The sequence below is a fragment of the Pipra filicauda genome, unplaced genomic scaffold (assembly GCF_003945595.2).
Source record: "Pipra filicauda isolate LSUMZ 115617 unplaced genomic scaffold, ASM394559v2 scaffold423_size595307_pilon, whole genome shotgun sequence".
In the NCBI taxonomy this organism is placed as follows: domain Eukaryota; kingdom Metazoa; phylum Chordata; class Aves; order Passeriformes; family Pipridae; genus Pipra; species Pipra filicauda.
Genome location: NW_024104558.1, coordinates 248,208 through 371,397, shown reverse-complemented (window position 1 = coordinate 371,397; position 123,190 = coordinate 248,208). Strand labels below are relative to the sequence as shown.

The window sequence follows — 123,190 nt, the reverse complement described above, 5'->3', positions numbered from 1 at the left end:
TTCCTGCTGCTGAACCCTGTGGAGCTAAAGATCCATCCCCCCATCTCTTCTTTCCTGTGAGGCAGCAGGAGGAAAGGCTGAGAGGTGGGATCAGGGGAGCAAATCCGGCCTGGCCCTGCCCAGGCTCCCGGTGGACGCTCCTGTAACGCCCGCGAGTGAGGAAGGTGATGGTGTGGGAGGGCAGTTCCCAGCTGGACAGGGTTCAGAACCGGGGGTCCAGGCTGAGACCACACCCGGGGCTGGGCTGTGGGGAGCCCTCGGCCTCGCGGCTGAGGAGGAGGAGGGACAGGGCGTTGTGCTGAGCCAGGCACGACCCAGCCACGGCCACAGCACCGTGCGACAGCACCGACTGCCCTCGGGCAGAGCGGCCGGGCCGGGCTGTCCCCGCTCCCGCACTCCCGTGCCCGGGCGAGGAGCTCCAGCACAGCCAGGAAAGGGTGGGAAGCTGCTCCCAGCCCGGGGGGTCACGTTCAACACGGCCCCGCTGCTCCCTCGGGCGAAGGGCAGAGCCCCGGAGACACAGGAAGGGGCTGTGCCGATCCCAGCCCTCATCCCTGCTCCAGCAGGATTCCCTGCTGGGAATCCCATGGCAGGGAACAGCCCTTCACCTACAGACCTGGGCCTGCCCCTACAAAGGCTGAGGCAGCTTTTAGTGCATTTAATTGTCAAGACCCTTCAATTAAGGTTAAAGAAATTCAGTCATAAAAGAGACCAGAGAGTGCCCACCCGGCACCATCCTGCTCCCTCCCCCAGACAAACACAGGATCCACCAGAGCCTCATCCTCGGAAGGTCTGGGCTCCCCCATCTTTGGGATGCCCAAGGATCTGGCTCATCCCACACCCCATGGAGGGGGAAGCTGAGGACCCCCACCCTGGGCTGGGGGAGAAGGGCCAGGGGAGCCAGCTCAGCACAGACTCCCCCCTCCACCTTCCTTCCCTCTGATATTCCAGCAGATCCTCAGATCACACAGAAACCTCATAAAGACAACCTGGGTGTCTTTATTGTTTCCTATTTACAAATCACAAAGCTGGCCAGAAGCAGAGTGTGAACACGGAACGAGAGCATCGGATACATTCATCAATAGCACGGAGGGGAGGCCCCGCTCCGCTCGGAAGGTGACGTGGTACAACAGGATGGCTCATACTTTGGGAACAGGCATGTCCAACAAGGAATTACATTCATCTATCTACAAAAGCCAGAATTGCATCAAACTGCGGGAAAAGCCGTTAAGAACAGAAATCGCTCGGGTGTAGTTCAGAGTTTGACTCCTCTCCTTCCACTGCCAGACCTGCCCCGTGGGGGGAGGGCAGGAAGGTGGGATTTGGGATGAGAACTCCCGTAACAAAATAAGAGAACAGATGCTTCCAGGGAAGAGCAGCAGGGAGGGCACCACCACGGCCGGGCAGGGCCAGCCCCACCCTGCTCTTCCCAGAGCCGAGTGCGCAGCTTTGCTTCTCTCCAATTCCATCATTCCACTATTTCCACCTGCACCAGATGCCTCGAGGTGCAGAACCCAGATCAGCCCCCCCGGGGAAGGGGAGGCTTGGGTGCCACCAACAGGGGCCCTGGGTGCCAGCAGTGATGTTCCCACCACCTCTGGGAGAGGGGCAGCAGCAGGAGCAGGAGCAGCTTATGTACATCCCGAGGGTGCCCGGGCTGTGAATCCACCTCACAACACTGTTTGCATTGCACAGTCAGGTTCAGTCACCAAGTCATGGACCCACTTGGGTTTTCTTCTTTTTTTTTTTCCTTTTTTTAAATTTTTTTCTATTATTTTTCAGTACTGGCCATATCAGAACCATCCCACTGGAGTCAGGCTGACAAGACACAGCTTACACTGTGTTCCTGGAGATCGGGACACGCTCTGGGCATCTCTGGCAGCTGCAGGGGAGGAGGTGCAGGGTGTTCCCAGCACCCAGCACAGCCCCAGGACTGAGCCAGAGGAGGGGATCCCCTTCCCCAGCAAACGAGCACCAGCCAAGGACAACCAGGTTTCAAGTTCCAGCAGTGAAATCCTGTGGCAGGAGGGTGACAGGGCTCATGTGATGGAGCAGAGCAGGGGGGCCATGAGGGGAACCTCAGCTCTGAGGCAGCACCACCCTGGCCAGTCCCACGCAGACTCTGCTGGTTCCAGTCCTGCAGCCAAGCTGAGCTCAATTCCAGCTTCCTTTGCAGAGCAGGGCAGGAAGAGTCCTGTGGTCTTCCCCAGCAGGCAGTGACTGTGGGGCTGCTCAGGCAGCCCCAGGAGCAGCACCCCCCTTCCCCACTCTGGGGAGCAGCCAGCCCTGAACGGGTACAGAGGGGCATCTTCGAGGTCACTGAGCTCAACAGGGGATGTTGTGAGCGCTGCATCTCCCTCCTGGGCCTGCCCCACAGGCACTGGGCAAACACACACTGGCACGGAGAACATTCCAGGTTTTCCTGAACCGTTTGGTCCGTCCTTGTCCATCTGCTGCGTTACCAGGTACCAGGCAGGGGCACATCCAGCCTCTCCTCCTGCTCCCACCAGGGCAGGGCAGCAATGCACAGAACAGAGAAAAGGCATGGAACCAGCAGGAGTGCCCAGGAACAGGGGACAGGTGAGGCAGGTGCCCTTCTGCTTCCACTGACAAACCCTGGTGGCTCTGAAAAGGACCAGCACAGCAACGACCAGTAATGACCAGTAATGACCAGTAATGACCAGTAATGACCAGTAATGACCAGTACAGGTGCCGTGTGCTGGGGCTGCTCGGGGGTGAGCTGAGCATCCCCCAGTGCCTGAAGCAGGAGTTTGGAAGCAGCACCACAGGGACTCAGGATGCAGGAGGGCCTGTCCCTTCCCACTCCACAGGGAGGTCACCTTGCTGTCACCAACTGATTGTCACGGATCAGGGAGAAGAGCAGGAAAACGCCGCGGTCCCTCCGGCTGTGGTCGGGTTTGGGGTCTCCCTCAGGACTATGTAGTGCTGGAACAGCAAAGCCTCAGGGAAGAGGCCACTCTCCTCCAGTTTTGAAGGTGGCTGTGTGTGCTGAGGCTGCAGGGAGGGAGGGAGGGAGGTGCTGGGCACGGGCTGGCCAAGCCCCACGGTCTGGCCTCGCCTGCTGAGCTGGAGCAGAGGACGGGCCCCCAGCCCTGCCCGTGCCTGTCTGCAGGGTGACCTCCTGCCAAGTGAAACCACAACCAGAGCCACTCATTTCCTTGCTTCTGACTGGTGGAAAAGCATCTACATTCATTACAGTCCAAAAAAAACGCACGTTGTTAGATAAGGGTTAATCAGGAGGTGAGAAACAACAAGCCACAGACAACCTACGAATGGGACTGGGACACCAGCTCGCCTGGCACTGGGACACCAGCCTGGCTGGCACCGGGACACCAGCTCAACTGGCACCTGAGAGCAGCAGCAGCACTAGCACAAGGCAGAACATGAGCTTTGAAATGATTTCACCGAGACCTTTGGCTAGTGTGGCTCCAGTTGGTGTGGTCAAACTCAGCCAGAGATTTAGTTCGGGAGGTGCCGGGGGACAGTCGAGTCCAGGGCGGGCTGGGAGCAGCACTATGTGTAGAAGATGATCTCTGGGATTTGTCCATCCTCCACAGAGGTGCCGTTGTTGTTCCCAGCCGCGTAACAGAACGTGAAGCAGGTTTTGGCTCCCGTTGTTGGGGATTCGTGGATCACTTTGCGCAGTCCTTTGGTTCCATAGTGGGAATCTGGACCCTGTGGGGGTCACGGGAGACAAGAACAGGTCAGGGCCCTGCTGCTGCCCAGGCTCTCTGGGGGGTTTGGCTTTGGAGACCTCAGTTCCTCCCTCTTGCTCCTGGATTTGCACCTCAGGTGCTCTGAGCTCAGTTCTCCTCTCTGTCAGAACTTATCACTAATTTAACCAGATCTCAACAGCTAAACAGGAACCTTTTGAGGCCACTGCAGCAGGCTCTGGATTACACACCCCCAGAACTGACACCATAAAACACTTCCATCCCCTCCTCAGTGCTGTGAGACCAGTCACACACCGGCTCTGAATGCTGGTGGGGAAGCAGCACCAGGTGAGGGATCACACCGACCCCCAAGGCTGGACCACAGGCTCTAAAGAAGGCAGAGCAAGGTCTGTGCTGCACTGAAGGCCCTGAGCAGCTGCCCCCCCACCCCCCAGCCCACAGGGTACCTTTAGGGTAGCACAGGCCGTGTAGTTGACGTTGGGCAGGATCTCCACGGGCTCCTTGAACATGACACGGAAGGTGTTGGAGGATCCGTCGCAGCTGAAGCCGGTGTCGTTCTGCCCCAGGACCGTGTTACTGTCCGTGTGGATGATCTGCAACACACGGGGCAGCCCCTCAGCACATGGCCAGAGCCTGCCCTGCTCCTGCACAGGGGTGTCCCTGTGCTGGCTGAGCCCCAGGGACTCCCCCCTGGACCAGCCCCATCCGACTGCATCCATCTCTTACATCCCCCATCAGTGCTGTGACATGGAATGGTTTGGGTTGGGAGGGACCTTAAAGCTCATCTCACTCCACCCCCTGCCATGGGCAGGGACACCTTCCACTAGCCCAGGTTGCTCCAACCCTGACCAACCTGGCCTTGGACACTTGCAGGGCTGGGGCAGCCACAGCTGCTCTGACACCTCTGATCTCACTGGACTCGGGTCCCAGACACCCCCTCCTCCCCTGCCTGGCCCAGCACTGCAGGGCAGCTCACTGTGCTTGGATCCTCCTCTCCCAGGAGCTCAGGCCACCAAGCTGAGCCCCTAGCAATGCAGGAAGAAATGCTGACAGACTGTGTTGTGCTGGGGTGACTCTCCTGGGGACAGTCCCTCTCCAGGGACCCAGGCAGGGGTGACACATGAACCCAGAGACCCCCCTGAGCCACCCCAGTCTCTGCACAGGATCACGATGGACTTCAGACAACTGAGTGTCCCTCAGCCCTGCTCATCATCCCAAACAGGGCCCTGGTGACGTGAGGCTGCACAGGGGCACTGCACAGGTCCAGCACAGCAATTCCTTTGTGCTCCTCCCTTGTGGAATCGTGGCTGCTCCACTGCATTTGTGCAGCCTGGAACCAAGTATTCCTGCAGCAGCCACCTACAGCAGGATCAGCCTGGCCTGCTCTGGGTGGGAGAACATGCACAGCCCCTTCCCAAAGTGCCCCCCAACTCCCTGAGATGTATTCCCAAAGCTGGGAGCAGACCTGGGGAGATGCTGCAGTGACATGTGAAACGGGAGCTGCGTAAAATCGAGCACAATAATCCCTCTGATCCCAGTGCCCCATCTGGCCCTCGCTGCATCTGCCAGTCCCCCTGCCCAGGAACACACACAGTCCCCTCTGAACTTGGGATGTTGTTGCATATTCACCAAAATGCATTTGCCAGTCCCTACAGCAGCTGGGATATTTAAGGCAGTAAAGAGAATTACCTGTATGTTCACTTGGTAATCCGTTGGCCCGTGTATGGATCCGTATAATCCAAACCCAACTACAAATATCCTTTTGTTTACTGAGAACCTGCAGGAACAGAGCAGGGAAGTCAGCCCAAACTTGCCACCCCTGTATTGCTTCAGTGCAAGGCTGATACACAAATACCTTCACTTGTGTTGATTTTACACCTCTGATTTAATCAAACCCACCCCAGATTTAAGTGCAACTCTTCCTGAGGGCTGAAACCCTCCACAGAAACCACCAGCTGTCAGCTCACACCTCATTTTGCTGGCTCATGTGAAACACAGACCTCCACAATCCCATCACCAAACTCCAGGGTCCAGGCTCAGAAAGTGCTTCCAGACTGTGGTGAAACATCAGCACCCCAAAATGCCAGCAGGGCACGGGCAGGGCAGCCTGGGAGTGTGGAGTGGTGCCCACCCCCACGGTGGTCTGTCCAGCCAGCACCACTGAAGTGCCACTGGGGATGTCACTGCTGAGCACTGGACAATTGTTCACATGCTGCTGAGTGTTTGCTGCATTCCAGAGTTACCAGAGCAGAGATTAGGATTCAATCACTCCAGAGCACAGGAATTCCTGCTGCCCAAGGCAGCACAGACAAGGATATTCACCCACTACAGCTCCACCTTCTCAAGCACTACAAGTCCCAGTACCTGCCAAGCTGCCAACAGCATTTCTGCACCCATCCACCAACTCCTTCAGCCCTGAGTGTTTCCAGAACAAACACCTGGGGCAGGCTGGAGCCCCTGCTGTGCAGCCAGCATGGAATATTGTACTGGAGCTGACCCTCATGCTGCAGAGGCTGAACTCAAAGTCAAACACAAGCTCCAAAAGGTCTCTGAGCGTTAGATCTGAGAGCAGGAAGCGTTGGGAGCTGGCAGCAGTTCCCAATCCCATCTCCTGTCAGGGTGATCGGATCAGAGGATCCAACCAACAGCTCCAGTGATGGGCAACAGAACCACCGATGAAAAGGCTTAAAAATTGTAAAGAATAACATTGCTGAGAGGCCCCTTCCACCCAAGACAAAGATGGATCAGGAAAGAACCAAGGCTTTCTGATCCCCTCCTGTCTTGCTCTCGTTCCTTGGCCACACAAAAAGCACCCTGTGCCAGCCACAGCTGCCATTCCTGTTCCCAGGACTGGGCTCTGCTGGTTCCCCACAAGCTCAGGTCTGAACAAACTAGGCATCAGCAGAAAGCACAGCAGTGTTTTATCCCAACCCCTCCCTCAAACAGGGGAGGTTACGGGGCTTCAAGAAGCCACCCTGACACTTCTGACAGAGCAGGGATGGAGCACTGGCTCCCCGTCCCCCCCAGGCACAGGGGGAAGCCTGGTGACCCCATACATGCCCCTACAGCTACAGGAAGCCACTGAGGCCTTATTTCTGTCCTTTTCCAGAGCCTGCAGGGCCCTGTTTGTGGGAAACCTTTGCCAACAGAGATACAAAGTGGCACCAACAGGCAGGGGATGCTTCTACCCAGCAAAACACTTTACACGGTGGCAGTCGGGCCTAGCACAGACCGGGGGTTGGGGCTGGAGCAGGGTGAGGGCTCAGGAACACGACTCTGAGGGTGCTGACCTGATCCTGTCACTAGTCCCACTGTACCCCCAGCGGCTCTCGACCTGCTGGAAGCGGCTGATGCTGCACTCCTTGCCCCGCAGGCAGCACCGCGGCCGGTCGATGAACTCCACCCGCGGCTTCGGGTTCACGGTGAAGTGCAGGAACAGGCTCACGACCTCCCGGTCCGTCAGGATCCCCGACTGGGCAGGCCCTGCACAGGGGAGGGAGCGGAGATGCCGTCAGCCCTGTGGAACCACAGAATCCTGGGATATCCTGAGTGGGAGGGACCCACAAGGACCATCCAGTCCAACCCCTGCCCTGCCCAGACACCCCAACAATCCCACCCTGTCCCTCAGAGCGTTGTCCAAATGCTCCTGGAGCTCTGGCAGCCTTGGGGCCGTGCCCACTGCCCTGGGGAGCCTGGGCAGTGCCCCAGCACCCTGTGGGGGAAGAACCTTTCCCTGAGATCCATCCCAACCCCCCTGGCACAGCTCCAGCCCTTCCCTGGGTCCTGTCCCTGGTCCCAGAGCAGAGCTCAGTCCCTGCCCCTCCGCCTCCCCTCGGCAGGAGCTGCAGCCCCCGAGGAGTCTCCCCTCAGTCTCCTCTGCTCCAGCTGAACCAGCCGAGTGCCCTCAGCTGCTCCTCAGACCCTTCCCCTCCAGACCCTTCCCCAACTCCGTGTCCCTCTTTTGGACATTCTCCAACAGCTTTACATCCTTCTTATACTGTGGTGCCCAAATCTGCACAACCAGAAGGGATCCCCTTGGGATTTACATGGGATTTACAAGCCTGACTTGCAGCTGGGAGCGAGCCAAAGCCCCATCACAGACGGAATTCCACCGGTGCATCAGGACATTAAACCCCAGACAAACGTGCTGCCTGCCCTTTATCCACCCAGCAGTCACGGATCACGGAGCCTCCGCGTGGAGCACGGACATGGAACAGCAACTGAGCACCCAGCTCTGGGGAGCCCAACTGCATCGGGCTGCTAGGACTGGATTAAGAACCTAAAGCACGCAGCTAATCCTTGCTCCACTCTCTCTGGAGATGATAACACTGGCAAGAGACAGGAATTTCCAACATCCACTCCGATGGCTGAGACGATGGAAGCCCACGAGGGGCAGTGAGAGGGAATGTCACCCACTCACCATCAACTCAAAAGGTTTAGGAGTGCTTTTACTCAAGACAAATATTCAGCTCATGCCCTGCTTTGAGTCCCCCCTTCCCTCAGGCATTTAATCCACATCTTGCATGTTTGTTGCAGGACTCAGGGAAAAGGGCTGGTGGGTTTTAGCAGGACTTGAAACACATTCTCAACTTTTCTCCAGTAACAAGATGTTTTTCCAAAGTCATCACGGAATCACAGAATGGTTTGGGTTGGAAGGGACCTTAAAGCCCATCCAGTGCCACCCCCTGCCATGGGCAGGGACACCTCCCACTAGCCCAGGTTGCTCCAACCCTGTCCAACCTGGCCTTGGACACTTCCAGGGCAGCCACAGCTGCTCTGGGCAACCAACTCAGTGACTCTAAACTCAAGCTTTGCAAACTACTTCAAACAGCTTCAAAAGTAAAACCAGCTAAAAATGAGTATTTTTGCCTAAGGTTTAAAAGCCTCTCTGCACCTCTATTTGAACAGAAACAAGACCACTGTGTACTGAAGCAAAAACAGCATTCAAGGTGGGGAGTAAATTCCCAGCTACTTGTTTGTCCAAAACTACTTGCAGTGGGTTAAATCCAGCTTGATGTTACCCAGACAAAACATGGTCCAAGGCTGCAATGGGCAGAGAAGGAAGAATTTAAGGAAGTCAACTGTTCACAGGTAAATGAGCTTTTGGATACTTTGCTCAGCAAAAATGAGCCTCATTGATCGTGTCTGAACTTATCCCAGGTTGCTGCAACTCACTTCTTCAACGTTCCAAATTCCCTGCTCTGGGGGAAGGGAGGGACACATTTGCCAGTTAAAACATCTTCATGCAAAACCCCATGTTGGATACCAGATTATAAAATAAACTGGTGAAACCAGTGCTGTAAAATTCCTCTTTTTTTTTTTGGCTTTTGAGGGGGGGAGGGGAGAGGTTTCCCCCTCCTGTCAGTGCTGTGATCACCACAGAAATCAGAGTCACTCAAACTCAGAAAAAGGACGAAGCTGAAAGAATTCCAAGGGAGTCCCTTGTTTAAGGAACAGCTGATCAGTGCAGCCTCTCAGGTTTGGGGGTTTTGTTCATCTTTGAGGTTAAAGTGGATGAAGAAAACTGAAAGAGTTTCTCTCAAAGCCCAGAGATGTGGCAGAGGCAGTTTGGGACAGACAGCACGGGGAAGGGCATTGGCATCCCCAGCTCAAAGGCTGCAACCCCAAAGTGCCAAAATTAACACATCCTCCCAGAGAGAGAATGGTACAAAATCAGAAGGGTTGCAAGAAATGAGGTCTGCAGAAAAATGCAAAGATCTGCCTCCCTGACCAGGCTGTTTCTGAAGAGATCTACATCCCTAAGGCCCCATCACAGCTGTGGGGACCAAGCTTTAACACAGTTACTTCTTACTACCATCCCTCCTCAGGTGGGAACAGGGACATGAAGGACTGAGCAGCTGCTGCCATCAGCCCTGAGCAGTGCCCTGCTCAGGGACCCTGTCTGCTCCTTCCTTCACAGCACTGCAGCCTAAAACAAGCTGCAGTTTTGGAAATGGCTCCACTGTGTCTTTCAGCATGAAAACTATTCCAGCTGATTGCCAGCTTCCAATCCCTGGGGAATCACCAGAGGATGAAGTCAAAGACAGCAGGCAATGAAAACAAAACAAAGCAGTCTTTAGTGAAAACTGTTAAATGATTTAGATGTCTTTGTGGAGCAGGATCTGAATGTAAACTTGAAAAATGCTTTGGGACACAGACTAAACAACACCAAGCCTTCAGCTCACAGGACATTTGGCAAGTTTTTCTGATGGGGAGCTCTGCTCTGAATGGCAAGGCCTTCACCACTGTATTACAGGCAGAGGATGGGGAGAAACATCCCCATTCCTCTTTGGGGGCAGGCTACAGTCAACACCAACTGTCTGCAACTCCATGAGCTTTGTGTAGCTGAAATGCTGGCAGTGCTTGGAAAGGGAAGCAGGTGAACCCCATTTTGCTGTCAGGTGAGTGGGGCAGTGACCATCCAACCATGCCATGAGGACAAACAACCAGCTGGGATCCCTCTGCTCCTCCCAAGGGAGCACCACAGGCTCTAAAACAAGGGAATGGTCATGGATGAAAACAGCATTTACGCAGAAAATCTTGTAAATCAGTAGGAATGAATCATGGAATCCCAGAATGGACTGGGCAGGAAGGGACCTTAAAGTCCATCTCATCCAACCCCAGGGACACCTTCCACTATCCCAAGTTGCTCCTGTCCAGCCTGGCCTTGGACACTCCCAGGGATGGGGCAGCCACAGCTTTCCTGGGCAACCTGTGCCAGGGCCCCCCCACCCTCACAGGGAACAATTCCTTCCCAAAATCCCATCTAACCCTGCTCTCCTACAGCTTAAGGCCATTCCCCCTCGTTCTGTCACTTAAGGCCCTTGCCCAAAGTCCCTCTCCAGCCTTCTTGGAAGGCCCCTGTAGAGAGTGTGATGGGGGAGATTGTGGTGGAATGGGGGATAATTTCCTATTTGATTTCCTACAGGATACCCAGAGAAAAAGCCCCTTTCACGTCACTTGACTCTCTGCAGCCGAGAGAAAGCAAAGCCCAGGGTTGCCAAACACGCCTCTGTTCAGTTACCTGCTGCAAACTCCTCAATAGTCATCAGTGGGAAGCGGATAAGGGAGAGAGCTTTGCCCAGAACCTTCCGCTTGTTCTCTGGAATCACCTGGAGCTGCTGCCGCTGACACTCGGCCTCGGACCAGCGAACCACGGCGTTGAAGAGCCGCACCTCCCGGATCCCCAGCGTGTCCCTCTCCAGCACTGCCACCAGGGTGTCTGCAAGGCACACACACAGGGACCCCGGTCACCCCGGGAGCAGCCGAGGGAACGCAGGAGCCACCGAGCAAACAGCCCCTCCCAAAGTGCTGCCTGCAGCCTCCCAGGGGGATTCATCTGCGTATTCCATCAGCAGGGAACTCGCTGGAGCAGCAAACAGAGCCCATTTAATTGGCACGTTAATTCAAGTGCAGGAGGATGAATTGCAACTTACTTGGATGAAACGAGCAGCCTGAGAGCCAGAAGGTGACCCGTGCCTTACCTCCACAGCCCGTCTCATTAGAGCAAGGTTAAAGTCTGAATTTTAATGTTCATTAACTGTGCCCAGCAAGTTTGGAAACTGCAGAGGATAATTAAAACAGCCAGTTCTCAGTTCCAAAAACACAACACCTTTTTAACTCCAAAACCTGACAAAGACTTGGGGAACGAAGCCAACTGCACAAAAAAAGGCAAGTTACGCCCACCCAAAACCTGCCAACATCAACACAGGAAATGGGCTTTGTGTCATGCCCAGAAAACTCGAGTTGCACCAAAGTAAGCAGATTCCAGGGTATTTCTGCAGGCAAGCCAGCAAGCTCTTTGGCACATGCCCTGTCTCCAGCCACTTCATGCCAGCGACTGTTCAACAGATTGCTCCAGAACAGCAGAGCCCCAGAGCGCCAAGAACCAACCTGTGACAGCTCTGGAGACAAGGCGGTTATGAAGGCAGGGCGGGGACGGGGGAGCAGAGCTTACCCAGGTCGATGTCTGTGAACCCCTCTGCATTGATGGCGTCTGAGGTGTTCTTGTCAATGTTCTCCAGGCACAGGCTGGCCAGCTGGGGCTCATCAAACAGCCGGGCCTGCTCAGGGGACCAACACAAACAGCATTTCAAAGTTTGCATCAGCACCCCCCTCCCCTGCCAGAGCCCATCTCCATCAGCAATCCCATGCCTGACTGCACCAGGAATCCACTGGGCCTTTCACAAGCAGTTAAGCATGACAAGGCAAACCCTAGAAAATTCTGCTGTTTGGCAGCAGCTCTGGCTCAGCTGTGCATGTCTTCAGGCACGTCTTTGTTCCAGCGCTGCATCGGTGCAGGCACCAACTGTACTTTCCAGCACCATACCGACCATGTCAGCTGAGCAGGGGCAACTTTTACATCATTTTTATAGTTAGAAGAAAGCTCTGCCCGGTGACTCCAGGCCTGCTCACTCTAGGAATATGGAGAGACAGCTTATTCTGTAAGAACTGCCACACTGATCTCCTGTGTTAGCAAAAACACAGTGTCTGGGTCCCAGAGAGACCTGCAGCCCCGGGGGGGACACAGTCTGCTTACTGCATTTCCATGTTTTGCACAGAAACAGCCACTCTAATCCAGTTACCTTAAAGGATTCTCCCCAAAATAGGCTACTATTCCAAGCAAAGCCTGCACACAGCTCGGAGAGTTGCTCAGAATTTCTCTGCCCAGCTTCAGTGCTGCCACTCCAGATCACCCTGCACTGCCATGTGTTACCGACCCCACGCCCAGCATAAGCAGCAGATGAGCTGGAACACCCAAAAATCACTGACTGACCTCTTACTTCCAGTGCTTTGGTTTTACTATTCAGGAAGGAACTGCCCTGACATCACACCTAACAAGAATACACTGGGACTTGAACTCACTGCCACAGACAAGGGTTAAAACTCGTGTTTTGGGCTGGGAATTCCACCACTCAGAAGGCACCTTTGAGCAGCTTCTGCTGGACCCTTGCTCGTGGGCTGCAGAGCTCAGCAAGGCCAAGCTCTGATGCCAAGACCTCAAGTGCAGAGAGCTGAAAAAACTGTATTTTCTCAGGGCCCAGGGAGGGTTCAGCAGTCATCACCTGCTCCTGGGGCTGGAGCTCTGCCAGTGCCTTCCACTCCTGGCACCAAGAGCTGTGACTGACTCAGACTTTACTACTGTAGTGGCTCTTCTGACACGTGAGCACTCCCACTACGCCCACAGAGCTCTCCCCCACAGCAGCTCCAGGCAAGCTGTTATTTCCTTGCTGATCAAAGTGACACTGGGATGGGGGGCTGGCATGGAAGAGGGTCATGGTCCCCCACGGGGCACAATCAATTAGAAAGGCTGTTTGCCACTGATATTTCTGCCAGAGATCAGCAGTTGCTGGAGATGCTGTTGGTGACACAGCTGCTGGACCAGCACACGGGGCAGTGACACCAGAGGGGGATTGGGGCTCTCTGATCTCAGGTCCATGACCTTAAGGCTGTTGGGCAATGCCTTGTACAAGATCTATCTCAGGTCTGTAATTTACTGTGCAAGCTGTTGATTTGATGCAGTAAGAGCAGAAAACAGGCAGATTGTCACACTGAAGGTCCAGACCCAAGAGCACTGCGAGAACAGATCCCTTCAGTGAGGTGCCTCCTACAGCCAGTCATGGAGACACCAACACATTTCCCAAAGCCTCAAACCGCTTAGAGACTTGACACAGAGCAACACTGAACATAAACTAGATGAGAGTCACCACTGATCATCAATCACAATGGATGAGTCACAAACAAAAGGAAAACCTTTCCCCATCTGGCATCTCAGCTGCCTCGGTGCCAGGTAGTATCTTGGTTTTGGCACCTGAAAAACAAGGGCACCTTCCTCTTTCACCAAAGAAGGACCTTTGTGACCTGTAAGGAAGTCCCCATAAACCTAAATATTACCTTCCCAAAGCTGCAAACTTGGGTGCAGAGACTGAGCAAGCCACAAAAAAAATCCCTGCAGAAAGAACAGCCCCAAAAGCTGACACCTCCAACCCTCACGAGGCAAAGGCTAGTGTGAGGGATCTCCCCAAAACTGCAGCCCCCAGGGAAGATCTCCTCCCAGCTCTTGGCCAACAGCTCCTGATCTTTGAGACTGCAGCTGCTGAACCCAAAGAACGGGAGAGCTGCAGCCAAGGAGTTACGATTGTCCTACCACACATCAGATGGGAGGGCAGACCTGGCTGCCACTGCCCACACAAGAGCCTTTAAGTCCTGAATGTTCCTCTGGGAAGTGCAGTGTGGATTTCCCCCACGTCCTGGAGCTGCCTCACCTGTTTATGGCAGGTGGAAAAGGGCCAAGTTAAAGAGGATGTGTGAGGAGGGACGTGGTGTGTTGCAGCAGGAGCTGAATCCAAGCAGTGACGAGTGTCTACAACAGCAACGTGACGTGGAACTACTTTAAGAACTTGATCCAAATATTTAAACTCAAAATAAAATCCCAGCCTAATCCCCAGCAAAGAGCTCAGCCATGATTGCTTTGGGCTGACACTGCCTCAATATCTGCAAAACTGCTGGTGTAGCACTGCCACCAACACGGTGCCTACAGCCAGAGAGACACTGGGACTCCTGACACGGGGGGAATCCAGCAGACAGGAATGCTGGGCAAGTCAGGGCAACCCCTCAGAGCCAGACCACCTCAGTGTGCTGGTTCCCAACTCAGGGCAGCTGGGAAAACAACTCTGCGAGGTTGGTTTCACATCAGACTCCGTGGCAGCTTTCCTGAGCTGGCTGATCAGGAATATCCCTCCAGGGCGAGTCCAGTCAGCCCATTCCAGAAAGGAAAGAAACCCACACATAATGCCTGTGTTCCCTGTTCCTACAGCACCCAGGGCAGGGTGCAGTGCCACAGACACTGCCACACAGGGGACAGCACTGTGGGTGCCACCAGTATGCCACCAGCTGTCAGCACAGAGGGAAAAGTGGGGCTGGGAAACGGGAAGGATTCTCATTTAATCAACCTGCACGCAAAGCCTGATCTTCTCCAAAAGGAGCAAAGTTGCAAACACTGGCTTCTAGTTTGCTGCTTCAAGAGTCCAATGGAGGATGGAGGAGCCCAACCCTCACAGAACAGATCAGACACAGGGGCAAGAGGATGTGCAGCTGGTCCCACAGAGAGCCAAGGACACTGCAGGTCTGTGCCTGCAGTGCAGGAGGGTGAGCAGGGACAGGCTGAGGAAGAGAGCACCTCACTCCTCTCTGAGGAAAATCAACCAAAGCACTCATGAAAAAGTTGCGCTTTTTTCCACTTCAGGGGAAGTGCTGCACAGAAGTCCTCTCCAAGGAATGGCTGAGCAGCCACACACAGCACTGAGAGCACACCAGTCCTGAACCTGTAACACAGGGAAATCCTCTCATCCCACTTTTCTTCCTGGCAGATGAACTCTCTCCACCTTGTTAACTCCATGCCCAGTTCCCACTCTGGAAAGAATCACCTGCCACAGCAAAACAAAGGTCTGAAAGAGCAGCAAGATTTGCTGTATTTTATTGCTCCTTGCAAGAACCTCCTCATCAGCTCTGGACTCCTGTGAGGAAGAATTCCAACTGACCCAGAACTGCTCCATTTGGGATGACCAACTTCGTAACACTCGGAAAATTCCCGTTTTCCTGCTGTGCTGGACCTCCCTCCAGGCAAACGACCCCAGACTCACCTGTGTTAACAGCATGAAGGCGTTGTCTGCTCGGAGGTTTTTTTTCAGGAACTCCACACAATGAGCTTCCAGGGCTGGAACTGCGTATTTTTTAGCTGTGTAAAGTGTTGTCATAACAGTCTCTGGTCCAATCTGAACTTCGTCTGAGTAAAGAAATCTGAAACAGGCAAACAAACATCACTGTGGTGGACTGAGGTAACAGAGTAAAACCCCTGCAACTCACAAAAAACATGTTTGTGCCTCTGCCTGTCATCCTGGCCCCATTCCCTACACCAGGGAGAGGAAAGGGTTTCACATCCTTTCTGCTGACTCTGGTTTACCAAGGAGAAGCTTCTTCACCTTTTTTTTTTTTGTAACAGACACTTTACAGTATAACTTTCAATAGCTGGGACACCCACTGGAGCACCTTGAACTGCCTTCCATCCAGTGAGCTCTGACCCTCCACTTACACCAGGCTAGAACAGTCTCTGGCCAAGTGCACCCCTTAAAATTCACAATTTTGGCTGTTCAATTAGGACAAAAATCCAACCCTCCCTTCAGAAGAGGAGCTCCATTTTACAGTACTAATTCAGAAGCACTCAAACATATCCACCCACTGCACCTCACTTTCTCCTCATCACTTTATGGATCAAACATTCCATTTCATTGCAGAGGTGTTAAGTACAGCTCACAGTGTGACCTCAGCATAAAGCAAGAGTTAACTACAATGAAAAACAAGAGTCAACTGCAAGAAAAACAAGAGTTAATTGCAATGAAAAACAAGAGTTAATTGCAATGAGAAACAAAGGCTGCCACGCTGAAGCAAAGCACAGCCTTCCCTGCCAGGCCAAAACAAGGAAGTACATTCATACTCCATGGAAAAACAAAGGCAACCTGACTGTGCTCCCTCACACCTGAGCACACTGACCAGAGAGAGCAGGAACCAACAGGCTGAGCTCAGTGAAACCAGTGACACACTGGTGTTAGTCCTAATCAGAGAATCCCAGACTGGTTTGGGTTGGAAGGGACCTTAAAGCCCATCCAGTGCCACCCCCTGCCATGGGCAGGGACACCTTCCACTAGCCCAGGTGGCTCCAAGCCCCCTCCAACCTGACCTTGGACACTCCCAGGGCTGGGGCAGCCACAGCTTCTCTGGGCAACCTGTGCCAGGGCCTCCTCACCCTCACAGCCAACAATTCCTTCCCAATATCCCATCTCACCCTACCCTGTGTCAGTGTCAAGCCAGTCCCCCTTGTCCTGTCCCTCCAGACTCTTGTCCAAAGTCCCTCTCCAGCTCTCCTGGAGCCCCTTTAGGCACTGGAAGGGCCTCAAAGGTCTCCCCAAAACCTTCCCTTCTCCAGACTGAGCAGCCCATGGACGGTTTTTGTTCACTGTTTCCCCTTTAACCAGCGGAGCATTTGCCAGTCAGGATCTCAAAGGCACAAAGCAGAGATGTAACATTAAGTGTGTTCACTGTGCTTGGCATTCCTGGGATATTTGGGAAACTCCAGCCAGTTCTCCTCCTGCATTTCTCTGAAGGGGACACAGCAGCACATTGTGTGGCCGCTGCTCCTGGAGGGCTTTTCCAGCGGGATGCCAGGCAGGATTCCCATCTGCAGCAGTGGAACTCCTGCTCCTCCAGCCACAGAGGGCCAGGATGCCATTCAGGGAAGCATAAACAGAGGGATTCACAGGAAGGGAAGCACTCTCTCTGCTGAAAGCAGCTTTTGTGCTGCTCCAGAGCATCTGTCAATAGCAGCATCAGGTTCATCAATGTATTTTGCACACATCCCCTCCCAACCCCATTTGCACTGAGCAATCCTTTTTATTCCAGGATTAAAGGAACACAGTGGACCTAAACCCAACTATTTATTTACTGCAACGACTGTGTGTTTCTTTTTGCATCATGTTAGTATTTCTGCTTACAATAGTCCAAACAGTGTGTGCTAAGAGGGACAAGACAGGCCTAAACTGTGAGAAAGTGTACTATCAATTTAAAAGAACATTTAGATTATAATTCCAGACAACCAAAAGTGTTCTTATCTTTGGGTTACCTTGAAAACAATAATAATAAAAAGGGATCTCTTACACAGTTACTGCAGACCTGTTAAGGCCACTAACCCACAGACACCATCAGGATCTAGCCCCCAGACGGGACCTTCTGCAGAACACCCAGGATGGGCACTGTGTCCCTGGATAAGCTCCTGATCCTACAGCATTAGATCATGGCTTGGACCAAGTCCAGAGACACGTGTAAGGATCAGCTGCCACTCCATATCAGTGTCTGGAGGGGCTGGTTTCACTCTGGGAAGGTTCACACCAATACTCAGTCACCCTCCTCCTGGAGTGCAGCACCCAAACCTCCCCTGGCACTTTCAGCTCCAAGCACTTTAAAACTGACACTTCCAATTCCAGATTTAAGCAATCCAAGTGTCACTGGACCATGGGCACTGCTCCTGCACTGCAGGACTGCAGGCTCAGAGGTGACCCACACACCACTTCTGCTGAAACCCACCTAAACTCATCACTTGGGGGCTCTTCTGAAATCAGTTTAACCAAGTGCTGAAATCTCAGGGAAACAATGTGCCTTTTGCCTCTAATTCACTTGCTATTTGAGCCTCCCTAAGATTTAAAGATAGTTACTAACCCTGCCCTCCAGAGAGATCCACCTGCCTGACAGTCACACACCAATTAGAGGGATTCCCCACGTGCTGCTGCCTGATTCCAAGGGAGCCAGAGGGGAGGGGGCTCAGGGCTCCCAATTATTTCTGGCCTTTCATTCCAGCCAAGATCAATTTTAAAATATTCTCAGATAGCACAGGCACAACCAAAGCACTGTCTGAAGGTAAAGCAAAAAGTGTGCCAGAGCTATATATAGTCACTGTTCCCAATGGGAAGCAAGCAGGGAACGTGTCAAGAGCACAGGACTGGAAACCCCTGGAAGTAGGTTACAGAAATCCTATAGAACCAGGATAATGCCTTTCCAGCATCCATTCAGGATTGCTGGTGGATGTTGTACAGCACCAGCCAAGCTTAAAGGAATTGGTGAATAGGATGTTCCAGCCCCTTCCTCCTCCTCCTTCCCCAGAAACACACACTGGAAATGTAAATTCCAATCCAGCTCTCCAAAAGAGGAATAAATCCCACACAAAGGGTGAAACCACATGGAATGGCTGACATGAATTTTATACTCCTGCTTACCTGTTAGAACTTGCTCATAACCTAAACAGGCTCCAAGTATTTGTAACTTACAGAGCTTTCAGAGGATCACTTTTCCTTTTCCCCTCTTCTCCCAAAGAATTTGATCCAAATTTGATTTGGATCAAATCAAACCAATTAATGAACAATAATTTATGAGACAATGGCTGATATTTTTATATGTATATATATATATATTTGTGCAGTAGCACAAAAATAGTAAAAGTCTAGTGACTTTTACCCAGAAAAGAGAGATTTAACACCAGCATCAACCCTTGAACAGACCAAAGGGGCATTTTATTCAGAAAGTCAACCATCTCCACTCTACAAAATAGCTCCTTGCTTTCACTAGAAATTGTTTTTTCCACAGTAAGTCCACTGCTTTCCCAGTTTTCCTGTACTTTAGGAGCAGCTTACTTGAGCAGGGCTAGGAAGGCAGCAGGCTCCACGTCAGGCAGCTCGATCTCTGTGGAGGTTGTGGCCATGCCACCATTAAACATGGCATCGAAGACAGCACTGCCCACAGCCAGCACAAACCTGGAGAGGAAAGACAAAGGAACAAAAACCTGATGTTAAATCAGAGTTATTTAAAAACAAAAAAAAAATCCCAGGCTTGCTGCTAATGCCCAAAGCCACCCTCAGGGAAAGCAAATCGTTCCTAGAGCTGAAGCAAAAGTGTTTTGCAAGAGCAGGGAGTGCCAGGCTGGCTGTTCCTCCACTGCAAAGCACCAAAGCTGCAAGGAACTCCCTTCTGAGCCCTGTCCCGGGACACAGCACAGCAAAAGGTCCCCAAAGGCCAGATTTTGGGCATCATGGAACAGAATACACATGGCTGCTTTGCAGCAGGCTACAGACTGCCCCGAGGCTGAGAAGCTAAAAAAGAGCAAAGTTCACAAATTCAAGTTCCTCCAGAGCCCAAGTCGTGGTGCAATTCCCCACAGTCACCCACTGGAAACCTGTCACCAGACAACCTCCATCCTCCTTCCTCCTCCCCAGGGACACAGCCCTGGGGACAGCAGGGCAAGCTCCCAACACATGACATTGCCCTGGCAACAGAACTGGGAGCTGTGGGCCCAAGAGGAGCCTTCCCTGGCCATGTTGCTGCCTCCAGCCCTGCAAAACCTGCTCCAGACTTGGCCCAGAGGGCAGAGCAAACCCCCACCCTGGGGTGCACACCGACCCTCCCACACTGCTGGGAGTTCATGTGGTAGTTACTGGGGAGAGACAAGTTACTGGCCCTGAAGAAACTGGAAGCAGGAATTTCCACAAACCAGGTTTGAGACCAAAAGCTGTAATACAGCACTCCCATGAGAACAAGATGATTCCCTCCCTGTTAAACACCAGCTCCCGCTTTAGGAGGAAGCCCAGACCTGGGCTTCTGGGGGGCCTGTGTAAGTTTAAGCTGCTGTTCCTGCTCTAGGACTGAAAAAAGCCGTTCTGAGAACCTTCACTGCTTGAAAATACAGGGGTGAGTTTTTGCCAGAAAATTAATCTTACTCCCGGTGTCTCCAATCCCACAGCTCCCTGAAGTCAAACCCAGCCCTGGCTACAAAGGTGTGGGGAAGCAGAAGGTGACTGCAACAACTTCTCCACCAGCTAGGAAAAGGAAGGAGCTGGAACATTCCAGGCTCTTGCTGCAGCAGTTTGATGCCCACTTCCACAGAGAAGGATCAAGAACTGTGGGCAGAAATCCATACAGGACAGCAGGCACAAGGCAAAAACCTCCAGCACCTGTAGCCCAAGGAAAGTCCAACACTAAAGGGGAATTCCAGTCAGATTTAGTACGAAATGACCTTCGAAAAGCAGGAAATTTCCATTTAAACAACATTTTTCATTTTCTCGCTTTTCACTCCCCTGCCATCCAGAGGAGGCTTCCCACGGACACAATGGAGTGAAGCCCCATGGATGTGCCAGGCTTGTGTGCTGTGACAGAGTCTGGCTGCTGAGCTGGTTGTGTTGTTCCTGACGGGCTCAGGGAGCTGGGCACAAACCACAGCGGTTACAAAAAAGTACACACGCGCATATTTCCATCAAACAAGCCTCAAGAAAAACGTCAAGAACAAATAAAAACCTTCCTCACAATACCAGAACCTCCAGATGAAACAAAAATCCTTGTCCCTCCAAGAGCAGTGATGGTGGCGGGACAATCACGAGCTTTGTTCGCTACCCAAAATTAACACATATTAATGGAACTCTCCAATTTTCATCTTCACAGCCAGCACAGGACAGGTCCTCAATGAGCAAGAGCTGTCAAAGCTATTTGAAAAGGGCATTCATTTAAAAAAACCTCTCAAATGTTTGCTTTCCTTTCACTCTGGGACAAATCAGTCAGATTTTGTAAACGGCCGAGCCCTAACGGGATCCCAGGAGGGGCCAGAGAAACACAGGGCTCCACATTTGAAGTTCTCTTAAAACATTAAGAGAGCACAACTAATATTAAAAAAAATCCCTCTGTCTTCAGAGTGTTTTCTTAGTTGTCCTGAAAGGAACATTTGGAGCTGCTCTAAAGACACTCCAGGAAAAGCAGGGATGCACGATCCAACAGCCTTCCCCAACCATGCAGGTCTGCAGGAGGAAGAGATGGGGTTTGCTTCAGATGGGAGAATTCAACAGAGGGTTATTTTAAAACATTCTGGTGGCCAAAACAAGGTGGGCTCCTGAAAGGATGCAGAGAAATCAGCAGAACACAGCAAAAGAAGCAAGAAAGCAACACCTGATCTCTCGTCATTCCCTCTGCACGTGGAAGAGTCAAAGCACACTGACTTTCAGCAGCAAGTCACAGGAACTCCCATGAGGTTAATAGTTTGAGTTGGCTCCACAAGGATCCAAAGATGATCCAAAGAAGGATGGTTCCTACCCAAAATCTTCACTGCTTCATGTTCACCTTGGCACCTCCACCTGTCACCTGGTTTGATGTGCACACCCCCCACTCCTGCTCCCTCTCCAGGCACTATGGTAACACCAACAATACAAGAAACCACTCAGGAACCACAACAACCCCACCACTGCTGTGCCACCTCCCTCCTCCATCCGCTCCTCTGGGCAGAAACCTTAAAACATCTGTTCCAGAGGAGCTGGCACAAGAACAGAGCTCAGTGAGACCATGGGTGAGGAGAGGTTAATGAATGATGATCATCTGCTGGCTGCAGAGGATGGAGAGCCTGGGGAAAAGAGCAGCAGGCAGGTTCAGAAGCCCCCAGGAACAGCCCTGCACAGGAGCTGAGCTGTGGGACACCTCAGCACACGATGCTGCAGGCACTGAGAGTTAATAAGGGTCCAAGAAAAGACAGGATGAGCTCAGAAGAGACTCCTGGAAACTGCAGCCAGAATCCTACTCAGGCTGTTCCCAAGCTGTAGAGCTCCCAGGCTGGAGCACACACAGGGCTGCATCACCACACACTTGCCCTGCTCCCTTTCAGGCCCTGTTTTCTGGCCAATTAACAAGCTTCATTATGACACCCATGCAGCTCCTGGGTGACGAGGTTTAGACATTTCTAATCTCATTGATGTCGTGCTTGATGAAGCAGATCTGGAAGAAAAAAAACCCCTTCTCCCCTCCCTGCTGGGCCTAATCAGTGTGCTGACCTTGGCCACGTCGGCACTGTGAGGCTTCCAGGCCTGGCCTTGACATGGAAAAAAATTAAGGTCATTCCACCTTCTTCATGGTTGATTCAGCAGCAAGAGGGAACGAGCTCAAGGCTCAGAGATAGAGCCTGTCCCAGGGCAGGCAAGGAACTTCCACAGGGTCTGGAGCCTCCTGAAGATGGACAACATCTGATCTTCTCAGGGCTGCAGATGCTTGGACAGGAGAACATTCAGTTCAACCCAGCAGAGGCACTTACACCATTTATCTACAAACTGAGCTTTCACACACAAAATGAAGGTTTGCTCATAGTTGCTCTGCGAGGTTTCTACTGTCTGTCTCTGCAGCTTGATATGAACTGCTGAGCCACAGGATCCCAGACTGGTTTGGGTTGGAAGGGACTTTAAAGTCCATCCAGTCCCCTCTCCTGCCATGGGCAGGGACACCTTCCACCAGCCCAGGTTGCTCCTTTGATCCATCCTGCCCTTGGACACTTCCAGGGATGGGGCAGCCACAGCTGCTCTGGGAAACCTGTGCCAGGGCCTTCCCATCCTCATAGAGAAAAATTCCTTCCTGATTTCTAATCTAAATCTCCCCTCAGATTAAAACCATTAACTGAACGTGCCAGGCTCACTCAGAAACACACCTGAAGCTCCAGCTGTGTCAGAAACCTCCTCCCTGCACCACCACGTGTGGACAACATTGCCCATGCCTGCTCAGCACACAGCACAGAAACACCTCAACCTGCACACACTGCACCCCTGCTCTGCTCCATCCCAGAGCAGCCTGACCAGCAACCCCCTGCACCTCCACCCCCAGCAACCCCCTGCACCAGCAACCCCCTGCACCAGCAACCCCCTGCACCAGCAACCCCCTGCACCAGCAACCCCCTGCACCAGCAACCCCCTGCACCAGCAACCCCCAGCAATCCCCTGCACCTCCACCTCCAGCTCCCACAGGACTGTGCCCCTCGGATTCCTCGTGCTATCCAGTCTGCTGCCAAAGCCCTCCTGACACCCCGTGCAGCTGGATGGAAGATGACAGGGAGGATGTTGCAGTCCCGCTCCTCAAGGCACCATGAGGGGCTGTCCAAGAACCCTGTTGAGGATCTGTTCCTCCTGCAGCCACACCTGGGACACAGCCTGGTCTGAAAACTGGCACAGGAAAACCAGGCTGCAGAAACACTTCCCTGAGAGCTGTGTACTATTGTGCCAGGGGAGGTTTAGATTAGATATTAGGGGAAATTTCTTCAGAGAAAGGGTTGTGAAGCAATGGCACAGGCTGCCCAGGGAAGTGGTGGAGTCACCACTCCTGGGAGTGTCCAAAAAAACCGTGGGGATGTGGGTTAGTGAACATGGTGCTGGGTTGACAGTTGGACTGGACGATCTTAAACATCTTTTCCAACCTTAACAACTCTGTGATTCCATGATTTTGTGATTTCAGACACTCAACACCAGCCCTGGTCACTGAAGCCAAACCACTGGTGCCTCTCAAATCAAATCCAGCAACTCAATTCCAGCACAAAGCATCTTCTGCTGTGGGGCTGCTGGGGCTGCTGCTTCTGGGCTTCTGAGCACAGAAGGGGTCTGGGTGGTTTTATTTTAAGCTCTCTTGTTTCTGAAATAACCACGGTACTTCACGAATCACCAGGATATCCCAACCGTAACATCACACAGGTGAGTTTTACTCAGATCCATAGAATCCTTAGGTGGGATGGCACGGCATGACACACTCCATTCTACCCTTACCACCCAGAGCAATTAAGCAGCATCTCACTTTGGGGCCAATTTTATTATTATTATTATTATTATTATTATTATTATTATTATTATTATTATTATTTTAAAGCTTCATTTATTTTCCATTTATCTCTGGGCTGAACATTGCCCCTCTCCACCCAGCAAGCCTAGTTGTCAGGACAGGAGCAAGCTTACTCAAATACTAATTAAGCTTCAAATTATAAGAGAGCAGAGCTGACACCCTGAACGCTCAAACCAGCCTGGAACAAGCGTCGTTTGTTCTGAAAGCGAGAGAAAAGGGGAAATCTGAAGGGGGAACTTCCAGGAACGGGAGCGCTCAGGAGAAATGTGATAGTTCGAAGATGTTTGGAGCAATGCTCACTTTGCCAAACAGCACTTCCAGGTACACCAAGGACCCTCCCTCACCCCAATTAAAGCAGGTCCTGTCTCTGAGTGAACAGCTCTTGCTCAGGAGGCCCTTCCCGGGGTGCTGGGGAGTGGGTGGCACACATGGATCCTCCAGAGCTCCCTCCCTCAAGGAACCAGCCCAGTGTCAATCAGCCACATCAGTTCTGCATCATCCAGGTGGAGGCAAGTCCCAGCTCCTCTGAGCTGCAAACTCCTAAATGGCAGCTCGGCTTTAAGCGTTAAACTCGAGGGGTTACTCAGGCTCGGGTGTCATTCTCAACACGGCTCTTTATAGCAGTGCATTAACCCCCAAAATACAAGGCTTCGGGAAAGATTCAATAAAGGTTATTTTAAAAACAAAATGTTGTGGCAGAAATTTGGGCTCTCAAATCATTGCCCTTTCCACCCCCCCGATGCTCTCCCCGATCCCTCCCCCTGTCAGCAGGGATCAGGCAGTCTGGGAGACTGTTCCTCCTCACCTCCACCACCCACAAAACCAAGGATTATTTCCAAGCGAGATCCAGGGATTTGGGTTTTTCTGCACTGTGCCTGCCCCACTCACACCATCCCTCCAGGGAAAACACTCTCACCCCAAAACACCAGACCCATCCTCGGGCTGGGACCGTCAGGAGAGACTCGACACTAGGACAGATTTGAGGTGACACTGACTAACCACGACGAGGGCCAGAGTCACCTCTCAGGGTGCTGGAGAGCAAACTGGGGGGTCCCACACTCCGGACCCGGGTGCGTATCCCCAAGCAAGGGGATAAAATGTGGGATGCAGTTTTCCAATCCCACTTTCTCCCCTCACGAAGGAGGCACAGCAGCCCAAACCCTGCACCAAACCCAAACCCTGTACCCCTGTACCCCCCTCCCTGCTGGGGCATCACCCCCCGAGGGTGCAGGGGAGCCCCCACACCCGAGCCGTGGCCTTCCTGGGGCATCTCCGAGGGGCAGTTTGGGGGATGAAGGACGATCCCTGAAGAAGATGAGAGACCGTGCCTAGGGGGCAGTTCTGAGGATAAGGCATTTTCCTGAGGAGCAACGTGGGGGGGCGACGGGAGCAATCCCTGAGGGGCAGTCGGGGGGATGAGCGGGTGATCCCCGAGGAGGGTGAGGGGCGATCCCTGAGGGGCAGTTTTGGGAGATAAGAGGAGGCAATTCCCTGAGGAGCAACGGGGGGGAGGGAGGGGTGAGAGGACCCCCCCATCCCGCAAGGTCATCGGGCCGCCCCCCCGCGACCCTCCCGAGGCCCAGGGCCACCGGGACCCCCCGCCCTGACCCGCAGCCCCCGCGCTCCCCGCTCCCCGCGCACGGGACCCCCCGCCCCACCTGTGCGCCGGGATGCGCTGCGAGCCGCGGCCCTTCCCCACCAGGAAGTGCACGTCGCTGAGCACCTCGTTGTTGAAGAGGAACGCGAACCGCTCCTGCACCGTCGGCTTCGTCGCCTGCCAGTTGTACACCGGCTCCCGCTGCAGCGCCCCGCCGGCACCGCCCGCCCCGCCGGCCGCCCCCGCCGCCCCCGCCGCCGCCGCTGCCGGGCCCCCCGCGCCTCCGCCGGCCGGCGGCGGGTTGGCGGCGGCGCCGCTCTGGTTGTAGGTGAGGCCGGGCGGCGAGGCGGGCGCGCCGTTGGTGCAGGCGGCGGCCGCGGCCCCGTTGCCCGGCGGGGGCGGTGGCGGCTGCGGGCAGGAGGAGGAGAGGCCGCCGGGGCCGCCGCCGCTCCCTCCGGCCGCCATCTTGTGCGGCGGGGCCGCGGGGGCGGGCGGCGCGGGGCGGCGCTGCAGCAGCACCAGCACCAGCAGCGGCGGGCGGGACACGGCGGCGGGCGGGACGGGGACGGGGGCGATGGTGGCGGTGGCGCCGATGGCGGTGGTGCCGATGGCGGTGCCGGCGATGGCGGTGCCGGCGATGCAGAGCGCCGGGCAGCAGCGGCGCATGGGGCGGGCGCCGCCGCCGGCCGGGCACGGAAGGGGGAGCGGCGGAGGCGGCGGCGGGGCGGGGAGAGGGCGTGGGGCGGCGGGCGGGGCCGGGCGGGCGGGGAGCGGGGAGAGCGCGCGGGGGAAGGATGGAGGGAGGTGCGAGGGGGGAGCGAGGGCGTGACACCTAAAGGGGCGAGCTTTGGGGAGAGTGAGGTGCCCGAGGGGCAGTTTGGGGGATGAGGGGGCGATCCCTGAGGGGAATGAGGGGCCATCCCTGAGGGACATTTGGGGGGATGAGGGGCCATCTCCGAGGGGCAGTTTGGGGGATCTGGGGGAGATCCATGAGGGGGATGAGAGCACATCCCTGAGGGGAAGGGGTCGTCTCTGAGGAGCATGAGGAGCCATCCCCGAGGGGCAATTTTGGGGATGAGGGTGCATTTCCCTGAGGAGCAACATAGGGGAGTGAGGGGATCAATCCCTGAGGGGCAGTTTTGGTGGGCGATCCCTGAGGTGCAGTTTGGAGGATGAGGGGTGATCCCTGAGGGGGATGAGAGGCCATCCCTGAGGGGCAGTTTTGAGGGTAAGGCAGTATTTCCCTGAGGAGCAATATAGTGAAGCAATCAATCCCTGAGGGGCAGTTCTGGGGGGAAAGGGGGCGATTCCCTAAGGAACAATGTGGAGGAGTGAGAGGAGCAATCCCTGAGGGGCAGATTTGGGGATGAGGGGGTGATCCCTGAGGGTGATGAGGGGCTATCCCTGAGGGGCAGTTTGGAGGATGAGAGTTGATCCTGGAGGAAGAGTAAGGAGGTGATGATCCCTGAAGGGGATGAGGGGCCATCCCTGGGGGGCAGTTTTGAGGACAAGGAGACATTTCCCTGAGGAGCAACATGGTGGGGGTGGGCAAGAGGAACAATCTCTGAGGGGCAGTGTGGGGTGATAAGGGAGCAATTCCCTGAGGAGCAATGTGGGGGAGTGATGGGAACAATCCCTGAGTTGTGAGGGGGTGATCCCTGAGGAGCAGTTTTGGGAGATAAGGGGGCATTTCCCTTAGGAGCAATGGGGGGGGGGGGGGGGGGCACAGGAAGCAATCCCTAGCAGGAAGTTTGGGGGACAAGGGGGTGATCCCTGAGAAGGACAGAGGCTCATTCCCGAGGCCCAGTTTTGTAAGAAGAGGGGGCAGTCCCTGAAGGGGAGTGAGGGAGTGATCCCTGAGGGACAGTTTTGAGGGATAAGGAGGTGATTCCCTGAGGAACAATGTGGAGGAGTGAGGGGAGGAATCCCCGAGGGGCAGTTTGGGAGACAAGGCACAGGCTCCTCATTTCCCTGAGGAGCAATGTGGGCAGTGAAGAGGAGCAATCCCCAGGAGGCAATTTTGGGGAATAAAGGGACCATCCTGTGAAGGGAGTCATTCTGGCAAGGATAAGGGGTGAGAGGGCCCAAAGAGCAGTTTGTGAAGGGATGAGAAATGGGGGTGGAATTCATGGAGGGGAGCTTGGGACTTGTGGGGCTGAAGGGGGTCGGCGCTGGGGGTGAGGAGCCAGGGAGGTTTGGGCTGTGGAGAGGGGCAGTGGGTGGGATTGGGGTGAAGGGGAGGCTCTCCCTTCATGCTCTCACAATCCAGCAGACCCAGGGCTTTGCCATCCCCAGACCTGCTTTGTGCCCAGCAATTCCTCACAATAATTAGCTCAGAGTTCCTGACTGCTGCTGCTGACACAGGCCTGGAGCACCACAGGGGTACCACATCACCAGGATCACCACAGGTATGACCCTGCACAGAGCAGGGAGCACAGCTCTCCCCGGGACAGGCTGATCCCTCACCTGGGCATGCCCTGCTGCTCCCGAGATCCTCCTGGATCTGCTCAGCTGCTGTGTCCCCACCATGGAGTGTCCTCCCCAGGGTGAGGTGGAGATGGAGCAGGGGCAGGAACAGGCTGCAAAGCAGAAGATTAATTAAGAGGCTGTGCCACTGCCTCGCTGTGATCTCAGTAACTGAACCGTTAAAGTGATTTATTCTTCGCAGGGTAATTACATTCCCCCTCTCCCTGTTATCCGTCCCCTGATCTGTGTTGCACTCACACATCCATTCCTGTGGGCTGGGACTCAGCATGTCAGCGAGGAGATGGCCAGGCTGCCCCTTCTGCTTCCTGTGCCTCGGTGTTACACCTCCTGTAACACACACTGATGTGCTGTTTGTGTGGGTTGGGTGCTGTTTGTACGGATTGGGTGCTGTTTGTATGGATTCTGTGCTGTTTGTATGGATTCAATGCTTCCATACCCTCCTACAGCTCCAGGTTCTCACCACGAACCACCACAGCCGTGGTGGTGTCACACCACTAATTTTGATCAAGAGCTTCCAACTTTGTTTTGTATTTATGTTATCAAATGCCCATTTCTGCTTCTTCTGCTGCAGTTTTTAAAGCTGTGTTGCACTTCACGTGGACGGGGTTGGGAAACTTCTGTGGCCACAAGCCATGCAGAGCTCAGAGCTCTTGTCCTAATAGTCCCTGTGCAGGCAGGAATGAGTAGAACCATAAAATCACAGAATCATTAGGGATGGAAAAGACCTTTAAGATCATTAAGTCCAACCATCAATCCACCACCACCATGTTTGTTCCCAAGTGCCACATCCACACGTTTTTTGAACATTCCCAGGGATGGAAACACTTGGAGTATTTTAGAGTATTTATTTAGACTGTTAAAAAATAGTAGTTTTTGGAGGAACGGCCCTTTTTGCTGCGAAGTCTTTCATTTGTTGTTACTAACCGAGCATTGAATCAGCCGCATTCCCTTCCAGAGCGCTGCAGCCTTTCCCCTCTCACGCCGTTTGCTCGGCACATCACACGCACACACTCCCCCTGGGCCGGCCCAGCTGCTTCCACACGTTTGCAGCGTCACATTCTCCCCTCGGGCCGCGCTCGCCTGGCCGCCCGCCCGCTCCCTGCGCGGGCCTGTCCCGTTCGGGATCCTCCTGTCGGGCCAGAAACATTAGAGGGAGCTGAAGCCTCGCAGTGCCCGGCTGGGTGCTTGGACGGGGTGGGGGCTGGAGCCTCATCCCTGTGTCTATGTGTGTGTGTGTTAAAAGCAGGTTGAAGCAAGAGAGAACACACTTTTCCTAAAGGAGGAAGAAGATTATCCACCCTCTATTACACAGAGTTTTCCTTTTGGTGTTTTTCTTTTCGCTGAGCGTGGCAGAGCAGAGATTTGCTGTGAGATCTGGCAGAAGGAGCGAGCTTTGATGACGGATGCACTGAACAGTTTTGTCTGCTCAGTATCTTCAAGAGCTGCTCTGAGACTAAGGTTAGAGACCACCAAACAGTGCAGGCTCCTTTGGTTTTGAAAAGACGTACTGGCAGGTGTATTTCATATTTTCCAGTGACATGTTTTCTCTGTGTTGCATTTTGCACTGGCAGTTTCTTCCTGCAAAGCAACCAGTGCTTGGGGGGCGTGTTCCTTTACGTGCAAGAGCAGTCAGGACAGAAACCCCAAACCACCAAAAGTGGGTTTTTACACAGTTATACTGTGCTGCACCCCTGGCAGTAGGAAGTGGGTGGTGGGCACTGGCTTCGTGGTCCCACATTCCTCCAGCTTCAGGAGTGTTGCAGGAATGTCGCCTGCCCAGGAGGTGCAGGAACATCCAGCCCAACCCACGCTGACGGGGAGGGAGGTGATGGAGGCTGAAGCCTCTCCACCATAGCCTTCCCTGCTCCCAAATCCCAGCAAATCCATGGCCATCCTCAAGCAACTGTGGTGTCTCTGAGGGGATGGTGTGCCTCGCCAGGGAGGACGTGGTTCTCCATCACACAGGGAGGGGATTTGGCATCCATTGGATCCCTCCCCGTTCGATGCTGATCCCACCAGCACCACCACCCTGCTCCGTGCCAGTGCTCCAGACAGATCCCAGTAATTTGGCATGTGGTGAACCAAACAAGGGTGATTGATCTTGTGGCAGGAGCCAGACCCTCAACTCAGGTCCAGTGTAAGGAAACACAGCTGTGGAAATAAGGGATAATCCAGATGGCACAGAAATCCCTGTGGGACACTCACCTTGGCACTGTGGGATAGGGTGAGGTGTTTGTTGCACAACCCCGGACCAACACCAGGGAAATACAAACACTAGTGCCATGCAGGAGTCCTTAAAATCCCAAAAATAGACCTGGGAGCACAGGGTCATTATTCCTGGATCCAACAGCCAACAGATTCCTCCAGAGATCAGGCACTGGGCAGAGGCAGTGCTGTTCTAGCTGGGGCAATCACAGGGGGAGCAAAAGCCTCACTCCAGCAGTGGTTCAGCTGGGGGGGATGGAGCACTGACCACATCCAGGGCTGGGAATGAAGGGTCTGGGATACACAGGGCTACGAGGAGCTGGAATGAAACTGGTGGGATCGGGGTGCTCAGAGTTGGATGGCGGGGAATTCCCGGCCCTTCTTCATCTCTGAAGGCAAAAAAATACATTTGGGATATGTGTTCCAAGGAAAAGATGGGAAGGCAGAGGTAGCTCTCCCCTGGCTGACTCAAGGAGTCATGTTAAGGCATAAGGAAGCTCCAGGAAGCTCCAAGGAGGATGTGTGGCAAAGATGGAGACATCCTGGGGGTGAGCCAGAGGAGGGCAAAGTGGGACCTGCCAAACCCTGTGTGACAGCACCAGGCCTTGATTTAAACCTTCAGCCAGGAGAGAAGGGGACTCAGGAGTCCACAGCCAGCTCCAGCCACGGGCATGGCGGAGCCTCCGAGGGGCACAGCTGGAAATGCTCTCCTGGGTTTTGAGAAAACCTGGTGCTGCTCCACTCCTGTGATCAACCGCAGCTCCCAAGGCCTGTGTGATCCCACAGGGAGCTGAAATCCTGTGGGAAAGCCAAACCTGCTCCACATGGCTCTCCAAAAGCCACCCTTCACCATCCAAAACCACAAACAAGGCTGACCAAAGGCTTTTCCAGGCAGCAGAGGAAACATGTGCCAGGTCATGCCGATGCCACCAAGGCTCATCCTGGTGCAGGGGGACCAGCTGGCCACAGGCAGAGCCAGAGCTGCACACAGGGCTCTCCCAGGGTGCACGTCACTCCCTGAGATGGCTCCAGAGGGAGAACCTACACACACCAGCCACAAAGTGACACCTTCTACCAAAAAAAGCCCAGACTGGTTTGTTTTGGTTGCCTCGACAGGAGAGGTGACTCACTGCAAAACACACAGGGTTTCTTCTTTCCTCTGCCCCATCCCAGAAAACGTTTTAAAAGCACAAAAAGGAAAACTAAACCTTTTTTTGATCCAAAACAGCCCTTCACACCTTCCTCTCCACATGCCCAGCGTGGGTTCGGGGCTCATGGATGGTTCAGGAGGGCAGTCTGGGCTGAGGGAATGCACATTCCTCACTTCAGTGAGGAAAGGAAGAAAAGAAAACTTTGGGTTTTGGGCAGATAGTGAATCAAAACTTTGATTAATCACCTGGATCATCATCTTTCACCAGCAGAGCCAGACTTAGACCCAAAACACTGAGGACACTTCACGTGCCTCGGTGCCCTGGGCTGAACCCAAGTGTGACCCCAGCAGCCACTCAGATCCCATTGGGACCCGCTGGCTCCATCAAATCCCGAGAACTGGCACAAGCCACCACGTCACCCACAGCCTGACTGATTCCCCCACATCACCCAGGTCACCCTGGTGGCTCTGCAGTGGCCCCTTTGCTCCAGGCCACCGTGGGTGGCATCGCCTCTGCTCCTCTGCAGGGCTTTTCTCCACTGCAAATCCATGCCAGGGTATTTATAGTGCCCTTATCCCGGTGGAGCCTATTTTGGGCCGATGCTCAGGCCCCAGAGCAGCGCGGGTTATTTTAACCCAGCGCTGGGTTATTTTCAGGGCTGCCCTTCTCCGCACGTGCTCCGGGATGGGTTCCAACTGCCGGGCAGTTTTGGGGGTGGTGGAGGGAGGGAAGGGGGAAAGAGGGACCCACAAAGGAATTGCTGAGATTAAAACCTAAACCAGCGTCTGCAGCAAAGCTGCCTTTGGCACACCACCTGCCTGGGATCCACCTGGAATCTTGGAAGGTGGATTTTCTGCAGGATAACCCATGAGCAAAGAGCAGGGGGGGAGGGGTTTCTGGATGGGGAGACAACAAACAAGAGGGGAAGGAGAGCAAGATACACAACAGGGAAGGAGAGCCAAGAACTGGATGCTCCTGAAATGTCCAAGGTCACCAGTTGGTGGCCCCAGGTCCAGGAGGGAGCAATGACTTTGTTCAACAAAGGCAGGAACAGCACCATGGGATGGGACCGGGAGACACTCCTCATTCTCTGCATCCAGGGAACCCCAGCCCTGCTCCCACCCTGGGCTGTCCTGGAGCAACCAGGGAGAGGAGGCCCCCGGAGGAGTCCTGTCTGGATCCAGGTGCTGCAGGAAGCACCATTTCCCAGGCCGTGAGCCCAGATTTCTGGCCATTGAGTGGGGCTCTCTCAGCTCAGAGCCAGGAGCAGCAGCTGGTCCACAGCAGATCCCACAGCCCATCCCCAAAAAGCGGGAGTGCCACAGATGGGGGTCTGCCAGGACAGCAGTGCCAGCCAGGGCATCCCCACCTGCCATAACAAGGGCATCCAGAGGGATCCAGCTCCATCCCCCCTAGCATGGCAGCAAAAGTAATTTGCCAGGCCAGAAAATACCTTAAAAATTAGAATACATTAAAAAAAACTCCACAAGGGCAGCCCTGCCCTGGGAAAAAGCCCTTTCCCATACCCTGATCCCCAACCTCCAGTCCACACCACTTCCTCCATCCCCAAACCTCCCAGATCCCTCCTCACAACCTTCCTCTGGCCTCCTCTTCCCCCTCACCCCCTGGCAGGTGGATGTGTGGGGAGGATGGACCAGGGGGTGGATCAGGGGGTGGCAGAGCAGCCCCCAAAAGCTGTTTGCAGCTGGCAGGGAGCACAGCCCTGCCCGTGACCTCCAGGTCCCGCTGGGGATTCAAGGATCACACCATCCTGCTGGAAAAGTGAGTCAGGGCCGGAGCTGCTGCCAGCCCCTATTCCTGGATCCCACTGCACTCACACTCCCAGCCCCCCTGGACCAGGAGCCACTGGAAGCTGGGAAGGCCAACAGTGGGAAGACCCAGGGGTCTCTCTCCCCCTCCCACCTCGCCCAATCCACCCACCTGCCACAAGCACCTGCCCACCACGTAGGTCTCAATGCATTTTTATTAAATTCTTACAAAACAGAATACAAAATTCTGGCATCAACAATTGTTATAAAGGAAAACTTCAATTCAGCTGTATCAGGTCACCTGGTACATACAAGTAAAGTGCTTATTTTTGTGTGGGTTTTTTCTTTTTTTTTTTCCTTTTTTGTTTTTGTTTTTTTGTTGATTTTTTTGTTGTTTTTTTTTTTAATATTTTCAGTTTTTATTTCCCAGCCAGCCCCCGAGCAGAGGCCGCTGCTGCACAAACCAACAGTGCGATAACGTGACTCCTGTGGAACCAGCTTTGGCAGTCTTCATCAATTGTAAAGAAGAGAAAGCTTCTCCTGGTTTGATAAAAAGAGTTAGAGCTTCACAGTAAACGTTTCTAACCAGTTCTAAAGTCGAGTTAGTTGGCTGAAGGAAGGGGGGGGAAGGAGAGGAAGCCAAAACGCTTAAAGTTTCCAGCTTAAAAAAAAAAATAATAAAAAAAAAAAAAGAAGAAAATCTTTTTGAAGTTGGTTTCCAAGATAGATGCTCTATGGGTAGGGGGGGAAGAAGCCTGGGAAGAGGAAGAAGAAGGGTGTTGGTGAAAAGGGGTCGCTGGTGCTGGACCACGGGAGCATCTGTCTGGAAACCGCCTCGGGAGAGGCGCTGGCATGAGGGTCTCCCCAGCCATCCCTGTCCCACTGAGGCACCCAGGGGTGCCCAGCACTGCCACGAGTCAGACTGGAGCCATTCCAGAGTCAATCCCCAGCTCTAGAGGCAATTAAAGATTCTCTCCCAACACCTGAACCCTGCCATGGGTCACCCCAAGCGCTGGGTTCACCAACCGAACCCCCGCCCCAAACACGAAGCCAAGCCTGGGCCGAGCTCGGGCACCCTCTGGCACATCCATCCCCTCGCCACAAACCCCCACAGCACCTTCCAGCTGCACATTCCCGGCCAGGGACACCCCAGGTGCCCACGGGACACGCTCCCAGCACAGCACGGGTCACCCAGGCCACGCGCCCGCCTCCACCAGAGAGGGTGTGTTCGTATATTTATATAAAACATCGCGCTTACACGTGGGGAAAAGGGGGAACTCAGCTTGCCAACATCCGCAGCACAGGGGGGACAGATAAATCCCAGACATCCCCCTGCCATCCCCTTCCCACGGATTTTGTGTGATTTTTGTTTTGTTAAAAAAAGGCTGCGCCGTGCAGCATCAACAATAGCTTCACAATACCAGCTCAAGGCATCGCTGTACTGTACATCATTCAAGTATTTCTTAATATAAGACAACGAGGAATTATCTACAACTGATAAAATAAGCTATAGAAAGTAACAATGTACAATCAAGATGGACTTTCTTCCTTTCTGTTAAAGGAGGCCTCTCCGGGGTGTCCCAGTGCCTGCGTGGGGGGGTCTCCCCTCATCACCACCTCGCTCCTCCCCACCCAGCATGGTGGGACTGGGAGAGGGCTGACTGCAAGGGCGAGGCAGTTTTTGGGGGGGTGGGATGGGGATGGAGCCGCCCTCCCCCATGGCCCCCGGGTCAGCAGAAAGGCCAGGAAGGGTGAGAGAAGATGGCCCCTGCCCTAAGCTCCAACACCCCTGCCCATCCTCCCCCAAGATAACTCACACACACCTCCCTGAAACAAAAAACAACATATATTGCATAGTATTGCTGTCAGCAGTCTTAAAATGAAAAGGAGAACTTTCGGTTTTTTTCCAGAGACAGCGACTGACTTCAGCTGAAGACCCAGGGAAGCCTCTTCTCCCCCGGCTCAGAGCTCCCAAACCCTCACCTGTGCACACGAGGCTGCTTTTGCAAAATATAAAGCTCCAAGCACTGAGTGGGCAGGGGCTGTGAAAGGGGCACTCCCTTCCCGGCGGAATGGGGGGGTGGCAGCGGGCACAGCTTGGTGGCCCAACCCATGGCCGTGCCTGTGGTGGGGCGCAGGGGTGTCGGGGGGATCTGGAGGCACTGGGGGGAGCTGGAGGCCAGCCCAGCCCCAAGTGCCTCCTGGCCAGACCCAGAAACCAGCCAAGGGCCTCATCCCAGCTCAGCATTCCAAGCCCTTCCCTGCCATGCATTCCTTCCCTTCCCCAAAGCAAGCCCTGAGGAAAGGGCAGCGCCTGAACACACGTGAACACGGATGCACATCCATGAACACACACACCAGCACTGTCCTCTGCCCCGACCCCAGGCCCTCCAGCCCCACATTCTGAGCCGTCCCCAGGCTGCTCCCCCAACACTGCGGCCCTCGGGTGCTGCCACCAGCCTGGCTGCTCCCCACTGGTATCCCTAGGGCACTGGGCACCCTCTGTGCCCCCAGACCCTCCTGCCACAGCAGCCTCGGGGCCAGCCCGAAGCCACAGCAGGTCTCACTGTCCTGCAGCAGGTCCCGGCACTCCTTAAGTGGCTCCTTGCTTTCCACGGAGCACAACTATTCCCAGAGGGAGTTTCTGGCTGCTCTGGCCACCCTGAACACCTCATCCCCCTCACACCTCCACCAGGGCACAGCCACCAGCGCCTCCAAACCCAGGGGGTACAACCCCTGCCCTGGCACAAGAGCACAGCCCTGGGTGCCTGCGAATCCCCCGGCTCTGGCCTTACCCCCAGGAGCCGCTGCCGGAGCGCAGGAGGGAGGAAAGGAAGACATTTCTCTGTGCCCTGTAGAGAAGCACAGCTAGCAGTTTAAAACCAACAATCATCAAAAAAAAAAAAAAAAAAAAAAAAAGGAAAAAGAAAGAAAAGAAGGGGGTGAATAGCTTATTCTGGGATGCCGAGGAGAGAGGGTGGCTCGGTGGGACAGGGCACTGCTCCCTCGCTGGCACCATCTCCCCCCGGCCCGAGCGGTTCCCTGCACAACACCCACCGTGTCCCCCCGGAGCAGAGCCAGGGACAGCCCCCAGCCCGGGACGGAGGTGCCTCCCAGACCCCCGGGAAAGGGGGGTTTTGTGGGATCTACCCCAACATCGGAGAAAAACCTGCAGCTCCGAGGGGAGGGACGAGGTTAAAATGCGACTCCCGTTGTTGGAAACGCGACCGAGGGTCTTTTGTTCACAGTATGAAATGAGCTGAAATCGTCAAAGCAGCCGCGGGTACAAAGAGTCCTTTGGTGTCGGGGAGGGGGGGAAATGTCAGAGGAGAAACCAAGAGTCGGGGAACAAAAGTCCATGTGTCTGTCAGATGTCCTTGAGTGTGCCCTGGGTGAAGCAACCTCACGCTTGATTTAATACCTTAAAAAAAAAAAAAAGATCTTAAACAAACCCTCCCACCCCCAGACCTACAAGATCAGCAAAACCTTGGAAACCAGCCACAGGGACGAGTCCTGATCTTGTCACTAGCCAGAAACGGTGAGGTTGGGTGGGGGGGAAAGGGGGGAAGAAAGAAAGGAGAAGGGGGGATATGGGGTCCAGCAGGTGCAGGGGGCACCGCTCAGGCTTGGTCGGCCACCAGGACCAGCGGGGCCACCAGGTGCTGCCCGGCGGCCACTGCCTTGGCCAGGTTGCTCTTCTGCCGCCGCTTGGCCAGCTTGGACTCGGAGGGGGGGGAGAGCTGCATGGCCCGTGAGGTAGCTTTGATGATGATGGGTCGTGCTTCCTCCTCCGCCTCTTCCTCCTCGTCCTCGTCGTGCCGCGTCAGCTGGCGGTTGACAGCGATGGCCTCGGCGGCGAAGCAGGTGAGCTCTTTGGCACTGCTGTTCCTGAGAGGGAGGCAGGGGCTCAGGGGGGCGTGGGGGGCTGCAGGGAGGGCAGGGTCACATATCAGGCTGTCCCTCCTCGTGTGCAGGTCATGGTCAGGCACCGAAAACTTGGCTCGGACCCAACTCGCAGCAGCCGCCGCTGCCCAGACAGAGCTGTGGTGGCAGAGCCCCCAAAAAGCAGCAGGAGTAGACAGCAGTGCTGAGGAGAGGAGCCAGGATTTTTGGGGCTGGGATTTTGGTTTTGGGTCAGGATTTCTGGGGCTGGGTGGCTGGACCCCCCATCCCACACTCACCTCTGCAGGATGATGGGGGTTGGCAGGGTGTTGTCCGGGGCACACTGCAATGAAACACAGTCGGTCAGAGCCAGGAACCCCACAGGGGGGTGTCCCCCCACCCCAATTTTAGGAGCAGAGAGCAGGGAGGGGGCATCACCACTCACCCCCTGCACCCAGGGGTGCTCCAGGACCTGGGCTGCGCTGAGCCTCTTCTTGGCATCTCTCACCAGCAGCTTGGAAATGAGGTCTTTGGCTCCGAAGGAGATGTGCGCCCAGTCCTTGTCGGGAAACTCGTACTTCCCCTCCTGGATGCTCTCAAAGAGCATGTTCTGGGGAGGGGGGAGAAAAAATCACAGGGGCTCAGCCAGGGGCGCTGCTGCGAAACTGGGGGTGGGTTTGGCAGTGCAGGGTCCCCCACGTACCTGGCAGGTGTGACAGGCCTCGCCCCGGTCCCAGCCGCAGTCGGAGCCGCAGTGGCCCACAAAGGGGGGGTACCCACTCAACATGATGTACAGGATGACCCCCAGGCTCCACAGGTCACAGCGCTTGTCGTAGATCGTGGCCTCCTCGTTGAAGGCCTCCACCACCTCTGGGGCCATGTACTCGGCTGAGCCACACTGTGGGGACAGGCAGGTGAGTCCAAAGGGTGGGCACCAAGGGCAGAGGGGGCTGGGAGGGTTCTGCCAGAGCTACAGGGCTGCACCCCTGAAGGGAGGGTGCAGACAGGGCTGCTCCCTGGGATTTGCTCCTGCCAGGGCAGATCATCCTGCAGGGTTTCCCAGCACGGGGGATGCCACAGACCTGCCTCTCTGGGGTCACCCAACAGTGAGCTGCCACCCCACAGGGGAAAAAAAAAAAAAAGTCTAAAGGGTGCAACCCCCGCGGGACAGCACCAGGACAGCCAGACCCACACCCCACAGCACCCACACCCCACAGCACCCACACCCCACAGCACCACCGCCACCCAACCGGCTCAGCAGGGCAGCAGCCGCTCCATCGCCTGGGAGAGGCTGCAGGACACAGAAGGACAATCCTGCTCTGCCTGTTCCTCTGCCTGACTCTGCCTGTTCCCCCTGCCTGTTCCCCTGCCCGTTCCAGGCAGCGCAGCCGGGGCAGGCGCAGGCTCCGGGGCGGGAGGAGTTAACCCCGCGGGAAGGGGAGGCAGCGCCAGCCCTTCCCCGATCGCTCCAGGGACTCTGGGGCTTTCCAGCACATGACCCGCAGCCCACACGGGCCTCGTGACCAGGGGGAGAAAAGAGCTGCAGCCAGCAGATAATCACCCCGGAACGAGAGGGGCCTCCGAGCAGGGGCCTCCCCAGCCCCGGCAGCTGATGGCACCGCAGCAAAACAACCCCCACACACGGCCCCGAGCCCGGCACCGCGGCAGGGCTGATCCCGCCGGGAATGGGGCAGCCGACTCCACGGCAGGGCTGATCCCGCCGGGAATGGGGCAGGCACCCCCCTCGGGCTGAGAACGGGGAACTCGGGACACCTCCCAGACTCAGATCCCGCCCCAGCAGGAGGGTACACACGGCGGAACGAGGGGGGCCGGGGTGCTTTGGCCCCCATCTCTGTTGTTGTGCCCCCACACCAGCCGGGCTCCGCCTCCCCCAGCACGTGCACACCCCAAAAATCCCGGGGTGCGGGGGAACACCCCGCCCAGGGCGGGGACCTGCCGCCGCAGATAAGAGCGAGGGGGGGGCTCTGTGCAACACGGGGATCGCCCCGGGAGCTTCGGGGGGGTCCAACCTCCGGGGGGGCCCAGCCCAGGAGTCGCGGGGGCTCCCGCAGCCCCCCCAGCCCCGTTCCTGACCCACTTGTGCGGGCGCAGCCGCCGCGCCGGCCCCGCCGTGCTCGGGCTGTTGCTAAGGCTCACCGAGCTCAGCAGCCCGGGCGCCGCGCCAGCCCCCCGGCCCCCCCGCGTTATGTAACCGCATCTCTCCTGCCACAGCACGGGGGGGACAGCGGGGGGGACACGCAGCATCAGCGGGGGGGTGTCCACGCACAGCCCCAGCCCCGAAGCCTGCAGGACCCCTCCTCAAGAGACTGACACCCCCCCCAAGGGACTGACACCCCCCAGCACTGACCGGGGTGAGCAGCTCCGGGGTGGAGATGGGGGAGCAGTCGCCGTTCAGTTTGATGCCACTTCCCAGGTCGAAGTCACAGATCTTCACCGGGGAGACCTGAGGGTGGGGAGAAGGAGCGGTTGGTGACCCCCCCTGCCCCAGCAGCCCCCCCAAGGAGCACAGCCCGTGCTTCCAGGCTGCAGATGGTCAATGCCTGGGCTTGTCGTGCTTCACGCCGCCCTGTGCTGCAGCATCCGGGGAGGTGTCCCTGGGGCTACACCCCCTGTGACCACTACCCCGCTCAGCAGCACCCCCACTGTGTCCACACCCCCGGGCAGCACCCCCTGCACCCAACCCCAGCTGCTCCCTCTCACCTGGTCCAGGCTCTCACACAGGATATTTTCTGGTTTCAGATCCCTGTGTGCGATCCCTGGGGGGCAGAAGAGCCAATGAGGGCAAAAATCCCCCCCTACAAGAGCCCCACAGCGAAAGGTCTGGGGGTGGCACAGGGAGCCCTCCCTCCCCACCCCAAATCCCCGCCTGCACACCCTGGCAGAGGGCAGAAATCACTGCTGGCCCCGAGTCCCAACGAACCAGAGGAACAGGATCTGCACCACGAGGAGCTGGGTGATGCAGCTGGGCCAGACTGGGATGGGCACCGTCCCCTGGGCAGGGGGCTGGGGGGGCACTGACACCCCCGGGAGGGCCCAGGGCACCCCAGGGTGTCCCAGGGGCTCACCTTTGTTGTGCAGGAAGTGCAGGGCGCTGGCGATATCCCGCACCACCACGCTGGCCTCCAGCTCGTTGAAGTGGCGTCTCCGGTGGATGTGGGTCAGGATGGAGCCTGTGGCCAGGGGAGAGCAGAGTGGGGGCTCGTGGGGGTCCTGCCACCCCACCCCAGCTCCCCCTGACCCTGGCACTGCACTCACCTCCCCTCATCTTCTCAAACACCAGGTAAAACCTCTCCTCCTCCTCAAAAAACTCGATCAGCTCCAGGACGTTCCTGCGGGAGCAGCAGGATCAGCCCCGGCATCCCCCCAAAACACCTCCTGGGTCCCCCCCTCCCCACGACCCCACCAGCCCACGTCCTGGGAGGGGAAAACTGCGTTCCCAGTGATTGAAACCACACGGCCAGGGCCCCCCTGGCTGCATTCCAGGGGGGAGAGGGACTCACCGGCCCGCCCCACTCCTCCCTAATTGCTCGCAGACCCTCCTGCCCCCCCGCCCCACACACGGGCAGGGGCTCGGCCCGGCCCCAATGTGGCCACTACAGCCCCCATGGCCTCGGCACCCACTGAATGTCCCCCTCTGGACGCTCCCACACCGGCCAGAGGGGCCAAGGGGAGGGGTTGTGGGGCCGAGGGTGTCCCGGCTGCACCCCACGGGTGTCATGAGCGTCACCCTGGTCTCAGCCCACCCCCGTGCCCACAGTGGGGGCACACAGTGCCTGCCCCACCGTACCTGTGTCCCTGGCACTGGTACAGCATCTCCACCTCCCGGAACACCCTGCTCCGGATGTGTCCCAGGCGCTTCTCTATGATCTGGAAGGGAAAGCGGGGGGAGGCTCAGGGGGGAGGCAGCGCTGCCAGGGAGGGGCCGGGGTACCCCCACACCCTCCCCCCGGCGCGGGGACCCCCGGGGCCGGGCGGGGAGCCCGGCGGGCTGGCGGCAGCAGAACAGGCTGTTCCCGGCGCGGGTGCCAAGCGGCAGTGCCGGTGCCAAGCCGCTCCCTCCTGGGGCCGGGGCCAAGAGAGCTCCATGTGACGCCCCAGTGCCGGCCCAGCCGAGGGCCCTTCGCCCCACTGGGCACTGCCACAGCCCCAGGGGCTTGGTGGCTGTGCCACGGAGGGGCAGGGGGTCCCCCCCACCCACAGCCTCGTGAGTGCTCCCCCTGGGCTCAGCCCTTCGGGGCACATAGGGCCCCCCCCCAGCCCTCCCTGCTGCCTCAGTTTCCCCACTCAGAGATCCCCCCGGAGCAATGGGGGGAGGCCAAGCTGCCCTGGCATTTGGTTGCATTTGGACACAGCCCCCTGTGCCGTGGCCAGCAGCCTGCAAGATGCAGGGCCACAGGATCCCCATCCCTGACTCCAAAAGCAGCTGGTTCACCCCAACCCCCCCAGCACGACCCTCATGCTTGCCGGGGCTCGGAGACCTCCCTGGGGACAGCGGGAGGTGGCCACCCTGCCAGCACCACGTGCCCCCTGTGCCCCACGTCCCCAGACATGTTGCAAGTGTTAATTTAAGCTCCAGTCTGCCCTAATTGACAGGGAGGGGAGCAGAGCTAAAGGACCTGGGGCCGGAGCTGGGTGGTGGCAGAGGATGGTGTGGCACCTGCACAGCCCAGCCCTGCCCCTCTCCTGCCCCTCCAGCCCAGGAAAAAGTCGTCCTGTGCCAGCACCGGATGGTTCTGGGAGCTGGGAGAGCTCCAGCCTGGGGGGGACAGAAAGGGAAGCTGGGGTGGGGGTGGGAGGGAGGCAGAGCTTTACCTTCACCGCGTACTCCTTGTTGGTGATGAGGTTCACGCAGGACTGGACTCTGGCGTGGGCCCCTTCTCCCAGCACCTCCTCCTGCAGCTGGTAAACATCTGGCAGGGGAGAGGCCACTTGAGCTGCCAGCTCCACCTCACGGGGCACCACTGTCCAGAGCCTGGGGACAGCAGGGGGGCCCAGCCCTGCCCCAGTCACCCCACTCACCCTCAAACCTGCCCGAGAAGCTGTCGGTGGCCCTGCAGCGCTTCTTCTTCTTGTTCCTCTTCTTGGCGTCAGGGATGTCGATGGGTTGACTTGAAGGCATGTCTGTGCCAGAGCAAAGCCATCAGTCACCACCTCTGCTCCCCCAAAGGGACCACCCCCGGGGCAGCTCCCAAAGCTTTTGGGGGAGCACAGAAGGCTGACATCCCAGAGACAGGGATGGGAGGAGCCCCCTGGGATGGAGCCCCACGGGGAGCACCCGCAGCACCCAACACTCACCGGGACGGGGCGGGCACTCGAAGTTGAAAACGGGCTCCAGGTGGTTGGACTGGTCAAACTCCAGGTCGAAGGGGTTTTGTCCCTGTGGGAGCCAAGAACAGGAATGAGGGGGCAGCCACTGGATCAGCCACCACCGGCTGCCCACCCCGGACACGGAGCCCAGCACACTCCTGCTCTTGGCTCACCCCCCCGGGGTGCAGGACACCAGCTCATGGAGGGACAGGCAGAGCTCCCTGCAGAGCCAGAGGAGGAGGAGGAAGGGTCTGCCCCCATGTCCCGGTGGGGGCGGTGCCGTGGGGTTGTGTGGGGTTGTTCCCCCAGGCCAGCACGGGGGATGATGAGAGGGACCGGAGCCTCCCGCACAACCCAACCCCAAACCTCCAGCCAGACCTGACCTGCACTGAGGGGGAGGCAGACAGGCCACAGGGCAGGACGGGCTCCAGAGCCACCATGGCCACGTCCTCCCAGCTCTCTGCAAGGTCACGGTGGGGGGAGCCCGCTCTGTCCTGCTCCAGGGGACCTTGTGTCCCCTGGGCTGTGGGACACCCCAACCCGGCAGGATCAGGGCTCACCCCAAACCCTCCTGCACCCCGGGATGGAGGGAGGGCATGGGACCCACTGCCGCCCCCTCCCCAAACCCCAGTGGCACCCCAAAGACACAGAGCCCCTCTGCCCCCCCTCCCGAGCCGCCCCGTGGGCCGGGGCAGTGCTGGGGGCAAAAGGCCCGGTCCTGCCCGGGATTATGAAATCTGTTTGGGTGGAGGTGGCCGCTCCAGCGGCGTTCCCAAACCCGCCCGGTGCCCGGGCCAGCTGCCAAGCCCGGCACGGCCAACCCCGGCCACCGCCAGAAACACCCAGAACGTGCCTGTTTACTGCAGCCCGGGGGGGCCGGGGGGTCCCCAGCCGCTGCAGGGTGCGGGGGTCACGCCAGGAGCAACCCCCCACCAAGCACCACTCTGGATCTCCGGGGCCAAAACTCTCCTGCCCTGCGTTTTGCCGGCTCCCCCCTCCCCAAAAAGCCGGATCTGGGGGGCGCAGCATCGCCCCGCAGCCGCCGCCCCCGGGATGAGCCCCGGCGGGATGGGGGGGGCGAGGCCTCCGGGGGGAGGTACGGGGGGGGCACGGGGAGTACAGGGGGGTGCTGGGGGGCCCGGGGGGGCGGGGGGCCTCTCCAGCTGCCGCAGCACCGCCACACAAAGGTCTGGGGGAGGGGAGGCTGCGCACCGGCTCCATCGGCACAGCCGAGGTGTCCCCCCCTCCATCCCCGGACAGCCCGGGGGGGGCACAAACCCCGGCCAGAGGCCGTGCGAGCAGGAGGGGGGGGCACTGCAATGAGGGGGCGGGGCGGGGGGACCCCCAGCACCCCCCGGGCCGGAGCGAAACCGAACAAAGGTCCCCCCGATCCGCAGCCGGGAAGGAGGGGGGCGGGGGGGCGGCACCGAAAGGAGCGGGACCGCAGCGACCCCCGCACACCCCCCGAGGTGACAGTGCCGGGGCACGGCGGGGGGGTGACAGCCCAGGGCTGGGGGTACCCGGAGCACCCAGGGTGGGCGGCGCTGCAGGATCGACCCCGGGCCGGGCCTGGGAATCCCTGAGCCCTCCCCCCGCCGCGGGAGCCCCCCCGCACCCCGCGGCCGGGGCGGGGGGACAGCGCAGCCCCCCCAACACCGGGGACCCCGTGGGAGCTGCAGCAGCCCAGCGCTCACCCGGGGGTGGGGGGATACAGACCCGACCCCCGGCACGGGGGGACAGGGGGGTCCTGCTGCCCGCTTTAGGTGGCAGTGCCTCCCCTGCTTCTCAATTTTGGGGGTTGCCGGGGGGGGGAGGGGGCAGGAAGCGGCTGGTTCCCCCCCACACCCCGTTCCCGTGCAGGGGATGCAGCGATGCCGGACGATCCCGGCCCCGGAGCCCCCCCAAGAGTCCCTCCCCACCCCGAGCATCCCCGGGAAGCGGGGCGGTGGCGGGGGGGGGCAGCCCCTTACCTTGAAGGAACGGTGGAATCCCGGGATATCTGATTTCTTCTGCACCATCTTGCTGCGGGGGGGGGCGGGGGGCGGCGTTTCTGGGAGAAATTGGGGGGGGGGGGGCAGTGTGGAAAAATAAAAAATCGGAGGGGTGGGGGGGAGGGAGGCGGAGGGACGGGCAGAGCCGGAGGGGAGTCCGGGGGGTGGCCGAGACCTGCGGGGAGAGGAGGGGGCGAGGGGGGGGTGTCAGCCGGTGCTGCGGCCGCCCCCCCGGGATCCCCCCCCGTCCCGTCCCGGGCTCACCGGCGCGGCCCCGCAGAGCCGCCGCTGCTGGTGGTAGCGCAGCCCCGCAGCCCCGCACCGCCGCCCGCTCCGCTCCGCGCCGCTCCGCCGCCAACGGGGGGGGACGCGCCGCCCCCGCCCCCGCCGCCTTTATAGCCCCGGGCACGGCCCCGCCCCCCGCCCCGCCCCCCCCCGCGCCACCACCCCCCCGCCCCGCCCCGCCCCGGGGACACCCCGCTGGGGACACAAACACACCCCCCGGGGGGCACGAAACCCACCCCGGGAACCCACCGGGGGTCATAAATTCCCCCCGGGGGTCAACCCCCCCCCGGACACCTCCCGAGGACACGGACACCCCCCCCCGGGAACCTACCGAGGTCACAGACACCCCTCCCGAGGGTCACAAAACCCCCCGGGAACTCATCGTGGGTCCAAACACCCCCCGGGCTCCCACTGAGGGACACAAACGCTCCCCCCGGGAACATAAACTTGCCCTCCCGGGCACCCACCGAAGACACAGACCCCCCCCCCGGGCACGCAAACAGCCCCCCCCCAGACACCCCGACTCCCCGGGCACCCACCGGGGACACAGACAACCCCCCGGTTGGCACAAAAGGCCCCAACCCCTCCTGGGAACTCACCGAGGACAAAACACCCCCCCTCCCACAGCCCCTGGGGGTCCCTCACCCCTCCTCGGGCACCTCCCTCGCTGCACCGGCCCCCCCTCCGGTGCTGCTCTGGGGTCCCGGACCCCCCTGGGCACCCCCTGTGCTGCAGTCAGGGACAGGGGCACCCCCAGAATCCCCCCCTTGCACTGCACCCACAAACAAGGGCACCCCCTCGTCACCCCCTGCACTGCACCCGGTGACAGGGACACCCCTCAGACCCCCCCCTGCACTGAACTGGGGACAGGGACACCCCCAGACACCCCAACCCCCCCACCCGTGGGCACGGGGATGGGGGCACAGGGATGGTACCCCATCCTGCACCCCGGGACAAGGACACCCCTTGGGGACCCCCCTGCACCGGGGACAAGCACACGCCGGCTCCGTGTTTCTGAAAGTCAGGGCAGGAGGGTGGGGGCCCCTCTGAGTCTCCCCAGCCCACACATGTCACGAGTGGGGCCGTGCTCGGCCCGGCCTGCACCGGAGGGGGAGCAGAGCAGGGGGGTCACGTCCCTCTGTCCCCGCGGGCTGTGACGAGCACTGAGGGGGAGGGAGGGGGAGCAGGACCCCACTCAGGCTCGATGACCCCGTGGGAACCCCCCCACTCGTGTGTGTGTGTGACCGTCCCCCCCCGTGACGCCAGCGGGGGCTGAGAACTGACGCGCTCGTTGCGCGGAGCGGCGGCGCGGGGCCAATGGCTGCGGGCCCCGAGCGTGACTTCACCGCCCGGGCCGCGCATTGGCTGCGCCCGCCGCCCCCCCGGCACCGCGGACCCCCCCGACATCGGCACCGCGGACCCCCCCCACCGACATCGGCACCGCGGACCCCCCCGACATCGGCACCGCGGACCCCCCCACACCGACATCGGCACCACAGACCCCCCCTCACTGACACCGGCACCACAGACCCCCCCACACCGGCACCGGCACCCTCGGACCCCCCTCACCGACTGCTACCGGCAGGTCGGACCTTCCCCTCCCGCTGCCATCGGCACCCCGGACTCCCCCCCCTCAGCCCGTGCACACTCTCTGCACACCCCCCACCCCCGGCCCCCCCTCACTGCCATTGGCACCCCCAGACCCCCACCGAGACCCCCCTTGCTGCCATCAGCACCCCCAGCCCCTCCCCCTGCTTCCCCTCCCCCCCCGGCCCGCTCTGCCCCCTCCCCCCCCCCCCCCCGGTGCTCCCCCTCCCCCCTGGGGGGGGTATTTGGGGGGTGTTTGGGGGGGGATTGGCAGCGCCCCAAAGCCTGGTGGGGTCACCGTGGTGGGGCCCCGGCCACCCTCACACCCCCCCAGCCCCCCCTCCCCAAATCTGCCCGAATTCCTGCTTTTCCAGGCCCCGATGTCTCTCCCTCATCCCAACCCCGGGTGTCCCAGGCCTCTCTTTGTTAGTGCTGCTAATGAGGATTCCCCAATTAGCCCGGGCTGGGGGGGTGGTGCTGCCCCATCGCCGGGGGGGGGGTCTGTGGGGGCACAGGGGCTGTGCTGGGGCCCTCATAGGGTGTTCACACCATGGGATCACACGGAGGGGGTTACCAGTTGTGGATCCTGGTGAGAACTGGGACACGGGGGGGTTGCTGCAGTGTTTGCACCCCCCGTGGCCATCAGGAGGAGGGAGGGGGCTGGGGGGGCTCAAATACATCCAAATGCACGTTTCCCTGAATTAAAAAGTTGGGATGCCCTGTGCTGTGAGCTCAGGGGGGAACTGCCAGGGCCCCTCGGGCCTGGCGTGGCCCTGTGCACCCTCCGTGGGCTCGTGTGTCCCCACAGCAGGGGACAGCGGCACAGGGACCCGCTGTGGCCCCAAACCCGGGCGGTGCAGCCCCTAAAACCTCCCCGCAGTGAGGCTGGAGGAGAGTGGACGAGTTGGACCCCAGGGTTTTGGCTGGACCCTGTGGGGCTGCAGGGAGAGGGACAGAGCCCGTCCTAAGGGGGAACAGGAGGGATCCACCAGGAGGAACCTGTGCGGGCAAGCCCAGCACATGCTTGAGTGTGTGAGTGTGTGTGAGTGTGTGTGTGTGAGTGTGTGTGTGTGTGTGAGTGTGTGTGTGTGAGTGAGAGTGTGTGAGTGAGAGTGTGTGAGTGTGTGTCTGTGTGTGTGTGTGTGTGTGAGTGTGTGAGTGTGTGTGTGTGTGTGTGTGTGTGTGTGTGAGTGTGTGTGTGTGGTGTGTGTGTGTGTGTGAGTGTGAGTGTGTGTGTGTGTGTGAGTGTGTGTGTGTGTGAGTGTGTGTGAGTGTCTCTGTGTGTGTGTCTGTGTGTGTGTGTGTGTCTGTGTGTGTGTGTGTGTCTGTGTGTCTGTGTGTCTGTGTCTGTGTGTGTGTGTGTGTGTGTGAGTGTGAGTGTGTCTGTGTGTGTGCACGGACACGGGGGGGGGGGTTATGTGTCTGTGTGTGTGTGACCCTCCCCTCTCTGTGACACTGGCAGAGGCTGAGAACTGACACGCTCGTTGCGTGGAGTGGCAATGAGTGTATAGTGTGTGTAGTGAGTGTACAGTGTGTGTAGTGAGTGTACAGTGTGTGTAGTGGGTGTGCAGGGAGTGTGTAGTGAGTGTACAGTGTGTGTAGTGAGTGTACAGTGTGTGTAGTGGGTGTGCAGAATGTGTGCAGCAGGCACAGCACGAGCACGTGCCAGGCACACAGGGAACACGCCACGGTCACGCCAGGGCCCCATGGGGAGCTCAGGGCACACGTCAGGCACACACGGGGCACGCAGAGGGGGCAGTGACACGTGGAGGGCACGCAGAGCACCCGTGGGGGGCAGGACATGCGGCACAGCAGCAGGACCCACGACATTTGGGGTCTCCAGGAGCTGTCGGAGCCCGGCTGGGGGAAAACAGGAAAGTGAGCGGGGCCGTGCCGGAAGGAGCTATTGTTGGCCAGGGAGCAGAGGGAGCACAAGGGGCTGGAGGCCACCGTGGCCACCCTGTCACCCCTCTGTGCCCCGAGCCACGTGTGGCTGCCACTCCCCGTGGACGTGGGGCAGCCCCAGAGTGGACAGGCAGCAGCTCGGAGGGGTCCAGGCCTTCCCTCCCCCACCCCACTGCTCTGCTTCGGGAGGGAGAATAAATAAAGCTCCTCTTTCTGTGTCTTATTTCCCCGGCCCGAGGAGGGCCCAGCTTCCCGCCCCTGGAAGAGGGAGGATTTGGAGCCCTGGCTCTGTGTCAAATGAAAAAATCTTGCAAAAAACCCTGGAATTTCCTGCCGGGCAGAAACCTGGAGGTTTGACACTCCTGGAGCTGGGGTGGGATGGGAGGGAGGGAGGGCCAGGGGACACAGGGGACATGGGACACCCCCCTCCCCATGTCCAAGGCACACACAGGCACATGGCTGTGCCAGTGGGTCCCCAAACTCCCTCCTTGCCCTGCCACTGCCAGGGGGATTTGGGCAGTGCCACATCTGACCCTCCAGCCAGGCCTCCAGCACACCCCAAGTCCCAGTGTCCCCATCCTGCCACCGTGGGATTCTCCCCAGGGACGTGGCCCTGGTCCTTCCCTCCCCATCTGCTGCAGGGGAGGGCTCGGGGCAAACCCCCCTTGGCTTTGCCAGCTCCTGCTTTGCACCCACATCTGGGGGCTGTGCCCCCTCCCCAGGACCCCCCAGCAGAGCTGCCCAGCCCAGGGTCTCCAGGACAGTGGTGGGACATCCTGAGCGAGGAGGGGGGGCCACGTGGGGGGGGTAAGGGGGTGTTGGGCCTCAGTTTCCCAGAGGAGGTGTCGTGGGGTGAAGGAGCAGCCAGAACCCACAGCCGGAGCTGCAGGGAGGGGACAAACACACCCTGGGGTGGTTTCACCCCAAAAAACCTTTCAGGGGAGACACCAGTTCAGTGGGGAGCACCCCCCATCCCCCAGAGGGGACACGGCCAGTCCCGGCCCCACCACCCCACAGCAGCCAAAACCCTGGGGACAAGGACATGGAGACAGTGGGGCCGGGCACAGGGATGAGTTGGGAAGCTGGACAGAGTCACCCCAGGGAGGAAAACCCCTGCAGCCCCCAAAGCAAGGGGCGGGAGCTCCAGGAGCTCCAGGTTTGAGGTGTCTGGGGAGGAGGGCAGGGATGGGGCTCACGCTGTGCCACAGAGGGTGCCTTGGGTGACAGCAACAGATGGGAGAAGCTGCTACTTTTAAACACCCCGGTCTCTTTTCACCCCTCTCCATCCTCCCAGTTCCCTGGGAAGGGGTGAGATCCACAGGAGCAGCCCTGACCCACTGCAGCTGTGTCACCATGGGGTGACTGGGGACGTGCAGGCTGGCACATTCCTTAGAATCACGGATCCTAGAATATCCTCAGTGGGAAGGGACCCACAAGGTCCATCCAGTCCAACTCCTGATCCTGCACAGACACCACAACAATCCCACCCTGTCCCTCAGAGCGTTGTCCTTGAGCTCTGGCAGCCTTGGGGCCGTGCCCACTGCCCTGGGGAGCCTGGGCAGTGCCCCAGCACCCTCTGGGGGAAGAACCTTTCCCTGAGATCTGACCTAACCCTCCCCTGACTCAGCTGCAGGCTGTTTCCTCAGAGGAGCAGAAAAACCCAAACCACCAAAAAATTCCCATGGAAAGGGCACTGAAACCGCAGTGGGACCTGCACACCCCTGCTGGAGGATGTGGGTGCCGGTGGCTTTGTCCCAGCAGCCTCTGGGGATTTGTTCACCAGGACAAAAAGTGATCCTGGGGCACCTCTTGGTCAAGCTCTGGGCGAGGAGGGCCCCCTGTCCCTGCAGGGCTGGCACGGGATGGAGCAGCAGGTGCCCCTGGTATCAGTGTCACCTCCGAGCCGCGGGGACGGGACGTGCTCCCCGCTCCAGAGCTTTCCCAGAAGCATTCCAGGTCCTGCTCATGTTCCTGGCACAGGGCTGGGGAGCTGCTGGCCCCTGGCCTGGCTGTGCCATACAAGGGAGAGGGAGCACGTGCCGTGCTGGTGACTGTTCCTGTCCCAGGACTGGCTGTCACCTCTCCACGGAGTCCAAAAGCGGAGCAGGGAAAACCCAGGGCCCTGCCCTCTGCCCGGGAGGAGGCAGGTGGCACATCAGGGCTGGGGGGCTGCCAGAGACCCTGGGGAATGTAGGCCCAGGGGCATCAGCTGTCCAGGGAAAACGGGACAAACAAAAGGCACATTTCTGAGCGCTTGGAAAGCTGCCACTGCCTGTGCAGGGATGAGGGATGGAGGCACAGGCGGCCACGGGGCTGCCAAGGCCTGGGGGCTGTGGTGGCAGAGCTGTGCAGGGACACTCCTGTGCCACCCAGTGCCCCTGCTGCCCAGCTCCAAAAGTGTAGGGGATGAGGCAGGTACAGCAGTGGTTGTGTCACAGCACAGGCCCAGGAGTGCTCTGAGCAGGATCTGCTGCCCAGGGAGGTGGCAGTGGCTGGGGACATTCCCCTCCTTACCCAGCGGGATGTGGCTCCTGCACTGACCCCGTGGACACACAGACATGGGGCTGCAGATGCTGCAGGAGACCCCCAGCCCCTGCTCCCTCTTGGCTGGTTTCTGGGGGTCCATGGAATTGCTGCCCCCATTTGAAGCAAACCCTAATGGGACTCATGGATGTGCTCGACACCTGAACCAAACCAGGGGGGTTTGCTCTGGGTTCCGGAGGGAAAAGGGCAGAGCCAGGCCCAGCAGTCCCAGGGAACCCATGAAGGAGCAGAGTGACCCAGGGAGCATCGATCCATGTGAGCCTGGAACACTGATACTGGGATTAACACATGGATAGTGGGTGGCTTTTCCAAGGCTCATTTATCAAGGAACAAAGCAAGCCGTGGGTACGAGGAGCCTCCTACACCTTTCCCTTCATGTGCCATTGGACTGTGAGCCAATGGCATCATCCCATCACCAGCCAGTCCCAATGAGTGCCTTGGAGCTCTCCCTGCCTGGAAGCCCATGGTGACCTCCCGTGGAGCTGGGAACCCCCTCAAGGTCTGAGATTCCTTACCTGAGGCACAAATCCTCCCTATCACAAGGTGGAGAGACTCTTGTTCACAGCAGCTCCTCAGTGAGTTCCTGACATCACACTGAATGAACACCAAATCCATGCACTGAATTCCTTCAGATGTAAATTGTTGTCCCAGTTTGAGACTGAAACTGGACCTGGATGTCCCTAAGCTCCATCAGGAGTTAAGGAAGTGTGTGTGGGGGGGTCCTCTCTGAACCTCATCCTCAACAGAAGGGTCTCTCTTACCCTTTTATATCTTCGGTCCCTTTGTTAATCATTCCAGCTTGATTCCAACTCCATTTTCCTTAGTCTGGGAGGAAGTACCGGAGGAACCTCACCATCAAACTCTGATAAATCACACTTTCATAAATTCACATTAAAATAACTTTTGCTGAGAACGTTGATGGTGATTCTTTGAGTGACCCTAAATCACTCATCTGTGACAAACTGATGTCGTTGGCAGGATCCTAAATCGGGATTTGTGGCAGAACTGAGGCCCTAAAGCTCCTGAGCTCCTCGGCTTTTGGGGGCTGGAGGGGAGAGGCACAGGGTGAGCCATCGCTTCCTTGGAGCAGTGGGTGACCCTGTGCTGAGCCAAAGGGAAGGAGCATTTCCCTGGGAACATACGGCAGTGCAGCCCCCTCTGTGCCACGAGCCCGTGCCCGCTCCAGCTCCGGGGCAGGTGCCATCTGTGCTTTTTGGAAGGGCTCAGCCCCGCAGAGGGGAGGCTGCCTGAGCCCTGGGCATGGGACCCGCTCGAGCCAGGCCCTGCAGGGCAGGAGATCTGCAAATCTGTTCTCGGGGCTCTCAGCAAAACCTTCACGGTGCCTCTGCAACCCCGGAGCCTGGGGAGACTGATCCAAGTACCGAGGGGTCCTGCTCAGTCACAGCTCAACCTGCTCACCAGGCTGGGCTCAGCCCTGGGGGCTCATCTTGGGGGGCTCATTTTGGGGGGCTCAGCCCTGGGGGCTCAGCCCGGAGGGCTCACAGTCACCCACTCCCTGCAGTGACTCTCAGCTGTGGCTCAGGGGTGAGTAAACCCGAGATGAAAGCCCAGGGAGATGAAAGCAGGGCTGGGGCTGCTGAGGCAGAGGCAGAGCACGGCTGAGCTCCGACTGTGGCTCTGCAGACCTGTCTGGGCAACATCCTGCACCGCCGGGCGCTGTGGGGGCCGGGCTCAGCCGCAGCGGCACCGCCGGCCCGGCTGATCTCCCGGGAAGGTGCTTTCCCTCCTCCTCCTCCCTCGGCTGAGCTGGTCTCAAGTGGAGCTGGGCAGGTCTTTCCCCCCAAAGAGGGGGGCAGAGGAAGGCAGGGCCCCGCAGCCCCATGGAAGGGGCTCCGGACACGGCCCTCACAGCATTCCAGGCGGGGGGGAATGGGAAAGCTGAGGAACAGCCCAGGAGCTGCCCCAGCCCCGCTCACTGCCCACCCAGCCCCGCTCGGGTCCCTGCAGCTCTCCTGGTTTCACTGGGATAGAGCCAGCTTTCTCCCCAGGAGCCAGCACAGGGCCGTGTTCGGGATTTGGGGTTGGATAATGCTGATAACACCCCAGTGTTTTGGTGTAGCCGAGCAGTGCTCACCCTAAGCCAAGGACCTGGAGCGTCTCGTGCTCTGCCAGCAAGGAGGGGCACAAAAGCCGGGGGTGGCATGGCCAGAGGGATATTGCACACCAAGGAACAGCCAAGGAAGTGTGCTTCTCCAGCTGAGCTGCACCCACAGAACACTGGGAGAGGGGCTCGAGGGTGCTCAGGGGGGCCCAGCACCTCCACTGTGCAGGGGAACAGGCAGGAGCTGTTGCTGCAGGCAGGGAACAGGCAGGAGCTGTTGCTGCAGGCAGGGAACAGGCAGGAGCTGTTGCTGCAGGCAGGGAACAGGCAGGAGCTGTTGCTGCAGGCTGGACACAGGCAGGAGCCCAGGCTGGGGAGCCCCTCGCTCCCCTCCTGGCCAGGAGAATAACGTGCAGCCGCCAAAGGCAGAGTTTTCCTCGGTTCAGTCCCTCAGCCTCGATGGCTGTGCCCGTGGCAGCACAGAGCTCCTGGGCAGGCTGGAACTGCCCTCCCCTGCCCACTCGCACCCGAGCTCCAGAGCTGGAGAACAGCTCAACCCTGGGGTACAGGGACACTGCAGAGACAAGGCAGGACACCCCCGGGGTGTTGGTGGAGCTCCATGGCCCTGGGAACCAGCCCTGACCTGGCACCCCGAGAGCAGCAGGAACCCCCCAGGCCCAGAGCACCCAGGAGCTCCCCGGCACAGCTCCCAGGAGCCCAGCAGCCCGTGTTTGCTCTGCTGACAGGAGGGCTCTGACAAAGGGGCCATCACGTGTGCTGTGTAAATACAACATAATTTATTGGTTCCATTCCAGAGCACGAGGGGTGTTTGTACGACTGTCCCAGGAACAAGAGTCACGTATGTACAGACATTCCAGGGCACAGGAACACTTTGTGAGGAAGAAGTGGTGAGTGGTAGTTTGGTCACTGTTCGTAGAAACCTTTTCTCTCACTGGTCCCAACCGTAGGTAGACCCACCTACCTACTGGGGGCACTGGGAGCTCTCACTGTGCAAGCAGCAGGCAAGGCCAGGGGGGCTCTGGCTGCACACCAGAGATTTTGGTCCCACATGGGCACAGGGCTGGGGAAGAGGGAGAGGGCTCTGTACCCTAAAGGGAAGCAGGATGTGATCCCCGTGGCCAGCGAGGCCGGAGGACAAGTGGTCCTTCCTGGCAGGGTCAGCGTACCACGAGGTGAGGGGCAGGAATTCCCTGTCCCTCTGCTCAACTTCCATGAGGCACAGCTTGGCTGCCAGTGGATCCCTGTGGAGACGGTGCTGAGCTGCACCAGGGGAGTGTAGGAGCAGCTAAACAAGACAACAGTAGCCACCTGGATGATAAAAGAAGCAGAAAACAAAAATATTGTGGTTTTGAGCAAGCCAGAGCTGAGATTAGTGTGTGTGTGAAAGGAATCCCAAGGTCAGGCTGGAAAGCTGCTTGCAGCAGGGCTGTTCTCTGGCTGGGAGCAGTCACACGGGGGGTGTGGGGAGATAAGGAAACATCTGCCTGGCTGGAGAGCTTAGACCACAATATTTTTGCTTTAATATTTTCTTCTCCTTCTATCATCCAGGTGGCTGCTGTTGTCTTGTTCAGCTGCTCCTGCAGGGGAGCAGGGCAGATTCCAGCAGCGCTGACTCCATCAGCAGCAACCACAGGAGAAACCCCGCTCCCAGCTGGCCTGAAGGGAACACAGGCAGGGCCAAGCCTTGGGCACGGGGGCACAAAGCAGCTCTGCCCAAAACTGGACTCCTGGCCAGTGGAAGAGGTGCTGGGACCAAGGAGCACCCTGGGGACCGGGGTACACCAGCACTCCCTCCCCAGTCCCCAGGCAGCCTGCCTGCCTGCCTGCAGGGGCGGGACGGGTGTCCCGAGGGAAGTACCGCTTCCATGGCAGCACCAGCTCCACACACAGCTCTGCCTGCAGCAGCTGGCTCAGCTCACTCGGGGCACAGGGCAGGGGCAGCTCAGGGCAGCTCTTCCCCTCTCCAAGAGTGGACATTCCCATCAAATGGCCCTCAAAATATTTTCTCTTTTTTTTTTATAGAAATTACTATAAAAAACTAGTTAATCTAGAGCATCTTTAAAAAAATATTCCTGCAATATCACAGTTTTACATTGAAACTCATTAAAAATATATAATTTCTTTAAGAAAACGTCTCTGTTGTCCCCTTGAACCACGTCTCCAGGCCGGGAGCGGGGCTGAGCCCTCGGAGGAGGCGCCGAGGTGGGAGCAGGAAGGTCAGAGCTCAGTGGCACATCCGGGAGGTCATTTCCTTCTGCCAAAGGGACAGAGAAGGCAAGGGGGTGAAGGAGGATCCAGGTGAGGGGGTGGGTGGAAAAACCTGCCCTGTGTTTAGTTGGCAGTACCCTTCTCAGGTGTGGGGTGACACTGGTGCCCAGAGCTCCAGGATGGGCAGGGCTGTGCTCCCCCCACCATTCCCAGGACACCCCAGGGGGTTTATCCATCTGTGTCCAGATGGCTGACAGCGCTGGGATCACACAGGGCCCACAAATGAGGCAAACAGCTGCTGGGAGTGGGAGGAGGTGCTGGAGAACAACCGCCCCCAGCCCTGCCTGTCCTGACTCCCAGTTTGCTGGCAGCCAAAGTGCAGGGCCAACTGGTCCTGAATTTGGGCAACCAGGTTAGTAGAGACCATTAAGGTTGGAAAAGACCCCCAAGATCATCGAGTCCAACCATTCCCCCAGCACTGCTATGTCACCACTAACCCCTGTCCCCAAGGGCCACATCCACACATTTGTTGAACACTTCCAGGGATGGGGACTCCCCCACTGCCCTGGGCAGCCTGTTCAGTGCCTGACCACCCCTTCCTTGAAGGAATTTTCCCCAATATCCAATCTAAACCTCCCCTGGTACAGCTTGGGGTCATTCCCTCTCCTGTCCCTTGTTCCCTGGAAGCAGAGCCCGACCCCCCCCAGCTCCCCCCTCCTGTCAGGGGGTTGCAGAGCCAGAAGGTCCCCCCTGAGCCTCCTTTTCTCCAGGCTGAGCCCCCCCAGCTCCCTCAGCTGCTCCTGCCCCTTCCCCAGCTCCGTTCCCTTTCCTGGACATGCTCCAGCCCCTCAATGTCTTTCCTGGAGTGAGGAGCCCAGAACTGCCCCCAGGATTTGAGGTGGGGTCTCCTGAGAAGGTACCAGAGAGCTCTGTGCCTCCCCCAGCCCTGCCCTGCAGACCCCGAGAGCCCCCCCTGCACCCTGAGCCCACCCAGACACTCACCAGGGGCTCCAGCTCCTTGGTGTCTATGAGATTGAACTCTTTCACAAAGTAGTAAAAGTGCTTGTAGCAGGTGTTCACGTGGGCCTCCGAGCCCATCTGGGTGATCCTGTCAAAGTGGTGGATGTAGACGTGGACAAAGACCCGGAAGAGCCTGGAGAGGATCTTCTTCACCACTGGGAGGAAGTTCTTGGGGAAGGGAGTACCTGGGAGGGAGGAATGGCCATGAGAAACCTTCAGTCATGTTAAAACTGGTTCCTCAGAGCCAAAATAAATTGGTAAAACAGGCAGACTGAGACAAAAGGGCTTCTGTCCCTGGCAATGTCCATTGCTCTCTCCTTTTTGCTTCCCTTTAGATCAGATTTTTCACAAGCATGGATTTTTTAAGTGACAGAGAGCTGCACTGCTGAGATTGAAAGCAGAGCCCAGATTCCCAGCAACTGTTCCAGTCTGAGTTTTCCTCTACTCCTGTTTGACATATTTATACAAACAGTGCAAAACACTAGATATGACCAAGCAAATTCCTGAAGGAAAGGGTTGGTGTTGTTACCTCCACACAGTTATCCCTTATTTTGGTATGTCTCTGGTTAAAAATGAAAGCTTTTAAGGTGCTCTTTAAAGGTACCAGGTCTGTGTTTGGCCAGGCCCTGACAGCAGGGGGGTTTGGCCATCCAGCACCTCCGTGGGATATCAGGGTGTAAAGTCCACACGGGCTGTTCCTGGAGGAACGAGGATGAGTTAAACCCTTTCAGTGCTCTGACAGAGCTGCAACATTTCAGTCGGTGTCAAGGGGGAGGGATCTGGTTAAAAGCTGAGCTGAAAACAGTAACAACTGAAAAAAAAAAACCCAACCACAACCCTCGTGCTGCGGGAAGCTCATCCTGCCTCCAGAACAGAACCAACACCCCCGCTGTGCTCCCCAGGGTCCTGCACAGACAGAGCTGCTGGGCAGGGGGTTGGTGTCTCAAAACTGGCTGTTCACCGCCCCCCTCCCCCCTCTGCCCACCCCACACCAGCTGAAGCAGCATTTTGGCACAGAGGAGGAGCTCGAGTGGCAGACGTGCCCCAAGCAGTGGCCAACTGCATCCTGTCCCAGCTCCAGTGGGATAAACACCGGGACAGGAGGGAGGGAGCTCTGCTGCACCCTGTCTCCTGCATCCCCAGAGATGGAAGCTCTGCATGGGCTCAGTCATATTTACCTGACGCTTCAGGGAATGAATTCTCCCATCTGCAACACAAAATAAACAAAACCCAGCAATCTCTGTCCCGAATCCAGAGAAGCTGTGCCTGGATATGCAGACTGAGGCGTCTTAGGCCAAATTCTCCTTTCCATGGCCCTGGCAGGAGATGAAACATGGCCCCTCCCTCCAGGTCTGTGCCAGCATCCCACCCCTCTGGAGGGGCAGAGGCAGCCAAAGCAGCCTCTACCAACAAAGAGGCTGACTATGGCACGTGGCAGCATCACCAGGTGAGGCAGAGCCTGGATCCAGGCTGGCAGTGAGCTCCAGGAGAGCTGATCCACAGGAGCACGAGCCACCCCAGAGCTGCCTCCAAGCCTGTGCTCTAAGGGCAGCCTCCTGTCTGCACTGCCCGCCTTGGCTTTCCTCGGGGTATCCACGACTCCAAGTGGGATCTGGTGCAGCTCTGGGTACTTGAGCACTGCAGAGGAGCTGGGAAGAGCTGCTCTGAGCAGCACAGAAGGAAACAGCTCTGCAGCACCTCCTGAACAGAAACGGGACCCGAGGGCTCCAGGAGAAGGCTCTGCACCCACCTCCCTCCCCGCCAGCCACGCCTGGACCCCAACTCACCAACGTTAGTGGGGAAGATGTCCTCGTTGTTGATCTGCACCTCGATCCAGTCCATGAGCAGGTTCATGTACTGGGGGGCCGACAGGGCAGTGGGTTTGCGGTACTTGTGCTCGTCCTGCCACCGGTACTCGTACTTGGGCCCCCCCGACATGACGGGGCAGGACTGCTCGGTGCAATAGTCACTGATGGTGCCGTAGATCAGGTTGATGCGGTTGAAGAAGTCCACGACGTGCACGGCCACCCAGTCGTTCTGCTCCTCGCCCGGGGGCAGCTGCACGGCCACCTTCAGGTCCAGCCCGGCGTTGAGCGAGGCCTGGGCCTTCTTGTGCAGCTCGAACCGCTGCGTGCCCGGCTCGAACTTGCGCTTGGGCCGGAAGGTTTTGTCTTTGTTGAACACTTGCTTTAGAGCGTGGGACATCTTCCCTCCTCCTCTCGCTGTTCCAGGCCCGCAGCGGGGACAGCCGGAGGCCGCGCCGCTTCCCGGGGCACGGCTGGGGCGACTCTGATCTTCAGAGAAACCTCCCTCTGCTCATCTGGTCCTGATCTGCAACACAGCACAGAAGGGCAGCGATTAGGAGCAGCTCTCTCAACAGGAAACCTTGTCTAAATCCCATAGGAAGAGATCTGGGATGCCATCTGGGCCCTCGCCCCACATCTGAGGAGGAGGAGAGCTCACGCCAGCTTTCCTTCCTCCCCCTTCCCTTCCCTTTCCAGCCCAGCCCAGCTGGAGCAGAGCGGCTGTCGGGGTGACCTGGGCTGAACAGAGCCACTCCTGAGAGAACTCCTGACACATTCCCTGTGGGAATGAGAGAACAGGCCCCACAGCCACTCATCCCGACATCACTGCACCAAGAGCCCCAACCCCACAAAGAGAAACTTTGCTCAGCTCCTGCTCAGCTCCGATGCACCAAAACCCACGTGGGTTTCACCTGGATCCAACTTTTCACCTGTGCTTCCCCCCTCGGGAACAAACCTGCCCAAAAGGTCAGGTCATGCCAACCCACAGCACAGCTCAGAGCTGCTGCCAGACACCCTCCACCAGAGCAGCCACCAGGGCAGGCGGGGAAAGTGCGAGAGACAGGAACCACAGGGTGGAGGGCAACGAGAAGAAGAAGTCACAGCTCAGGCACCCGGAAAGCGAATCTCCTGAAATAACACCAGCCCTGAGAGCAGCCACAGCCTCTGCCGCAGGTGCACACAACCAGAAACACATTTTCACTTCAGTTTAGCTCACTTCAAGTTGAAAGCTGGAAGATGAGGGAAAGCTCATCTTCCTCTTCCAGTCTGTGGAGAAGAATCAGCTCCAAGGGTGAGACCCAAGTTAAGATCTGAAGGGATGCTGACGAGAAACACAGCTCTGTTTATCTGTAGCTAATTATACCTCCTTTGTTCCCGCATCCAGCCCCTTGCAGAATTTGTGTCAGGCTGTTCTTTGATGGAGGCTTAAGGCAGAAAGCTTTGTGTACCAAAAATATCGTTTTATATGTGCTGGACAGAAATGAATAAAGTAACAGAAATTAAGCTGATGCCTTAAATAGCACAAATAAGTTGTCATAATTTTATAGGCAAGCAAGCAAACAAACCCCTTTCCCCAAGCAGAATTTAGATTAGATTTATATGAAGCCACGGTGTTGTTCCAATAGGTAAACAGTGTCCTCAAATGTTGGGAAAAAGATCCCAAACTCAAGGTCACGACTGCCATCGCTGCAATCGAGCCTGTCCCTACCAGATGCCGCAGTGCTAATCAGCAGTTCTTCTCTGGAGAAAGATTAAAAAGCTTTAAGCCAAGGCCTCTTGTTTTCTTATTTAATTACAGCGAGGAAGAAACCCCAAACCACTCTGGTTCATCCCACTAAGAACAGGCTCGACATTTCCTGCGGGAATGGGCTCAGTGACCTCTTCCGTGCGGGAACAGGGAGATCCAAACTCCTGTCGCAACACGGGCCACAACGTGTGCTGGGAGAAACCAAAGTGTGGCTCAGTGAGATCCTCCCCGGGCTGGGAGGTGAATCCACGGCACACATCTCATCGTGGAATGGTTTGGGTTGGAAGGGACCTTAAAGACCATGCCACGGGCAGGGACACCTGCCATGGGCCGGGACGCCTCCCACCAGCCCAGGCTGCTCCAAGCCCCATCCAGCCCAGCCTTCCTGCTGCCAGAACAGCCCCCGCTGTGGGGGAGGCAAACCCAGCCCCCGGGCAGGCAGCGTGTCCCCGGGGCGTGTGAGCCAGCACGGCGCGGGGAGGAAGCTGAGCAGCAGTGCTGGGGCAGAGCTGTGTCACAGCCTGGCCACATCCTGCGGCGGGGCCGCGGCGGAAGCTCCGGGGGCTGCGCCCACCCCGTGCCACGGAACCGGCCCCACGGATCCAGCAATGTGGGCACCAGGTGCTGGGGGTGCAGCTGTTTTCTCCAGCAGCAAATCAGTCCCAGAGAAGCCCTTGCACGCGATGAGCTCCTTGGAGTGGGGATGGAGGAAAACACGTCCTCTGACACAACCAAGCTCGCAGGGCCGGGAGCACCGCCCTCCCCAGAGCACCAGCAGCGCCCCTGGAGCAGCACAACTCCATTCCTACTGCTTTTCACTCCATTCCTACTGCTTTTCACTCCATTCCTACTGCTTTTCACTCCATTCCTACTGCTTTTCACTCCATTCCTACTGCTTTTCACTCCATTCCTACTGCTTTTCACTCCATTCCTACTGCTTTTCACTCCATTCCTACTGCTTTTCACTCCATTCCTACTGCTTTTCACTCCATTCCTACTGCTTTTCACTCCATTCCTACTGCTTTTCACTCCATTCCTACTGCTTTTCACTCCATTCCTACTGCTTTTCACTCCATTCCTACTGCTTTTCACTAACTGCTTTTCTGTAGGATCTGCATTTGAGAGCAGGATGGAGAGACTTTTCATAGAATCCCACAATACCCTGAGCTGGAAGGGACCCACAAGGACCATCCAGTCCAACCCCTGGCCCTGCCCAGGACACCCCAACAATCCCCCCCTGTCCCTCAGAGCGTTGTCCAAACGCTCCTGGAGCTCTGGCAGCCTTGGGGCCGTGCCCACTGCCCTGGGGAGCCTGGGCAGTGCCCCAGCACCCTCTGGGGGAAGAACCTTTCCCTGAGATCCATCCCAACCCCCTGGCACAGCTCCAGCCCTTCCCTGGGTCCTGTCCCTGGTCCCAGAGCAGAGCTCAGTCCCTGCCCCTCCGCCTCCCCTCGGCAGGAGCTGCAGCCCCCGAGGAGTCTCCCCTCAGTCTCCTCTGCTCCAGCTGAACCAGCCGAGTGCCCTCAGCTGCTCCTCAGACCCTTCCCCTCCAGACCCTTCCCCAGCTCCGTGTCCCTCCTTTGGACACTCTCCCACAGCTTCAGATCCCTCTGACACTGTGGCCCCCAAACAGCCCCCAGGACTCGAGGTGAGGCCGCCCCAGGTCAGAGCAGGGTTGGACAATCCCCTCCCTGGCCCGGCCGGCGATGCTGGGCCTGATGCCCCCCAGGACAGGGTGGCCCTTTGGGCTGCCAGGACACTCTGCTGACTCTGATCCAACTGGCCACTGACCAGGACCCCCAGGGCCCTTCCCTCCAGCCTCTCATTCCCCAGTCTGTCCCTGCATCCAGGGACAGGGATCCAGGACCTGCCCTCGTTAAACACCCCAGGGCTGGGGATTGCCCAGCCCTCACACTTGTCAGGGTCTCTCTGCAGGGCAGAGTTTATTTGGTATGGAGGCAGTATTTGTCCTATAAACAAATTCCTGATCCTATGGACACATCATCCCTGAGAACTGGGGAGCTCGACACAGCAGCAATTGTCTCTCAGACGATTCAGCATCTGTGTGAAGCATTAGCAAAATGAGTGGCTGAGACTTCAAGCAGATGCAGCCTATTTAATTATGGTCTGTGACTGCAACTGAGCTAAAAGAAAGACTCAGCTCTAGGAAAAAAAAAACAAAACTAAAGAGGCACAGACACCAAAGCATCCCTGAGATTGCTTGGAGATGATATCATCTGTACAACACCTACTTCCACAGGCAGGAGTCACAGCCCGGGCAGCAGTGACACTGCCTCTGAACAAGAGGGAAAGGAAAGTTAGGGACAACTGGGAAATGGGACATGCAAAGCACCTGGATGGTATCAGCAAGCTTCAAAGGTGAGGGGAAAAACCACTCCCTGCTCCCAAACAAACCTCAGGTGATTTAGTTGACTCCTCCTTCCAGCCAGCCAAGATCACAGCCCCCGTCACCGGTGCTCCAGAGGACCTTGGCCATGGCTCCAGATCACAGAGCCCTGCAGGAAGCCCCTGCCAGGGGCTGTCTGGGCACAAACACACCCCCAGTTCCTCCCAGGGACACAGCAGGGGCAGCTCCTCCTATGCTGGATGTGCCTGCCCAGGGTGTTGAGATCTGGCCCTCCCTTCCCTTCCCAAAAATCCCTTTTCTCCCTGCTCCTGCAGCTCCAGGTTTGCTGACGGTGAGCCAGGGCTGTTGGCATTGCCCTGCCATTCCTCTTCCCCCACCAGGAATGGAGGATCACATGGAGCTGCCCTGCTCCAGCACCAGCTCTGGGCAGAGAAAGCCCAGGAAGCTGCTTCCCACCCCTTGGTCACTTTTACAGGCAGCTCAGAGCCTGGAAAAGGGAAGAGAGTTAACTCCTTCAAAACACCTAGAAATAGCCTCCACTTGTGTCCTGCTGGAGCCATCCCGAGGCTTTCCAGGAGCCAGCAGCATTCCTGCTGGATCCTGCCCTCCCCACAGAGGCAGACTGGCCCGAAAAGGACTTCAGGAGTCCCATGACTGCTCCGTCAGCGCCTGCCAAGCAACGCCCCTCGGCACCACGCAGGGGTTCAACAACAGCCAGGGAAAAGCAGCAAGCCAGGGAAAAAACAGCAAGCCGGGGGGAAAAAAGCAGCAAGGCAGCAGTCAGCAAGCTCCTACCTGCGTTCCTGGCCTCGGCAGGTCACCCCTGCAATCACTCAGCCCGTCTCTGGCCCTCTGTGAGCACTGGCAGGCACCGAGGCCGAGCTTCCTTTTTCAAAAGAGGGGGGAAAAAGATCCCCCTTTGATGGGCGGCCCCAATCCGGAGGCTCCGGCAGCTGGGGAGGGGTCAGACACGAGGCCACTTCCCTCCCCGTGACCCCAGCGCCGGGGCGGCCACATCCTGCTGCCTCCTGGTGCCGCGGCCCTGCAGCTCGGCCCAACGCGGCTCCCAAAATCAGGGACCTCTCCGGCTTCCTTTCCCGGGAGATGACACCAAGTCCAGCTGCTTTTAACTGCACCCGTGGGTGAGGAGCCTGTGACAGCCCCTGTGTCCCCACGGAGGAGAGGGGACGATCCCACTTCCGAGTCATTCCCAGTGTCCTTAACCCCGTTGCTCAGGCCAGAGTTCCCAACACAGGACACAAAAGCCCCCGGGTTTCACAAAGCAGCCCCAATATCTCGGGTGCACTGAGCATTTCAGTGAAAACTTCAGTTCACAGAGTGAGGCCAAGAAGAAAAGCAGCTCCAAACAGGCAGCTCGCACAGAACACCGGGGACGCACAGGCACGTTTTTTCCATAATTCCACACCTCTCCTTTCACAAATCCCCTCCCGTGGCTGTTCTGCACTAGCTCAGTGTCTCGAGACAGGATGATCCTGGTTTGCTACGATCAAAGAGAGATTTTACTGCGGAGAGCAGGGAGCAGAAGGACTCCAGGGGCTGGGCTGGGTGGCACTGATGGCAGTCCCTGGAGCCAGCCTGGCAACCAAACAGCGCCTGTCCTTCTGGGGCGAGGCTTCCAGCTGCTCCCTCGGATGGACCTGTGATATGAGGAGCAAAGGTCTACCCTGTGCTCACCTCGGGCAGGGCAAGGCAGGGAGAGGAGGGCTGCGTGTGGCTGCAGACACGCCTGGCCATTCATAATCCCGGCCAGCCGGCACTTCCACGTCAGCCGCTTCCTGTCTGGCACCACCTCCAGCCTCCCGGCCCAGGGAGCTGCCAATGTTTTCCCAAAAGCTAATCCTTCCCCTCTGCAAGCTGGCTTTGCTCCTGCAGGATGGCTCCATGCTGCTGCAGGACAGCCAGGCATGGTGTTACCCTCGGTATCACCTTCCTTTTCCATTCTCCATGCTCTGTCCCAGAAGCTGCTGGAAGTTACTGGAGAAGGAGCAGCTCGGATTCAGCTGCACCTCCAGCCCCAGGCTGGGATGACACCAGCCCCTTAATTCTGTTGCTCTGCAGGACAACATCCACATTTTTCTTTTGGAATCTGCTTCAGCAGCAGCCTTCACAACAAAACCAGAGCCATTCCGAACTGGCACATTGGAAATGCTGAATTCCCAAGGTCTGGGTGAACAAAGAGCCTTTTGTGTTTCACCAGAGTCAGCTTTAAGAAAAGTCCTGCCAGTCCCAGCCACCCCCAGGCCCAGAGATTCCAATCTGCTGCACAATTTGGAAATTCCCAAGTAAGAAACTGCAGAGACATCAATTCTCCAGCCACTTCCCACATCTCCTGGCCCTTCCAGGAAAGAGGCTGGCTTAGGAGAAGGAAAGAGGCTGGTTTAGAAGGAAAGAAGCTGGTTTGGAAGGAAAGAGGCTGGTTTTCCAGGAGCAGGACAGGTTCTTTTCATGCCCCTAAGCCATACAGAGGCAGAGCCCATCTGCATGAGAAAAAGAGTATAATAAAAGACAAAAAAGTTATGCTGGGCTTTAACTGGCATCTTCCTTGCCCCTGCAAGGCTGAGCATTCCAGCCAATTCCAAAGTCAAGGTAGTTAATGGAACAAAGGGAAAAGCCCTGTTAAATGAAGCCATAGCTGGGATTGCAGAAGATCCAGTGGAGCTGAGGGCAGCAGCTCTGGCAGAGCCCAGGTCACCCAGGAATGAGACAACTCGATCCATCCCGGGCAGATGGAGGAACAGGGAGTTCACTGCTTGGCTCTGAGCTCAGGATTTGGATCCAGACCATGGGTAATGGCAGGAGGGACGTTATGGATGACACAGCTCACACTGCAAGGGGATGCTGAGGGAGCAAGTGCCAGAGAGGCTGGATAACCCTGCCTGGCAGCAGAGAGGGAAGGCAGGAACACTGAATTTCCAGCGTGGTTTGTCCCCCTGGCTTTCCTCCCTGCAGCCACAGAGGGGACAAAAGTAAGTTCTGCAAAAGGTCCCCTCCTGGTTCCCCTCCCACAAGGGGAAGGTCATGCAGCAGATGCTGCAATCTCAAACTGTTCCCGTGGAGCAGCAGTGACTGCAGGGAGCCCGGGTGTCACTGAGCCAGGGCCAGCTCTGCTGCCTCTTACGTGCCATCTGCATCCCTTGCAATGTCAGAGCCCCTGGAAGGGCTCCACGGGTCCCGGCGGGACGGGGCTGCGTGTGGAGGCAGAGCTGGTCCCTGCAGGGCTGTGCGAGCTGACAGGCTGGGTCCTGACTCCAGCACACGGGTTAACTGCACACACAAATGTTTCTGGGATAAAGCATGCCAGGGGCAGCTCCCTCTTTCCCAGGTCCCAGGCCTGCTCCTTTGGGAAGACCCCTTGCTGTCCCACCACAGGGCTGTCAGGGCACTCTGGTGTTTGAGTCCCGGCTGAGCTGCTCAGCTCTCCCTGCTTCTGCAGGCTCCACAGAACCATCCTCACTGCACAGGGATATTCTGGAGCCAGCAGCAGTTCCATCTCCTCTAACCCTGGGATCTGCCCCCACCCAAGTGAAAGGTAACACCAGTTTGGAGCACAGATTTTGCATTAGGAGGATAAAAATGACTACGGCAAATGGCACTATTTTAACAGCCACTCTGGGATCCCGGGGAGTGTGGGATCTCCCCCTGGGGTCCCGGGGAGTGTGGGATCTCCCCCTGGGGTCCCGGGGAGTGTGGGATCTCCCCCTGGGGTCCCGGGGAGTGTGGGATCTCCCCCTGGGGTCCCGGGGAGTGTGGGATCTCCCCCTGGGGTCCCGGGGAGTGTGGGATCTCCCCCTGGGGTCCCGGGGAGTGTGGGATCTCCCCCTGGGGTCCCGGGGAGTGTGGGATCTCCCCCTGGGGTCCCGGGGAGTGTGGGATCTCCCCCTGGGGTCCCGGGGAGTGTGGGATCTCCCCCTGGGGTCCCGGGGAGTGTGGGATCTCCCACTGGGGTCCTGGGGAGTGTGGGATATCCCCAGGGCTGAGCTGGAGCACGAGCTGGCTAAACAGCCAGTCTTTCCCAGATCATGCATAATCCCATGGACAAACGCTCCCTGTCCCCACGCCAGTGTCACGCGTTTGGATGAACAGCAGGATTGTTTCTCCCTGAGATGAGGCCCACGAGGCCTCTCTTCCCCTTGGGATACAGCAGTAACCCAACACATCAGCAAAGCTCCAGGCATGGAATGAGCCCACGGATGTGGAGTCGGGGATCACCTCAACACCAACCACATCATAGGACCTCCTGCCACAGCGAGAGGAAGGAGAAGGAGGCAAAGGCAGCTCCAAGAGAGGCCTGCAAAAAAGAGTCACAGTGCCTTCCACTGCAGCCATGGGACCAGCTTCCACCTACAGCACGTTTGGGATGGCTCTGGCTCACCCTCTGTCCCAGGGGCTGCCCTGCAAGCAGCACAGGGCTCACACAGGAGCACCCGGAGCGTCCCCACGGCTGCCTCGTCTCACACTGACTCAACAACAACAGCCCCTGGAGCTCAGCCAGGCCTTCTGCAGGAAGTCAGAGCTGTCACAGGGGGAGGGATTTTTTGCTCTGGCAAAGTGTTGCTTTGCTGGGTTTTTCTGGCCTTCCCTGCCTCTGTCCTCCCTCCTGCTTCAGGTACCCAGAGCAACAATCCCCCCAAATCCACCAGGAGCGGAGCAGCACTTCCAGCACAGCTCCAGCTCCAGAGGGGAGCAGGCAGCAGAGCACACCAGGCCTCAGGGATAACTCTGCCTCCCAGGGCACCTGGAAAAAGCAGGATAAAGGCACAGCCTAAGGTGCACTCTTCACTGACAGCATTAGCTGGATATTACGTATTCCTAAAGATAAGCTGCTAAACCTCCAGCAAAGCTGGTTCTGGAGCCACTTACAGCAGCATTGGAGCTCAGGAATCACAGAATACCTCCCTGCCTCACAAGAAATTAAAACTCAGAAGTTGAAGGCAATTCAGACCTGAACACTGTGGGAAGGACTGGGAAGGTTTTGCAGCCTCTCTGCTCTGACCCCAGACACTTCCACTGCTCACAAGGGACATTTTCCTTCTGTGCACTGTGGCCATGGAGATCCCCAGTCCTTCCAGAGGAGAAGGAGTGACCAAGAATGGCACAGATCAGGCCAGTCTGACCTCCAAAATGGGACTAAATCACCCCATTCTAGTGCAGATGGTACTTCCCATCCCATCAGTGGAAGGGTCACGTTACATGTGGACAAGGAAGCAGCTGGCAAAGAGCTCCAGAGGCTGCTGGAGTCAGGAAGAACTTTGCTCAGGATGCTGAGTACCCTCCAAGCTCCCCAAGCCTCGGCCAAGCCCATTCCCATGTCTGATAATGGCACAGTTCACTGCACAACCCCACGTGTCCCACAGAGCATCCCAGGAGCTCCAGGTGAGCTCCAGGTGAGCTCCAGGTGAGCTCCAGGCACAGGGAACCAGCTCCCTGCTCAGCACCTGGACTCAGCTCCTCCATGTCAACCAACAGCTCCAGCTTTTGCCACCACACCAACAACTCCCAGCGCCCCTCTCCTCCCTTTCTGGGGATTTAAGAGTCGTGAGCTCACCCTCCTCCCCAGGTTCACCTCACACACAGGTGACTAAGATAGAAAGTGAAGATGAAACATGGAATATGCAGTCCAGGGATCAGCAACAGGCAAACAGGGAGCTGGGTGCGAGCCCAAAGCTGGGAGAGGAAGCAGAGTGCAAGGACAAAGCCCTGGGGACTGCCATAAACAGGTGGCTGGGGAAGTTTCACATCTCCCAGAAAAGATCCCTCCCTGCCCTGTGGCTTGGCAGAAGATTCCCAGACAAGAAAATGGGTTTTAAACCAAAAAAAAAGGATGGAAATCGAGAAGGTGTGGCCACTCTGTAGCTCCAAGCATCTGGAGAAGGGAATTCCGCCTTTCACTGGCAGTAGGGCCCCTGACAGAGACGGTTCTCCTAAACATCTATACTGGACAACTTCAGATCCCCTTTCCTCTCCCTCTGGAGAACTTCCTGCCCTTTCCTCTTGCCTGTCCCTCTCACACAGGTTTCTTTGGAGGAGCAGAGCTCTCTGTACTGCAGATCAGAGCAGAGGCAGCTCTGTAAGATCACCATTCCTGAGCCCACAGCAAGAGACAGAAGCAGAGCAAGAGTTTGCTTTCAAGTTCTCCTCATGAGCTCTCCCTCCTGACAGCTGAGCTGTGGCTCACCATGATCTGAAAAAAAGTGGAAAATTCTTCGTTCCCTGAGCAGTTCAGAGCTTAAGGAGTTTAAACTTCAGGGCTAAGCCTCTGCCTACAAAGAAACAGGCATTAGCTGGGCTGCAGGAGGTCAAGGGGGAAGAGGTGGGATAAAATAGGAAGTTACAGACTGTAACTTCAGGGTTGTGCCAGCAAACCCTTCGCCCTCTGTGATGTTCCTTTTTCCTCATTATGAATTTTTGGGTTGCTCATGAATCCTGCAGCAGGTGAACCCCCCGCCCGACCCCAGCCAGGGCTCTGCTGGGGGATGTCCCTGCGGCGTCACATCCAAGGGGTTTCTCCTCCAGGACAGGCAGATCCACACCCTAATCCATACCGTGATCCACCCATGCCCCGATCCATCCATGCCCTGCCCGGGGGGCTCCGAGGGGGCTCTGGCCCCTCGCTCGCCATCGCCTCCCGCCCAGGGAAACACAAATAATTAAAGACCAGCGCGTGGATGCGGCGGCCGCGGCTCAACAGGCGAGGCGGGCCCGGCCCGGCCGGGGGGACTCGTGGGCTGGGCTGGGCCGGGGCATCGGGACCCCCGCGCTGGGCCGGGGGAGGCGGGGACCGCCCCGAGCCCCTCCAGGGCCCCTTCCCACAGAAGCCCCTCCAGCAGGGCCCCGGTGTTCCCTCACAGACCCCTCCAGACCCCCCCTACTCCCCTCAGGTCTCCCAGTGCTCCCTCACAGACCCCTCAGACTCCATAGCCCCGTTCTACTCCCTCAGAGACTCTCCCGCTCCCCTCAGGTCTCCCAGTGCTCCCTCACAGACCCCTCAGACTCCATAGCCCCGTTCTACTCCCTCAGAGACTCTCCCGCTCCCCTCAGATCTTCTTTGCTTCCTCACAGACCCCTCAGACCCTCCAGCCCCGCTGGGCTCCCTCAGAGACCCCAGAGCCCCCGCTCCCCTCAGACCCCCTGTGCTCCCTCCCAGACCCCTCAGAACCCCCAAACCCCCTTCTGCTCCCCCCCAGACGCCTCAAACCTCCCCGGTCTCCCTGTGCTCCTTCACAGAGCCCTCCCAGAGCGCTCAGCCCCCCCCGCACTCCCTCACAGCCCCTCCAGGTCCCCTCAGCCCCCGCCCCGCTGTCCCCGCACCTCTCCTGCCGCGGTCCGGCTCTGGCGGACGCACACGGGCTGGGCCGCAGCACCGCCCGCTCGGGCCGCAGCGCTCCCGCCGCCCTCGCGCCTCGCGCTCCGCCCGCGGCCGGAGCTACTTCCTCTTAAAGGGGCCGCCCCCGCGGGAGGGAGCGCGGGGGGCGGGGCAGAGCCAGGCGGAGCTGGCCGGGCGGCCGAGTCCTGGTTTATCGTGTTTTAAAACAATTACTCCAGTTTATTTTACTCTGCCTTCTTTTACTCTATTCCAATATTTTATTTATTCCAATATTTTATTTTTATTTATTTTCTAGTCCAATATTTTATATTTTATTTGCTATCCCATATTTTATTTTCTATTCCAAAATTTTATTTAATTTCATTTTATTTTATTGTATTTGATCTTATTTATCTATTTTATTTTATTCTGTCTTACTTTATTTCCTATTTATTTCCTATTTCTTTTATTCTATTTTTTTTCGTTTCTAGTTGGTTTTGTTTTCCATTATATTTTCTTTCCTTTATTTCTTTTTCTTGTTATTTTATTTTGTTTTATTTTAATTTATTTTATTTTATTCTGTTTATTTATTTTTTTCTTTTATTCCATTCTATTTATTTCCTTTTCTCCTATTTTATCTACTTTATTTCCTTTTATTCTGTTTATAAATTTATTACTTATTTTTATTATTTTTTCCTCTTATTCAAATATATTTACTTTATTTTATTCTATTTTATTTATTAATTTCTATTTTATTTTCCCTTTTATTTCATTATCTTTATTTCCTTTATTTCCTTTATTTCCTTTTCTTCTATTTTATTTACCTTATTCTATTTTATTTCTCTTTCTTCTATTAATATATGTATTACTTTCTTCTTTTTATTTTTTCTTTTATTCAATTCTACTTATTTTATTCTATTTTATTTATTTCCTTTTCTTCCTATTTATTTTTTCTTCTTTTTTTTATTTTTCCTTTTATTCCATTCTACTTATTTCCCTTTCCTCTATTTCATTTCCCTTATTCTATTTTATTTTCTTCTATTAATACATGTATTATTTTCTTCTTTTTATTATTTTTTAATTTTATTCCATTCTGCTTATTTCTATCCTTTTATTCTGTTTTATTTATTCTCTTTTATTCCCCTTTATTCATTATTTGTGGGGTTTTGGGAGCAGGGACAGCCCAGGGATTCTCAGGGCCCCCCGGTGTCCCACTGAGCCCTTCCCTGGGATTAACGATCCATGGAAATCGCTGGAGCTGGGACAGAGCCCGGGGGGGGGTTGGAAGGACAAGAGGAGCCCTGGAAAAGGCCCAAACACTCCGAAATCCAAAGGAAAAATTAAAAGAAGGTTGGGAAGGCCCAGCCCTGGACTCTGGGGTCATAAAAAAGAGAAGCAGCAGAACCAGGGGTGGTTCAAAGGGAATTTCTCACCCAGGTCAAACTCCGGTGGGAAATCCCTGGGAAGCCCCAAAACAAGAGGTGACAAAAGCAGAGCTGTTCCCACACCCAGCAGAGCTCCCTCCCCTGCCCCTGATCCTGCATCCAAGGGGTTTTCCAAGGCCTTTGACACCACCACTGCAGTCGGGAGATCTCCGGTGCCCTGTGACCTCCCCAGAGCCCAGTTCACCCCCAGGAGCTCACAGACCCCCGACCCCCAAACCTCCAGTTCACCCCCGGGAGCTCACAGCCCCCCCCGACCCCCAAATCTCCAGTTCACCCCCCGGGTGTTCCCAGCCCACCCCCGAGCCCAGTTCACCCCCTCCCAGCCCGCCCCCAGCCCCAGGGGTGAAGCTCCAGCTCTCCCCCTGTTCCCAGCTGGCACAGCCTCATCCAACAGCTTGGATGCTCCTGCAGAGCAGCTGATCCCCCTCCTGCTCCAGCCCCGGGGCCTCCCTGCCTGGACTCCTCCCTGGCACAGATGATGCCATGCCCGAGGGCAGAGCCTGTGTGCCAGGGGCACTGCCAGCTCCAGCCTGGTCCAGGGCACAGGATCATGGAATTGAAGGTGGAAGGGAGCACTGGAGCTCACCTGGCCCAGCCTCCCTCCCTGAGCACTCAGGATTGTGTCCAGGTGGCTCTGGAATAGCTCCACTGAGGGAGACTCCACCACTTCCCTGGGCAGCTGTGCCAGTGCTTGGGCACCTGCAGAGCAAAGTTCTTCCCATGTCCAGGTGGAATTTCTGGTGCTGCAGTTCCTGCCCCTTCCTCTTGTCCTATTGCTCAACATCCCAGAGCAGAGCCTGGTCCCTGCTCTGCCCCCTCCCTGCAGCCCCCCAGCCCTGGATCTGTCCCAGGACACTGGAGCAGAGGACCTGGATCCCTCCTCTGCCAGGAACAGCCAGCAAGTCCCTGGGCTCTGCTGGGGCAGAGCTGGTGGCTCCTGACTCAGCCCCAGGGAATTTCTGTCCCAGGATGGTTCTCCCAGGTTCTGGTTGGACTGGAAACCTCTGGAGCACCAGCAAAGCCAAGGCCTCATTCCTGCTGTGGCAGGACAGGGCCCTGACCCTCATCTCAATGTCACCACTGCCACTGGGGCCAAGGGGAAGAGACAGAAGGAGCCCATTTCTGGCCTCATAAGGAGCAGAGCTCCCATTTTCCCAAATACTGGATTTTAGCTGCTGCCACGATCCAAAAACCAGAACAATTAATGCAGCTTTAACCGAGATTGCCTGAATTACTTTTTCCTGTAATTTCACATTAGTGACAGGGCCTTCCAAAGGGCTGGTGGTAGGGATTCCTCATCTCCTTTTGGAAGGCAAGGAGCTTTAGGAAGCTCCCTAACCCTAAAGCTAACCCTGCACCCGAGGCAGGGAGAGGGGATCCTCATTCACCTCCATCCCCTCCTGCATTCAGTGCTGGGGCAAATCCACATCCTGGTTTTGGGTCCATCCGAACTGGAAGGGTCTTATAAAAGGACCACTTACAAAGCCAAAAAAATCAACTTTGTTTTGAAAGTTTATTGGATCATCTTGACACAAAATCATTACAGCAGCTTGTGGTATGTTGTTTCCTTTATCTTTTTTTTTTTTTTTACGGGAATGTTGATAGCAAATAAATTTGTGAATGTAACACATCATACAGTTTCAAAAGTCTAGAATCACTGCACAGGATTCTGTAAGAGACTCTACATGCTAAAGTGACAGTTTTCATCCATGGATTTAAAAAAAAAAACAAAAACAAAAGAACCACTAATTGAGGAACATTATCCTTTAAGACAATTTTAATATGTTCAGTTTCTAATACACAACTGGCTAACCAAGGGAGGCTGACCAAAACCAAACCCTCCACGGCCCAGCAGCACAGTCAGACCCAGAGCTGGGCCTGGCCATGAACCCCGAGCACCAGAGCAGAGCCTCGGCCAAAATCCCTCCTGGGGGAAGAGTGTGAAGAGCACAAGACGTGTGTAAAGCACAGGACATCACCCAAGGGATAAGATCAACACCTCATCCTGCTCCCTGCGGGGGGTTTTGGGTTTTTAGGAGTGGTGGTGGTGCTGGAGATGTGCAGACCCACCCAGCTCTGCCCTGGGCACCTTCCTGGAGAGCAAACCCCTCCCGAGCTGTGCCTTGAACAAAACCATTCCAGGAGTTCTCCATTTGCTGGGTGTGGAACAGCGAGGGAAAAAACGGGGGGGATAAAAAAATAAATTGAAAGCAAGGGATGTTGGAGAAGGACATCAGCTGAGCATCCCTGCAGGACAGGGACATCCCCTTCCAGTGGTGACTCCACAAGATTTCAATGGTGCAGAATGGGCTTTACTTCAGACCCTCCTTCTTCCCTCTAAGGCAACCTTCTGCAGACCCAAATCTGCAGCTCCTCACCCCCAGCCCATCCTGCACTGGGAGAGAGAATCTCAATCAACCCTCACCCCATCCTGCACTGGGAGAGGGGATCCCAATCAACCCCCTTCCCTCCTGCCCCAAGGCAGGGACAGGGGATCCTCGCTCACCTCCATCCCCTCCTGCACCCCAGCAGGGAGAGCAGCTCCTCATCCCCCCTGCTTCCTGCACCCTGTCTGGAAGGGGGGCTCCCAACCCATCCCTCTCTCCTGCCCCGGGGCAGGGAGGGCTCTGCCAAATCTGCTCCCACTGGTGGGAGGACAGGGCCGGGGGACACTGGGGGGACACTGGGGGGACACTGGGGGGACACTGGGGGGACACTGGGGGGACACTGGGACAGCTGGCTGCAGAGCCCAGAGGGAGGACAGGGCTGTACCTGCACGCTGAGCACGAGGGGTTTCTCTGACCTGGCCATGGTGAACCTCGGCCGGGGAGCAGAAGGATAAAAGCACAGGAACAGACCCCTTTGGAGTTCCAGTTTCTTGCTACAGCTTCACTGTTCAGGAATGTGAAATCGAAGTGGACTCATCAAACACATCAGCAGAGCCAGCTCAGAGGGGACAGGCCTGACAGACTCTGTGTGTGGGGCAGGCCCGGGAGCAGAGACCAAACAGCAACACCTCAGCCCATCTCACGCTCCCGCTCTCGACTCTTCCAGCTGTCACTAAAAGAAGGTTAAGGCTCAAGGCAACTACTATAGACAAACTCAAACATCCCAGTTCTCACAGGGCTCCTTTGGATTAGCTCAAGGAGATGGAGGATGTTTATATGCTGATCACAATAGATCTTGAGATAATAATAATAATAAATCATATATATATATATAAAAAAAAAAACAAAACAAAAAAGAGGCCTTCAGGTCCAGCACCAGCCTCTGCTAGAAATATACATCAACTACAGCAGCCCTGAATATTCCATGGCTAAGGATTCAGTCAACCTTCCCTGGCATGAGCACAAGCAACAGACTGTGCCACTGGTGATAAAGTCCTGCTCATCCCTCGTCCCACGCAGATGGAAGGTCATGGGATCATCATGAGCTGCTGAATAAATAGTGCCCTCCCTCCCTCCCTCCCCTCCCTCCTCCAGTCGTGTCACCAGGATCTCTTTGGGCTAGAAAGGGTTAACACCACGGTTTGTAAAAAGTTGTGAAATAAAAAGGTAACATACAGCCTGAAAATGTCTAAACTGCAACCGAAGGTGGAGGGAATGGAAAGCACGTGCCTCAGGGTAGTACATGCGTACGAGGGAGCAACTTAACACTTGGGTCTGCCCGGCTTTACACAAAGGCTGTGTTCCTTTCCTTGGAATACGGGAGAGGGAAGATTCAGCACTTGGACAATGTCTCTTTCATCTCGTCCAACAAGTTGCTAAGCAGGGTGGAATCGTTACACTTCCCATCTATGGATACTGAGTTCTCTCCCTTGGAAAGGAAAAAAGAAAAAGGAAAGAAATCCATCAGCTCCTCTTCCACGCTGGGATAATTTTGTTCCCAAGCTCAGGGAAGAGGCAGGGGAAGAGAGGGAAAGCTGCAGATTTGGCTTCTCTCACCTTTTTTACCAGTAGGCAGACGTGATGGCCCTGGATAGAACGGCTGTACATGGATGCACAGGAATCAACACGTTCCACAACTGCAAAGGAACGGGAATTCCAGTCAGTGGGACAACTTTTAACACAAGCCTTGCTTCCCTCCCACTGCTCTGCCTGGCCTGAGGAACAGGAGCTGCTGCAGAGGGGAGGAGGAAGTCGGGGTTAAGATGTGCCTGGCTCCTCCTGGCTTCTGGCTGGGACATTTCACAATAACGAGGTGACTCATTTGTCTCCTAAGGCACAAACACTGCTCAGAATGCAGATTTCTTCCCCAGAAATACTTCCAGTGAGGCAATGTCTAGTGCAAACACCAGAGCCCGATGAAACAGCCTGTTGTTTTGCTTCAGCCCGCCCTTGTGTTTTAATTAATAAATCCAAACCTGGATGGCTGGGGCTCTCCCTCACCGAGCTGAAGCCCTGAAGATCAAACCCACCCTCCAGGGAGCACTCACAGCCTGTGATCACACATGTGATACCTGTCACATGCCTCGCTGGGCTGCAGGAAAGCCCCAGGGACAGAGGAGAGTCCATTTTGAAGAACACTGCCTGCTTTGAGTATTAAAAAACTGGAAAAAACTCATCTCCCAGGTTTATTTAATCTGGCCATCACCTGCTCCTGTGGTTGCTGAGGCCATGGAGTGTTGTGCTTGCCAAGCACAGCAGAGATTTTAGGATATGGAGCTTTGCAGAAGGTTCTGCATCCAGGAACACTCACCTGAAAAATGATGATGAAAACAGATCTTTGCCAGTAGATGCTGGAAAGAAATGCTAATTCCATCTACTTTAATAGAACTCATGTGCAGATCTCCAGACTCCAGGAGCTTGGCAAAAGCATCACTGCAAAACAGGGAGGAAGGAAACACTTCAGAAATGCAAGGGGAACACGCCCCACTAGTCCCACGGAGACATGGCAGGATGGAGAAGTCTCAGTACCACCAAGCTCTAGGAAAATGGGTTTGCAGCAAATATGGGAAGCACACTCCAGACTCCTCTGGAGCATCCTGACCTCAACCAGAGCTGCCCCTGCCACACAGGGCACAGAGCTCCCTCCTCACAGCCACTGGGAACAAGGCACTGGACACAGTCTAAGGTATCAAACACCACCCAGGACACTGAGCTGGGACAAAGCCCCCAGGACAGGCAGAGCCAGGAGCAGCTCAGCTGCAGCCCAGCTCAGCCCCCCGGGGCAGCACTTACCTATAGCAAGGCGTGGTGATCAAGTATGAAGCACAACTGAAGTGCAATTTGAAATCTAGTTTTTCATGGGTTGAACCTTCATCATTCTGCAACAGGTCAGAGGAAAGGAGATGAATGGGAGCCCTGAGGCAGCAAGAGGAGGCACCACCCCCACCTACCAGGCACCAACGAGGACTGCAGGGCTCAGTTCCCTCTGAAATCCCCCAGCTGGGCCTGAAGGATCAGTCTGGGAACAACCATCCCACTAAAACATCAGCCCACTCATGGATTTGGGCAGCTGGGCTGGTACAGGTAAGGCACAACTGGCTGCAGGTTCTGCCTGCACTCTGCTGGAATAAACTGAGCAGACTGAGTTTAAACTAACACTCAGGGATGTGGTTTTACAGCTCATTATTTTCTGAGCAAAATCACAAATTAGTATCTCCCAGATTCTTAGATACTGAAAATAGGACTAGCCTGCTATTTTTAAGAAACTCTTAAAATAGAGATAATGGCTGACTCAGGAGTAGCCACAACTGTCTCTGTTCACTTCCTCTGAGCTGCTCATGCAGCTCCTTCATTAATTGTACTGAAATAAGACCAAAGCCCCACATAGTCTTGGACGAGTCAATACTCATCAAACAATGCCTTCAGATAACCTCACTCTTGCTCTGGTTTCCATCCTTATTAACTCTATTAATCCTCATTACTGCTCTCCAGCCTTGTTGCAGGCAGCAGTGTCCAGCTGATGCCTGGCTAACTGAGATGAGGAGGAACAGCCCCTGGTCCCATGTTTCCCAGATCCCTGCAGGGATTCTCCAGCTGACAGTGTGGCCCCTGTCCCAGGCTGCTCTGCTCACACACTGCCAGCAGTGACACGAGGACACCCTTTGCACAAGATGCTCCTCTCACAGCACAGGGGGGTGCAGCAGAGATGAAATGATGCCTAAAGAAAGCTCCAGAGCAGAACTTCCCACCCAGGTCCAGCTCCCTGACACAGATCCAAAGGAAGCAGAAGCAGTTGAGAGCTGCACTTACTTTGACTATAAAGGACAGTGTTCCTTTTAACTTCTGAGCCATAATAATACTCTGAAGGGTAAACACAAACTGGGCTTCATTAGAGATTCCTGGCGTGGAGAGAGGAGAGGGAGAAGTCAGGTCAGAACATGGCTCCCGGATCTAAGTCATGGTTAGAATAAACTCATTTATGTGCTGACTGTTTTTGAACCAAGTTTGGAATTTTCTGTGTAGTTGGAAGAGAGTTCCACACACAATTCCTGTGGTAAGCCAGTGTTACAGCACTTGGGTCTCTCGGAAACAGCATTTGGTAGAGGTTATTGAGCAAGTGCCTGGGCAGAGTATGTCACAGTGGCACACATTTAAACTATTTGTATAACTGGAAATTAGAAATCTTTCAGAGCTAATTTGAATTCTAATGTTTCTACATTTTCCTTTTAATATATAAGTCTGTGTCAAGAATAGAATTAAAACCAAATTAAATACCCCACTGCTTTTCATGGGGGACCAAAATGCACCCTGAGGCCACCAGAGCTCTCTGTGAGCTGTTTCAGTATTCAAATGAACTCTCTGCTGAAGGAAGTGAAATCCAAGGAAGTTCAGCACTTCAGCTGTTCTGCTGTGCTCTGTGTAAAGCCACTGTCCTTCATTTCTGTGTCTCAACACTCCTGAAGAGCTCAGCTCCCCTCCTTACACATCCTCACACAAACCTTCACTGCATGAGGCCTCTGCCACTGAAACAGCGGGACAAACAGCTCCAGAATAAATCCAGAGTGGATTCTAATGGTTCATAAACCTCTAACTTGGTTTGATTTTAAATCTCATAGCAAACTCCTCACGAATGTTGGGGTTTTGTGGTCCAAGGGGTGCCAGCCTGCAGGCACCTGGAGAAAGAACTGGGACACTTGGGACTCCCAGCCCTAAATTAAGGCTTTGCTCTTGCTGCACAGAGCCACCTGTGTCACAGCCACGCTCTGAGAAGGTTTATCCTCTCCAGGGAACTGTGGCAAAGCCAGCCAGGCAGAGACAAGGTTTTTTAGGCAAACAGCAGGAAGTTCAAACCATTCTTCCCACAGGAGGGCAGTGCAGGGCCAGCCATAGTCCAAGAACCCCGTGCAAAGCCTACCAGGGGGGAGCTGGAAGGGCACAGGAATCCCATCGTGGACTGAGGATCCTTCTGGTCGGAGCATTTTAGTGTTGAGAGAGTCCAGGACATTTAGTTCCATGCTCTTAAGGAAGCTAGTGCTTTTGTTCTCAAAGATGACAGACACAGTCACTTGACTGTCGTTCTGGAGGTTTCCTTGGATGTCATAGGTCTGCAAATGAAGGGAAAAGTGTCACAGGAAAGGTTCAGAGACTGCAAGGAGCAGAACACAGCACCAGGATAAAACAAGGCTCAAAAGGAGGGAATCTGCACAGCTAGAGGGTAATGAACACACACTGGTGCTGAGCTATGTGGTGGGAAAATATCAATTTAAAAACTAAAGTGGGACACCCAAAGGGATGGAAATTGTTATAGTTCTGCCTCCTGGGATTTAAACAGTTCCTCAGCTACATGATGCCCACCTGAAGTCACCACACCATCCCCAGGGTACCCCCTCTGCTCTTAGGGAACACAAAGAGGAGACATCTGGAACAAAACTCACCATTTTAATGAATGGATTTTCAGCAAGAAGGCGGTAACTGGACATGGGCTGAAAAACAAGAGAGAAAAATCAGTGTCCCAGTGTAAATAACTTCCCTGCAAAGGGGCTCCCTCTCCCTCCTCCCCAGCAGTCCAGCCCTGCTGGTGCCCTGTGCCAGGGCACAGCTACTCACTGGTAGTGGCTCATCCTCCAGTGTTCCGTTCTGCACCGACTCCGGGGGCTCCTCCTCGCTGTGGTGACTCTTCTTTTTGGATTTCTTTTTATCCTTGGATTTCTCCTCTTTCTCTTTCTTGTGCTTTTTCTTCTTATGCTTGGAGGATTTCTGCTGAGAAGAACAAGAAATTGCAACAAAGCCCTTAAAAGCCCCCTTGATCTCTAGCCACGACCCCCTGACCCTTGTCCCACACTTCCAAGGCCACTCTCACTCTGCACTGTCTGGATTGAGCAAAGTTTTCCTTCACTGCAGAACCCAAAACAAAGCTCCCATTCCTTAAATCCAGGGCTGAGTCCCAGAAAACCCTTGCTCCCCACTGGGATGATAACACCTTATCCCAAAGCAGCCTGGGAGCAGCACAAGGCCAAATCTCTCCAACTGCTTGGAAGCTCAGCTTTAACTGTGACCCGTTCCTTGGCTCAAGGAACAACCAAACCTCTCAAGGTTTAGGGCTGCTCAAGGATGTAACATTTGCAGGTGATCATCACACTGAAGAGATGGAGTTGGCAATTCCTGTGTGCTGCTTTTTAAGGAATTTCAGACAGCAGGAGAATGTGGCTAAAGGGTGACAGCAACTTCATAGGATCAGAGAAGCAGTGAAGTTGGAAAAGACCTTTAGGATCATCAAGCCCAACCATCAACCAGCACCACCACCACGGTCACCACTAACCCATGTCCCCAAGTGCCACATCCACGTTTTTTGAACACTCCAGGGACAGTGACTCCACCCTTGGCAGCCTGTGCCAGTGCTTTACAACCCCTTCCATGAAGAAATGTTTCCTAATATCTAATCTAAACCTCCCCGGTGCAATTTGAGGCCATTTCCTCTTAACTTAAACCACTTACCTTTCCTTCATCCTCCTCCTCCTCATCATCCCGCTCTTCCCTTTCTTCCTTTTTGACCTCCTGAGGTTCAGCCACCACAGCAGCTCCCAGTGCAGGCTCGCTCTGAGGAGATGAGCAGAGGGACTGTGACACTGTGCAGCTGAAACAACCCAATCTCACACCAAAAGAGGTCCCAGCAGTGACACTCACCCCCAACTGTTATTTCAAACACGACATTAGGCTCACATGGGACCAAGCACTTCAATTTATGCCTCTGAAACCCAGCAAATATGATCACCTGAGGACTCCATGCAAGAGGTTTCTTCCATCCCCTTCAATTCCCTGTTTCATCCTCTACAATCTCACATCAAAATTCATGAGATTTTCTCTTTCACACAGTGTCTCTCATGTCTATTAATGTTGCTCATGTCTAGCTCACACTGGGAAATAAAACCATACCACTATACAATATTAAACCCCACCAGCAATATTAAAGTTGACCAAGCCTGTACCTGCATCTGTACTTCTATTTTTATCCCTTGATCTGCACAGGAGAATGAGCCTGAAACCTCCCACTGCACTGTCTGTGAACTGGGGACACACAGTCTCACTGCTCCCCAGCAACGAGCTGAGGAGATGGAGCTGATTTCCCCTCTGTGCTGCAGGATGACACAGCACAGCTCAGACACCAGCACAAGGGAAGCTTCCTGCGAGGGGTAAGATGTGGGACAGGGGTTACCTGTGCCTGGGGTGCAGGAGCAGGTGCTGGAGCAGTGGAGAGCCAGAAATCCAAGTCTTCCCCCTGAATTTCATGAGAAAAAAACATTATGGCTGTTTTGGCACCATTCTTAAAAGAAACAAACAACCCCCTCCAAAAACAACAAAGAAAACCAAGCCAGAAGATCCCAGGGCTGGAGCCCCTCTGCTGTGAGGAAAGGCTGAGAGAGCTGGGGGTGCTCACCTGGAGGAGAGAAGGCTCCAGGGAGAGCTGAGAGCCCCTTCCAGAAGGGGCCTAAAGGGGCTCCAGGAGAGCTGGAGAGGGACTGGGGACAAGGGATGGAGGGACAGGACAAGGGGAATGGCTTCCCAGTGCCAGAGGGCAGGGTGAGATGGGATATTGGGAAGGAATTCCTGGCTGTGAGGGTAGGGAGGCCCTGGTAGAGGTTTCCCAGAGCAGCTGTGCCTGCCCCATCCCTGGAAGTGTCCAAGGCCAGGTTGGAGGGAGCTTGGAGCAACCTGGGCTAGTGGAAGGTGTCCCTGCCCATGGCAGGGGGTGGCACTGGATGGGCTTTAAGGTCCCTTTCAACACAAATAGTGTTTTATTCCATGACTCTGCAACAATTAAATTAAAACCCTAATTCTTCATGGAAGTGCAGCACTCCAGAGCTCCTCATGCACAGATGCTGCAACATGTTTAGGAGCAAACAGCTCAAGAAGCTTCACTTCAGCCTTTGAGCACCTCCAAACCCAGGTGACAGTGACTGCCCAGAACCCTCACCCCATCTCCAGGCATCCCAAGAACACTGGGTGCACACAGAAGTGCATCTCTGCAGGGTGCCTAATGAGGAGGCTGCAAGTCTGAGAGATCCTGCAGTAAATGCGAGGCAGGATGCAGAACAAACCTGAGTCCCAGGTATTTTTCTAGGGAATTCCCCGTTTGAAGAGCACACAAAATGCCAGTAAACTCAGCTTCCAGCTGAGCTCTGGCAGCTCTGCTGTGTAGGTTGCAGTGAAGCTGAATTTTGCTGGCTTAGAAGGCTGAGGAAATGTTAATTAACAGAAATCTTTAAATACCTGTTGTTATGGCTGTAAAAATTTAGGGAAATAAAGGTTGAAGGCATTCAGCTGTTTGAACTGTCAAATGTGACTGTTCCTAAGCAACAAACTGAACACAGCAATAAAAACCAGCAGTTGCTAAAATAATGCAAGTCTTGGAGAATTACCTTTTTTTCTTCTTCTTCTTCCTCCTCCTCTACCACCTTTTTCTCCTTCTCTTTCTTCTTTCCTTTGTCTCTCTCTTTTTCTTTGTGTTTCTTTTCCTTCTTTTTGGGTTTCTTGCTCTTCTTCTCTACCAGGGCAGCTTCTGAGTCCGGTGACTTCAGGGTCTCGACATTTCTGTGTCTCTGCACTGGCAGCTTCTCACTGTCTGCTAAGGGTCTGGAAAAGAGAGAGCCCATCACCCTGGTGCACACATCCTCCCCCAGCCCAGCTTATCTGCTGGGGGTCCAGGACAAGGTGTGCTTCGGTTTTAAAGAGCTGGGCCCCATAAAAAAATCTGAAATCAGCACATATTTCTGCACCTGAAGTTTATTTATGCAACTGCAGACACTGCCCTGGAGGATTAGAAGTTGAAGAAAACAATTTGAAGGGGACTGAGAGCCAAGGTCTTGCTGTTTAACTCTTAAAAGTGCTAATTACAGACCTGCAGGCTGAGTAACACCTGCAGAAGAACACATTGGGTGTTACCCTCTATTTCCATGGAATCCCTCTCCGAGGAAGGGCAAAGATGTGAAAGAGCATTTCCACCAGGGTGGAAATCCGAGCAGTGGGATGTCAGCACAGCTCAAACAGCCCTTGAAGGGTGTGGGCTTTGTTGTTCTTGATGAGTAGATCCCTCCAACTGGGTGTTATTCTAACTGATTTTTATTTTGGAAGTTTACACTCTGAATTTGTACCCTACTATTACATTTTAAAAGTTAAGTCATATTTAACTTCAGACACCTGTTTCCAAAATAGTACAGTAGTACAGTTATGCTACAAATAGTAGTTCACATTACACTGTATCCCAAATTGGGAAGAAACACCACAGAAATTTCTCTTGTTCTTGTCAAACATTTCCAGAAATCAGCAAGAATTTCACACTTTGCCTCTTTTTCTATTTCTCAGCTTTTATTTAATGTTAATTTTCATGTTTGCACAGCAAACACCAGTTCAGGAGGATTTCTAACGGCTTCAAATACCTTAAATTTTTGGCCTACACTGCACAAAGGACCAGACCCAATTCATTTTTCACTTTCCAAGGGCAAGATGGGCCCCACCTGTGTGAGCAGCCAAGAGGCCTCATCCTTCAGCTGCATCACACACACCTCTACAGGAACAGGGACCAGGCTGAGAGCCAGGGACAAAACACACACAAACGTGAGGCTCACTGATTTCAGCAGTTCCACCACCCTTCAAGGATTTACAGTGTCCACCAAAATCAACCCACCTGGCAAAGGTCAACACTTACAAGATGTTCTTACCTGGAAGGCTTCCCTGAAACCAGACTGCGTGTGAGCGTGACAGACAGAGCAGTGCAAGCAGAGAGAGAGAGAGGACAGAGATGAGAACCATGACAGGACAGCAGGGCCACCACGGGCCATGGGCAGGGATGGATGGAACAGGGCAACGGTCCAGAGATGCCTCCTGAGCACAGCACCCAGCCCCTGCTCTGTGCCCTGCACTGGGGAGGCTCCTCATGCAAATACAGGCTCTGTAGTCAAAAACTGAGTTGCTTTTATACACTGGCACCTGCAGACCCAGAGCAATGATGGGCTCAGGAAAAAAGGAAGTTTTTCAGAAACAGTTCCTTCCCTTTTTTGCAAGGTGGTGAGGGGCCAAAGCTCCACAAACTGGGGAACTGCAGAGAAGGGCACAGACTTCCAAGGGGTAGAGAGATACTACACACACCCCCACGGGCCTGCAGAGTCTTCCAAACTTTACAGGAGGCATCCCTGGACCATAAAACAATTATTTTTAGCATGATGGTTTTGTAAAACAGCAACTAAAGAAAAAAACCAATCCCCATGTGCAGCACTGAACAGCCCAGAGCTAATGTGGATGCAGGGATTTGGGATGCTGGCACTGGGACAGCTCCAGCAGCTGAGTGGGGCCACACTGGGCACAGTTCTGACAGTTCACTCAGTCATGGCAGAACACTGTTCAACAGTGGGACCACACTGAACAGCCCCAGGGCAGAGGGGGTGGGACAGACACGGTGTTACTGGGCAGTGACCACAACCCAGGGCACACGGGCTCCCATGGACACAGAGCTTCTGAGAGGGACACACGGACACAGGGCACACTCAGGGCCAACACAGGGCACAGCAGAGACACAGTGGGACACCCAAACGCTGAGAGGAACTCACACCTGATCCAGTGACACTGCCTGTGCTTCCAGACTCCTTTCAGTCACACTAAAGGACTCCCTTGTCCCTCCCAGCCCCTCCCTGATCAGCAGCTGAGCTTTTATCACCCATGTTGCAGTGGGGGCCCAGGCTGGTTGATCACCTGAGGTTTCACTCAAGCCATGGGGAGAGACTTGAGCTTTTTCCCCTCTGGACTGAAGTCCCAGTGCCTGCTCAGCCCAGCCCTGCCCTCCTGTGTTCTCATTGCAACTCATTAATTCCCACACAAACTGTCACTTACTTATCCAGATCTATATCAAGTGCTTTATAGGGATCGTTGGGATCCTTGTCATCTTCATCACTGGGCAGAGCATTCTGCAGGAGAGATAGAGACCATCACTGAGGGAGCAATTCCCAAACTAAAGCTCTACATCACCCAAATTAAATGTTTTTGAGCCTGTTAACCCTGGCCCAGGCCAGCTGCAGTCAGGCACTTAGGGGAACAATGCTCTTCAATGCAGCATCAAGTTACAAGATTAATTTAGAACAGAAAACCCTTCTTCATAAACTGCAGCATTTGAATGGCTGCTGCTTGGTTCTGATTAAAGGAAATTTTAGGAACAAACACAGATGACATCATTAGCATGTGCAATTAATTACCATCAGCTGCAAAGCTGCTGACTAGACAGCAAGTTACTGTCAAAGTGAAGCAGCAGAGCATAATTGATGCTGTTTGGACAGCACTACTCTTAGAGCAGGGATGCACATTGTTTTGTTGGTTGGTTTTGACTTTTTTAATAGCTTCAGGGGATATTTTTTGTCTTTCTTGTGCACAAAAATTCACAAAAATCATTCCTCCCTCTGAAAAGAGCAGCCTGGGACCACCTCAGTCATTCCTGAAACGGCTCTGCCAGGAATCAGAGGTCTGGGAATGCAAAACTGTGGACTGGCTGGCAATTCTGGGGGCAGACTGTCTCAAGAGCAGCACACAAACAGCCCAGCCCCAAGCCCAGCCCTGACCTCGGGCATCTCCTCGGTGATGATGTCCACGTGGTGGGCGGGCGCGATGTCCTCCTCGCTCTCCGTGTGCAGGGAGTTGTGCCGATGGTGTTTCCCTCTCTTCTCCTTCTTCTGCTTTTTCTTCTTCTTGTCTTTCTCCAGTTTCTGTTTGTGTCTCCTCTCCTCTTCCAGTTTCACGTACTGGTCAGACATGGGCATTCCTGGGGGGCAGCCGAGCTGCTCTCAGGCCACAGTGCACATGGACTGAGCCCTGGGCAGGATGGCAGCAGTGACCCTGCTCCCAGCAGTGACCCTGCTCCCAGCAGTGACCCTGCTCCCAGCCCCTCCCAGCAGTGACCTGCTCCCAGCCCCTCCCAGCAGTGACCCTGCTCCCAGCCCCTCCCAGCAGTGACCCTGCTCCCAGCCCCTCCCAGCAGTGACCCTGCTCCCAGCCCCTCCCAGCAGTGACCCTGCTCCCAGCCCCTCCCAGCAGTGACCCTGCTCCCAGCCCAGCCCCTCCCAGCAGTGACCCTGCTCCCAGCCCCTCCCAGCAGTGACCCTGCTCCCAGCCCCTCCCAGCAGTGACCCTGCTCCCAGCCCCTCCCAGCAGTGACCCTGCTCCAGCAGCCCCTGCAGTGACCCAGTGACCCTGCTCCCAGCCCCTCCCAGCAGTGACCCTGCTCCCAGCCCCTCCCAGCAGTGACCCTGCTCCCAGCCCCTCCCAGCAGTGACCCTGCTCCCAGCAGTGACCCTGCTCCCAGCAGTGACCCTGCTCCCAGCCCTCCCAGCAGTGACCCTGCTCCCAGCCCCTCCCAGCAGTGACCCTGCTCCCAGCAGTGACCCTGCTCCCAGCCCCTCAGAGCCGGCGGATCCACGCTCCCTGTGCTCCCACATCCCCTCACCCAGCTGCCCTCTCACACTGCATCTCTCCAAACCAGGGCAGAGCTCAGTTCTGCTCCCTGGGTCTTGTCCACATTAACTGCATTACAAAGAACACCTAAACATTGATTCTTTGGGCAGAATTGGTGCCACTGCTGTACTAATACTGACATCTTCCCACACTTCTGGAAAGATATTTGATATTTAATACTGATATTAAATATATGCACTTAGAACTCATCCCTTGCAATGGACTGCACTTTATCAGCAGCTTTTCAGCTGAAAACCACTCAGATACACAGATGCCTTTTGATATTTGAATATAGATATTAAAACAGTGTCTCTACCATCAGACTCCACTTAAAGTCTCTGATCACCTCCACCATTTACATGACCACTTCTAAGACACTGTTAAAGTGACTGTTCCCCCACATTTACACATTACAGCCTTGGCTGCACAATATCCTTTATCACAACTATTTCTAATATTATCTCAAGAACTTGACTGCAAAGTACTATTTTCAAATGTAAATTAAGGAGATATATTTAAGAGTCTAATCAAAGTGTGCTCCTTACACTTCAGAACCTCAGGAGGAACTCCTAAGAAGGAATTATGACTTTTGCTTAACTGAAATTTCTGTAATTAATTTTCCAGATTAGCTGTGCTTACCTGGAACTTTTAATGGGACAGAAAGGTCGATCTGCACCACGGGAATATGCTCCACCCCTGGAGTGTCTTGGTATCGCTGGGAAAACAGAGACTTGTTACATTCTGAGCACTGCAAGTACAAATCTCTGCAAACAGACACTACAAAACATCAAGCAGTTCAATCCCTTAAGTGAACATTTTAAAGGATAGGGATGGAACAGCTTGTTACTAATCCTGTGTGGCAGCAGAGTGTGTTTTAAAGCCAGCTGATAATTATTACAAAAGACCCTTCTCTTGCTACAGTTTTTTAACCCCACTGCTGCCTTGAAGGTTTCCTGCAACTCCCTGAAGAATTCTTGGTTTGTGCTTTATCACTAATAACCTGCCACTTCAGAGGATCAACTGGGAGATTTGAGTTGGGGCAAAGGGGGCAGTCCTTGAACATCCAGGGAATGGAGCAGGTTCCTTCCCTGGAAAAGGTGTTAAGAGACCATAACAACTTTCTGATGCACAGAAGACGTGGAGCATGTTCAAGGTTCACCTCTGGGTGAGGTGCCTGGTGATGTGAACTCTGGATCACCCAGAGGGACAAACTGCACAGACACTTGCAGAGCACTGGCTGCTCTCGGGATATCAGGTCACTCCTGAGATTCTCCACACAAACAGGACCTGTAAAACTAGTTGTAGGCAGCCACTGCAGTGCACACACCATAAAGGGGGCAGTGGCCCGGAGGAAGCTGCAGCTCTGATGTTCAGGGAGCCTTCACACAGTGACATGAGAGGCCAGGGAGATACTGCAATTCAGACTCACCTTCTGGGGGGAAGGAGAGCTTTTAATATAAAATGGGTTGTTTGCCTGTTCTTGTTTCCGGGCTTCCCGACGCTAAAAACGAGAGAGGATTTGCAGTTAAAATGTTTGTTTGTAAGCAAAGAGAGAAAAGGCAGCAAAGTGCAAGACATAATCTCCCTGAATTTCTGGAACAATATACATAATCACTTGTGAAAAGAGCAGAGCAGCTTGTGTATGATAAAGCAGTTCTGAGTTACAAGACATACCGGGATAGAACTACAGGTACCATTACTAATTCCCAACCCTGGAAGTGTCCATGGCCAGGACAGACAGGGATTTGAGCAAAGTGGGATAGTGGAAGGTGTCCCTGCCTGTGGCAGAGGGTGGAACTAAATGATATTTAAGGTCCCTTCCAACCCAAACCATTCCATGATTCTATGATTCTATAATTAATATTCCTTAGAACACCCTTCTTTGCTTTTTAGATATAGGCTAGAGGTGGTAACTTCCCAAAGGCCACATTTTGATGGCAATTCAAATGTTTGCTTTCCTATCCATAAAGACAGTAAGAAGTGAAGATTCTCATCAACAAGTTCTCTCTGTGACACCAGAAAGGTCAGAGGCAGGAAAGGTGGGATCCCTGCTGAGAACAGACATGTCACAGTAACTCACAGAAGATGCTGAGGTCCACAAGCATCAGTTCAGATCAAACCATCAGCTTCCCTGAGCTGCACAGAGCACAACAGCTCCCTGGCCACCTGGAGACTCCCCAACAGCTCCAGCTGCTTCAGCAGCACTTACTTTACTACTGAACTATGGAAGGAAAAGCATTTTAACATTCACTCACTCTGGCCAGTTCCTCTTCGTCTATCTCTGGCTGTCTGTGTCTGGAATGCCTTTGTTCCTCTTCATGAAAGATTGTTTTGGGCTTTTCATCCTCAGACTCACTGTCTGAGGGAGGTTCATTGATCCAGGCATCGAGGTCCAGGCTGGGGAGAATTGCAGTGAACAAATAGCTTGACTCAGTACCCCTGAGCATTTCAGTGTCTCATCACACACTTTGCTTTATCATTTAAGAGTTTAAAAGCTTAAATAAGGCTTTAGGAGAGAGAAGGAACCTCACCCCTCTGGAACAGGTACTTTCTTCTGTGCTTTAGGAGCCACAGGGTTCAGCTCACCAGCAAACAGGGCTATCACCTCCTCAGCTACAGGAACTTCTTTTGCTTGTAGCTTCTGAATGTATTTTATCAGCTGCAAGATGCAAGAAGCCTAAAAACAAATGCAGAAGTAATTTCAGGAGTAATATTAATCATCTGAACCAAACAAATCAACTGCAGTGGAAGTCAGCAGAAGGTAAGTGTTCTACTCCATGAAGGGAATTAAGAGAAGCAGCATAAACTGTAGGCTTGGAGCAAAGGTAAAAATTCCACATGAACCCTCCCTTCTAGCTGGGTCCTTTTTGTGTCCTTATGTGCCTGAATAATTTTAAAATTATATTGTTCTGAGTGAAGTCCTTGCAGCCTCCAGAGATGGCATCAAACTGCAATGAGATCTGGGCTTTGTCCTTGATAACAGTTTATAGCAAATGAGCACGGCCACAGAAAACCACAACATGCTCCAAGACAAATGAGAGCCTTTCCATGATAAATCCCAAAGCAATTTTGTTGTCTCACCCTCTCCTGCACCTCCAGGTCTGCACTCTGCACAAACTGAGGCAGGCGCTCAATCATCAGCTGGGTGATTTCCTGAGCTGCTTCCTTGTCCCCAGCCTGCTCCTTCTGCTGCAGGATGGATGCATAGAGCTTCACCATGTTCTGCACATACACTGCCTGGATGTGGCCGGGCAGAGTTGTCACTTTGGGCCTCAGCATTGCTTCCAAGGTCTGGTTGGCTTCCTCGAGGTGTCTGTAAGCAGAGAGTGCCCCAGAAATAAACCCCAGCAGGCAGCGCTCAGCTCGTGAAGGTCACGTATTGCTCAGACAGGAGAACAGATCACAGAACTTGTTTCAACAAATCTCATGCTCCTACTCAGAATTGTCTCCTCACAGCTAAATGGAACATGCACAAAAAGTTACTGGACTACTACAGACTGGAAGATAAAATTCTTTCAAAACAAAAATGTGATCAAACTGAAAAAGGAGAGTATGTTCTCTTACTTGTTAATCAACAGTTTTCTTTCCACAACTTTTTTAATTAAAGGTCTGATCTGGACCAGTGTTCCTTAAATATCACATCTACTGTGTGAATTTAAACTGGAGCCACTGTTCAGAATGACAATTAAAAGAAGAAACACCAAACCAGGAGACTATAGTATACAGTTAGTTCAATTTACCAAACTGAAAGCTGGGTAAGCAGGAGTATCTGCACACACAACCGAGACACAAAAGCATCTACTAAAGCTAAAAGACAATGTTGGTACAAGAATATTGGAAACTGTGCTACTGTGGGTACTGAGAAACTCTGAGCAAAAAGGAAGACGATTTCTAATTCCCAGGAAGACTGGGTTCTGCAAAACTCTTTCAACAAAGGCAAAACAGGGAACAGAGGAAGAACTAATTCAAACATGGTGATTGAACATGTGCCCTAAGATACAAATGATTAAGGAATTCTTTCAATGTCTTCTTAAGATCTAGCAGCTTCTACCCACGACACTATAAAACTATTAGAGAGTGTCCAGGGAGGGTTAAGAAGATGGGGACGGGTCTGAGGAGCAGCTGAGGGCACTCGGCTGGTTCAGCTGGAGCAGAGGAGACTGAGGGGAGACTCCTCGGGGGCTGCAGCTCCTGCCGAGGGGAGGCGGAGGGGCAGGGACTGAGCTCTGCTCTGGGACCAGGGACAGGACCCAGGGAAGGGCTGGAGCTGTGCCAGGGGGGTTGGGATGGATCTCAGGGAAAGGTTCTTCCCCCACAGGGTGCTGGGGCACTGCCCAGGCTCCCCAGGGCAGTGGGCACGGCCCCAAGGCTGCCAGAGCTCCAGGAGCCTTTGGACAACGCTCTGAGGGACAGGGGGGGATTGTTGGGGTGTCTGGGCAGGGCAGGAGTTGGACTCAATGATCCCTGAGACCCTTCCAACTTGGGATATTTTGTGATTCACTCCAATGGCTTCCTGCATGGGCAGGACTACGGAGAAGAAAAACAACCAGATACTCCAAATGCCTGGGCTAGAAAGAGCCAAGGAATCCATGGGGTGAGGGAGCAGGAAAGCAGCATCATTTTGATAGCATTGAGGCGCAAAGCCTGACCCATCCTGCTCTCCAAACCACGTTTCCGTGCCCAGAACCCCAGCACTCACTCGGAGAACTCGCCGCAGATCCAGGCGGCCGCGTAGAGCACCTCGCAGATGCCGTTGCGCTGGGTGTTGCTGGCCAGCAGGTGGGCGTTGTCCAGCAGCATGGCCATCTGGGACACCGCGAACTTCCGGATGGCCTTCACCCTGATGGCCACGTCCAGCATCTGCGCCGCGATGAGGTGCCCGTGCCTCGTGCCCTCCAGGCGGGTCAGCTCCACCAGGATGCTGATGTACCTGCGGGCAGGGCACAGTGGGATCGGGGACAGTCCCACGTCACCCGCGTGAGGAGCCCCAGCGGCGGGGGGAGCACTGACCATTCGAAGTTGGTGATGTACTGGTAGTTGGACTGGCTGCAGATGTCGATGATCTTGGTCAGCAGCTCATCCCGGTACGTCGTCCCTTCGGCTTTGTCCACATGGATCATCAGCTTCTTCACGATCTCCATCAAGTTCTTCTTCGATACCTGGGAAAGAGTTGAAGGGTGAACCACAGCTGAGCCCTTTGCCACGCTGCCGAGTCCCTCTAACTCCAGCAAAGCAGCTGTTGGCTCTTGGCTGGGCCCATGTCATCTGTCAACAAGACATCAGAACCACCTCTCTAGGTCCAAGCTTTGGTCACAATCCAAAAAGGAACCTGTTTGTGTCTTTATGTAATATTGTTATTAAAGTAATTATAACAATCATTATACGTAATGTTGTTATTAAAGCAGAGCCAGCCCAAGTGCCCAAGGCTGTGCTGTGGGAGAGCTGAGGATCAGAATTACTCACAGCAACACAGAAACCCAGCAGGAAATTCATCTTCTACTGCAAGATGAGCAAATTTAAGAGTTTAAAACGCTTTTGCTTCTAAAGGAAACAAATTTAGGAGTCACTGACATCCAGTGGAATTCTAGCATTTCAAAATGGGTGATTTCCAAAGTGAGAAACTCCTTCCAGTCTGAACCAAAGTTTTTAAAGCCCTCTCATGCTGTGCCAGGTGTTTTACTTGTCATAAGTGCCAGAAAAGACAAGGGAGTTGTTATCACAAGTCAAGGGGGGCAGAGGGCAGAGAAAGCTGCATGTTTTTCTTAAATATCCCTTTCCTAGAGGGACCCGGGGGCTAGAGAGGAAATCAATGTAGGAACATACCATGCCATAGAGGAGATCTAAAGCTCTGAGCCTGATGGACTCATCTTTGTCATCCAAACACTGCAGAATGAGATCCTTGTGGGACTGAACCGACTTGGGGTGTGTTTTCAGGATTTTGGACATTGCCAACAGTCCCAGGTACTTCACTGTGAAAGACCAAATAAAACTTCTTTCCAAATATAGAAACACTGGTTTGTGCTGAGCATGAAATCTTAGAGCTGGTTTCAGTAGAAGCACTTGGTATTCAGACACTTGAATAAAAATCCATGATGAAGAAAAGCATTTTTGAGAATTGTGCATCACAGATTATAGCCTTTAATTTCATAATTCCATATACAGACATGTAATTATAGATACAATCTTCATCACGGGCTTCTCATACACCTCAAGTTTTATCACTGATATTAAAACATGTATTTTATATATAGGAACTATGGGTTTTGAGAACAGGCATCCTGGGGTGAATACAGCTTTAAAGCACTGAAGATTGGTGTGTAACAGTCCTGTCCTCAATGAGAAAAAAAATCAGATGGCAGCAAAAAGAGCTGCACAAAGGAAAAATCTCCCAGTATTCTTTGTGGTCACTAACGTAAGTCAACACTCCCATTTCACTATTATGCTCCCACTGCTGAGTACCCCTCACTGCTTTCCAAGCAGCAAGTCTATAAAAAGGATAATCCCAGGGCGTGGAAAGAATTAGTTTAGATTTACAAGACCACAAAGAGCAGTAATTATTGCTCTCGTTTGTTTTAAAAAATGAAGTGCTCACCAGCAGAAATTATTTCCACATGAAACCCCCCAGCAACTGTTTGGAACACAGGCCCTACAACCCCGAGTGAGGTGTTTGCAGAGACAGCCCCAGGGCTTGGGGGCCACGAGCTTCATGAAGACAAGCACCATACTTACAGTTCTGGTCAGAGTCTTCTATCAATATCCTCAACTTCTGAACACACAGCTGGAAAAAAAAGACCAAGTCATGTTTATTACATTATTGATTACAATAACTCTTCCCAAAGTTTACTCATTACACAAAGAAGTGCACTGAGTACCAAGGGGCTCTAGGTTCGAGGGTTTTGTTGCATTAACACATTTCCAATCAGAAGGAACCTGACAGCAGGAGCTGAATAAAGAGTTGGGACAACTCTACGTGAGGAGAATCTGCATTTTAGAGCCAAATAAATAAGAGAATTTATACAGGAAATGCTTCAGTGTGCAGGATTGCTCCTGCTTTAACACCCCCCCCTTTCCCCGGGGCACTTGGGCTCACAGGGCAGACAGAAGAACCCCCCAAGCCCAGGGTGGTACCTGGATGCTGGCACTGTGGTTGGGCATCCCCGAGGACAGAGAGATCAGCACTGAAACACAGAACACAAACCCCAGTCAGCACAGCTGGGCTCCAGGGGCTGCAACAACACAACACCTGAGGGGCCACACCCAGCTCAGCTCACAGGCAAATTTATTTTATCTTTGTGTAATATTTAGATGTATATTTATGTATAATATTTATACAGCTTATTTTGTTGCTTGTCTGTTTGCTTGGACCTTTGGGGGTCTGGGGGAAGGAGAGAAGGTTGTGATACAACTTATAGTTTCATATACTTTAACAATAATAATAATAGGGCAGGGAAAAAAAAGCATCAAAAAACCCTGTAAATATGTCAGCAGCTACTGCACAGCTGAGTTTTTAAGTGTGGATTTTCCCAATGCAATGAGATGCAGCAATGGATCCTGGAGTTCAATGGGACTGGAGTGGAGCTTTAATTAAGCCACTGAGAGACTCATGGCACAATCAGGTCCCACTGATGACTATGTGGGACATTTTAAAGCCCTGGCAGCCCCACAGCAGAAAAGGTGGGGTTACCCTGTTAACTGCTGCTGTCACAGTGTGGCCAAGCCAACCCCAACTCTGCTGAGCACGTCAGTTTGCTCGCTGGGATCCCCCAGGGCTGCACTGCAGGGACAGGGAGGCTGCAGGGACACTGACCCTGCAGGGACGGGGGGGCTGCAGGGACACTGACCCTGCAGGGACCTGCAGGGACTGCAGGGAGGCTGCAGGGACACTGCGACCTGCAGGGACGGGGAGGCTGCAGGGACACTGACCCTGCGGACGGGGGGGGGGGCTGCAGCGACACTGACCCTGCAGGGACGGGGGGGCTGCAGCGACACTGACCCTGCAGGGACGGGGGGGCTGCAGCGACACTGACCCTGCAGGGACGGGGGGGCTGCAGCGACACTGACCCTGCAGGGACGGGGGGGCTGCAGGGACACTGACCCTGCAGGGACGGGGGGGCTGCAGGGACACTGACCCTGCAGGGACGGGGGGGCTGCAGGGACGGGGGGGCTGCAGGGACACTGACCCTGCAGGGACAGGGAGGCTGCAGGGACATGGGGGGGCTGCAGGGACACTGGCATTTCCAGAGCTGGCAGGTGCTGCTCTGGTGCTTCCCAGTTTATTTGCTGATTGTGATCCTGACCTCCAAGTCCCTGAGGTGTCCTGGGTGGTGAATTCTCCCAGGATCACCCCCTGTGTCTCACTGCAGTCCCATTCTCATCCACAATGGAATTACCCTCTGTGTTATTGCCCCTGCCATCATCCCATTTCCCTGAAGGAATGAAGGGATGCACAGTGGGGACAGCTCACCCTGCCCTCTCTGAGCTGAGCCAGCATCATTTTCCAAAGCACCCCCAGCAGACAGGCTGTGGCCAAACTGGGGGTGTCAGGAACCCTCTACTCCCCACTCTGACAGGAGAAGTGCCAAGTCTGAGCTGGAATATTGGGTTATCCTTCTTGCCTCTGGTTCTCCCTCCATCCCAGTTACGGAGCTCACATCCCTTCCCTAGAAACCAAAACTGTAAATCTGTAAAACCTCCTCTAAGACACCAAGTTTTTAAACTGTGAAGCTGCAAAATTAAAAAAAAAACAAAAAACAACTCTGATCCATCATCATGCAAGAAAACTCCAACAGACACACCAGCCTCATTTTACTTCTGTTGCTGCTGGTATATTTTGTAGTTGTAGCAACATTTAGGAGCTTGCACACAAATAATCTCGTTGTCTGTGCTTGGTTCCAGCCTTCAGCAAACACGACTCCACTGCAGTGACTGTGCCTCACCGACAAAGGATTTCAGCCCCACAGGGACACAAAGTTTGCCAGGACACTTATTCCAGTTATAAAATACATGAAGTTAAACAGAATAAGGTTTACAGAGGGTGTTAATTGATGACAAAGTTCATCACAGGTTTTTTTGAGGCTATGAGTTTCAGTTCTCACCTGCTATTACTGTGTTCACACATTCATACAGGAGAGACATGGCTGAGGTGCTGAAACAGAAATCAAGAATATTAAATAAGGAATAAACTGGCACATTTGGAAGAGTTGTCAGCAGTATCTTAGAGCAAGTTAACACCTTGAACTTCACAAGAAATTGCCAGTATCCTGTTCCATATCCCTTCAAATAGATGAAATGATTCCCACTTAAAAACTGCTGGGGGAGGAATTTTTAAACTGAATGCTTAAAAAACCAAAATTCTTCCTGGAGAAGCAAGTAAGAGCTGTGTCAAGAAATGAGGAAGGAAGCATTACTCAAACTTCAGCACCAGCTACAGAGCACTGAAGCAATCTTGTCCAAAAATCCAATTAAATCCTCTGCCCCAGGTCAAAACTCCATGATAAGGCAGCTGGAGAAGCTCAAGTCTCTCTCCAAGGAGTGAGTCATGTCCCAGCAGCAGAGCCCTGGCTGTGCAGGCACACACTGCCCACCCCTGCAAGTCAGCAACCCATTCCCAAAGTCTGATTTCCCCAAAACTCAAATGCAAGATGACTTTTGCCAGTGGCACACACAGCCAGTGCAGTTCTGAGCATTGCAAAGGTCCTTACAAACCCTGAGGGGAACAGGGAGCCCCCCGAGCACCGAGGGGGCAGAACCCAGGAGCAAGGTGGGCAAAGGGAACGGGCAAACAGCTCTGGAGGCAGGACAGCAATGCCCTGAAGGTCACCTGGCACACAGGTGACAGTCCCCTCTGCTCCCTGGGCACTGGGTGGGACATGGCAGGGTGCTGCTTTGACTCAGGAAGTGCTGTGAGATCCAAAATGACTGAATGGAGACCAAACCAAACAGGACTCAGTCCTCCCAGCTAAAAAATGAATGTCTAACTGGGGAGCTCGGGAGAGGGAGCAGAGACAGGACTGAAGACACTGTCCATTTTCCTAGTTTTTCTGAGGAATTTAATCTATTTTTGACAGCTGCCAAACTCCTCTGTAGGTGTTTGGATGCCAGGAATCCAAGGAGGATGGACAGGAATTGCCTGGATAGAGCTGCTCTCACAGCTACACAGATATCTGTTCAAAACCTGCTCATTCCCATCCATCCTTTTGCTCTGTCATGTGAAGAGAAACAAAGCTTTTCATTCAACAACTCAGGTATGAGATGACACTTCCTTTCATAACTGGGAGAATACATGTATTCCCTCCAAGGCATTCACTCCCTGATTTCAGTCCAGAACAACACCCCAAACCCGCTCTAACGAGGGACAAGGCAAGGAAATATCTTAAATTTTATTTAATCTATATTTAGGACTTATATTGTAAGAACTCTTCCAAAACACATCTGAGCTGCCAAAGGCTTCAGAAAGGACTTTAACATATTCCTTGTCAGGCTGCTTTGGTGGGTAAGGCACGTCCAAAAAGGTCAGGAACCAAATGTGTGAGGTGAACAGGAGAGGCAAATAAACAGCTGAGCCTCTTTTAAGCCAGAGTTTTTATACATCCTCCATAGTCATCTCTGGGTTAAAATGCAGTGAAAGGAAAGCACATTGCTCCAGTTTTCACACATGCTTTGGGGGAATTCATGCTGACAGTCAGACACCCAGACTTTCCTTTGAGGTCTTTCCCCTCACTCAGGTTTTTCAGTCCTGATGTGAGATGAGTTTTGGATATTGAAATCCAGAAAAAGTTGAGAAATGCACCCCCAGCCCAGGTGCTGACCCACCCACCAGGCACTTTCCCAGTCCTAATGAACAAAGCAGGATCTGTCCCACAAACCTGTGGATGAGGTTGGTCAGGGGCTCGATCAGCTTCTTGCCCAGCCTTGGTTCTAATGGAGTAAGAGCACCAAACTATTCAAAGAGAAGTGCAGACAAGAAAGGGATTTAATAACTGCTTTTAAACAGCATCCAAATGTTATGTAAATTGCTGGATGCAATTGCAGCTCACTGTATTTAAACCAAGCTCTACTAACATAGTTTTTCCCTTTGGTTACATTCACAAACATCAGAAAATATTCCTGGTTTCTTTTTATTCAGAGTTGCTGGTAACCACACCTCCCACCAAGAAAGCCATTTTTACACCCAAGGTGATTTAATGAGAACCCCAATCCTAAAAAGAAAAAGCAGAATACTTGCCAGTTTTATAATCTTAATGAGAACCCAATTATTGGTTGATGAAGTCATCAACTTGAAAAAGAGTGGAGCGAGGGACAGGTAGTTTTTGGGATTGCGTCGAGCCAGCTCACAAATCACATTTACTGCAGCAGACTGCACACCTGGGAAAACAGGGAAAAGCAGGAATCTCAGCAGGGCCTCAACTGTAATGGAAATCTGTGGTGCAGAACCCCCAGAGCAGGAGCAGCTGAAGGTTCAGACCTGTGTGTCTGATGCTTTGGCCTCATTCCCAGTTGAGGCACTGAAGTAAAGACAAGAATGCACAAGCAAACTGGGAGAGGATTTTATTTAATTCTGGCTATTTTCTAGTGTATCAGTAAGCTGGGTGTCTGCTTTGGGTCCAGTGTGAGGAAAAGCAGGACACTGCCACATCCCTCCCCTTGGCTGTGGATAGCTGGTTGTGGGACACAAACAGCACCATCAATAATCACCCTCCAGAAAGCTTCCAAACACTGCTGCTTCTTTAAAATGTATTATTTAGACATGTTTAAATACAACACAAAAATAATGATTCCTTAAACAACAATCTGACTGGACAAGTTCACTCCCTTCTCATTGCTCATCCTTTAAATGGCCTGGTTTAGTCTGGACAGGCTGGGTGGCCCAGCAGAGAGCAGAACTTCTCTCCAATAAAGTCTATCAGGGACTTTTTATCTCTGTTTGCAGGTGAGGGATGGGTGTGTTTTGCTTTCTTTAAAAACACTGTCCCTGGAAGGTGCATTTTCCATGCCCACAATAAATTAGTCCAATACATGCAATTAAATTTCTCCCTCTAAATGCAAACACAAATCAAGTGGAGATCCCAGAAATACATCACACATGGAATTCCTAAAACAAGTGGGGATCCCAGAGCTGCATCACACACAGAGTTCCTGGAACATGTGTTTTGGTGCACTGAGGGAACACCAGCACCTCCCAAAGACTGAGTAAAACTGTGAATATGATACAGGGCAACTGCAAATTTCCTGTGCTGCTGCTGGACTGCAAAGACATTTCTGAGGGGCCCAAACAGCAGTGTGAACTCAAAGTTTAAACTAAAAATAATTTTAAAAATGCACTAACTGATGTAAAATTATTTTAAGTATGTCCATTATTTTAAGTATGTCCAGTAGCTGTAGCTTTGTAGAAGAGCACAGGAAACAACAACAAAATCCTAAACCCGGAGATCAACTGAAGTATTTTAAAGTCAAGTTTAGTAAGCAACAAAACAGGAACCATTAAGCTGCTTTGTCCCATTAAGGTTTAATCCACTGATACAGTTTGAGTAGCTCTGGGTTTGAAGAACTGGGCATTTGAAAGGATGTATTTTTAATATGGCAACATCTGTCAGAACTCTGCTGGGCTCATCTACCCCCAGTCAGGTGAAGCAGTGCCCCAAAGCTGATCACTGCATTTCTCACACATCCTCCTCTCACAGGCTCCACAAGCACACGTGTGGGAGCAGAAGGAATTCCCTCAAACCCACTCACCGGGATCCGGATCTTCGAGTTTCTCTTTAAGGCGAGGAAACGCAGGACGGAGGGACTCGGGGTACTTGAGAAACACTTTGTACATGATCAGCACTGCCTTCTTCCTGATGTAAGGCTTGGTGTGAGACATCTGGCAAGGAAACACCGCGGTCAGGCTCTGAGAAACTCTGTGCTTCCAGAGCTCTTGCAGGTCCTTATGCTCACATCACCCTGTGACTCCAAAGTTCTTGCTGGGATGCTCGACTGCTCTTTGAAAACTCAGAGCCAAATATTGTTGTTCAGCACCAAAACTAACAGATATTTCAAGTTGATCCTCTTGAACTAAGTCTGTAAACGCTCCCCAAAATCCCCACAAGAAAAGCAACAGTTTTCACATGTATCAGTTCTAAATTTAACAGATATTTACCAAATTGGAACAATTTCATATTCTTTTATTACAGGGAAAAGTCATTTCAATCTTATCCACTCACCAGAGTCATGATGTCATTTGCCAAGTCCCTGGCAAGATCTGGAGTAACAAAACAGGACAAGCCAGTCAGTGCAACTCCAGTATCATACTGGTTAGGGCTACTCAGATCCTAAAAAAGGAAAAACAGGCTCAAAAATTTAAGATCACACAGGACATTGAGAAACAAGTTTCTCAGACCACTTTTATTCACTCAACACAAATGAGGCAGAGCTTCTGCTTCACAGGATTATATTTATCAACCCCTAACACCTGCTAAAACACAGCCAGCCTGGGGTTTAATAATGGGCACGAGGAACCATAATTAAACAAGAGATGGATGATTGCAACATAAAAGCAATTAGAGAGATGGCACCTTGGTGGGATTTTAGGAATGGAAGTCATTTTTAAACACTTGTGATATGATCACCAACATGGTTAAAGTCCTAAAAAATTGGTATTAAACACTAACCCTGCTAAGACAAAGCCCAACTGTCACCAACTTGGCTGGGAACAGGCACTGTTGGTGAGTGCTCACCAGCTTAATCCATTAGAGAAATGAGATTATTTCCCTTCCAAGCTGCTGGCAGCACTCACAACTTCCAGCCCACAAAGACATGGCACAAGTCAGGGTGTGGAACAAGTTTCCTTGGACCTATTTGTAGTCAGCATCCTACTTAGTCCTCCATAATCCTTCAGGTCTTTCTAAGCTTCCGACACCAACGTTAATATTTCTCTCTGGGTATGTTCAGCACAGATCACAAACCCAGATCTCTGCCCACAGAGCATCCCAGGATCACTCCTGCACTGCAGCCAGGAGGGAACAGGAACCTGGGGGAACTGCCCAGAGCATTCCCACATGGACTGCCAGAATTACCTGCCCAGATCCACGTGGACACAGAGGCAGCTCCAGGAGAGCTAAACATAGTCAGGCCTTTGGGGTTCTGTGCCATTTGCATCTCATTTAAAAACCTGCTGCAGGTGGTGGGGAATTAGATTCTACTTTAAGAATAATGAGATCTGCTGCTAAAGGAGCAAGAAACTGCAATTCATCCTGGCTTTAATGTATTTTGAGAACTGATAAAGCCTTAAAATATAAAGTTGGGGAATCAATGAAACATGAAAAGGCATAAAAAAAAGATGCTTTTAAGAAAAAACTCAAGCACAAAGTGGAAGAAGTAGCCAAGCAAGTGACTGAAATTCAGTAAAGTCAAGTCTCCATAATCAAGAAAATGGAGAAAATTCATATGCAGAGCAGAACAGTTTAAGAGATAAAGGCAAAAGCACTAGTTCTTTAGGGAAGATACTGGATAACATCCCACTGATCTTTTTTAAGCAAGTAAAAGACATTTTGGCTCCCTAGATGGTAAAAATCTAGGCACAGCTTGTACCGGATCAGTCAAGTTTTAAAGCAGTGATACTTTAAAAAAAAAAATTGAACTTAAGAGCTTTAAAAACAATTGTGATCTGAGGAATGGGAAAATTATGCTGTAAGCCAATAAGTCTGAAAAAATCAGGTGATAAAGCTCTGTGAAAATGAATACAACACTTGGGTACACGAATACAGAACTTCACATACATTCTGCACCATTTTTACCCCCAATTGTACCAAAGTCTGATCTGTTACACCAGGAGAAAGCAGCCCTCACAAACAGAAATTTTGTGGAGCTGGTGAGTGCTCCTTTTCCTTCAGGAATGGGGACATTTTTCCTACCCATTACATTCTCCCAAGGGCTGCCTGAGAGACCAGTGAACGTAACAAAGTTCTTGCTGTCCCCACTGTCTGTGCTGAACAGACACAGAGATGGAATGAGACAGCACCAGGGAGGCCCGGGGGGCTCCTGAGGGTTTCAGTCATCCCTCAGCCTGTGCAATGAGAGCAGACTGGAAATCAAGAACTCTACTTAAACACCTCTGTGTTCCTGAAAGAGAAATACTTGTACAGATGCAAAAATACGAGCAGGGAGAGAGTGTAACAAAACAAAATGAACTGAAGCAAAACATTTACCTTTCGGATCTGATTCGTTGTCAACATGATGACATCAGTCCCTTCATGAAAGCACTGGGAGGCAGCCAGGTAACCAATGCGCTGGGCAAGGGCAGGGAGGGAAGCACAGCTTTGGTTTAGAGGCAGTTTACACAGTGTGTAGGTAAAAAACAACTGGCAGCTTTATAAGCAATGCTAAAAATATGAACAATTAGGTTTGTGTAACAGAAAAAGCATGACAGGGTTTTCTAGGAAAGGGGAAAGAATAATCTCAGACAAGTAACATCTCTAGTGATAATACATCTGTTTGAGGGATAACAAAACCACCTTCTCCACTTCTCTACAACACACAGGTTCAATGACCACCAAGATGTAGAAATAAGGTAGGACTGTCTACCACATTCACTTAGTCTGTATTGACTCCTGACTTTCAGGGACTTAAGCCCAATTTGGAAATTATTCCTTAGGAAGCAACATTCCACCCCCTGTTTGGTGAAAAAGCATGAAACAAATCTTTCGAGAAAAATTATAAAGCTATTACAAAATAAAACATATCTGCTACTAAGAACCTCAGGTGGTGTTCACACAAAAATACCCTGTTTTTTAACACTAAAAGAATCTGACAGCTGTTGTCAAACACCTGGCAGAAGCAGCCTAGAGCAGCAGCCCAAGGATTCCCCACTGACTAGAAGGACATCCAGTCAAGAAGCAGCCTGGCCAGGACAGCTGCAGGGACAGAGAACTCACCTTGAATGTAAACTTGGATGCACTCATGACTTCAATGATGTTGAAAGCAGCCCAGCTGATGTCATAGCCCAGCATCTGTAACTGTGAGCAGAGAAACCAAGAGAACAAACTTCTGAAACCAGGGACTTGAGGAAACAGGTCAAGATACCTCTCAAAACTGGAGATGTAACAGGAGGCTGAAAGTAATACTACACGACATGTCCAGCTTATGAGTAATATTACATTCTACAGCATTCACAGGAAATGAAAGACGTCTCAAAGTTCCACCAGAAACAAGTTTTAAACAGTCTGCATTAATTTCAGACAACAGAGGTTGTGGTTGCTCCATCCCTGGAAGTGCCCAAGGCCAGGTTGGACGGGGCTTGGAGCAACCTGGGCTAGTGGAAGGTGTCCCTGCCCATGGCAGGGGTGGCACTGGATGAGCTTTCAGGTCCCTTCCAACCCAAACCAGTCTGGGATGCTATGATATACAGTTATATAAGTATTGGTGTGAAGGGTTTGCTTCCTGGATTTATTTTAAAATAAAACCCAGAACATAATTCTTTACCATCATTTTTGTCTTCTCCATGTCAAAGGACCGAGGAAGGAGAAACAAAACCAGTTTCAAGTGCTCATGGCACTGTGTGATAAGAAACAACCCAGTCTAAAACAACCTTTTTTTAGAATTGTTTTAATTTTAAATCAGGTTTGCTCCCTGATCCATCACAGTAAAATCCAATTGTACCAAACAGAACAGGAACATGCAGTCTCTGACGTCAGACCTGTGGAGTGTTGTCCCTGCACTCCGACAGCCTGAGGAGAGCAGGCCCTGCCATCCCAGACTGGCTGCAGGGCAGCAGGACAGCACAAACCCAGTGCCAGTCCCTGGATGCCAGCAGGGCACTCACATAGGTCAGTTTGCAGACGGCGTTGGCCTTCACTGCGATGTTGTCCTGCTTCAGCTCCTGCTTGATCTCATCGATGCACTGCGAGATGTATTTGGCCTGAGGAAAACAAACAAACAAACAAACGTGGGTTCCTTTCCCAGCTCTGGAGAGGAGGAGGAGCAGCAGAACCCAGCACCTGCAAGCACCAAATCTCACACTCATACACAGTTCAGGACACACTCAGTTCTGATGGAACTACTTGTTAAAAAGAACCATCACAATTCTGTGACCAAACCAAAAGTGCACTGAGCCCTTTCTTTGGTGGTTTCCCTTCTCCTTCCTCTCCCTCACAATTACACTGCTCAGGCCAGAGCTCTGCATTCCAAAATTTGCAAAAATAAAGTTGTTCACCGGAGATTTGAGCCCCAGGGGTCTGAACAAAGCCCAGTTCACCATTCCTGGAATGCTCCCTCACCCCCAGAGAACCTGCTCACTACGTGACTAGAAAAAACTGTGTCAAATGCTATTAATAAGCCCCACATTTCAGGTGACTGAGGAAAATATGCTGAGGTACTCCACTTTTGGGCCCCCTGCACATGATGGCACTGCAGGGGTGCACCCACAACCATCCTCCTGCCTGAAGGGATAAAGGTGCTCCTTGCCTTCCCCCCAGCCCTGAAGCTCCATGGAAAGTCATGAACCACACCCAGTTCATCTTAGTTGAGCCCTTTTGCCATTTACTCATTTTGATAATAACAGTTATTTGTATGAATTTCTCAGCAATTCAAAGAGCCAAATGTCACAATGTTTACACTTAAATATTGGTCCTTTGTGTCTTTCCAAACAATCACATCTGTGCTTGTGGGAAGGATGTGGCAAACGTGGGATTTAAAAATATCTGCACAGATTTTACTTTATAAGCAGGGTTAGCTCAGCCAGAGATTCTTCCAGTTCACAATTAATTATGATTTAAGTGCTGAAGGTATCTGCTACAGAAAACATGAAAATTGAAATGCAGAGAAATAATCTCTTCTGAAAGCCACATATGCACCAGGGCATTTCACATTCCATACAAATAAATTAACTGCCAGAGGAACCAGGTCAGAGACAGATTACCTAATTCCCAAATAAAACCCTGCCTGAACACCACTACCTTCCACCAAAAAGATATTTTCAACATAGAAGTTGACTGGCCTGAAGAAATTTCAGGTATTTCTAAATGCCTGTATTTGGGATAGAAAAAGTATCTTTGCAATGGGAATTTTCACATTAAGGGAGGGCACTGGAAACACCAAACAACCCTTTTCTCTACACGATTCCCACCTGTCTTCCTGGATACAGGTGAGTGGATCACACCTGCCAAGACTGGGGATGGCATTGCCCCCAAATGCTTAACAATGTCCAGGGGATTTCACCCAGAAGCAGAAGATTTGGGATCCTAAACCTGAAAGCGATTCAGGTCCAGACAATTCACATGGGACTTGAAACTCTTGAGCTTAAACTAAAAAAACTCGAGAGTAGAAAATAAATACTGGAACAAAGATGCTGAAAGAGGGACTTACGAAACATGCAACTGATCCTCAAACACATTGCACCTGGCCTTGAATATTTTATGCTCCCAGAAGAACACGCTGGAACAGTGTCACAGAATCCTCCCCGTGTGGATCCTGTTGCCACATCCCGGGCAGCGAGGCCGGCACTGGATCTCAGAGCACAACACTGACACAGGGGCTCAGTCCTCCTGTCCATTAGCAGAAAGCCTCACTGTCCTTTCCCACTGGATCTATCCCCAAACTATTCAAATATGAGTTTAAGCTTCCTGGCAGCTTCTTTGGAGGTGAACAGAGACCACTGTGTGAGCAGGGAGGGGAAATAAAGGTAACTTGATACAGAAAAGTTCCGTAGTGTGCAGCCTGGCACAGTGGAGTCACAGCCCAGCATCCCCCAGACAAATCCCTGCCTACCCGTCAGCCAACTTCTGCAAAAGTACATTACAGAACTCACAATCAGATCTGAGACCACAAAAAAAAGGGATTATGAAGAGCAGAAAGAAGTCCTTCCAAAACAGCTGTACTTCAAATCCCAAACCACTACAAGGAATGACAGCCCCTATATATAGAAAGCTTTATAGGATCAGCAGGTATTAACTTTTTGTTAATCTGGTGGAGCAGCACTGCCCCGAGTGAGCAGTATGAGGAAAACTGATCTATTTAGTCTCCCACTTAACTGTGAAGCCCAATCACCACACCCAGCCAGATTTAACTCCCCCATGAGCACGGAGGGAACACAGAGGTGTGAGAGGATCCTCAGCGAGGCTCTGCCTCATGGAACTGCTGCCCTCGGCACAGCACCAGGCAGGACCTGCACCAAAGCACTTCCCACTGACTGACCCACACCCTCAGGCCCCACTGCAGCTCCTGGGTGGGGTCAGACCACCCCGGAAAAGGGAGAACAACCACCCAACGCAATGAAGTGTTTGGGAGAACCCCCCTACACACACACAGTTACATACTGAAGCAGGACAGAATCTGGACATCCTTCCCAGCATTGATTGTTTCTGCATAAATCCTTCTAATACAGGAATTTCCTGGTGTGGTAATTAAAATAAATACTTCCCAGAATATCACTGGCTCAGTTTTTCCTTAAATGGTTTTGAAGTCCCATGAATCACAGAATCATTAAGGCTGGAAAAGACCTCTAAGATCACCACGTCCAACGCTTGTTACTGTTCAGCACTAACCCCTGTCCCCAAGTGCCACATCCACACGATGTCTGAACACTCCCAGGGATGGTGACTCCACCACTGCCCTGTGCCAGTGCCTGACCACCCTCTCCACTGAGAAATATTCCCTAATATCCAATCTAAACCTCCCCTGGCACAGCTGGAGGCCGTTCCCTCTCCTCCTGTCCCTTGTTCCCTGGCAGCAGAGCCCGACCCCCCCCAGCTCCCCCCTCCTGTCAGGGAGTTGCAGAGCCAGAAGGTCCCCCCTGAGCCTCCTTTTCTCCAGGCTGAGCCCCCCCAGCTCCCTCAGCTGCTCCTGCTGCTCCAGCCCCTTCCCAGCTCCGTTCCCTTCCCTGCACACGCTCCAGCCCCTCCATGTCATGAGGGGTCCAGAACTGACTCCAGGTACAGCCTCACCTCATCGTTTATACTCACAATATTCATTATATTATCAATATATTTCTTAACTATGAATTTGTTACTAATCCTGTGACACTGTAATTTGAAGTCTCCTCACACATTCTGGCCAGGGGACCGGGGAGCCTCCTGAGTGCCAGCATTTACAGCCCTCTGGCCGTGCCCAGCCAGACAGCTGAGGGAGTGAGGCAGCTTTTCACTGCGGTGTGAGTGAGGACCAGCAGAGCCATCAGGCGCAAGGCCGGCAGCAGGGGCAGAGCTGGAGGGCTCTGAGAGCACAGGGGAAGGAGCTGAGAGGAGCTCTTTTATTCCTGCTCGGCTGCCAAGTGGGAAAGGAGCCTTTCCCGGCTCGGTGGAAAAGGCTCCTTAATGAAATGCTATAGCAACCACTGGGTGATTGTTCTCCCTGCCTTCCCTCCGAGCAGGAGCACGGAACAGCCCGGAGCAGCCCAGCTAAACCCGAGTACAGCTGCAGATGGGAGCTGAGATTACTCAACAAAGCTGAGCAAACAGCACGGTCACAACTGCACTGCTCAATGCATTCCACCCAAGAGATGCTGTAGGCATTTTATAGCCATTAACAAGATACAGAAGCTGTTTTTAAAATAAGTCCAAATTCCTCAAGAATTCCAAGATCTCACCTTGAAAATATGTGCATTTAAATGAGTGCGAGTGGCTAAAATAAAAAGGAAGGTATCATGACTCAAAGACACAGTCCCTTTGAAATGAAGGGAAAGTGGGTCATGGTAAGAAGCCAAAATGTCACTTTACAGGATTTTTCATTTCCAAGCCATGTTTTTTGAATTAACTTTGGAAAACACTAAAACCTTATTCCAACCTTGGGCCAAGACAGAACCTGGGGTTTACTGACAATTTCAGAGACATTCAGGAAAGACTCAATTTTTTCAAGCAATATGTGAACCAAGTGAAAAATCCCTAATCTGAACAACAATTACATTCCCAGGAAATGTGACTGTCCATGCTGTCCTTGCACCAGCTCATGAGAAGACACTGAAGACTGGAATGGAGATCACTGCAGAACCTTTCCTGCCCACTCAGGGTTACAGTCCAGCAAACCAAATGCACTTGATTTGAGAGTCAAACCTGTCACTCACTGCAACAGCCCTTCCAACCCAGATAGAAGACCAAAATGTCAGTAAATACTAGTTCTTCTTTCTCTTGCTCTTTCAGGGTTAAATACAGTGTTTTAAGGAAAGGATTATTATCAGTGAATGCCACAACAAGCAAGGTATTTTCCAACGTAAATGTGTAATTATACCATTCTAAACCATAAAAGTTTGAAACAATTAGAATGTAAAATTAAATAACAAGCATAAAATATGACGTTTCTTTTGTTTTAAACACTGTAGGGTTTATCAGTTTTTGGTAGGACTTTGAAATGAACTCCATGAAATCACGCTGAGCACAAGCACATGATGATCTCACATGAGAGGAAGATCAACTTCCAGGAAACCAGCAACAACCACCCCTCCTATTTCTCTCTTCTTTCTCTTTATAATAACCTTAAGAAACATTACCTGTGGGACACGGGCCATGTGACATGACCAGGATGCTTCACACCAAAGGCAGTTACACCCCAGACACCTCCTGGAGGTGAAGCAACTTTCAAAACTTGTTCCTGCCTCAGGCAGATCCTGTTACAGCTCAGCTGCCAGCTCCTGCCTCAGGAAGAAGGCTGGGAAGAAATATGGATCACTTGCCAGGCTTCTATCAGGCCCCCCAAAAGCAGCACTTCATGCCAAACACCACTGAACTAGTCAGAATGTCTATACTTAGTGTTTGCAGTCCTTGGACATGAGCACTGTACCACGACAGCACAGAACTGATCAACTGAACTAACAGCCAAGAGCATGAAAAAGCAAAAGGTGCTGCTTTCCACTCCCTGGAAAGCATTAGAAATCAACATATTAGATGTTAAGTAAAAATATTACATTGTTTAAATACTGTAGGAAAAGCTCTTTGGGACAAGTAACAAGATCCTTTGTTAAGATTTCTCCATGGTTGGGTAGGAAGAGAATTCCGAGGGTGCTCCCACACACACTCCTCAGCCTCACTCCAGCAGAGCCATGGACCAGGCAGAGCAGATGAGAACAGCCCAGACTGTGAGCAGCGAGTGGGAAAGTGCACTGAGCTCATTCCAGCCAAAGGCCAGCAGTGCAGAGGGCACCGAGTGCAAGAAAAAGCTCAGGAAACACGTTACAACTTGAAAGACACCATCCTAAAGCCAAGCTTATCTTTCACTCAGCTGCTGATAAACAGGGTGGCTGTACATGTTCTAACACGACTGACTTTGCCCTTGTTCCCCAGCTTTCCAGGGATTTATTCACCATCCTGAGGTAAGGATGCCAGACAATGTGCTGTTCTCCTGGGTGACACACCCTGGAAGCACCAGGGTGAGCCTCTGCTGGGCCATTCGCAGCAGACTTCTATATTATTTATTAGAAACATGTTGCATTACCCAGTGCCCCTTGTCCATTCCAACACAGCGAGATCACAAGACTCCTTGGCCAAACAACACTGAGGAAGGAATGCAAAAAGTCAATTTACAGCTTTTTGTTTTCCTTATGTTTGCTGGAGTTATACATACCAACTGAAACCTGCCATGATGCATCCTAAACTGACCCATAAACCAAGAAAAAACTTTGATCCAGAGAGATGCTGTGCAAGAGCTGTGCACCAGTTTCAGAGCAGATACCAAATCCAGACCAGCCACCACAGCCCCTTAAGGCGCCACAAAACCACAGTGACCTTCTGAACAGGTACATAACACAAGGGTCGGGTTTCAGGGAAGAAACAGCTGCTTGTCCAAAGTGAACCCAAGCCAGACCCAGGCCAGCACATGCACCCACACAGGCTGAGCACGGCAGCACCAGTAGCATTCCTGGAGCACTGGGATGTTCCAGCAATTCCCCACAGAGAGCTGCTTTTGGGTGGTCTATGGAATCCCAGAACAGGTCAGGCTGGAAGGGACCAGTGTGCGTCACCTGGTCCCATCTCCTGCTCCAGCAGGGTCACCCCAGAGCACATGAACTGTGTTCTGGAATATTCCCAGCGAGGGACACTCCACCCCTCCCTGGGCAGCCTGCTCAGAGCTCGGTCACTGCACAGGGAAGAAGTTCTCCCTCATGTCCAGCTGGAACTTCCTGGGCATCAGCTCCTGCCCGTTCCTCTCGTGCCATTGCTGGGCCCCCCCAGCAGAGCCTGGTCCGTCCTCTGCCCCCTCCCTGCAGCCCCTGACACAGCCTGGGGAGGGCCCCTCCCAGTCTGCTCTGGATGCTGAGCAGCCCCAGCTCCCTCAGCCTTTCCTCAGGAGAGAGATGCTCCAGGCCAAAGGTAATTCAATGTTTCACACAAAAAAGGATTTCAGAGCCATCCTGACCCCTCCCAGGCAGGTTTGGCCAAGGTGTCAACAGTGAAGGGGGAACCAGCAACCCCCAAACCCTGGTGTGAATCAGCAAACAGGTACCAGCAGCAGGGTCTGGAGATGGCCCTTAATTATCTCCAGAATGATCAGTCCCTTAATATAAATACATCTCCCATCTGATCACAGCATTTGTTAATTTAATTGCAGCAATTAAACAAATCCTCGGGGCCCTCTGCTGTCTAAACCATATCCGAGCAGACAACTTTTAAGAGAAGTGCATCAGATAAAAGTGCAAATACAACATGTACTCAAAGTTTTATTTTTACCTTACTTTGCAAAAAGCCCTGCAAGTGTTTTTACAGTAGATTTTTCAACTTGCTCATTCCAGACATCCCTCTGTGCAGTTTCGGGCTCTGATAAAGTCAGGCTTCATTACAAGCACGTGCTTTGTTGGATGCATAGGAAACAGTCACTTCCTCCTAGGGAACTAAAGTAGCTATTGTTGCAGAGACTCAGCTGACTGGCATTAGTTCAGAGGGAAACATCACAAAAAAAGATGCTTAATGATGTACTAATACCATGTAAAAACGGAACACTGAAAAATGACAAAGCTGTAACAGCCATGAGAACTTTACAGTTATGGAAAGGTAAGGAGGATAATGAAGAAAAACACTGTTGGCGCCCATTGCTGACTTCTTAAATTGAGCACAAATATTTGTGTCATTAAAGTAAGTTTGTTCACTCCTCCCTGCTGTACAATCACACCATTCTTTCCAAACAAAGGTACACTCTCCAGGCTGGAGCTGACTCAGTGATAGCTTGGAGTGATGGATTTTATACAGCCCTGCCATGAAGACTGAGCCAGCCAGGAGAAAGTTCCAACACTCCCACACCGACACCTCCCTCCATTTACACACCTTTTACCATGGGAATCTCTCAGTGGAAGTTTTCAGTTTTGAACATCTAGGTCATCACAGAAACAACAATATAAAAAGAAACAGCTAATCCAAAACCAGCACTGAACTCTGTGGTTTACAAACCCTGACTGCTCAGCAACTGAGGGGAGCTGGTATGACCCAAACATTCTTCCTGCCAAGTTACACTCAGGATTCAACAGGACTCACTTATTTCAGTTAATTCAGTTACTTTGAACATTTGCTTCTCATTTAAAAAAGCACCACCTTTATGAGCTACTACCACCCCCACTAACCATGTTATTTTCTGCACCTTTTACCCTACTCCAATACCTTTATGCTTCCTGCCACCTGGATTTTAGCAGACTCTCCTTTAGATTAGGAAGCGTTTCAATGATCAGAGGTTTTTAATAACCTAAGGAACACAAACACTTCTTTGTAACTGGTCCCATGACTCTGTTCTGTCTGTAATGCTGCCCTTGCTGCTCTTTACATGGCACCAGGAACAGGACACATTATCAGGAACACTCCTCAGTGAAAAATCTAAAGGTACTCTCCCTACACAAGTGTATTCTCTAACCCACACTGTGGAGGAAGAGCTTTTTAGTCACTTGAGTGGCCACTGATGACAGGAAATCACAAAAGGCCGCATTTTCTGCACTCAGCACTGGGACCAAGATCTGCATCAAAAAGCAGCAAATAAACAAGTCTCTGAACACGATCACGGTGCAGAAATGGAATTGATATCTGTACTGTACTTTGATTTTTCGGGCTGTTCCTTTCCTGGTCCCACTAAAGGCACAGTGTATGGCCACTCCATTCCTTAGGTAGCAGAAAGCTCTTCCCCTGCCCTGGACCTGCCCAGGCACAATATTTACTTCCACACATCTGGATCATTTCAAACCCTCAGCAGAGACGGCTACAAAACAACCTGGACTGGGAACAAAGCTATTAGCCCCACTTATGCCACAGCCAATTAAGTAATATTTAATACAGGAGAAAGCAAGAAGCTAATGAAAGGCAGCACTAATGCAAAGCCTCAGCAGCTCCTGCAGGAGAACAGAGCCACGCCTTGGCTCGTGTTCCACGCTGCAGGCCCTGTCTCTGTGACAGGGCAGGTGAGGCAGGACACTCACACACATCCCAGACTGGTTTTTCCCCCACTGGTGTGAGGTCCTTACTCAACCCTCTTTGTGTATTGTTTCTATTTCCGACTTTGTCTTTCCCAGTGATTCAAAGAATTAACAATAGCAACCCCAGAGCCACTCGAAAGTGGGTGGAATAATGAGCTCCCTTCAAAGATATTAACACACACACACCACACAGTAACTGATGCTGCAGAGCCTCAAAGAGCATCTGTCAGCAGTGAACGGCACAGCCTCAGGCACCAACAGGCTTTTTAGCATTCCTCAAAATTCCCTGGGCATGTTCCATCCCTCATCCCTTGCCATTAGATCCTAACACTCCCCCAGTGGCCGGGGCCCAGAAGCCACAGCACTAGAAGGCCTCTGGCCTCGCTCATGACAGGCTGTGCCCAGACTTCTGTGATGTTATTTCTCGAAACTCCTCAAGGCATCACTTTATCTGAGACATGTCAGAGGAGAAGCTGAAGTGTGCAGTGGAGCACAGCAGCCCTTTATTTAGGGGAAAAAGGGTTTTTAACAATGCAAGTCCCCTGTCCTTAGGTAACCTGCTGCCAGGTTGGGAAGCCCAGGTTGAGCAGTGAAACATTTCTCTTCAGCATTATATCAACGACTGACATTAATTTTTTTTCCAAGCAGAAGCACGGATTGCTCCTTTCACTCTTCCACTTGCTTCTGTACAAACCAGCTTCCTAAATGTAAACCAGCAACAAGATACTTATCACCAAACACCACACAGAACAAAATGAATTTTTTAATATGCTTTTCCCTGAAAGGATCAATTAACAGAAACACAAAGGGCTGATCCTGGCACACAAAGCAGAGTCTGAGAGAAGAGGGAGGTGATTTTCTCAAGTTATGAGAGAAGTGTGCAGACATTTCATGCAGGACTTTTTTAATCCCTTCTCCCTCCAGAAGTGTCCTCCAGTAAATCAAAGACACCTGAAACAGAGGGCTATGGTCTGGACAGGACAAAGCACCTGATTAACATCTCTGTTTCTGTTCCTTTATCATTTCAGTTTTATAAAGGAGGCTCTCACCACAGCATTTGACAGGAGCTTCCTCGGTGGGAACAACCAATTTCCTAACTGTGAACACAAAACACTGTGCAAGAGCCAAACAGCATCACAGGATTATCCCACCCCTTATTTCACATTTAGGAGAACAGACAGCATCTATCAGATTGGAATAACTTGGAAAAAATCCAGTATACTTCTAACAGCCTGGAGTTCAAGCTGAGTGTGCTGTGTAGCAGATCCATAAGGAGTAGGCACAAAGTGGGAGAAGTTACTCCATGGGGTACAAAACCATGAAAGACTCACAGCTTTCACGAGCAAAAGGATTCATTTTCCAAAAGAAAGGGAGAGAATGAGGTACTGGAAGTGAAAGTTGGGAAAACACAGCAGGATCAAGTTGTTCTTGGAATGTCTGGCTTTCCCTCAGACTTTGAACTGGCTCTGGGAAACACCACAGGGACTGAAGTGTTGGAAAGTAAACACGACGTGTCAAACCCGGGAAGGAACTAATGCTGTTCTGCCACCTCATCCTTCCACTCGGCCCATGATGCAGCTCCAGCATTCCCTGGAAAACTGGAAAATGCACAGAGCAAGTCTGCCCAGAACAGTGACTGTGTTAACCACCTCATCCCTCTTACCTCACAGCCTTCAGCTGCAGTGGTTTAAACTCAAAGTAACTGGCTCAGCCTTGGACACAGACCAGGAAGGACAACGGGAATGCCTCGGACAGGGATTCCATCCTGCAGAGAACCTGGGAGCTGCAGGCCAGGCAGCTCCAGCACCCTCAGCTCCTCTGTGAGCTGAGCAGGACACAGAATGTATCAATAAAGAGCTGTAGCCTCCCTTGGGTGTGAGATTTGAGGTCCCAGCAACACGGGGGGAATCACAAACCCAAGAAGCAAGAGCACAGTGGGGCTGTCAAAGAGCTGCACTGAGGAACCCACGTGTGAGATGAGGGGAGAAGCACCTGGTCCATCCCCCACTGCAGACACAGCCTGGAGGGGACAGGGAAACACAAACCACTCACCTGCAATGGGACCTGTGCAGGAAGGGGAAAGGAATAAACCTTCCTTGCCCACAAAGACAAGGGGGAAAAGTGATGGCAGATTTTTCCATATGATTAAATTCCAAAAGACAAAACTCAACACCTATAAAAATAACTAAATAAAATAACCAGAGCAAAAAATCACACCTTCATTTCTTTCTGTGTTGTTTTCATCTAACAACCACTGTCCTTTCCAGAGACAACTCTTCACGGAATAACTCCTGTTGAGCTGAGACCAACAGCCAACGTCCTCCCCACCACACTGCTGTTTGTTTAAAACAAATTTACAGTTCTGAACAGGACAGACTGTGTGTCTTAAGCTTAAACACTTATCCTTGAGACACACAACTGTTGGTTGAACAACTACATTCAGTACTGGAGCAACATTTCATAGATACAATGAACAATGGAAGCACTGTAGGAGAAAGAATTTTTGCAGCTACTTCCTCCAAAGGAGCATTCTGATTTTGTAACATCACCTGAAAGTCAGCAAATGTCCCTGACCACTGCCTGGGAAGCATTTAATCCAGCCCTAAAGCTCAACAGCAGGTTTCCAGCTGAGCCAGGAAAAGGCACAGTCCTGTGCTGTTTGCAGCCACTCCCATGGAATTAAGCAAACCCTTTGAAGGATTCCCAAACAGTCTGTGCCACAGAACACACACATTTCACCAGTGCAACGCCTTAATGAGCTGAACACACCCTGAATTTGGGGGTTAATTTATGCTGTGCTCATGAGGATATAAAAAGGAATTATCCCTACAGTTATCTATTTTGAAATCTTATCACTTGTACTCCAAATTAAAGAGTTTAAAATGTATTGTGAGAGACAACACTTTTGCTCTGACGGCACAAAATCCCAGAATGTGAATACATTGAGTAACAACTTCCTTCAAATACACAGAGCCCTATAAAGTTATCCAAGCAGTGTTCTTTCCTGACTCCAAAGGACACCAAAGCCAATGTATTTTAATCATTTCTTGTCACAGACTGAAAACAAGCTCGGAGTGGCTCATGATGCAGAGGAATCTGCTCATTCTGCACTTGTGCTTTTTAGGAAGCTGTTTGTGACAGAATTGTTTTACAAAGGAGAACAGCACGTTCAATTCTTCTCAAAGAACTGGGGTCACTAGTCCTGGACCAGCCTGGACCTTCATCAGGGGGATCCTCAGAGATCTGAGAGTTAATGAAACATTTTCTGCCCTAAGCACAAAAGAATAAAGCAGGTTTACTGAAAGCAGCACAACACACAAACTGCTGTGGGGAGTGCTCATAGGAACACAGCTCACCAGGGCCAGGTTTGGGGAGAATATTAGACTCATAACAAATCCGTACAGAAATGGTTTTTCCACTTCTCTGTCACGTTTCCCACATTTTGCAGGGCAGGGTTTTCCTCTGCCACCAAACCAATGCCCATAAATTTAACTTACACTAAAATAAACTTGATTCCATGATCCCGATGGGTCCCTTCCAACTCAGCATATTCTATAAAAAAATAGAAGTTTCCAAGTGTAACAACACCTTGTTCTGTGCACAAGGGACTTAAAAACCATTTGAGCAGTCCAGAGATTTTGACAGTTCTATCTTGTGTTTCAGCCCAGCAGCACCAGCAATGAAAAAATCTGTTTTCCAAGTATTTAATCTAGTTACACGTTCACAACTTTTCCAGATGCTTTGGACAGCTGATACCACTTGGATATTGTATTTGTATAAACAGACATTGTAGTCTTATTTTTTTCAGCCTGTTACTACCAAGAGCAACTCCCCAACACCCCAGCAAAGCCCAAGTGTTACACCAGACATAAAAAAAGCTTCTCTCAGGTGGTGATTTACTTGAAGATGAACATCAGTGACATCCTCAGTGCCCGTTACCTCCCAGTCACCATGTGACACCTCGCTGTGGAGTCTCACATAACACATTCTTGATGACTAATTATTTCACCTATACTAATTTCCTGATCACGTGCCTCTCATACATGAGGGATAACAGGCCGACACATACAACTGATTGCTGCTTAGAAAGAGCTCTGAGAGAAGGACATTTCAGTCAGAAGATGCACAACACAAATAACCTCAAAGCTGAACTATGACTGAGCTCAGCTCTCCTGTACATCAGCTTCATGATGAAGAATATATAGTTGCCAACACGTGACTGTGGGGCTATGGAGGAAGGAATTCCTCTATATTATTCCTCTATATTCTTCATGTATGTGTGTGTATATGTGTATGTGTATATATATATACACATATATATGTACATCAGGGATCTCAACGCCACAATCCCACACTAAATGGGAAGGCGAGCACCAAGCGTGACCCTCCCTTGTGAAGTTTCGTGCTCCCTCCCAGCCTGTCTCTCCGTCCCCACACCCCGGCGTCACCTTCCTCCTTCTGATTCCCGCTTCCCCCTTCCCCGAACCCACACCCGCACCCCAGACACGGCCCCTCCGGGCAGCGAGCGCGACACCCCCGGCCCGGCCCTCACCTCGTCCTCCTTGTGGTTGCGGATACCGCGCACCAGGTCCTGCAGGTTCTTGTCAAACATGCGGTCGATGCTGCCCTTCACCATCTTCAGCGCCATGGCGGCGGCGGGGCCTGCGCCGGGCTGAGGGGGCCGGGCCCGGCCGGGGTGGGGGGCGGGGGGGCCGCCGCGGTGCTGCTGCCGCTCGGAGCCGGGTGCGAGCAGCCGTGCCGGACGCTCACATGCCGGGGGGCTCTGAAGGGCTCAGTGGGCGCGGGCGGTGCGGCCCCGGCGGGCGGGAGGGCGGGCAGGGCAGGGGCGGCCCCGGCCGCGGACGCAGCTCCGGGCGGCGCTGGGCTCCGGCGCCGACAAAATGGCGGCCGGTCAGCTGAGGGCGAGGCCACGCCCCCGGTACGGCCACGCCCCCCCGAGCGGCCACGCCCCCGCCTCTGTCAGCCGCGCCGCGCTCTCTGCCCACGCCCACTCCACTCAGGCCGCGCCCACGCGTGTGGACACGCCCCCAACGGCCCCTGGCGCGCGCCTGGCTCGCCGATCTCCAGCCCCGCCCCCCGACCCATGGACACGCCTCTGCTGTATGGACACGCCCCCCGGATGGGCGGTCACGCCCTCTCGCCCCGCCCCTGCTGGCTCTGCTCGCCTCGCCCCCTCTCTAGACACGCCCCTGCCCGCCCTGGCCGCGCCCCTCTCCCACATGACCACGCCCCATAGTCCGAGGGCAGCTGCTCAGCCCCGCCCACTCCAATTGGGCCACGCCCCCAAGGTCATCATGGCCACGCCCCCACCCGACTGGCCACGCCCCCGGCACATCCTGGCCAGGCCCCTGCCCGCATGGCCACGCCCCCGTAGCCAGCCCTCCGTCTACACATCGCTCGTCAGTCCCGCCCACTCAATTAGGCCACGCCCAGCCCATCTGGCCACGCCTTCGCATGATCACGTACCGGAGCCCACCTGGCCACGCCTCCTGCCCGTATGACCACGCCCCCGATCTTGCCCCGCCCACCGCTCCGATCTCCAGTCCCTCCTACTTTGACCAGGCCACGCCCACTCCACTCAGGCTCCGCCCATCGGAGGCACAAGGGCCGGGGGTCTCGCCCTCCCGTCCCATGGGATGGGAGCCACAGCAAACACCGACCCGTAAAGGAAAACCCCAACCCAGGAAGCGCTTGGAGTGTTCAATGCGCCGCAGGACCCGGCCGAGAGGCCCGTGGGGTCCTGGGCTGTGTGAGGAGGAGCGTTGGCAGAGGGTCGGGGGTTCCTGCCCTTCCTCAGCCCTGGGGGGCTCCCCAGGAGTGCTGTGTCCAGGTCTGGGCTCCTCTGGACAAGAAGGAGCTCCTGCAGCGAGTCCAGTGAAGGCTGTGAGGATGAGGAGGGGCCTGGAGCATCTCTCTCCTGAGGAAAGGCTGAGGGAGCTGGGGCTGCTCAGCATCCAGAGCAGACTGGGAGGGGCCCTCCCCAGGCTGTGTCAGGGGCTGCAGGGAGGGGGCAGAGGACGGACCAGGCTCTGCTGGGGGGGCCCAGCAATGGCACGAGAGGAACGGGCAGGAGCTGATGCCCAGGAAGTTCCAGCTGGACATGAGGGAGAACTTCTTCCCTGTGCAGTGACCGAGCTCTGAGCAGGCTGCCCAGGGAGGGGTGGAGTGTCCCTCACTGGGAATATTCCAGACCCCTCTGGGGGGACACAATCCTGTGCTGTGTGCTCTGGGATGGCCCTGCTGGAGCAAGGAGGTGGGACCAGGAGACCCACAGTGGTCTCTTCCAGCCTGACCCATCCTGGGATTCTGGGATTCATCCCCGCCAGTCACGGCTGCCCTTGGCCCCGCAGGTCCCTCCCTGGGGACATGGGGCCCTCCATGGGGATGAGATCCTTCCACGGGCATGGGGATCCTTCCATGGGGATGAGATCCTTCCACGGGCATGGGGATCCTTCCATGGGGATGGGGATCCTTCCATGGGAATGGGATCCCTCCGTGGGTAAGGGAACCCCTCCCTGTGTATGGGGATCCAGGTCCTCTGTGGGGTTGAGGGTCCCTCCATGGGGACAGGGATCCCTCCATAAGATTGGGGATCCCTCCGTGGGGATGGGGGTCCCTCCGTAGGGGTGAGGAACCCTCCATGGGGACGGGGGTCACTCCATGGGTCTACAGGTCCTCTGTGGGGCTGGTGATCCCTCTGTGGGGCTGGGGGTCCCTCATGAGGTTGGCAGTCCCTGGGATGGGCTGGCAGAGCCCCCTCTCCCCCCTGGCCCTGGGTGTCGGCCGTGTCTTTAGGGGGCTGCAGCTCCTCCTGCCACCCCCGGGCACCCTCTGCCCCCAGACGCCCGGGCGGGCAGTGTCACTGTGGGGGGAGCTGGGACAGCTGGTGGGTGACCCGGTGGGTGACACGGGGCCTCGTGGGTGGCACCACACGGGTGGGCACGGAGCGGGCAGTTTGTCTTCTCCCCGCGTCCCAAACAGCCCTGTCCCCTCCCCGGGCTGTCCCAGTGCAGGGGCGGTGCCAGGGACGGGAGAGGAGCCGCTCTCCCACCCCACCTTCACCCCAGAGCAGCATTCCAGCGTCTGGGAAAGGAGGGGAACAATCAGAGAGGAGCCTGCAGACAGAAAGGAGCCGTGACCTTGCCAGGATCCACCTGGGACTCTGAGCCGCTTCGCCACCGGGGAAGGAAAAGGATCGCCGGTGCTTCCAGGGGTTTTTCCTTTGTTCTCTGCCCTCAGCCCCGGCCCGGTCTGTGTTGGCCCCGGGCAGGAGCAGAGCCCTGTTCAGGAATAGCTGCTCCCAGCAGCCCCACACGGACGGTTCCCTTTCTAAGGGAAAAAGGGAAAGGGAAGAGTTATTTTCATGGGAGTCCTTGAGGTGTGGAAAACATCCAGGTACGAGGGTGAGGAGGTGGGCTGGGAAGGGGTGGCTGTGCCCCCCTGTGCTGCCACTGTCCCCTGCACTGTCCCCCTGCCTCTGCTGGCACTGCCCGACGAGGGGCTCCCCAAAAACCTTGGGAAAAGCCCTGGGATTGCCCCAGCCCACTGTCACACTGTCACTGTGTCAGCAGGACAGGGCCAGGCAGGGAAGGCCAGGCTGGGGGGGCAGCACCCAGGGTGTGGGGAACACCTGCAGGTGGATTTGGCTCCCAGACTCGATCCCTGCAGACTGAGCTCCCAAGAATTTCTCCTCCTGACTTGGTTCAGCCTTAAAACTTTCATTTGGGGCAGGAATGACTTTTTCTTCCTGCAGACCAAGGAGAGTTTGGGGGGATTCCTTTACAGCACCTTTAACAGGGAGCAGGGCTCTAACCCCCATCACTGCCATTGGTGAACCCTAAACCTTCAAATTCCCAGCTTTCCTTAGCTAATTCCTAAAGCTTAGAATTCCCAGCTTTCCTCAGCTAATACCTAAAGCTTCAAATTCCCAGCTTGGCATAGGTAATAACTAGAGCTTCAAATTTCCAGGTTTTGTCTTTTCTGGCTTTTGCAGCTCAGATTTATTTTTTTAATATATAAACGACGCCACCTCCTGTTTTTCCTGTTGTATTTTCCCAGGGAAGGAACTTTCCTGCTCCAGCTGCATCTCCTGGATGGATCCCTAAGGAATGCTGTACCATGGGAGAGCTCTGAGAGGAGCTACTGAGTCCCAGTGTGGGTGGGAAAACAAAATCCCGGCCATCACAACCCTGATAGAGCTGCTGGTTTGGGCCTGATCCTCTTTTCCCCCATGGCAGCACTTCCAAGAGCTTTCTTCCCATTCCTGGCACTGGGAACACTCCAAGGGTTTCACATCCTGATGAGGTTTAACGAGGTTTTACTCGAGTTACATTAATTGTGATTTTTGTGTAAAGGGTTCTGGGGGGGAAAAGTGTGAAATTGGGGCTGTTCAGCACCTGGGGGTCCAACTGAAGTGCCCATTCTGGGGTGCCCATGCCAGGCTGCCCCATGCCCAGGTGCCCATGTTGGGGTCCCCTGGCAGGGGGTGCCTGTGTTGGAGGGTCCTCACCAGGATTCCTGTGCCAGGTGCCCCTCCTGGGGTGTCCCATGTTGGGCTGTCCTTGGTGGGACACCCAGGGTGAGATGACTGTGCCAGGGTGCCCTGTCCCCCGGGGACACTACTGGGGTGCCCATATTGGGGTGCCCCCCTTGCAGTCCCTGGACTGCAGTGCCTGTGACAGGATGCCCGTTTTGGGGTGCCCATTTTTGGGTGCCTACATTTGGGTGCCCGTTTTGGGGTACCCTTTTGGGGTGCCTGTTTTTGAGGTGCCTGTGTTGGAGTGTCTGTGTCGGGATTCCCATGTCAGGGTGCCCTTACTGGGGTGCCCGTGTCCAGGTGCCCTGTGCAGATGGGACAGTTGGGGATATGTGACCCTGGGAAGGTGACACTGAGCCTGGCTGGTCCAGCATCACAGTCCTGAGGTCACCCCAAAATAGGGCACCCCACCACGGGCACCCCAATGTGGGCACAGGAATCCTGGCAAGGGCACCCGAAAATGGGCACCCCAATATGGGCACCTGAGTATGGGGAACTCCAGCATGGGCACCCCAAGATGGGCACCCCACCAAGGGCATCCTGTCATGGGCACCTCAGTTTGGGGATGGCAATATGGGCACCCCAATATGGGGCACCCAGGAACGGGTCAGCCCAACACAGGCGCCCCAAAATGGGCATCCTGTCACAGGCGCCTCAGTTTGGGCACCTGTAGTGGTTTGAACCTTGTTCTCCCCAGAGGCTAAGAGAAGTGGTAGACCCCAAGGGGTGGAAACCCCTGGAAGTTTTGAAATTCTGCCCAATGGGCGCTCCTGCAGAAATGGCGCCCACGAAAAGCCCCTTGGGCCCTCTGGCAGCCCCTGGCCTGTCAGCATAAAGGCGCCTGCCGGGAGATGTTCCATGACAGCACCCCAATATGGGCACCGCAATACTGTCACCTGGGGACAGGGCACCCTGGCTGTCCCATCAAGGACACCCCAATATGGGCACCCCAATACAGTTACCTGGGGACAGGGCACCCCAATGCAGCCACTCTGACCTGGGGCATCCCATCATGGGCATCCCACCAAGGACACCCCAGCACGGGCACCCCAAAATGGGCATCCTCTCATGGGCATCTCAGTTTGGGCACCCCAATATGGGCACTCCAGTACTGTCACCTGGGCACAGGACACCCTGACAGACCCTGTCATGGGCACCCCAACACGGGGCACCCCAATATGGGCACCCAGCACCCCCCTGGTGCCCGGGCCGGCAGGGAGGGGCAGGGCCGTGCCGTGGGGTGGTGGCACCCTGAGCTCCAGGGTGACCCCCCGGGTGCCCTCGGGCGGGCGGTGGGTGAGCCCTGCCCTTCCCTGCCCCCCGTTTGGGGCCGGTGCCCCGCTCGGGGTGCCCCGGGGGGGTGCCGGGGTCGGGGTGCCCCGGGGGGGTGCCGGGGTCGGGGTGCCCGTGTGTCCCCGCCCGTCCCCGTCTGTCCCCGCGTGTCCCCGCGAGGCGGCGCCGGTGGCCCGGGAGAGCGGGGGGGACACGCGGGGACCGTGTCGGGGCGGGGACCGTGTCGGGGCGGGGACCGACCCGCGTTCGGGCCGGGGGTGCCCCGCGAGGGGGTGAGGGCGGTGGGTGCTGAGGTGAGGGGTGCCCCGGGGGTGGGTGAGCTGTGGCTGCCCGGGGGTGACGGTGATGGGTGACCCTGCTGGGGGATGGGGGATGGTCGGTGGGGTCTGGCTGGGGGTGATGGGTGCCCCACATTTGGGTGGGGGTGGTGGATGCTCACGGTGGGGTGATGGGTGCCCATGTTTGGGTGATGGGTGCCTGGTTTTGGGTGATGGGTGATGGGTTTTGGGTGATGGGTGCCCATGTTTGAGTGCTGGGTGCCCCGTGTGTTTGGGTGATGGGGTGATGGGTCAGTGGTGTCTCATTGGGGGTGATGAGTGCTCAGGTTTGGGTGATGAGTGCCCATTTTTGGGTGATGGGTGCCCATGTTTGGGTAATGGGTGCCTGGTTTTGGGTAATGGGTGCCCATGTTTGGGTAATGGGTGCCTGGTTTTGGGTGATGGGTGCCTGTTTTTGGGTGATGGTGCCTGTTTTTGGGTGATGGGTGCCCATTTTTGGGTGATGGGTGCCCATTTTTGGGTGATGGATGCCTGTTTTTGAGTGATGGTGCCTGTTTTTGGGTGATGGGTGCCCATCTTTGGGTGATAGGTGCCCCGAATCCAGTCCCACCCCCCCTCCGTGTGTGGGTGGCGGGTGAGCTGTGGGCACGGCTGGTGTCCCCGTGTCCCCGTGGGCCTGGCACGGGGCGGGGCACGGGGCCAGCTGGCCCCGCGGGGACAAGGGACCCATTGAGGAGCTCCAGCTCCGTGTGCCGCGGGTGCTCCGGGCCCTGCGGGGGGGTCGGGTCCGGCCCCGCTGCACGGGCAGCTGGTGCTGCAGAGTCCCCTCGTGCCCACCCACCCACCCAGAGCCTTCGTCCCCCCACTGTCCCCACGGGAGCGGGGATGGGGCCCGAGGATCAACCCTCGGGGCTTCCTGCTCGGAAACGCCACGGCTGACACCGGGCTTGGAATTGCTTCCCGACAAAGCCTGGTGGGAGTGGGCCCAGCCTGGCGAGAGGGAATCTGGGAAGAGCCCACTGGAGGGTGGGAAGAGCCCAGAGCCTGTGGGAAGCTGGGCACTGTGCCTTCCTGTGCCTGTGAAACGTTGCTGGGGTGCCCCAGCCCCGGCTGCTCCAAACACTGGGGGCAAAGAGGAGGGCAGAGGTGGGAGGCAGCAGCAGGGACCCCCAGCCCACCCCCAGGACCTGCTTTGGCCTCACTGTCCCTCTGCAGGGGCTGGGGTGGGGCAGAGGGTCCCTGCATGGCTCCAGGGGCTCTCTGGCACTGTGGGTTTGCTGTCACACAGCAGGGCTGCAGCACCGGGGGCTGAAGCTCCAGCAGAGCCTAAAAGGACCAGTTTGGGGTTGCTTTTCCTTGGCAAAGCAGAGCTGACGGGAACCTCCAAGGGCTGGGGGGGAGGGAATCACTGTGTTCCACTGGCAACATTCCCAGTAACTTCCATGGGGTTCGGGGCTGCCCCGGGGGGCTGAGCCAGGGATTTGTGTGCCATGGGCTGTGCCCGGCACAGCAGCTCCCCCTGGATTTGTCCATGTTTTCCCTGCTGGATCTGGGGCTCTGGCTCCCCTGGGAGGGGATGGTGGCAGCGGCAGCCACACCTCAGCGGGGAGAAAAGCCCCAAACTGGGCTCAAATAGTGCCAGGACCAGACTGGGGACACCGACAACCGGGATGGGATTTATCCTGCCTGTATCTCCACCAGCACCAGCGTGGCCACGGCACTTCACCCACCCCTGGTCCTCAGCACCGACATCTCCTGCATCCTGAGAGGGAACTGTTGCATCACTTTGTTGTTGTGGCAACTGCAGGCAGAGCATTCCCGGGGAGATTTGGCCCAGGGAGCTGCTGGGATGGATGGAAAGGGCAAATGCTGCTCCCTCATGTGGAAGGGAATTCCCTGGTGCAATGCAGGATGGACCCCAGGAAATTCCAGCGGGGGTTGTTCGGCATGAGGGGAAGGGAGGTTGTTGTGCATGGCTGGGCTGGTTTGGGGTGTCAAACCTCCTGCTTTGTTCCACAGGACCATCAAAAGGCCAACAGGGATGGAAATGTGCAATTCCAGCTGGGGTTGAACAGCTGAATTCCATGAAATGAGGTGTGCAGAGCCTGGGGTTTATTGGTCCTGCCATGAAACAGTGCCCCAAAACTGGGTTTTGGGTGGCACAGGGAAAACCATCCCCAGGAAGCCCA

General features: G+C 54.2%; 4 protein-coding genes and 1 long non-coding RNA gene across 6 annotated transcripts; 1 reads left to right on the top strand and 4 right to left on the bottom strand.

Moving 5' to 3' along the window:
* Nucleotides 1-979: 979 nt before the first annotated feature.
* Nucleotides 980-26,189, bottom strand: BTBD2 (BTB domain containing 2). Its single transcript, XM_027717228.2, has 9 exons — nucleotides 25,577-26,189; nucleotides 18,932-19,051; nucleotides 15,338-15,494; nucleotides 11,653-11,758; nucleotides 10,720-10,917; nucleotides 6,986-7,178; nucleotides 5,385-5,472; nucleotides 4,142-4,288; nucleotides 980-3,696 (listed from the first exon to the last, which is right to left on the bottom strand). The coding sequence occupies exons 1-9, from the start codon at nucleotides 26,179-26,181 to the stop codon at nucleotides 3,535-3,537; spliced, it is 1,776 nt and encodes a 591-aa protein (XP_027573029.1). The 5' UTR covers nucleotides 26,182-26,189; the 3' UTR covers nucleotides 980-3,534.
* Nucleotides 26,190-27,788: 1,599 nt separating this feature from the next.
* Nucleotides 27,789-33,837, top strand: LOC120324104. Its single transcript, XR_005565114.1, has 3 exons — nucleotides 27,789-27,923; nucleotides 29,246-29,460; nucleotides 33,558-33,837. It is a non-coding gene; the product is annotated as an uncharacterized LOC120324104 (long non-coding RNA).
* Nucleotides 33,325-44,462, bottom strand: MKNK2 (MAPK interacting serine/threonine kinase 2). Its single transcript, XM_027717223.2, has 13 exons — nucleotides 44,308-44,462; nucleotides 42,326-42,407; nucleotides 42,050-42,151; nucleotides 41,843-41,940; nucleotides 40,818-40,897; nucleotides 40,286-40,359; nucleotides 40,096-40,200; nucleotides 39,731-39,786; nucleotides 39,378-39,473; nucleotides 37,713-37,907; nucleotides 37,455-37,619; nucleotides 37,309-37,352; nucleotides 33,325-37,015 (listed from the first exon to the last, which is right to left on the bottom strand). Exons 1-13 carry the CDS (start codon nucleotides 44,353-44,355, stop codon nucleotides 36,748-36,750), a joined length of 1,413 nt encoding a protein of 470 aa, XP_027573024.1. The 5' UTR covers nucleotides 44,356-44,462; the 3' UTR covers nucleotides 33,325-36,747.
* A 9,024-nt stretch (nucleotides 44,463-53,486) lies between these two features.
* MOB3A (MOB kinase activator 3A) lies at nucleotides 53,487-69,285 on the bottom strand. 2 transcript variants are annotated; one of them, XM_027717243.2, is made up of 4 exons: nucleotides 69,210-69,285; nucleotides 57,748-58,291; nucleotides 55,943-56,145; nucleotides 53,487-54,986 (listed from the first exon to the last, which is right to left on the bottom strand). In XM_027717243.2, exons 2-4 carry the CDS (start codon nucleotides 58,163-58,165, stop codon nucleotides 54,957-54,959), a joined length of 651 nt encoding a protein of 216 aa, XP_027573044.1. In that variant the 5' UTR covers nucleotides 58,166-58,291; nucleotides 69,210-69,285; the 3' UTR covers nucleotides 53,487-54,956. The 2 variants fall into 2 exon arrangements, with proteins under 2 accessions (XP_027573044.1, XP_039241564.1); XM_039385630.1 differs by lacking the exon at nucleotides 69,210-69,285 and adding an exon at nucleotides 61,928-62,003.
* Nucleotides 69,286-72,143: 2,858 nt separating this feature from the next.
* On the bottom strand, nucleotides 72,144-115,746 carry AP3D1 (adaptor related protein complex 3 subunit delta 1). The gene is made up of 32 exons (XM_027717224.2): nucleotides 115,426-115,746; nucleotides 102,324-102,419; nucleotides 101,437-101,517; nucleotides 100,711-100,791; nucleotides 98,728-98,835; nucleotides 98,258-98,387; nucleotides 96,750-96,889; nucleotides 96,391-96,464; nucleotides 94,621-94,670; nucleotides 92,654-92,703; nucleotides 92,255-92,303; nucleotides 91,349-91,494; nucleotides 90,536-90,684; nucleotides 90,225-90,455; nucleotides 88,607-88,838; nucleotides 88,057-88,202; nucleotides 87,781-87,922; nucleotides 86,955-87,026; nucleotides 86,165-86,240; nucleotides 84,637-84,836; nucleotides 83,918-83,991; nucleotides 81,454-81,667; nucleotides 80,250-80,312; nucleotides 79,532-79,633; nucleotides 78,644-78,796; nucleotides 78,472-78,519; nucleotides 77,952-78,141; nucleotides 76,847-76,935; nucleotides 75,830-75,915; nucleotides 75,348-75,469; nucleotides 74,594-74,673; nucleotides 72,144-74,465 (listed from the first exon to the last, which is right to left on the bottom strand). The coding sequence occupies exons 1-32, from the start codon at nucleotides 115,519-115,521 to the stop codon at nucleotides 74,370-74,372; spliced, it is 3,666 nt and encodes a 1,221-aa protein (XP_027573025.1). The 5' UTR covers nucleotides 115,522-115,746; the 3' UTR covers nucleotides 72,144-74,369.
* Nucleotides 115,747-123,190: the final 7,444 nt, after the last annotated feature.

Bases quoted from the DNA above. Each gene is read 5' to 3' on its own strand.
- AP3D1 (XM_027717224.2), bottom strand. From the start codon at position 115,521: ATGGCGCTGAAGATGGTGAAGGGCAGCATCGACCGCATGTTTGACAAG. The intron at 101,518-102,323 runs GTGAGTGCCCTG...CTCTGCTCACAG, and splicing joins CCGTCTGCAAACTGACCTAT to TTACAGATGCTGGGCTATGA. The intron at 87,923-88,056 runs GTGAGGTTCCTT...AATTCTCCCCAG, and splicing joins AAAGTACCTGTTCCAGAGGG to CCTGGACCTCGATGCCTGGA.
- BTBD2 (XM_027717228.2), bottom strand. From the start codon at position 26,181: ATGCGCCGCTGCTGCCCGGCGCTCTGCATCGCCGGCACCGCCATCGCC. The intron at 15,495-18,931 runs GTAAGCTGCTCC...TGCCTGTTTCAG, and splicing joins GCCTTCCTAGCCCTGCTCAA to ATTTCTTTACTCAGACGAAG. The intron at 3,697-4,141 runs GTACCCTGTGGG...TGACCCCCACAG, and splicing joins CGGCCTGTGCTACCCTAAAG to GGTCCAGATTCCCACTATGG.
- MOB3A (XM_027717243.2), bottom strand. From the start codon at position 58,165: ATGTCCCACGCTCTAAAGCAAGTGTTCAACAAAGACAAAACCTTCCGG. The intron at 56,146-57,747 runs GTGAGTTGGGGT...CCTCCCTCCCAG, and splicing joins CATCTTCCCCACTAACGTTG to GTACTCCCTTCCCCAAGAAC. The intron at 54,987-55,942 runs GTGAGTGTCTGG...TCCCTTTGGCAG, and splicing joins CCAAGGAGCTGGAGCCCCTG to AAGGAAATGACCTCCCGGAT.
- MKNK2 (XM_027717223.2), bottom strand. From the start codon at position 44,355: ATGGTGCAGAAGAAATCAGATATCCCGGGATTCCACCGTTCCTTCAAG. The intron at 40,201-40,285 runs GTGAGTGCAGTG...CCCTGGCCACAG, and splicing joins GTTTGAGAAGATGAGGGGAG to GCTCCATCCTGACCCACATC. The intron at 37,353-37,454 runs GTGAGTGGTGAT...GTTTCATTGCAG, and splicing joins AGCACCCCTGGGTGCAGGGG to TGTGCCCCGGACAACACCCT.